At 42.8% G+C, this 144179-nt stretch overlaps 4 protein-coding genes and 1 long non-coding RNA gene across 12 annotated transcripts; 3 read left to right on the top strand and 2 right to left on the bottom strand.

The window, feature by feature from the left end:
• Positions 1-28007: 28007 nt before the first annotated feature.
• LOC308590045 lies at positions 28008-36428 on the top strand. Its single transcript, XR_014009628.1, has 2 exons — positions 28008-31433; positions 32945-36428. It is a non-coding gene; the product is annotated as an uncharacterized lncRNA (long non-coding RNA).
• STYXL2 (serine/threonine/tyrosine interacting like 2) lies at positions 35963-53253 on the bottom strand. Its single transcript, XM_081199615.1, has 6 exons — positions 53073-53253; positions 51209-51333; positions 46820-46914; positions 43590-43821; positions 40541-40758; positions 35963-39683 (listed from the first exon to the last, which is right to left on the bottom strand). The coding sequence occupies exons 2-6, from the start codon at positions 51313-51315 to the stop codon at positions 36805-36807; spliced, it is 3531 nt and encodes a 1176-aa protein (XP_081055741.1). The 5' UTR covers positions 51316-51333; positions 53073-53253; the 3' UTR covers positions 35963-36804.
• Positions 53254-55516: 2263 nt separating this feature from the next.
• On the top strand, positions 55517-77573 carry GPA33 (glycoprotein A33). 2 transcript variants are annotated; one of them, XM_081199700.1, is made up of 7 exons: positions 55517-55806; positions 66555-66709; positions 67765-67825; positions 69292-69456; positions 74081-74191; positions 75399-75522; positions 77036-77573. In XM_081199700.1, the coding sequence occupies exons 1-7, from the start codon at positions 55764-55766 to the stop codon at positions 77175-77177; spliced, it is 801 nt and encodes a 266-aa protein (XP_081055826.1). In that variant the 5' UTR covers positions 55517-55763; the 3' UTR covers positions 77178-77573. The 2 variants fall into 2 exon arrangements, with proteins under 2 accessions (XP_081055826.1, XP_081055825.1); XM_081199699.1 differs by having other exon boundaries at positions 55520-55806; positions 67765-67978.
• A 6335-nt stretch (positions 77574-83908) lies between these two features.
• MAEL (maelstrom spermatogenic transposon silencer) lies at positions 83909-98094 on the bottom strand. 3 transcript variants are annotated; one of them, XM_081199672.1, is made up of 12 exons: positions 97990-98094; positions 96225-96308; positions 93836-93941; positions 91410-91565; positions 90923-90964; positions 89818-89945; positions 89199-89253; positions 88971-89112; positions 87825-87887; positions 86718-86850; positions 86311-86392; positions 83909-84772 (listed from the first exon to the last, which is right to left on the bottom strand). In XM_081199672.1, the coding sequence occupies exons 2-12, from the start codon at positions 96306-96308 to the stop codon at positions 84669-84671; spliced, it is 1095 nt and encodes a 364-aa protein (XP_081055798.1). In that variant the 5' UTR covers positions 97990-98094; the 3' UTR covers positions 83909-84668. The 3 variants fall into 3 exon arrangements, with proteins under 3 accessions (XP_081055798.1, XP_081055796.1, XP_081055797.1); XM_081199670.1 differs by lacking the exon at positions 97990-98094 and adding an exon at positions 97445-97778; XM_081199671.1 differs by lacking the exon at positions 97990-98094 and adding an exon at positions 97505-97773.
• Positions 98095-105092: 6998 nt separating this feature from the next.
• Positions 105093-143513, top strand: ILDR2 (immunoglobulin like domain containing receptor 2). 5 transcript variants are annotated; one of them, XM_081199646.1, is made up of 11 exons: positions 105093-105618; positions 112171-112226; positions 114197-114529; positions 115404-115523; positions 130088-130144; positions 131970-132116; positions 133910-134089; positions 136283-136396; positions 138942-139152; positions 140077-140817; positions 142429-143513. In XM_081199646.1, exons 2-10 carry the CDS (start codon positions 112193-112195, stop codon positions 140801-140803), a joined length of 1923 nt encoding a protein of 640 aa, XP_081055772.1. In that variant the 5' UTR covers positions 105093-105618; positions 112171-112192; the 3' UTR covers positions 140804-140817; positions 142429-143513. The 5 variants fall into 5 exon arrangements, with proteins under 5 accessions (XP_081055772.1, XP_081055770.1, XP_081055773.1 ...); XM_081199644.1 differs by lacking the exon at positions 112171-112226 and having other exon boundaries at positions 105095-105618; XM_081199645.1 differs by lacking the exon at positions 112171-112226 and having other exon boundaries at positions 105098-105618; positions 140077-140764.
• The last annotated feature ends 666 nt before the right edge of the window (positions 143514-144179 follow it).

Raw genomic sequence — 144179 nt, 5'->3', positions numbered from 1 at the left:
GATTCGAGACCGGGCGGTAATTGGATAGATCTGAGGGATCTAATGATGTTTTCTTTAAGAGCGGACGCACCACCGCCTCCTTCAGTTCCCCTGGGAATATCCCGGTGCCAAGGGACAAATTGATGATATCCCCCAGGGGGGCCCGCACCTCGTCTGGACACGCTCTAATCAGCCATGACGGGCACGGGTCAAGAGGACAGGTGGTGGGCTTTCCAGCTTGGAGGAGTCTGTCCACATCGGCTGGAGATATCCGGTCAAAGTGGTCCAATACTGGACCCGAGGACAGTCGAGGGGCCTCCAGTTCCTTTATTGTATCCAAATTGGCAGGGAGGTCATGGCGGAGCAACAGGACCTTCTCCGCAAAAAAGCTCGCAAATGCCTCACAGCTGTGTGTCAGATTGTTATTTAAATTTGGCTGTCCTTCAAGGGACGTTAAAGACCGGATTATACTAAATAATTGCGCCGGGCGAGAGCTAGCGGATGCAATGGAGGCCGAGAAGTAAGACTTCTTAGCAGCCTTCACTGCCATCTCATAGGTTTTCATAGAAACCCTATAAGATGTTCTTGAGGCTCCGTCACGGGCACCCCGCCATACTCGCTCTAGCCGTCTGAGGTCCCGCTTCATTTTCCGAAGCTCCTCGGTAAACCAGGGAGCCCGGTTTCTGCGGGGTCGCAGAGGGCGCTTAGGTGCGATCTCATCGATGGCTGCCAGGAGCTGGGTATTCCAGCCCTCAACAAGCTCAGTCAATGAGTCGCCAGGGGGAGCAAGGTCCCGCAAGGCTTGACGGAATCTATCCGGGTCCATCAGCCTCCGCGGGCGAGCCCAAATCGGCTCGCCACCTAAGCAGGGTGGGGGTGGAAAGTCAATCCTGGCTTTCAGAGCGTAGTGATCAGACCATGGCACCTTCATCGAAGGAGACATGATCACATCTATACCGGCGCCAAAGATCAAATCCAGCGTGTGGCCTGCTTGATGTGTGGGGCCCGAGACAAACTGGGAGAGCCCTAGTGTCGCCATGGAAGACACCAGGTCCAGAGCCTGTGAGGAGGGAGTGGCATCAGCGTGGAAGTTGAAGTCTCCCAATACCAATAGGTTAGGGAACTCCAAGGCCCAGCCGGCCACCGCCTCCAGCAGGCCTGACAGGGTGGCTGCTGGTGCGCTAGGTGGCCGGTACACCAGCCAGACAGCCAAGCTCTCCTCGGAGCCCCACACTAGGCCAACACATTCAATGCCGGGGATCGATGGCGATGGTAGAGCCCTGAAAGAACAATCTTCCCGGATTAATACTGCCACCCCTCCCCCCCGGCCCACAGTCCGTGACTGGTGGAGGACGGAGAAACCCGGGGGCGCCATCTCTCGTAAGGTAACAGTTACCCCTTCGCGCACCCAGGTCTCCGTCACACAAGCCAGGTCAACTCCCTGCGAGATAAAGAAATCTCGCAGGGTAGCAGTTTTGTTGCCTATAGACCTGGCATTGCACAACACCAGTGAAGGAGGTGAGTAATCCTTGCTCACCCTACCCTCGTCTCTCGGGATGGGGCGCAGATTGGAAGGGGTACGAGCATATCCATATCTCGATCCCCTTCGCCTATAACATCTGCCCCCACCGCCATACCTCCCTCGCCCCTCCACGGTCGCAATCCCAAGCCTCATACTAACCTCCATTTACAAATAGAAAAAAAAACAACCAACACAATTATGCCCAAACAAAACCAATCCCCGCCCCACTCAGTGTCCACCCCCCTATAAATACCAATCAGGGCCGGATTTAGATGAAGAGAGGCCCTAGGCTATTCCACTTGTGAGGCCCCCACCCCCCCCCACCCTCACGACTAGAAGAAAATGGAAGAGTGTTATAAACAAAATTGAGTAAAGCCAAGGATGATGATGGATATTTCAAATTCTGCAATTCTCAATTTCTCCTCTAAAGGACATAAGATGTTATTGTTAAATACAGTGGTACCTCAGGTTACACACGCTTAAGGTTACATACACTTCAGGTTACAGACTCCGCTAACCCAGAAATAGTACCTTAGGCTAAGAACTTTGCTTCAGGATGAGAACAGAAATCAGGCAGCAGCAGCATGGCAGTAGCAGGAGGCCCCATTAGCTAAAGTGGTGCTTCAGGTTAAGAACAGACCTCCGGAACAAATTAAGTACTTAACCTGAGGTACCAATGTACCATGGTGATTTTTTAAAATGCATAAAATTAACACTGAAAAACTTCTGCAATAACTGCATTTTGTCAACCTTTTGTGGATTTTTTAGGAAAATGAAGTTGTAATGTTATTCTTTAAAAAACAACAACACATTGAGTTTACAAATTATATTGCCTGGGAAGTGTAAATAATATGCCCATGATTACCTAACAGTGTGGCACTTTTAGAATCTACTTTATGTTGTCATTTAAAAAGTCAGTTTTAAAATATATATTAAGAAGTAAACTACAACCATCAAATACAGGAAGGCTAAAATGTTTTTCCCCTAGCCTTCCTCAAAGCAAAATCATCCAAAACTTCATCAAAATTTGTTTGTCTAAGTTTGTAACTTTCAATGTACAGAATGCTCAGTGCGGACAACCTCTTTTGAGACATTGTGGCCCTTAATTCACTTTTAATTATTTTGAGTCTTTAAAAACTCCTCTCTCCTGAGCAGTTAGTGGCCATAAGGCTAAGAAATAGCTGCAAGATTGCTTCCACATTAGGAAAGGCCATATGAATTTTGTCCTTATATATAATTTGATAAAGGTCTATATGAGACAGAGAATGCTATGCTATAGGCCTATGGTTTTGTGTCACGTACAGGTGAAAGTGCAAAAGTTCATCAATAGGTTTCAGGTCATTATCTTCTGGGTATGCTTCCATCAACTGTTCAACACCTTGCTTAATTTCTTGCTTAGATGCTGTCAATTTAGCAAAAGACGGCAAACAATTGTGCAACATCACTGTACACAGTACTTCTTCTTTTTAAATTGGCTTCAAGTGCATCTTCTAAAGGAATGAAGGATTTTATCCTAAACGTATCTCTTGAAGAAAGTGCATCTAAGGCATCAGGTGCCCTTCTGTCATTTCTTTGCCATTCCCTCACTTTTTGTCTTCTTTTTTGTAGTTGACATCTGGCAAGGTGGCTTTTGCTTGTTTCTCAAGCTCATCAAAATCATCTCAAAGTTTCCTTTAAAAATCCAGAAGTGAACTGTACAAACTTGCACAAGAACTCAATAACAGATCTGATTTTTGAAAGGTTTTGCTGACCTTGTGAAAATGACCTAGCACACGGGTCCAAAAAGGCAGCCTAAACACAGGTTCCAGTTCTTCCATTTCCTGCAAAAGATTGTTAGCTTGGAGCCTAGCCTCCCCCTTCCCATTAACATCAGAGTCAGGATGAGTTCCAGTTACCAACCTGCAGCCTGGCCTCCTGCCTTCTACAGGTAGTTCTGGATCCCTCCCAGGATCCCTTCCCACTGCTGCTTTCACTGATCCCAAAGGCCTCTCTCTTCCTGTGGGCAATGTGCAGTGCATGCTGCAGGCACCAACAGGGCTCTGAAGTGTGAAAGATAGACTTCTCCGCCTGGGAGGGGTGAGGCCAGTGTCAGTCACATAATAATAATAATAATAATAATAATAAATTTTATTTATATCCCGCCCTCCCCAGCCGAAGCCGGGCTCAGGGCGGCTAACAACAATAAAACAGTACAAAAGTACAACATAAACAACATTCTAAAATCATTCATTATAAAAATTAATTAATTAATTAATTAATTGCTTGCCTTGCTCTGTTCAAGCCAAGGAGGAGGGAAGGAATGGTAGAGACTTGGGAGAGCTCGCTTGCCTAGTCTATCTGCCCCACTCGCACTCCCACTGACTGAAGTGCAGCATGTACCACTACTGACCTGACCCTTGAGCTAGGGAAGGCTGTGCAGCTGGTCGTTGACTCTGGGCCTGCTGGCTCTAGATTCTAAGATGGAAAATTTTGGGGTGTGAAGATACTCAACAGCCCAGCTTGTCAGGGCGAAAGTCCCTGCAAGTCTCTGTGGTTAGCAGAAGAAGGAAGTTCCAGCCAAATATAGGAGCAAAACAGCGGTCAGTAGACCACAATCTTCATTGTTGCGCAACAGGTCTGCACACAGATTAAGAACCCTGAACATGGGTTACAAGCTCTTTGAAGACCTTCCCTCCCTACCCAGAATACATTTCCAGAACCATCATTGATACATTGCTGATACATCATCATCCTGTCACAAGGAGGGAGGGGAGTCGTGAGGTTACCCAAGTTCATCAACTTGCCCAATTATCAGATCAAGTTCCTAACACCTTAAGTACCCGCCAGCTAAAAAACAATAAAACTATTTGCGGGCACACGCGCTAACTCTGTCTGTGGTGCCTACCCTTTCCCCCAAAGAATGAGACAATAGACTAGAGTATGGGTTCAAATTGGCCACAACTTAATTGAGCTTCATAAATAGGGAACTTGGCACAGGCCTTGGCAGGTATCCCTCTCAGCCCGTCTAGCTGAGGATATGCAAGCTGATGAGGTGCAGTGAGAGGGGACTGTAAAGCACAAACGTACACAGCATGCCCTTCCACTAACCTCGTCCCAGGAGTCTGACCTACATGCCGCCGCTCTAGGGCCAGGGACTCCCGGTTTGCCCTATAACGGGCCCTGCAAGTGCTGCCGCATGGGAAGGGAGCATGAATGCATTCCCCCGACTTGATGATAGACTAAAGGCTACCTTGCCAAGGCCTAAAACCGCCACCCCCTAAGGGCCTCGCCGCCAAGAGTTCCACAACCGAGGAACAATCACCCATATTCTGCCATCAAACCTTGCTATCTAATGAGTCCATGAGGACTTGTTGCAAGTCGTGCAGCCAGAGGTCATTACCAAATGGTGTCAGATGCACTCCATCCGCCCTGAATATGCCAGCCATATCTGCCCTCATGGTGGGATGTGGGATAGAGAATCTGCCGATCTGCCGCATGTTATTCCGCATGGCCCCTATTGATTTTTTTCCACTGCATAATTGATGCGAGAGGGATTGGAAACCCCTCTCCAGCGCAGGTGGGGGAGGAGATTGGACCAGCCAGTGGCCATTGCTGGGTACAAGGCATGCAAGCTTTTTATATCTGCCCTTGCATCAAGGGTCAGGGCAATGCCTTTTTGTTCAACTAGATCATTTCCCCCCAGGTGCAAAATCAAGATTATCGGAGGGCCATGCGCAGCTGCGGCCTTACTCAGCATGGGCATCAAGCCCGACCAATGCATGCTCCGGTGGCCCATCCAATGAATGCCTACCTTGGGGTGAATGTCAAGGTTACAACCCCCATTGTGCGACCAGGCATGCTCCGCCGCCCAATGGACAATGCTGTGCCCCACAACCCAGATCTTCGTGGTGGGCAAACCTGCAAGATTGCAAGTGTTAAGGAGGAGGAGCCAGGACAAATGTAGCTTTTGTAAGCTGCCAAGCGCTAGAGCCCCAAAGTCTTGATGCGGGTGGGGTCCCAACCCTGGAATGCCACTGAAGTGGCAGCCCCAATATGGAAGGAGTGCCTGGAATATTCTTGGGGGGTCAACTCCACAGGCCGCTATGACTTTGCGCAAGACTGCCATGAATTGGAACCATGTCAAAGGACGTGTGTTTGCGTGCATGAAGAAAGGGCCCTTGCACTTGGCCGGACCCTCCTGTTTTGTAGGGGCCAGTGCCAGCGTGACCCCTTTTCGCAATTGATCAGTTTTTGAGGACCGAATCGTGACATTCACAGTATCCCCAGAGAACTTAATGTCTGTATCCGTCAACCCTGATTGAGTGGCCCCAGCCACCAAACACTCCCCAATGTGCATGGCACCAAAGAAGGCTAGGGAGAATGCTGCATGAAAGAGACGTGTTTCAAAATTTGACCAGATCTCTGGTATTTTTTTCCAAATTAGTTTCGGGAATGATGCGACACTACCCAGCCAGCAGCTTCTTGATGCGGAAGCTGTTGCAGGGGTTCGGCCAATGAAGAAATTTACAAAAGAGTGAGATAGCTGCCCTGTAAAGCATTAAAGTTTTAATGGCAAGGCCCTTGCGCTTTAGGAGAACCAGGAATTGAAACACCTCCTCCTCGGAAGCGCGCCATGCTATGGAGCCAGGAAAACGCCCGAAGGCATCCCAGGCCCTGGAATAAGAATGTCTAATGGCGGGTGCTATTGCTGCCAATACTCCCTGGTTTACTTCTCGCTTCCAATCTCCCACAGATTGTCTGGGAAGGCATCCGAGGTCTGGGCTACATCTGGTGGCCCAGGGTCTGGTGGTCCCTCTTGGGCCCGGCAAGGCGCCCCCGGCAAGTGGTGGTAGCGGAGGGGCTTTGCGCCTCCTCCCCAGCTCTGCAGCTGAAACAAAAGGCCACCATGCGGCCTACTGCAGAGGCACCGACCACCCTCTTGGGCCCAGCAAGGCACCCCACGGCGAGCGGCGGCAGCAGAGGGACCTTGCACTCCTTCCCCAGTGCCAACCAAAATAAAAGGCCGCCAAGCAGCCTACTGCCAGGGCGCCCGCTGCCCTCTGTGGCCCGGCAAGGTGCCCCATGGCGAGCAGCGGCAGTGGAAGGCCCATGCCCTCTGATGCCGCCAAAAACCAAAGCTGGGACGCCTGTCACCCTTTAGGGCTGGCAGAGCGCCGCCCCCCTTGCGGAGAGTGGCAGCGGATGGGCCCAAGCACCCACCCCATGCTGCTTCTGCTGCCAGACAAAATGCGGCTTGACGGTGGGGAGCAGAGGGACCCCGCCCCCCCAGTGCCGCAAAAGGAATGGCCGCCACGTGGCCTATGGCTGGGGCTCCTGCCGCCCTCCTGAAATGGGAGAATTAGTTATGGCATTGATTTTATGTGATTTTCAAAGGTCCATCAGCACGGGCAAGTACAAGGGGATACAATTTTGACACTTTCTTGCAACAGTGCAACAAGTCTTGCCAACAGAAACCAGATGGGATACAATTTGCGAGCTTTCTCGATTAACAGTGCAAAGGCTCATTGTCCTGGGGTTTTGAGGGAGGAGAGGCGTTGAGAGGTGACAAAAATGATTTCCAATAAGTTCCCCCCTTTATTTCCATAACAAGTCCTTGAGTCTGTACACCAGGGACACCAGGGACCTAGAAGTGGCAGCACTTGTCAGCCCAACCCCTGCAGAGTCTCATCAGGGCTGGCCACAAGGCAATTGGAGCAATTGGGCCAAATTTGGCCCCACAGGCTACTCCTAAGGGGGCCCCCACACCAGAGTAATCTAGTTGGATTGTATTTCTATCTCTAAGATTCGAAGTTGGGCCCCAGAGCTTCAAATTGGGCCCCACTGGCTAACCCTGAGTCCTATAGTTGCTGGGCCCAAGTTGCCCTGCCCTCGCATGAAGTCTTGGGTTTGCAATTTTGGGAGAGGGGAGACTACCTGCTGGGGAGCAGGCGGGCTGGTGAGGCCAGTGGCGTAGCGTGGGTTGTCAGCACCCGGGGCAAGGAAAGGAATTTGCGCCCCCTAACCTGTAGATTTGCGCCCCCTAACCCGTGGATTTGCGCCCCCTAACCCTAACCCCCAGATGTTGCGCACGGTGCGGCCGGCCCCCCCTGCACCCCCCACGCTACGCCACTGGGTGAGGCCCCCTAGATTTAGAGGCCCTAGGCTCCAGCCTTCTTAGCCTATACATAAATCCGGCCCTGATACCAATGCAACAAGGGAAAACTTTAAAGAGTTACAACACAACAGCAGCGTTATAGCCAGTAATCACATCAAAAGCCCTCTGGGAAAAAACAAGCTTTTACCTGTTACCGAAGGGCCAAACAGATCTTACTAGAAATGGAATTCAATATTTTTGGTACCACTAAAAGGAGCTAAGGCACTAGCTGCTCTCTGCACCTCAGGGGACGGAATGCAGAGGAAGTCCTCCAATTATGATCTGAATGCACCAGTAGTTTAGTAGTCCTTGTGAACACCATAGAAAGGATAGCAAAGCTAAACTGAGTCTCTTGACTCTGCCTCAGACTTTTTAAAAAATAGGGTTGTTGTAAAGCGCTACCTCTCAGACTCAGTACCATTCTCCACAGCAGCTACACACAGATCTGCACTATGTGGATAACAGTGCTGGACTACGTTGTTTGGTAGCCCCTATAGCCTTTAACTTGCCACAGCTGCATGGGCAAGATGCCCTTCACCAGGCTGTAGAGTAGGAGAGGAGTGAAGCAGGGCTATCCTGCCATCACCTCTGCTGAGAGACCAGCTGCCTCATCCTTCAATTATCATCATGCTATCTGGACTGATCCATTTTAGCTTGTCATTAAATAGGAACTGTAACTTTTAAGAATTGGTTTCTGAGATTGCTTCCCCCACCCCTTTTCCCTTGTTTGACAATATTTTCAACATTGTAAGCCGAAGATGATGGTCTGTCTTACTAATGATCTTTGTAAGCCACTCTCGGGACTTTTTTTTTTACTAAATTGGAGGACAAAAGAAATACATGTGGAACTATATCATAGGCATGTTGTAAGCCCTATATTTTAGCCTCAATGCACATCTAAAATGTGGATATAATAACAGGTTTTCAATTTACAAACTCCTTTCAGTTTTCATGCACACAACATCTGCAAGAGAGGAATAGTAATCCTGGACAGCTTATTTCTTCCTATCTAATCAAGGAAGCATTTGGAGGACAATTCTTTGAAAATAAAGTAAAACGTGGCATTTTCCCTGCATGAAGACTTGGTTTTCAAGCCGATGTGTCTTTGTTTGATGATGTGAAATCACAGCAGTGGTAAAGCATTGCTTGTCTACATTGCCTCCTGTGTACAGCTGTCACTATTACCCGTGTTATGGAAGATATTCAAGGATTAAAAAATATATATATACTAGCTATGTCTGGAAAACAAAAGAACCTCTCTGCCCCTTAGTTTTCTCCTCCAGAAGGATCATATTTAATGATATCATATGGAGAAATCCAATAGTTGCTCTTGGCTCTGCTGCCTAAAGAGTAAATAAGTCCACACACTTGGCGGACAGAGGCAACTTGGGAAGGAGAGTGGCAACACAAGAACAGGCATTTTCTGCAGTGGCTCCCTGCTTGTGGGGAGGCTTGCCTGAGGCCTTCATTACAGATATTTAGGTACCAGGCCAAAACATTCCTTTTCACCCAGTCCTTTGGCTAATTAAACAATCTATGGTCTTTTATACTGGGGAGGGGGGCGTTGTTTAGTTTGTTATGTGTTTTTATACTACAGTGGTACCTCAGGTTACAGACGCTTCAGGTTACAGATGCTTCAGGTTACAGACTCTGCTAACCCAGAAATAGTACTTTGGGTTAAGAACTTTGCTTCAGGATGAGAACAGAAATTGCATGATGATGGCGCTGCAGCAGCGGGAGGCCCCATTAGCTAAAGTGGTACCTCAGGTTAAGAACAGTTTCAGGTTAAGATTGGACTTCCAGAATGAATTAAGTTCTTAACCTGAGGTACCACTGTACAGTGGTACCTTGGTTTATGAATTTAATCCGTTCTGGAAGTCCGTTCTTAAACCAAAGCATTCTTAAACCAAGGTGTGCTATCCCATAACAGCAGGGGATTTGATTTAGAAATGGAACACACTCAACAGGAAGCGAAACATGTTCTTATTCCAAGGCAAAGTTCACAAACCAAAACACCTACTTCCGGGTTTGCAGCGTTCTTAATCCAAGTTGTTGATAAACTAAGCTGTTCTTAAACCAAGGTCCCACTGTATAAACCTTCCTGTGATCCTCAGATGAAGGCCAGTATATAAATTTAATTACTTATATATATTGTGCATGTGTATCCCCCACCTTAGAGGCGGTTCTAGGGGAGTGCATATTGTGCGGTCACAGAGTTTCTGTGGCATCGCTGCAGGCACCACCATTGGAAGGTGAGAGGCGGCAGTGGTGGGGGGCAGATTTTAGCGTTGCACAGGGTGCCACTGGAATTTGAGACACCCAGGTCCATCACTGCCCTACTTAGTGTGCAGCAGGAGGTTGATGTTAAGAGATTTTAAGGAAAGGACTCAATAATAAGAGGCCAATCCCGTAACACATATATCTATGGTGTGGTCACATTTTGGAATATTATGCAGAGTTCTATCTGCCTAGTATCATAGAGCTGGAAAAAGTTCAGGAAAGATGAATCAAAATGCTCAAGCCATTGGAAGAATGCATTCTCTTCAATGGTTTTTTTAGTGTGGGCAAAAACAACTAAGTTTTATAAGAGTATATATGGAGTAGAGAAAGTGCAAAGAAAAAAATTTATCCCCCTCACAATACTAGAATTTAGGGGTTGTCTCTAACTACGTTAATAGGCAATAGATTCTGACAGAAGAAACAGCTTTTTCACACAATGCCTAATTAATTTATGGCTTTTGCTGCTGCAAGGTGCCCATCAGTTTAGATTAGGCAGATTCATGGAGAATAAGTGTGCGTCTGCTAGTCATGATGGCTAGAAGCATTTGGCTGGACACTTTGGGAAATAAGATGCTAGGGTATATGGGCACAATCCAGTGTGGCTATTCTTGTTACGTTCTTCATGTTTGCTTGAACATGTGCAATACTAAGGCAGGACGTATCTTTAAAGACTCTGTGCTCCTGATTCTCCCTTTCAACTCCTCTTTCAGTATGTACGGTATCTTACTAGAGTCTGCTCTAGTAAGGCAAATCAAGATTTGATCCCAGGACTTTCCTAGTTCACAGCCTAGTTCAGATTCCTAGAAATTATAACTGCTGAAGGCATTATACATTGATAACACTCCTCCTGTCTCTAGTGGCTGGACACCTTGTTCTGGACCAATGTCAGTCCTGTGCAGCAAACACCAACAGTCCACATATGCCCACCACCACTGGTTTCAAGGTAATTCACTAGGCTGTGACAAAAATCACAGTGCACTCCTACATGTATACTGTATATATCTACTCAGAAGTAAGTTCAGTGGCACTGCAGCGCTCATCTCGCTTTACTGGCCGAGGGAGCCGGCGTTTGTCTGCAGACAGCTTCTGGGTCATGTGGCCAGCATGACTAAGCTGCTTCTGGCGAACCAGAGGAGCGCACGGAAACGCCGTTTACCTTCCTGCCGGAGCGGTACCTATTTATCTACTTGCACTTTGATGTGCTTTCAAACTGCTAGGTTAGCTGGAGCTGGGACCGAGCAATGGGAGCTCACTCCATTGCGGGGATCCAAACTGCCAACCTTCCGATCGGCAAGCCCTAGGCTTCGTGGTTTAGACCACAGCGCCACCCGCGTCCTTAGTGGAACTTACTCACAGGTAAATAGGTACAAGATTTCAGCCTCCACCTGCTTAGGCATCCCTATATTTACATGTGTGTAGCATTCACTCATGCCATTTCCTTCCTTGTGTAGCTACTGCATTTCCACCTTGTTTATTTTTGTACGTGCTTTGGGGGAATGCAGAGGTTTATGCGATACCATGTGAAGGTGGAGAGATTAGTTACTGCATTGTTTCAACAGAAAAGAGTAAGGTCAGCCGCTCCATTCCATTTATCACTGTTTTACGCCAGAGATGAAAAAGCCTGTACAGTAATAACTGACTCCAAGTGCAGATTATTTAATTGACAAAACAGCGCCATCCACACAGAAGGAGGAGGCATCGTCAGGTTTTAGGGAATCTCAAGAATGCATACATAAATAAATAAAGTTTATTGGGGTGGGGCTTAAAAGGTGTAGTGGGGAATTCATAATAGGCCAATGAGGATTGAGCATATTTTGGTGGCTGCAGAAACCATGTGTTGGGAGGGGAAAAACAATACAGAGAACTGGAATGGAATGCAGTATCCTGGTAAAGAGCATGTCTCGCTGCCCAGCATCTGAACAGGAGCACCCCACATTGCATATTTTGTTTCAGGTACCACTTGTTATTTGCATCCTACCATTCCTCCAATGAGGTCAGAGCATCATTTTAGCCTCTGAAAAGCCCTGCAAAGTTAATTGACATTAGCTTGTGCAGGACCATTTAGGAATCTTTATATATGTGAAAAGATTTTAACCTGGGCTTCCAACCTGTAAGGGCATTCCTGCAGCCACTGCACTACACTGGTTGTACATGTCTGTATGGAAACATATTTTCATATTTTAAATACATCTTGAAATACAATTGCCAACCAGAAAAAAGCTCTTCAGAAAGCAGCATCTTTCTGATAACGTTGGCCTATAAAACACAGAACACAAGACCATAACAATATGTGCAAGACAAGTTCTCCCCAAGTACAATATGAAATTAATCCCCTATGAATAGGAATGTAAAATAATAGAACACTGAATACTGTGTGGAGATGATAGCATGAATAGTGGCCTATTATATCTTTAGAGAAAAACTCTTACAGGAAATAAATTGTTTCTTCTCTAAAGATACTCATCATAGTGTATCTACACTCTTGGACAGTGCAAAGCTCCAGGGAGCCTTGCATCAAATATATATTCTCTTCTTCTATACTGCAGGCAATACTTGACTGACATACAGTAAAAAAAAAAAGCAAGAAATTAGATGGGCACCCCAGTTCATAAATCAGCACAGCTGGCGTGCTTGGATTGAATTCAGTACAGTGCTAGTTCAGTCTATGGTCTTGCAAAGCCCTTTTGGCTCAGCCAAGCCTGTCACTTGTAAGGCAACAGGTGTAGGCAGGTGGGCAGTCCCGCCCCCCCCCCCCCGGGACTAGATTGCATCATCCTCTGAGGGAGGTAAAGACACTTTTGCCAAGCAGGGAAAAACAGGATTCAAGTAAACACAAGGAGAACCACAGCTACACATAGGCAGCAGCAATATGCATCAGGCCATAGGGCTGGGAAGCAGGAAGATGTGAGTTTGAGCCCTACCAGAGCCCCACTGTTTCAGCCCTACTGTTTACATCACTCAGCTGGGAGAACTGTCCATCGATTGCTACTCTTTGCTTTCGTTAACCAGTTGCCAGTCCATAAGAGGACCTCTCTGCTTATCCCATGGCAACTAAGTTTTCTCAGCAGTCCTTGCCTTGTTTGCTGTAGTTTCAGTTCAGAGCCACTTCTTACCAATTTCTTCCTTTCTTACCAACACCCCCCTCCCCTTGTCTCTGTTATCACACTTCCTACAGTGTTCACATTTGGTCTCCCACTTGGCAGCTCCCCCAACTGTCAGGGAATCTTACGACGCTGACATTTTGTTCTTGTCATCCTAATATGTTATAATTAGCATTCTGCTGTTAGAATAGCAGAAAATAGGATGCACATATTTCTCTCTATGATAGATAGATTTAGAACAATGTAAATCACCCCAAATACTGATTTTAAACCCTGTTTTCTATTTGTAATTCACATTATTTCCTGCACATATCAGTCGATCGCTATAAAAGGTATAGTGAATTTCTTTGCAACCTATCTCCAAACCTTATTCATGAAGCCCAAATATCGTTTGCGCTACAGAATTATTATCTGAGGGTCAAACTAAAAGTGATATAGTTTATCATGTAGTTTTGGGGTTTGATGACTGCAAATAGTCACGTCAACATCCTGTAGTTATGAATCATGGACCTATTCCTTCCCCATCATTTCTGTGTACACCCATGCACATAGATTGGCCCTGAGAGAGAAAGGAAGAAGCAGGGTGGGAGGGAGCAATTGTTAAATTAACTGAATTCTGCTTGACTCACTATGCAAGAGCTTTAAGCAACAGCATTTGCTTGACGACAAAGTGACCAGAATTAGCCAGAAGATATTAATTCAAGCAGCATGGGCCTCTACATTTCATGTGGGCTCTGGTGTTTTGAGCTACTACAAATGCTTTGGTTTTATCTTCACCTGTTAACAAAACTCTTTTAGAACTGAACAAGGACACAAAAATCACTTTCCTGAAACAGGAGTGGATTGTGAAACAAATACACAGCTGGATTGGGGGGTGCCTTTGAAATCTCCCTTTATCCTCTTTCTCCACTTTTATTCCAGTTCAGGTTCTTTGCTTTTCTGGCACACAGCCTACCCTGGGTGGAGATTAAGGATTCTCTTTGCCCCTTCATCCTTGAATATTTCTTTTTAATTTCACAGTTTAGATTCCAATTGGGTAATTACATTCTTCCTATCTCAAATTCCTCTGTAATTTCAATTGGATACGGTATCCTTCACCCTTTTGCCTCAACTCTTGGAGTGGCTCGGGGTATTGTTCAAAGCCTACTCTGTTCCATTCCAGTCCCATTCCATGTCTCTTTAAAAGAGGATGGGCACAAAGCCATCGCTCACCCTAGAGCTGGACATCACTTGCTTTTGAGTTACAAGACCACCTTATCCTTTTGTCTCAAAATGCTTACTTTTGTCATGCCCTTTATTCTTCAGACCTTTGGAGGGACACTTGTGTTACAGACCTTTTTCTCCCTTCTGCCCAACTACACAAACGTTTGTTATATCAAAGGAAACCACACAGGTTACTGCTGCAACTGTAAACACATTTAGCTCCACTGAACACAGTTGGACGTGCTTGTAAGTCAACAAGAGTTGGATTTCATCATAAGGGGCTATTGATCAATCGATCAATCTCATCAGTGTATTTTGCATAAAAGAAGAATAAATCTCAAACACTTTGGCCAAGAAACCCAAGCAAATTCAGCAACAGGAATACCTTTCTAAATGAAATATGCAGTGCATAAGAGTAAGTCCCATGGAACTCCTTGACAAGTGTAGTAGACAAGAAATGGTAGTAAAAACTATAAATAAAACATGGAGGAGACAGCATAGAGACTGAGAAGAAAATGGGCTGGATAGGAGAGACAGGGAGAACCTTGCTGTAAGCCTCCTCTTCCTGACCTGCATCTTTTTAACTATACCGCCTACCCACTTAAACGCACCATTTATTTATTTTTAAATTTGCAGGGGAAGAGAGAGTAAGAGGAGAATTAGGGGACACATTTGCAAAATTATCAGCAATCTAGAGAGACTAAAGAGAGAGAAATGGCTTTCTTTCAGAATATTTGGACCTCTGGGTGATACATTTAATCAGGCTCGCGGTAAATATGGACCAAATACAAGGACGTACTTCTTCCTGCAATGGCTTCTGCAGCTTGTGAACTTCATTCCAACCGTCTGTGATAGAAACTCCTGTCCCTGTTGACTCTTTAGAAGGATTAGACAAATGCAAAGGAAGGCAAACGAATCTGTTCAGTAGAAGAAATCCTCATTACCATATCATTAGAAAAACAAGCAACTGTTCCTCATGCCATGGTTGTGAGCTTCCTGGGAGCCTCTTGACATTTTGGCACCTGAGATGGACCCCAAAATGGCATCCTCCTCCCTGGCAGAGAAGAAGGGGTCAGGGAAAATCTCCATTAGGAATGGGGGGGGGGTGTAGAAGGATTGACATTGGAATCCACTGCCTCAGGAACCTGCTGCTTGAGCTGGTTGCCTTAACTTGTCTCATAGGTGGGCGGCTCTGCATGACAGACTTAGGTGGGCCTTTGGCCCGATCCAGGAAAGAAGTTCTCATACCTGTTTGTTCTTCTATGGATAGGCTATGAAATGTGGCAGAAAGCTTGTATCTGTTTTGTTGAAGTCACACCAGCATACGCTTACATTTATTCTTTTTGCCTTCTGCCGTTTTCATTTCCTTCTTTTTTCTCAGTCAAACAAATTAGGTCTCTCAGCCACAACATTTTCCTTGCTGTCTGAAACAAAGGTCTGATAGCCAGGTTTAAAGTTCTGTTTAAATTTAGCCTGAGTGAGTGGCTTCCAGACAACCTGTTTATTGAACATTTGTTTGCACAATGTTTGTGGGGAGGTTAGACACTGGCTTTTCATCAGGAGTGCCAGCTCCGTGGGTGCCTGGGGCTGTGGGTGCCATGCAGCGTGCATGGCTCAGGCACCAAAATTTGTGGGTGCTGTTGCAGGAATTTATGTATGGGGGGTTGGCCCTCCAGCAGATATCATGCACATGCAACCCACTACCAAAATCAGCACAATCGCTTTTGTGATTTGTTCCCACAAAACACTTCATCACAGTGTCTTCCTATCTATTGAAAGGGCATCTGCTGCACAATACCAAATGTAGCAATTCACTGATAATTTTATCAATGTACTGGCTCACTGGGAAAACTTCAGAAATTCATATAGACATGTGAGCTCAGCTACTCAGCAGCGCTTCTGCCTAAGTGATAATCCCTGGCATCCTGATACCTGAGTGCCAGACAGGTAGCCATTCCAGAAAAAAACAAACCCAGATGAAGACAAAAGGGTATGATTAACTTGGCTGAGAAACAGGGAAATGTAAATATCTCTTTGGTTTCACTTGATGGGTGTGTGTTGGAGGGCAAGGAGAGGAATGTGGCAGGGTCCAGGATGCTCAGATTACTGCCACCAGACCTCCCCTTTCATGATATAACCATGATGTATTAGCGATGTAGTTTGGGGGTGGTGGTGTAACATGGGGATTAAAGGTAAAGGTAAAGGGACCCCTGACCGTTAAGTCCAGTCATGACCGACTCTGGGGTTGCGGTGCTCATCTCGCTTTATTGGCCAAGGGAGCCAGCGTACAGCTTCTGGGTCATGTGGCCAGCATGACTAAGCTGCTTCTGGCGAACCAGAGCAGTGCATGGAAATGCCATTTACCTTCCCACCGGAGTGGTACCTATTTATCTACTTGCACTTTGACGTGCTTTCAAACTGCTAGGTTGGCAGGAGCAGGAACTGAGCAATGGGAGCTCACTCTGTTGTGGGGATTCGAACCGCCGACCTTCTGATCCGCAAGTCCTAGAAGGACATGGGGATTAGCAGCTGATAAAAGTTTGGGTTCTCTTTTGTATGGTGCTTCCATCTTGTTTCACCTGGTGGCAGGTGGGAGTCCTGTCGTGACAGTCTTCACTAAAGACCAAGCCTACTGGCTACTGTTTTGCTCTGGTATTCCTGGCTGGTGTCCTTGTTTTTTTGTCCAAGGGAGCCCTCAGATTTCTCCATTAATAGTGCCCAGCCCCTTCTTGGGGAATTTTCTGGGTGCTTGGGTACCCAGGGCCCCAGGGAGTTGGCACCTGTGCTTTTCATTGAGCATTCATTCCAATTTGTCTGTGGGGAGATTACATGACAAGAGAGCTTGTTGTTCAAGAGCACTAATCCACTTTCATTGTGCAACCTGAATTTGCTTGTGATTAAATCCTACCCAAAGATAGCAAAAATGTCCGGAAGTGCACTTGGTGTCCTCCATGACCAAAGGATATGTCAGGAACTATAACTGTGTGCATTACTAATAGACTTTCAGCTGGAATCTGATGCTAAAGCTCCCTTCACGGTGTTCCCTTTTTCTCTGCTGCAGATAAAGCATCCATTTGAAGGCTGGCCTGGCGTAAGTAACCATAGGAGTGCAATCTGAGCAGATTAGTGAAACAGTGGACAACAAACAACCCTTAATAGAACCACCCCTCTCTTCTTCAATATCAAAATGGAGCATTTTCCTGAAAAGGACAAACAATGTCTGCTGCTTGGTCTATGGTTTTCTCTGTTCTTTACCATTTTACTCATAAATCTACAAGAAAGGGGTGGGAGTGGGGGAAAGGAAGGAAAGGTAACCAATAATGTTTATTCCCAAGTTTTCCAGAGTCAGCAAGTGCTGAGAGAGTGTATCATTAAGAAAATGAGACTTCTGAGTGTACAAATGCCAGCAGGAGGGAAAGTCACTGTTGCTTATTGTCTACTTTGGTGCCACATGGAAAGTTCAGCTAATCCTCTTAGTTACAGAAAGGAAAGATTGTTATCTCAAGCAATTTGCTGGCTCTGCTCCTTTTGTTCTCTTCAGTTTTCTTCCTACCCAATTGAACACCATTTCCCCCTCTGGATCTTGTTTTGAGTAATCATGGGGCTGCATCAGGGAAGGAGTTTTTTCTTTTTTTGGGGGGGGGATAATAAGATAGTGATTCTTAAGCTTCAGGCATACTTTTCAGTAATCTGTAAAACCACAAGAAGAATAATGCAGAAAAATGCCAGAAACCTTTTCCCACCACAAACAGTAATGCACACCCAATTAAAAATTGACTCCTTCTGCACTCTGGGACACCTCTACCGAACACATGGTCTTGGGATATATTCTGTGTTTGTGACATCTTTGTCAGGCAGGACATAATTGTTGAAGGCTGATTTTTTACGCTATGGCTGCTACATCTTAATGGCATGGAGAATGTGCAAACAGCAATACATGCCTGTTGTCCTGCAATGGCTTCTGTTTCTCTTTACCTTGCATATTAATTCCTTTGGGTAGAGCAGACAGTACAGCTGCACTGGCATGCAGAATGTGTTGATTCAGAAGCTTCTTGTCTGCAGAAAGGAAGAAAACTAGAAGAGTAGTACTGAGTACAAGAAGGCTTAAGAATCAGTAAAACTGGAAAATATGGATGTGAGCTAGTCTATGCTGTCTCTTAAAACTTCACAAGGAAGTAGTTTGCATGCATTTTGAAGTGAAATGTGGTGAAAAAATCGTACATATACCTTCACATTTGACAGGCAGAACAACTATCTAAAGTTGAATTGAAAGGATCTCATGAGAATTGATCCTGTATAATTTAGTGATTGTGATGTATTATAATTATAGACCAGTCACCCAAAACCTGCCAGTCTGACAATGTGGAATAAGAAATGAGAAGCACATTGATAACATGTTGTTTTCACTTTCATGGCTTAACTGAACTTAAAGTCATTCAGTTTCAAAGAGTGGGGGAGCAGAAGTGAATTTTGAAATGCAAGAGGAAAGGAGAAGGAAATAAAAACAATTATGCTAATTCTGCCACTCATATTCAACTGCCAAGGATGTTATTCCTGAATGTTGTGTGAGGCTTAAATGAAAATATTATTACACCCCAAAAGCCTTTTAATAGTTGTTAGGTGGGTGGGTTGGGGGAGCGCTTATAGTGGCCATTGAGTCATTTTAACTATCACTGGATCTGAACTCCACATGCAGAAGGAGTATGTTGCTTTCACAATGTGCCAAGAATGTGATATCAGTGTTAGTGCTGTGATTGACCCAAAATTCACAACAAATTGTATGTTGGCAAAGTATTTATTGTAGCCCAGTATCAAGCTTGAGCATTCTAGGAACATCTCTCATCTGTGGGATACTATACTGTACTTTTCGCCCCATAGGACGCACCGCCCATAGGACGCATCAAGTTTTTTTGGGGGGGAAATAAAGAAAAAAAATTATTCCCCCCCCAGGCGCTTGTGGGGCAGGCAGCGGGGCGAAGCGCTCTTCTCCCCACCGCCCGCCTTCAGATCAGGTCCGGGGACAGCGGGGAGACGCGCTGCGCCTCCCCACTGTCCCCAGAGCTTGCGGGGCTGGCGGCAGGGTCTCCCCACCGTCACCCTCCAAACCACTTCGGGAGACAGCGGGATGGCGGTGTTCCGCCTCCCTCTGTCCCCCGACCTTGTGGGGCTAGCGCTGGGGCTCTCCTGAAGCCTGGAGAGTGAGAGGGGTCGGTGCGCACCGACCCCTCTCGCTCTCCAGGCTTCAGTGAAAGCCTGCATCCGCCCCATAGGACGCACACACATTTCCCCTTCATTTTTGGAGGGGGAAAAGTGCATCCTATAAGGCGAAAAATACGGTAACTGAGTTAGCATTTTGCCCACCTGGCAAAATTACTGCTATGAAAGAATTATTCACACCCTTCATTGCCCTACAGGTATTTATTTGAGGAATTTTTGCCCTGCCCTTTAGCCAAAAGGGCTCCCAGGAGAGGCCTAATATCCATTGCTGACTCCCTAGACAGCTCCACCTCCATCTAGGCTACCTGCTGTGTCCCATACACACCTAAATTCTTGTCTGGCTTCTCCCCAAATACATCTCTGATAGTGAAGCTATCTGCTTCCAGATGAACACTCTTCGGCCGGCTCTGCACTTCTTACTAGACTCAATGCTGCCTCAGCTCCTAAGGGCCTTGGAATAAAGGGGGAGAATCTGGGGCTGAGGCATAAGTCCATGTACAGAGTTGAGGGAGGCAGACAAAGTGTCCTTGGGGCTGGGTAACATTGGATTTCTCCCCTGCAACTGCAAGTTCTGAAGTGTTCCCAGTTGCGCAGGAGGTTTCTGTAAGTCCCACTAGGCTTCCTCAGATGAGGTTGACCTGGAGTCATGGTCAGGCTGGACTCTGAAAGGAAGATGGTCTCTGCTCTCAGGCTTACAACCAAAACATGACTGAATTTTACAAGTGTATGATATGGCATTCCAAATTCAGAGCAGTCTCTAGGCAGGATTTGTCTTCAGGCTGCAGTGTGAGCAGGTACTTTTTGTAGGGATGGCCTGAGGAGCAATAGCAGTGTTCTGATGCTCCTGTCACCTGGAGTGCTCTTATGTGTTTAGGACCACAATAGGCACTGATCTCAATTGCTTTTTGTCAGCTCAGGGCTCCTTAGCAATTGCTCCCCCTTAGTCCTTGGTCACAGTCACACTGAACACAACGTTGTCTCTGAATATATAAGGTACAGTACTTCCAGGCTATCACTGTTTTGGGGTGGGATTCAATCTCACACTGGTTCCGCAATTAAAGTTGATTTGGTGCTCCTGCACAACAAACTTGCTCCCTTTGATCACCAGTTTGATCTTTTCCAATAAAGATGGAAAAGGATGGAAAAATGCACCGGAAAGTGTGGGATAATAATTGCATGATGCAGCACCATAAAATGTCATAACAAATGCTCAATAAACAGCCAAAATCGCCTAACCTCCTTGTGAAATTAGGGCAATGGTGCAACTAATTGGCCTGGAAGTGGCCACAATCCTCAGTATGAAATTTTATTTTATTCGTTTATTAAATTTCTATACCACCCTTCATCCAAGGGCCACAAGGCAGTTTACAATATGAAAACACAAACATACATAACATGGCAACAAACAAAACATGACTTCCTGCTAAATGTGATTGTGTCATAACCATAACCCTGAGCAGCAGCCAGGAGAGAGGGGGGGGGGGAACCAACTGAATTAGGAAGGCCTGTGGTGCAAGCCACAGAGGTACTGAAGCTAGACCCAGGCCTTGACACTGAGCCTCAAGTCTTAGACCTTCAGACTGGGACCACTGGAGGCATCACCCGCTGAGCCAGACTCACCTGAGAAACCAGCCACCTTTACACTAGGGACCAGGGGTGTAGCCAAGGGGGGCAGGGAGGAGCAACTGCCCCCCTTTAGATCAAGTATAACAATAGGAATATTTAACTGACCAGTCAGTTTGGTTGGTTCTGCCCTCCTCCCCAACAAAAGTCCTTTCCCCCCCCCCAACAAGGGGCTCCTTATTTCCTGTGCAAGCTCACCAGTACAGTACTGGCAACACACAACTGTCAGAGAGGCAACAGACTGCCAAATGCCTTGCCCTTTAAGACTCTCCAATGTTCAGGAAGGGGGTGGAGACTGGGCGGGGTAGTCTGGCCCAAGAGGAAGAAAAGGATTTACTTAAGCTTCAGACATCTGTAGAGCAGGTTGTCTACATGGAGCTATCCAAGGTCCTGCAACTTCAGCCTGCTCCTATCTGCTACTACACTATAGGACTGACTGGATTCAGTAATTCTAGAAAGGAAGAGGGCAAATGCCTTGTCATTGAATTCCTGCCTTTTCTTCCTTCCACAGTAATTCCAACTTTATATGGCTTGCTTAGCCACCTAGTGGAGCTTGTGTTAGTTTGCAATTTGCTTTTGAAGGGAGGGTTTTATTTATTTATAAGTGTTTTGATACTGCCCATTAATCATATTCCCAGGACAGTTTGCAAAAAAAGAATAAAGCCATGAACCAATTTAATTTTAAATAAAGTCATTAAAATTTAAATACAGATAACATGAGAAACTAAAAGTCCATAGTCATAATACCAAAACATAAAAACGAGGCAGGGGAATTAAAATTGCGTTCCAAAAGTGTGGGGGAAAGAAGGTCATTGTCAGGTGTGAAAAGGACAATAAGGGAGGTGTGGGGACTGCATTCCAAAACTGATGATATTAAAGCACTAGCTAATAAAAAAAAATGTCAAGCTTCTTAAAAGGTCTGGAAGAAAAGAAAGGGTTTAGCCTGGCAACAGAAATATGTTAAAAGTGGGTACCGGGTGAGCCTTTTAAGGGAGAGCATTTCACAAACAGGGGGCTACCACTGAAAAGGCCCTGTATACTTTGCAGGAGAGGGCATTTAGTGGAGGAACTCTATAGGTGACCTTAGTACCTACATAGGCTCATATGGGACGAGGTGTTGATTCAGGTTCTGGGGTCCCAAGTAATGTAAGATTATATAGGTTAAAATCTGCACCTGGAATTGAGCCTGGAAACAAACTGGTGCAGTGAATGAGACCCAGTGTAATATGCCCAAGCTTCCTGGTACCCATCAGTAATCTTGGCACCAGTTTCACCATCAGATGTCATTTTGGAACTGTCTTCAAAGGCATCTCCATATATAATACCCAATATCACTCGGTCCATTCACCATGAATGTGGCTGTGCCAAAAAATGAGCTGAATGTTTCTGGCACACAGCCATGCATATATTGGATAGTAGCTGTTTTAAGGCCACCATTTCAGGATTACCTCTTGATAACACTTCTGAAACATATTCTTGTAACTTTAGCATGCTTTCATACTAAATGTCAAAATCATGAGGTCAGCAAATAAGCTGCGCAATTTGCCTGCCTTATATTTGATGGTAAATATGTATATCTACCATATACAGTATAAGGTTTGCAAACCACCCTGGAATCCATTTTTGATGAAGGTTGGTTTAGAAGTCAAATGAATAAATAAATAACATAAAAATCCTTGACCAGCATATGCAATCACACTGCATTTCCCTCTTTCTTCTTGATACAGTGCTGTCAAATTGGCATCTGTATGTAATATATATGGAAGCTTCCAATCAGCAGGCCCTGACAGGTGCAGTTGTCAGCACTTTTTCATGGCTGCAAATGCTTTCTGACATTCATTAGCCTATTGTTCTCTTAGTTCTTGACAACTCCTTCCATGCTTCTGTTCTACAATGTCTTGAAAATCCCAGGAATGTTCTTGGATTTCATGGTTCTTGGCTAATCCTTCAAAGCTGGTCATTTGTCAGGTTCAGATCATAGACTCTCCTGTAAAATAACAAGTTGTTTGGAAGAGCTTGCATTTAGGAACTGGGAGTCTAAACTCAACTGACAGCTTTAAACACCGAAGTGCATTGTCCTAAATGGTCTGAAAATATTGTCATTCAAGAATTATGTGACTTTATCAAGAGTAATGTTTTTCACAACACTTTCCACCATCTTTTGGATGATTGCCAGAGCATTTGTCAGTCCTTGTGGCATTATATAGAATTGCTGATTTCCTATTGAGGGTGGTAAACACTGTTTTAGGTCCATTTTCCTTCTCCACTTCCATTTGTTATTGTCCACACTTCAAATAAAGGATATTGAATTACTTAGATCGAGGAAGCCTGAGCAAAATGTCTTCTGTTCAGGGTAAAGGAAAAGCGTTCTTCCTGAAAAGATTCCTGTCCACCACCTCTCTATAACCTCCCCTTTTGTAATCTCACACCTTTTAGGCAATGCAGGATTGAGAACTCACATGCTGCAGCTGCTCAGTGATTCTGTTGCAAAATGTAGTAACTGTCTTGGTAATTTGAGTTTTACCCACGACCCCATTGGATCTCTGTATCTTCTATCCTGGCAACAACCTGACAGTTCCAGAAACATATTTTACCTCATCTGGAAGTAATGTTTGCTTGCATCTTTCCATCTTACAGTTATTTCATAAGTGTGTGTGTGTGTGTGTGTGTGTGTGTGTGTGTTTGCAACCTTTTCTGCGCCAGTGTGCATCAATTTAAAGCAGAGGTTCCAAATCTTTCTGTTCACAAGGCCCACCTGAGAAGGCTAAGAAGTACTGAAAGTCACCAGTCACAATATGGTGTTATGGAGGCAGAGCCAAGCACAAAATGACAGCAGACAGTGTGGGAGTTTGACATTATCAGTAGGCAATTACTGACATTATCTGCTGTTAATATTTAATATGGAAAGTGCTGAATTCTTTGTCATAGTGACAGGGAGTTCCATAGTTCAGCACTCAAACTAAATACAGACACTGACTCTGCAGGTATCATGATTCAGCCTCCCAGTTTTAAGCCAAATTTAAGCTTTTAGTGGAGAAGGCTCTGCATTTTATACATTTTTCTTCCTTTCTTCATGCCTCTCAAAGTACTTCCACTAATCTCCTGTCCTTTTCTCCTCTTCTCCTTGTGCAATGAATTTGTATCCTATTCCCACCCAAAACTGCAAGTTTCTTTCAACCGTCTTCCCTCCCACAACAGCTTCCCTCTCTTATTCCCTGCTTCCCTGTTCCCAGTTTATTATCATTACTTGAAAAATGAATATTTTATCTCTTTCTAATTTGCTTCAGTGCCCCCTCCAGCGGCTCTTTCCTCCCAGAGAGGGGAGGCTTCCTGGCTCTTCCCCAGGCAGGGATGAAGGAGGCCTGTGAGCGTGAAGCTGAAGGGTCAGAGGGCAGGAGCCCTGGGGGCTTCCTCTTTGCCTCTCCTTCAGATCATCTATCCCCCTGGCCTCCCTGTACTTTCTCTACCTTCCTACATATTTGGCATTGACTCCCATTCATTCTCCTGCTGTCCCTTCTCCCCTTCCAGCTTTGCATGTGACCGGCTTGTTGCTCAACCAACTCCCACTTCCTCACCATCTTATTTACTCATTGTAGATGGGGGCAGCTGCTGTTAAGCTTCTGCCCAACCACAATGCTGCTGTAACACCAGAGAGTGGCTGTGGTTCGGAGGCCCGACGGTGGCCCCAATCTACAATTTGAGAAATACCAGCCTCAAGCACCACTCTGCAATCTCTTCAGGAAATGCATGCCTGCAGTTTGTTCACAGCTATCCTTTAACTACCTGCACAATAACAGGTTCAGATGCTGGCCTTAATGAACACACCAGGGCAAAACCTGTTTGCCTCTTGTAGGTTCCACATCCTTCCCGAGGAGCTCTAAAAGTAATAATGATATATCCCAAATAAGGAACTTCTTGACCATCTCCCCCTATCATCTGCAGTACTTTTTCAGTTGGATTTTCTTTTGTGTGTTTTATATGTTTCCTGTAAAATGTCTGTTATGCAGGTTACCTGGGATCCTGTATTTTGGCTGTCACCTAGTGCAGACCCAGGTGACTGAGCCGGAGTTTCCACAGCTGCCACCTGCCATGAACCACCATTAGCAGCAGCAGCCGCCATGTTCTAAGCTTTTGATAATATTTTATTCTTGCCAATTATGCTGTTTGAAATGTACATTTTATATTTGACTTCTTTTAGTAATGCTTTATCTTGAAATCTGCAAGATAATATTTTAGCTTCCTGTTAATTACGTTTCTTTGAATTTATTTGACTTTCTTCAGTAGCATTAAATTCTGGATTGTTTTATTTTATGGTTCGATGTGTTGTAAACCACCTTAAATTTCCTCCCCCCATTAAAAATATAAAGCAGCACAGAAATGAAAATAATAATAATAATATCTATTAACAGTTGCATGCAGCTCTATCTATGAAGATCCAGACCCAAGATGGCTCACTTGCTAGTTAACACCCGAGTTATTCCAAAATAAATTCTTCAGTATCACCTCTCAGTGTCAGTTTTCAGAGTTTTTGGAAACTAACTTCTTTTTTACCAGATTTGTATTGCACAACTAGTTTACCTCACTTTAGGCTGTTTTTTCCCATAGAATTGTAGAGTTGGAAGAGACCACAAGGGTTATCTAGTCCCTGCAAGTCAGGAATATTTCACCCAAAGTGGGGTTCAAACCCACAACCCTGAGATTAAGTCTCATGCTTTACCGACTGAGCCATGCATTAAGATAAGCAGATCCTTTAGCAGCTGAGGATGCCTTGAGAATCATTTTGCCTAGGCAGATGCTTCCCCTTCTTAGAAGAGATATCCATTTATATTGCAGTAACATCAATTTGAGCCGCATGTTATTTTCCATTTGTGTTGATTTTCTTCAACAAATTGCCCGCAGCTTCCTGCTTCCATACTTTTAGGCCACAGCCACATGGAAGGGTTGTAACAGGGCTGTGTACACAAAGCAATTTAGAGTGCTTATGATGCATTCCATGGGTGCATTTTTTCATGTTGTGCACATAATTTCCTCATACTAGGGGAAGACACTCCCCCCCCCAAATATGGATTTACTTGATTTGTGGATGATGAAACAAGGAAAATAAATCCAACAGAAAATCACATGTCACCCAACTGTGTATGTACTGAAGCACATTGTGTGGCCGGGTTTGTGGGTGTGGTGCTGTTTTCCTGGGTGCAAGTTTGGTACAGTGGAAAACTTGTATCTAAAACATAATAAATGGCCGCATGCACTCATAAACAAATACCTGCATGTATACCCACCATGGGAGGTTGGGGATGTACTAATTTCAGGGTAGGAGGTGGAAACACCACAGTGCAAATACATCCCCTCAAGCACCACCACTAGTGTGATGGACAAACATGCTAAAAATCACACATGAAAAAGTGGATCTGTGTGATCCTCAGGCACTGGTGTACACTATGTGCGCAGCCCAGGTGATGCAGCCCCCTCCAGCTGAAAAACGTTAGCTATCACCACTCTGCAGTTTGACATGAGCTGCTTGGTTTGCTTTGTGTGCCCCCCCCCAATGGCTCCATTTTCTTCCTCATATTGTAGAAGCTTATAGAGCAGCTGTGTGAATATGACACCCTAGAAGCAGAATGACTGTCTGAGCAGGTCTTAGATGGAGTTTCACAATCACCTAAACCTCCATGAATAAATTGCTTTATCAGCTGCACATCAGAATTTGCTGGCATCCACAAGTACGTTTTCTAACACTTTTCTCTGGCAACTGTTTAATCTCCTCTGATTCTCTAAGGGGTTTTCTACAGACTTTTGGAATGTCTGTAGAAATTGGGCACATTGTTCATTAGCACTGGAAAGAAAGTTATGTGCTGACAAACATTCTACTGCCGTCACATTTCCCTTCACTGAAGGCTACACTCAAAGCTGGAAGGGAAAGACTTTCTATTAATTTTCTTTTGCCCTCTTACTGATGGCAATTCTCAGTCCACCAGTAGCTGTTGTATTAGCAGCTTCCAGGTTTCAAAATCCACCTCACTACTGGGAATTGAAGAATGACATGAAAAGCCATTCAGTCTGAAGGATGTGTGAAGGTAAGTGGCAGTTTCCTCATTAGATTTTACCACACGTTCCACTAGTGCCTTTTGCACTCCTTCAGGGATAGTAAAAAAAGGTGTAGTAAGAGTATACATGGTGATTGGGGAAAGCAAAAACTATACCTGCCCAATAGAATACTTAGTTCAGAATCAATAGACTTGCCCTAGAATTGCCATCTGAAATGCCAGCAAACATCTTTTCTATGTCAATATGGGGAAGACTCTCTCCATTTAAAATCGGTATAGCAATTTTCTGTTTTTCCCCTTATGATCCTAGCTGTACACTACCTAATATAGTTATAAATGACAATGTTTGCCTCAGTAGCCTGTCTTTTTAAAAATCCTATCTCAAAGTCCAAATCAAGTCCTCATCAGTCACAACAGGGAATAGCTGACAGAATGCAATCCTATATACTTACATGGGAGTGAGCTCAGTGGGCCTTGCTTCTGATTAGATATACATATAGCATTGCTCTATCAATCTAATTTAGTGTTCTGTACCCATATACCTGAGTGCTCACTGGAAGGACAGATCATGAAGCTGAGGCTCCAATACTTTGGCCACCTCATGAGAAGAGAAGACTCCCTGGAAAAGACCCTGATGTTGGGAAAGATGGAGGGCACAAGGAGAAGGGGACGACAGAGGACGAGATGGTTGGATAGTGTTCTCAAAGCTACCAGCATGAGTTTGACCAAACTGCGGGAGGCAGTGGAAGACAGGAGGGCCTGGCGTGCTCTGGTCCATGGGGTCACGAAGAGTCGGACACAACTAAATGACTAAACAACAGCAATCTATATCATAATACTTACAAAATTCCATTCCAGTAACAGGTAGGTATTTTTTTTTTTTTTGAAATTAATTGTCACAGAACAGAAGAAAAGAAGCGAACCAATTGTCTTCCTCAGCCACCATGTGCATCTGTTCCAGTTTGGGGCCCAATGATTTGGAGGTGATGTGTAGTTCTTCCTCATTTACTGTTGTGATTCCACAAATATCACACTACCAAAACAACCTCAAACAGAGCAAGGTCCATCTGTTTGACAGTTTGATTCCTCGTGGTGCAAAAACAGGTAATAAAACATATGTAAACAAATGTGATAGGTTTTATGACTAAATGTATGGCTAATTAAAACAGACCGACAAATGTTTATTATTGTTGACAACCAGACTGTGCCACCCGCTCTCTAGCTGTAGCACGTAAGTTAATATTGTCAGAGTTTAAATAATATATTATTGCAGCACATGTTTCTAACACATTACAGCTCATATAACAAGCAGAAGAAACAAATTGGTTCTCCCCAAGATGCATCTACTTGGTGCGACTTTTGTTGTAGTTAGCCTTTCTTGATAGAGAGTGATATAAGTAAAAAAACCTGCTCCTTTTCCCTTATGGGGTACCCAAGAGCCCATTTAGAGTCCTTTGTAGGTTCTCTATCAGTAGGAAAAAATAACAGAGACCAACCAGAGAATATTGAGAAGCAAAGCAGCTAGTAAGCCTGTTGCAACAGGGTGCTTCCCTACACGCAGGAGAGAGGAGGAGGACCCAGAACAAAGGTGTGCCTGCCTTTATATAGACATTTTAAATTGCCTACCCTGGAGTCCAAGACCACCCCCCAGATACATCATACCTACATCACAAAAAAGGTGGTCTACAACAGAAATCTGAGTGCGTTTTTACCCTGTCTGCCAGGTTACCTGTTAATGGTCACTTGACTGGATTACCTGGGGAGTCTGGCCATTTTTTTGTAATGATAATTACTGAGCCAGGTCACAGGCTCACTCTATTCACATCTTAAATGTGCCCTTAAGGCAGGATTTGTGAGGACAGAGACAATGGGGAGGTTTCTGCATTTCCTTCGACCTTGCAAAGAAATATTTGAGGTGACTGAAAGAGTCAAAATGGCTTTAGGACTTTTCCCATGGGTTTCAGACATGTGCTTTATATATTTATATATGTGTTTGCTTGGTACATATATGAACATTTATTATATATATATATATAAGACCTAAACATTCTTATAACAGAGAGCATACCCTCCAACATGTCCCAGAGAAAAACCAGGATGTGCATCTTTTGGGGCCATGCTCCTGCGTGAGTCACGTGACCTGTACAAAAGCACAGTGCCCCAAAACACAGTGTTTTGGAGCTGTGATTTTATGTGAGCGCACAGCCCCCCAAAACAGGATGCCCTGGTTAAATCGGGACAGTTGAGGGGTATGTGAAAGAGCTGAAAAGGAGATACCAACTCTTATAAAACAAAATTCCAGTTATGTCTTGCTGGTCTCTAAAGAATCCCATCAGCTTCCTTCTGCTGACTGGATTTATCCATTCTCAGGAGTTCATAATAAAGGCAGTGTAGGATATTAAAGCTGAGAGCAATTATAGAATCATATGGGCAGCGATATGCCAGGTCAGATTTAGCACCTGATATTCTTGGGCAGCTGCCAGGGACCCAGCACCTGCCTCAGCTCCTGCAGCCCCCTTTCCCTTTCCTCTAATGAGCCCCACGGTGGCATGACAGTTTTTGACATTACCCCAGTTTAGTAATAACAAAATAAATATATGGGAGCTCTAAGCTCCACAGAACTGCTGCTGGCTGTGCCACTGCCTAGGAACCTAGCCAGGACTCATGGGAAGTCCCATTGATGTAGGAAGGGGCCTTCTGAAGGCAATATGCTGAGCCCCCCCACCCCAGAAGTGGAACTGGCCCTGCCCAAAGCATTACAATGACAGCTGCTCTAAACAGGTCACTAAACAACAACACATCACAAACTGAGCTGTAAAACAATGACTAAGTTTTAATTTATATATTTTTAACTGTTGCTATATCTGTATTGTCCCCGTTACACCTAATTGCAAATTCAAATGTATCCCTGTCTTGTTTTATGAGTTCCTTGATATTGTATGTGGGCTGGAACTGGTCGGTGACCGAAAGAATAAAATTCATTCATTCAAGACAATGCTGGGAGACAGTTACTGGTACAGAATCATTTTGACTGATAAATTTCTCTCTCCTCTTTCAGGATCATAGAATTGTAGAGTTGGAGGGGACCACAAGGGTCATCTAGTCCAACCCCCTGAAATGCAGGAATCCTTTTGCTCAACATGGAACTCAAACGCATGACCTTGAGATTAAGAGTCTCATGCGCTACCAACTGAGCTAGCAGGAAAAGGAGATCACAGATCTTAGAAAACTGAATTCCACTTAGGCCCTTCTGATCTTTGAGGTAGACCTTCTATATTCATCGGCTGACTGGATTAAGAAATCCTCCAAGCATGGGAGTAGCTAGGATTTATTGGGGGAGGGGGGAAAGAATTTTTATTTATTTACTTAATGGGGGGCAGCTGCCCCCCTGCCTCCAAGGGTTATTTATCTTCTTCACTGAATCCCCACCCTTTCTTCCATATATGGTGATTCCATATGACTCTGTGAGATGCCTAGCCACCTAGTGGAGAAAATGTTGGGCTCCAGCTAATTTGCACTTTATTCTGCAAGCTGGGCTTATCCACCAAGGTGGAGAGGGCAGAGTGCACTGCCCTAGCCGCTGCAACACATGTCAGGGCTTGTATCTTCCACAGTGTTGGAGATTTACAGAACTGGCATATAAATGTTTTACAATCAATCTTTCCCTAGACATGCAGAGATGCGATTTCAAATCACATTTGGGAACTCTGGCCAGAAAGGATCATTAGAGGAGAAAAGCCAGCGATTTGGAAATTAACTACAATAGCTATGTCAAAATAGATTTTAGAAATACCCTTATGGTGCATGGAGATATTGCAGTTTAACTAAATCCCTCTGTTTCCCATCAGTCAGTGCGCTGACTGGGAAAGAAGAATGAAATTGACTGCGCAGTATAATGGATCAAAGTATCTGTATCTGACGGCAGTTGCTTGTCTTGCTATAACGTTTCTCACATACACAAGTGACAACTGCTTTTCACAGAATGAGACCCCAAGAATACTGCATCTTTCCTCATCCTCCTGCCACGTGGAAATGATGCAGGGCATAGAATTATTATGTAATAATGTATTGGGAGATGTCGTCCACAAGCCAAGGTCTCACCAGCACACAGGTGCACACCGAGCTCAATTCATTGTTTCTACCTACTAATCCCAATTAGGCTACGGAAACTTTTAACAGGCACCCAGAGGCCATTTTTGGATGGATGAGGGCAAACCAACGGAAACTTAATCCAGACAAGATGAAAGTACTGTTAGCTGGAAACAGCTGAACTACATAGAGGTTTGCAACATGTATTGGACAGGGCCGCACACCTCCTGAAGGATCAGGTATGCAGCTTGGGGATAATTCTGTTGTCTGTGGAGGTGCAAGTGTCTTCAGGGATAGAGGTATATTAAATAAATAAATAATTTTGATGGTGTCAATGATAATACTCCAGTGTGGGATAAAGTCAAGGTTGAGTCACAGTCTGCGGTCGCAGACAAAGAAGTTCAAGTCCTGGCTCTGACAAACAGAGGGATGAAATCCCTTATATTCTGTAGTCCCATTGAAAGCAATAGGGATATGTGTTGTGATCACTGGGTACTATTTAGAAAGCTTTGTGAAATTTAAAAAAAACAAAAAGCCAAGTGGAAAAACTGTTCCATTTCCCAAAGTGTTGGCATGCCCCCTTGTCATGCATTTTGACACTGAAATTTTGCCCAAACAAAATTGGTGCTGCATGAAACATTTCTGGGAAGCCCTATTTTTGCTGTTAGCAGCTGCACTAAAAACCTTGAACTTGGTTACTTTCTGTGGCTAGTGTTATCGGACTCTCTTCAAGCTGTTTCTCAAATGCTTTGAAAATATGTTAAACAGCTGGAGAAAGGCATACAGCATACAGCGCTGTGAAAACAGGCTGTTTTCTCTGTAATCCTTTGCGGCATTTCTTCATCAAAATCACACTCAAGCCAGTTTAAACTATGCTCTGTTTTATAGCATACAATAAACAAATAAATTATTTGTTGATCTGATCAATTTGTTGATGTTTTTACATGCTACTTGCTTTCTAAACTGTAATGAAAGGGCATTCCTGCATCATGAGGAATGTCGTTTTAGTGCAGACAAATAGAAACAAAATATTAGCAGGACTACAATTAAAAAGGACAATATACAACAGTCAGAATACACAGTCAGAATAGCAAAAATGAGTATTTAAGTCAGACTTCAGCAGAAGAAATAAAAAGCCTTGTACTTACAATTGGTTATTTTACTCCCCTTCTAAGTTTTTCCTCCCCTTCTATTGTTTTTTAAAACACTCAAAGCTGCATTCAAAATTAACAAAAATGCATCAAATAAAGCAATATTAAAAGGCACATATTAAAACAGCTGACATGAAGAACAGTAGAAAGCTGCAGTTAAAAAGAGTTCAGCAGTCCTAAGGCTGTCTGCTTAGAAGCAAGGCCGAATGTGTTTACGATGTCTTACTCCCCAGTAAATCTGTAAAGGAAAGCATCCTAACAGATACTTAACAAGGAGAGAGATGCCTGGCAGATCTCCCTAAGGATAATTTTCCAGTATGTCAGCACCAGTACCTAAAATACCCTGTCTCATTGCACCTGTTGGATGACACACAAGGGCAGAACAGAGCTTCTGAAGCTGATCTTGAGTGAGGGATGGGGAAACCTGTGACCCTTCAGATGTTATTAGACCCCACCTCCTTACCATTGGCTATGTTGTCTAAGCTAATAAAAGATGGGGTCTAACCTCTGAAGGGCCACGAGTTCCCCATCCCTCACTCAAGATCAACTTCAGAGGCTCTGCTGCCTATTTCACCCCTGTCTGCCTCTTTTGTTTCAAGTGACTGGCATGGGAGCAGATTGTACCTGATGCAACCTCTCCCCTAGGGTCTCATCTGCTTGTTGCGAGAACTAAGGTCTCATCCTGGCAAAAAAGGCAAGGCCTTTTAACCTTCATCTTGGTTTCAAGTGGTTATTGCTTCAGGGGGGAAAAGATCCCCTGTTACTGGATAATGAGGTTTTTATAAGGCAAACAGGAAGCATGGGCTACAATCAGTTAATTCCTTAAAGACTAATCATTGGGCTGATATAATGGTGGGGAAAAATCACTCTTCTTGGATTTGTTCAATGAATGAGTGGCTTTCCCATAAAGATTCCCAGAAGATTCTTCTGGCTTGTTGACAGTCTGTTATTTTGATGCAAAAAGACATGTTTTTGTGGGTAAAAGTTTTTTTTGCTGCCCAGAACTCTAGCTCCTTTTTGAGGGTGCGGCAAAGTAAGTACTGCCCCCTACTGCCCATTCACATAGGTCCTCCAGAGCAGGAAAGTTCCATCCCTACCCCATGTTTTATTTAATTTTTACCAAGGTAAAATGAATTCATTTAAGACTTCACCACCAGCAACTGTGACACTATCAAACCCAGACCTGTGCAATAATATTTGCAGTTATGTAGATTTGGGCATGATCCCACCTGTCTTTGGTAGGGATGAACAAATCTGTCATTTTCTCATTTCTCTAATCTTATGTTGAGTTTGCCACATCTCTGCACCAGTTTGCAAAATTTTTGTTAAAAAATCTTTATGAAATTTGTCGGCATTTTGGTGTACATTTCTCCCAATAAACACATTTTTGTATGCAATTTTGAAAAATATACACATTTTGCACAAACCTTTCCCTGAAATAATGCATTTTGTATGTTATTTTCACCATTTTATGTACACCTCTCCCTTTTTTGTGCACATTGGTTGGGGCCAATTGGTTGCACTGGAAAGTTTGGAGAGTTGCCGATTTCAAAGGATCAATTCCTGTATTGTTTTGGAAACTGTGAATTAGGTACCGGTAAGTTTAAAATGCAAGCCCCGCTCCTAATACCTGGTCTTGGTCCTGCAAAGATTTATCCCTGGGATGACCCAGGAGAGAGGGGATGTTATCAGAGCCAATCTCCAATTATGAACAGGAATAAATGTCATCTCTTGATTACACCTTTTAGTTGGTTGTCCCAGAGTTTGTTAACCTTCATTTTGTGCCTCTGGCATGCTAAAGAAGGTATAGCAATTTCAACTTTCTATATTAGAGGGGAGGAAGCCTTTCATATATGGCACTCTCTCCCCCACCCCTCCGGAAAAGCTTTCTGAGAATGTGCAAACGAAGCCATTTTCCTTATCCAGCACTGATCCTCCTTCACACTTGCAGAAGCAACAGAGAGAAAAAGAAGAGCTATGGCAAAGCCTGGTCAAGATGATGCAAGGAACAAAGCCCAGAAGAGAGCTTTCAGTTGCAGCTAGTTGAACAGAAGAAGAATTCTTCAAAGAATTGAACTCTCTCTACCATTCTCGCAGGAAGGAGTCTCATGGGAGGAAGAGAAAACAGCTTTCATTTTAACGAGTCATGGTATTTATGGCCCTTTCATGAGTTTTGTTTGAAAATATGAAAGTAGATGGACTTAAACCTTGTTTCCAAAAAGAGCAGAGGGAGGTGAGAGCACACGAAAAAGGCAGATGCGGCTGAATCAACTTTGCCCATTTAAAAAGAATCAAACACCCTTTTGTCTAAAAACAAGCCTCTTATTTTAAAAATGATGGACAGTCATAATTACCTGAAACCAACTCAAAACACTGGTTAGATAGAAATAGGTGGTGGGAAGGAGTGCCATTTTTATCTGGGGAAAGTAAAGGTGATTTGGACTTGGGATTTCAGGTCTAGTCTACACATGCAGTAGAATCCTGAGGTAACAGAATCCTGAGGTAATTTTGGATGGCACCAGGCCTGATGCCAAAAGCTGGTGCCCTAGCACTGTGGCAGGGATTACTCCTGGGCTGGCCCAGCCTGCCTGATTGACAAACCAGCACTTCCCATTTCCCATGATGTCCCAGAACAATGCTATGTGAGGGGCATAGTGGAGAATGTTAAATAGAGGCCCACAGTCACCTGCTGTGGCCAGGTAAGCCCACAGTCAGGGGCCTGGTGAGGCCACGTTGCCAAAAGCCCCCTCAAATCTGAATCTGCCCTGGACTGATCTACGTTAGATTGCTGATGGGGTATGCTATTTTTTTTTTAAAAATTGCTTTCCCACGTACTAAGCTTCCTGCAAATACCACCCCATAGCACATCAGTTTTCTGATTGCAGTGCATTGTTAATGTAGAGGAGCTTTCAAAAATATTTTTCTCTTCCCCTCCCAACATTCGAAATGATGCAGTCAATTCTATCACCTCAGGCCTCTGCCACTTTATTACTGTATTACCAGCTCATTCTTATGGATGTAGAGAAGAGGCTGAAGATGGTGTCAGGTCTGGCTGCTCCTGATTTATGCAGGGTAGGGGGAAGGTCTGAGGAGCAAGATGAAGTAGAAGGACATTCTGGACAAAGAATAGGCCGGGTGGGGTGAATTTATGGCAAGGAGAAGGGTGACCAAGATGACCAAGGATCTGGAAATCAAGCTTTATGAGGAATGGTTGAGGGAGCTGGGTATGTTTAGCCTGGAAAAGAGGAGACTGAGAGGATATGGTAGCCATCGTCAAATATCTCAAGGCCTGTCACATGGAAGACGGAGCAAGCTTTTTTTCCTTCTGATACAGAAGGTGGGGCCCAAACCAATGGCTTCAAGTTACAAGAGAGGAGATTCTGACTAAACATCAGGAGAAACCTTCTGACAGTAAAAGCTGTTTGACAGTGGAATGGTCTCCTTCCTGAGGTTGTGGACTCTTCTTCCTTGGAGGTTTTTAAACAGAGGTTGAATGACCAACTGTCATGGACACTTTAGCTGATATTCCTGCATTGCAGGGGATTGGACTACATGACCCTTGGGCCCCTTTCAACACTACAATTCTATGATTCCATGATCCATAGCAAACAAACAGATGTGACTCTCTTTCCTTTAATGTGCACACACCAATATATATCCTGGATTTACATTTAAAAGGGATAATCACCACTGTAGCATATGTTTTCTAAGGCTGGGCCTGATGTTTTGTTCCAAAGGTAATTTGTTCTATCTAGTGTTGTCTCCTTTATAGCAAACAAAATTAAAACCTTTAAACAAGATCTCCCCATGTGACCAATGATTGATATTTTGCTCAGTTACAAGTTGTCATGGGAACAAACATTACATTTATTCTCTCCGTAGTTTCCCTTCTATTGATACACACAAGAGAAAGAAAAGGCTCTGTGGTTTGGGATTTAGAAGGAAAGGAATAATATAAGTTCAATTGTACTATCCACAAGGGAACAGGGCATATATGCTGTAAGAGCAGCTACATTTTCAAACTAGTGGCAAAGGCTGCTGATTTTGTTCCAATTCTAATCATGATGAAGTGGAAAGGGGGGACGGACCCCAGAGTGACTCTTCAATGATTGCAGTAAACAGAATCAAATGAATATCTGAAGCAAATTAGCTGAGCCTCTCTTGTTTCTTTTGATTATTATTGTTAATTATGTTTACTGTTTTGTTGAAGAAATTGTCTCAGAAACAACTTGATGCATTTCTGCACACCAATAATTGACTATTGACACAGTCCCTTTTCTTGGGAAGAGCCACTGTCATTAGTATCTTCATCTCAGGTTGAGAATTAAAGATAAGAGAATACCTGTAGGATTAATGCAGTGCTCTGTTCTGGGAAGGGTGATAGGAAATGCAATGGAGGTTGATGAAACAGAGGGGCATTTTAGTCTTGGTTTCTCGTAGGGACTGTGGAAGTTTTCTTTCAAATGGGAGGGGGAGACATGGAGCTGGCATGACTTTGTTCTCTATCACTCCGCTCCTCTCTTCTTCGACGGAGCTTCGCCGTAGTTTCTTCTTGCCGATTCCTCCAGGCAGCAATTATGGCATCATCATCCATTTCTTCCTCCTCCTCCTTGCGCATGCTTTGCCTGTGTCTGAATAACTGCCTTGATGCATAACACTCTTTTCTTTCTTCTACCTTTTCTTCTTTCTCTGCATTCTCCTCAGACTTTGAAAAGCTCTGGGTGAACTTTCTCTTGGCTCCAAATTCAGACGTGTCTGAACTGGACTCCTCTTCGCGCTCTTCCAAGCGATGTGACCTGATCCGATTCCTGGTGGGTGGTTCAGGGGATTCTGAGCTGCAGGATGGTTCTGGTGTCCTCCTGAAAAAATATGGCTCTGGACTTTCTTCTCTGGAACTTGTCTCACTGAATTTGGACCGTGTAAATGTGCGAGCTGCCTTATCTTCTTGTGCAGAGGCAGAGGAAAATCGCGAGGAGGTTCTCTGCAAGTCATCTTTGCACTGAAAGGTTGAAGAGCGATCAATTTCTTCTCTTTGAGATCTGGAAAAATTATAGCTAGAAGCCTCAGTGTCCACCTCTCTGAATGATGATCTCCTGTATTTTTCTCCACTAGCATCAGAGAAGTCCTGGTATGAGGACTTTTCTTCTGTTTTCAAGCCACTGAGCCACTTACTTACATTCTTTTCTACCTCCGACCTTATAGCACCTGCTCTGGCAAACTGGCCTGAGAAAGAAGATGCTGTGTCACTCCTGTCGTTATGAGTTTCTAAAGGATACCTAAGGCCACCAATTACATTTTCTGCATAATTTTCTGCCTTCTCATCCTCATCCTCTTCCTTGATCTTCTTCTTCTTAAATAAAGTGCTACGTTTATTGTCACTGATAAGCTTCTCAGTCTGGTAATCTGACATTTTCTCTCTCATCTCGGTTTGCATCTCCCTTTCCTTTCTGTTAAGTTTCTTCAAGTCAACCTCATCAGCAAAGAGGCTGTAAAGAGGCTTGCTTGTTTGTGTCACTTTCCTGCTTGAGCTGGATCCTCCTGTCCTTCCACTCATTGAGGTGTTACAAGACAGCATGGACTGAGTGTCAACATATTGGTTGCCCTGCTGGTGAAATAGTGAGCTAGGTAGTGATAAGCCACTTTGTGCACTAAGCAGAGATGCCTTGTCATCATCAACTGATTTAACACTTGAAGCTAATACCGATGATGGGCGGGACAACATTAGGATCTCATTTTGTTTCTGAGCAATAGTTTCACTAACAACATTGGCAATCCAGTTCTGAATACTGGCTATAGATATAGTGTCTTCTGGGCCAACAGGAAGGTTGGGAACACCTGTAGCTACTGAATGGTTTGACATTGCCCCACTACCACTTCTAGCCTGAGAGAAAGATGAGTGATTGGTCTGCATGCTCAATACTGAGACAGAATCCTGTGCACCATTTATGGAAGCTGTTGATGGCAAAAAGGCAGACAAAGGGATGCTTCCACTCATTGTACTCTCTGCCTCCCAGCTGCAGAGAGACTGACTTTCTTCCAGAACTTTCTTTGAGTGTTCAAGTAACTCCATTCGCCTCTGCTTTCTTCTGGAAGAAGCAGAATCTTCACCTTTAGCAAGCTCCACAATATCATCCTTATTCTCATTGCCTACCTTCTTCTGATGTTTAGCCTTCCAGGCTTGGTAAGCTGTCAGGTTGATATCTGACAAGTTCTTCTCCTCTTCCATAGCCTCTTTGTTTTGTTGGCTGCCATCTTCATCCTTTGATTTCTCAGAGGCCTCCGAGTCTCTTTTGTGAAATCCAAACTGAATTCTCTTGATTTTCCACCTTTCTAAGGCAGTCAGCTTGTCTTTGTTCTTTTGACAGAAATTATAAAATGAGCTAGTATCAGATAATATACTTTCCTCATCCATATCCCTCCCATTTGTTCCATTGTCAGGCCTTGGCTTCTCATGACCACATTTAGTTTTGGAATGATATTTCCGAGAAGCTTCCTTCTCTATCTCCATCATCCTCTCATTCCACATATCCCAGCTGCTTTCTGTAGACATGGAATCTGTACGCCCTCTCCTCATTCTGTTAATGCCACTTGCTTCTAGCTGTTGTTTCAAGATTCTGATCTCTTGACTACTCACACTTTCTGTTTCACTTACATCATTTACAGAACATGGCCTTTCTCCCATTCTAGAACCTCCTTCTTCCTCCTTGGGAAACAAGTAGCTTTCCATCTGGTACTTTTCATTTTTGGACTGCCACTCTTGGATCATCCGACTCGTATCCGCCTCAGATTCCTCCTGTACCTGAAATGTAAGGTCTGAGGGGTTGCTTTCTCCATCCTTGTTTGAAAGTTCCTTTGCAGGCAAACCTTGCTTCTTCCTCCATTCTTCATAGAGTTGTTCCTCCTCTTCTTCACTGATAAGAGTAGGCTGCTTGGAAACCAAGCTCGATTTTCCCATAGAGGAGGTACTCATTACACTTCCCAGGAGGCTTGTTGTGTCTTCTTCTTCCACCATGATAGAGTGGACTTTGGCTCCCATGATACTCCCAGAATCTTCTCTCCCAGACATCAAGGAAGAGCTTCCAGCTCTGACAACAGAACTCTGGCTACTGGTTGTGTCATCATCAGAATCTTCTTCACCTTCCTCTTCTCGTTCCTCCAATAGCTTTTCATTGAGCTCCCGGAGCTGTTTCAGGAAGCCATCATTGGGATATATGGCGCGCTTCTTGCGTATAGTCATCAAGGCTTCTAAGATTGTCATATGATGAAAGATCATCAGATAAGCAGCTACCAGCACTGCTGAGCGGCTGATTCCCATTTCACTGCTGACCAAGACTTTTCCTAGAAGTAAAATTATATAGGTGGTTAACTACTGCCAGAGGAATACTGGGAACTGTCGTTCAACAGCATCTGGAGGACACTGGATTTGGGAAGTATGTAATAGTCTATTTCTGAAACAGCTTCTGGATCAAATAAATAGTTGGTGGGGGTGGGTGGGTTCTGCCATCATTAGTCTTGATTTAATTTATCATTAATACCTAAACTGCGAACATGGTAAATTAAGTTAAATAAATGATTTATATATTTCGTCACAGACATCTTAAAACATTTTAAGCATAGCAGCAAATGGGGGAATATATGCTGTAATGCATTCTAATCCAAAGCAATTCTTATTGAGCCCAGCCTGGCTTACTCTCAGTTAAGTGACACCAGTGTTGATACCATGGTTCCCACCACACAGGCCACTCCTGCGTCTTCCCCAAATTTATATTTGCTAATGTTGATAAACCACTGGGGTGAAGCTTGGTGCAAATCCATAGAAGAACAATGATGCTCCAAAACTTGGGAAGAATTTGCCCCTCACCATATTAAACATATTTTCCATTATTATATGTGTATAAATTATAAAGGTGGTACCCATATTCAGAGGAGAAACTTTAAAATGGACTTAAGTTAGTCATGTCTGTTGCTTTCAATGAGTCCACACTGAGATTACTTAGTTGGCTTCAACCCAATGTACTTATTTATTTTCATCTTCCTAAATGGTTAACATTGCCATGGTAGAAACATTAAAAACACAGTCTGAAGAGCAGAATGAACTTCATTAGTGTGTATGAGCGGCCCTAATACCTACTTCTCAAATGATAATGAACCAACAGAAGCTGAAAATGAGAAGTTGTGCAGTTTGCCCTACATACCTCTGTAGGTTAGTAGAGCTTCATCAAGGAACTCTGCAGCCTCACGGAAATGTTTAGAGATGTCCATATCTGGGAAATCATCCACCTCAATGCCTAAATACTGGATGTTCATGCCATTGTAGAAGTCTGGCCCTGTATACACACCAGTGCCATGAGCAGCATTAAGCACATGAGTGATTCCTAGTCTCTTTAGGCGACCTTTATTCACTGCAACACTCCTTCAAGACAAAGGGAGAGAGGTTAGATTCGGTCTACTTTCTTGAGTATTTGAAAACTAGCCTAAGGCCAGCAATAGAAAAACGGGTTGAGTTGATGAGGAACTCTGCAAGTTTGTGCAGACTGGCAATATGAATGATCTACCCCACAGGTGATTAAAAGAGTATTGTAAGTGCGAGCATGTTCACAACATGTGTTAACTATCTGGTCGAACACAAAAGGTTACAATGGCCACATTTTCATGCAGTGCTAAGACAAACCATTGCTCAGTGCAAACATCAGGGCTGCCTTATCCATAGGCACTAGGGGTGCAGGGCACCAGGCTCTCAGGGGGCCAGGATGAGAGTCTGGGGCCCGAGAGTTGAGTCCAGCGAAGAGCCCGCCCATCAGTCGGAGTGCCACAGTGGGCTCTTCTGCTGTGGGTGGCTCTGCGCCACGAGTTCAGGGGCGATCGAGCCAGCGAGATGCTGAGGCGGCTGGCCAGCTCTGCCCTCTTGAGAGCCTGGGACTGGCCAACCGTGGGGGGGGGGGTGCCGGGCGGATCTTTGCACCCTGGTGCCACATATGCTTAAGATAGCCCTGGCAAACATGCTGGCTGCCAGGAAGGAAACTGCACTAACTTAGCTCTTTCCTGGTCTGTTTAGGTTAGTGCAGCACAGTAGTTAATCACTGTTTGTTCTCCAGTTCCACAATCATGGTTAAATGCTCTCATCTTTAACCATGATCCCAAGGTTTGTTTTTGGCCATAGATCATAGTAGAAGACTAGCGAGTTTAACCATGATCCCAAGTTTGGATGGTATGCTAAGCAAAACCTTGACTTAGCTGCCATGCCATGTGGAGTTGGCATGAGCTCCCCTTTGGGAGCCAGCATGATTGTGCAGTGCCAGTTATACTTTGGCTTACAGTGACATGTGCACTAGGCCAACATGACAAATCTCTGGAAGTCTCATAACAGTGTTTTATATTAGGGAGATTTATACCTCACCTTTCTAGTGTAGCCACATTACTCTGGGTGGCTAACAACACATTTAAAGAACACTTACGAAATCAATTAAAGAAACATCAGCGATACAATAATAAAACAAAGAGCCAGGAGGAGGATATAAAACCAGCTAAAAAAGGGCCAGTCTGCTAAAAGTTCATTAGCATGGCAGATCAAATACCTGCCTGAATAATAATGTCATAACCAGGCAATGGATAGTCAAGAGAAAGGGAAATAAACAGACCTCTTGAGGAAGGAAGTTACAAAATTTAGGTGGGATCACTATAGCAGCCATTGCCAATGTTTCACCAAGCCACGCCCCCACCATTGATTGATTGGTCATACAGGAGAGCCTCCCTTGCTGACTGTAATAAGTGGCCATGCTCATTTGGAATGAGATTGCCTTCTGGGTAGCTGAGCCACCAACCAGTTAGGGTATTTAGAAAGTTGCTGCACTTCATCACTGGGGTCATAAATGCCCCACTGATAAAATGTTTACTATTGTTGCCCTGGGCATTGTGGCAAATGCAGGGAGCAAATCATCTGCAAGGCACATAAATGATTCTCCCAGTGCAACACCATCAAGATATCTCATAAGGCCTTCGTTCCAATATGTACTGGGATTTTGAAATAACTGGGTTAAGGAAATATGATGGCTGCAAATGTTAAAAGACTCATATACCAAATTGTGTCATAATCACTGTGATTTGACATTTGGAAACTGTGACAAGCAACCATTGGGGGAAAAGCTTTTTTTATGAACAAAAATGGCTCAGAAATTAGAAGACCTTATTTATAATTCATGCTCTTTTGTTTAAAACAGCATTGACAGCAGCTGTTATTTGTACATTGGCTGGTCTTCTTCTTAAAGCAGGCTTTATTCATACCATGAATCAGAGAGAATCAGGGCATGGCAAGTGGAGGCTGGAACTACATAATGGTCAACACCTTTCAACCTCTGAAAGTAATGGCTGTGCATTTCCCTCTGGCATCGTTTAATAATGCAAAATGCATGGTGTGATGCCATCACGTTATAATTTTTTCCACCCCCGCAAATGGCAGCCAATTAGATGGAAAAAGGAAGTGAAAAGTCATAATGCCATGTTACAAGTTCTGCATAACTAAATGTTATGAAGGTGATAGAAGGAAGAGACATCAGATTGCCTGTTTCAGTGGCAGCTGCACCTTGGCTGCAAAATACAATTCTGGCCTGATGGAGGGAAAGGAATCTTCACTTGTCCAATTTAAACTTTCAGATTCCAACAATTATGTGAGATGCCAATTCTCCAATGCAATAGAAACAGCATCAACTAGTTGACTAAGAAACTGACTTCCCTCATTAATTTGGTTTAGGGGTTTTTGATCTCCCACCACTGGTGTATGTACAATCTCCTTGACTGCATTCAAATCAAGAATGCATTGTGTCACTAACAGGAATGCAGGCAGGAGATCAGGCTATAATATTCACCCTATACAGTGGAACCTCGTGTTATGGATGGGATCCATTCTGGAGGCCCATTCATAACACGGAACTGACGTAAGCTGAAGCGCTGCGTCGGCACACACGCACGACGCTATTTAGCTCTTCTGCGCATGCGGCAAAACCCAGAAGTAACCCGTTCTGGTACTTCCAGGTTGCCGCGGGACACAAGACGAAAACACACAACCTGCAGCAGACGCAACATGAGGTATGTCTGTAACAGTTTCGGCCTTTATAGTGGTATTCTTTACATAAGTTTATCTTGGGATGGGACACTTGAAAGATTTTGATTTTTCACCTAGGATTATTTATCTTCTTCTCCAATAAAGTGCGAGAAGTCAAACTCTAGAGAAACAGTCTTCCTACTCACTTTTCTGCTATGAAGACATTTGGCCAGACTTCATCAACGGCATCCTTTGGAGACTCAAGACGGTCTTTCACAAGTGCCCTCTGCAAATCCATGACACATGGTGTGTTGAACAAGCTGGTATCATCTATCTTTTCCTTAACCCGATTGTACAAATCTTCCACCAGTAGCTGCTCTGCAGATTCTAGCATCCCTGGGCACCCAGAATCTGCTTTCACCTCCTTTGTCTTCAGCTCTGGAATGAAACAACACTTACATTTTCAAAATAGCACCTTTTTACCTTTGACAATGGTAAAGCAGCTTAGTCATGCTGGCCACATGACCCGGAAGCTGTACGCCAGCTCCCTCGGCCTGCAGTGAGATGAGCACCGCAACCCCAGAGTCATCCGCGACTGGACCTAATGGTCAGGGGTCCCCTTTACCTTTACCTTTGACACGCTTCTCAATGAGTGTTCAACAAAGGGCAGATTCACACCACTCATTTAAAGCACATTCAGTGCACATTTAAAGCATGTGGCTTCTCCCAAAGAATCCTGGGAACTGTCATTTGTTTGGGGTGCTGGGAATTGTACCTCTATGAGGGTGACGCTACAGTTCTTAGGATTCTCTGGTGGAAAGCCATATGTTTTAAATGTGCATTGAATGTGCTTTAAAGGCATGGTATGGATCTTCTCAAAGTGCCTGGGCCCTTGATCTGAGCTATGTGCACATCGATGCTCAAGCTATAATCTTGATGGACTATTGAATATTGAAATCATATTGATGGGATCTTGGTAAGCCTAAGCCTTGTGATCTTCATTTGAGACCTTTCTCCAGATTTCCCCACCTAATGAAGTGAGACAAGGAAAGGGATTTTCAGTGACTTTCCCTCCTGTATGGAATGCCTTTCCACAAAAGGCTCACCTGATGCCATGCTATGGTGTTTTAGGTACCAGCTGGATATATTTTTTGTTCTCTCGGACCTTTTAATTATAATGGAGACACCTGTGCTTTTAGAACTTTTCACCAAGTTATTCCCTTTGCTGGTTTCACATTGTTTTAGCTGCTGCATTGGTGTTTATTTATATATTCATCACTGGTTTTAGTGCCATGAAAATGTTGAACTTTAGTTTGTATTTTTAATAGTCCATAAACTGCCCATAGAACTCAGTCACATGGGTATACAGATGTTATAGAACAAATAAAATACTGTATCATAGCATTCTACTGTATTATAGTATTTCAATATAGAGTTAAGTAGAATCTCATTCCAATAATGAATGGAAGGCAGAAAGTAGCCTGGCTAGCTTTTAGGGCAAACACTTCATCTATAGTTGCAGAGTGTGCTGTGATGCACCACCACTGAATTCAAAAGAAAAACCCCTAGAGTCTTGTTTAGCAAAATGTAAAAGAGAGACATATCAAGAGGGGTTGTTTGGTACTAGAGCAGCTTTCATACAAGGCCATTTAGCCTTGTTAAGGCACTTCATTATAACAATGAGCAGAATTCACTGAATAGAATTTAAATGGTAAATTCATGTGCTACTTAGTATAGCATTAAATATCCAACAATACCCAACCCCATGGCCAGGGTTCTTCTACAATATTTAACTTGGAAGTAAGGGCTGTTCAGCAAAGGTCCTCAGCAACTGTACTCAGAAGGTTTATCCTTGCGTCTTTTGCCTCTGATTGCTTCTTGTTCAGCTTGGCAGTAGAATTACTAATACATTGCCTCTTCACTAGCTGGCTCCTATAACCCATGGTAGGAAGCTTTAAATATTGATCTCTATTCATTATTCTTTTTGTATTAGAGGGAACCAGTAATTAAAGCCCTCTCTCCCCAGTTGAATGGGAGTTGACGAATTAAGGGGCAATTGCCCTGCTAAATAGGAAGCATTTGGAGGCAAAGGTGAAGAAACCTTCTAATTCAAGGTACAGTAGCCCAGCAAAGGTTCAGTGACACTTTGCCAGTTCACACGCTAGATAGGCTGGAATGGCAAATGTTTTAAATTAAACAACGCTACCCAAAATATATTAAGAAAGATATGAGAACAATACAGTGGTGCCCCGCAAGACGAATGCCTCGCAAAACGGAAAACTCGCTAGACGAAAGGGTTTTCTGTTTTTGAGCTGCTTTGCAAGACGAATTTCCCTATCGGCTTGCTTCGCAAGATGAAAACGTCTTGCAAGTTTGTTTCCTTTTTCTTAACACCATTAATACAGTTGCGACTTGACTTCGAGGAGCAACTCATAGAACGCAGTGTACATAGTAGCCTTTTTTGAGGTTTTTAAAGACTTTGGTGATTTTTGAAGCTTTTCCAAAACTTCTTTTGCAGCCATTTGGTAAGTTAAGCTTTTAAAACTTTTTTTGGGGGGTTTGGATTTTGGGTTGGGGTGTTTGGAATTGGTGTTGGGAAGGGGTTTGCAAGAATCTGGAAGCTTGTGGGTTTTTTCCTGCATTTTTATGATTTTCTGTGACCATTGGGCCACTCTGCTGTTTTTTTAAAAAAATTCTGGATTTGAATTTCTGTGTGCTGGGTGGCTGGGGGAACAGTTGGGGAGGGGTTTGCAAGAATCTGGAAGTTTGTGGTTTTCCCCCCTGCATTTTTATGATTTTCTGTGACCATTGGGCCACTCTGCTGTTTTTTTAAAAAAATTCTGGGTTTGAATTTTGAAATGCTCTTTACAGTATGTGTGACTTTAAAGAGCACTTAATAAACTCTTGTTGTACCAAATTTGGCTTTGTTTGGACTTTTTTTGACCATAGGAACACATTAATTGATTTTCAATGCATTCCTATGGGAAACCGTGCTTCGCAAGATGAAAAATTCGCTAGACGAAAAAATTCGCGGAACGAATTAATTTCGTCTTGCGAGGCACCACTGTACAGGAAAACACAGGAATGGAATAGTGATCAGTATTGATATCTGTGATTGAGTCCCTGTCAGGGGAGAAGGCGTGGTAATGATGATGATGATGATGATGATGATGATGATGATGATGATAAAGATAATGTCATATGGAATCTCTGTAAAAAGGACATCAATTAAAAAATACACTGTGATTATGGAAGTAACCTTAATCAGCAGAGGTTCTATAAATGGTCTCCAGATATTATAATATAATTGAGTTGAGAGGGAGGGACCAGAAATCATCTAGTTTATTCCTCTATTCAAAAGTGAGGGCACCTACTCACCAGCCTCCCCTTACTCATAAACTCATTGTCTTCATTGCTTTTTCTTTCTGCCTCCTACCTTCGTTGATGATCTGTTTAGCAGCCACCGCAGATGACAGATGGATGGGCTCCATGAAGATGCTCTCAGTGTCTGTATCCGATAACACCGAATATCTGTTAATAAATGACAACGATGTGAGGCAAGCTTCTACAAGTTTTTTGACTCACCTTTGACAGCCTCCACAACTATTTCAAAACAGAGCAGCCTGAGGGTGCGGGGAGACTGTACAGCAGAACAGGAAGGGGGTGACACTGGGAGATAGCCCATGTTTGCGTACAAACAAGCAATTTAAAAAATGTCAAAACAAGTTTAAATTTCCCCATAATGCTTCTTTTATTATTAATTCTCATCAATGTGTTCCTCTTTCCCAAAAGTGCAGAATTAAAATACTATAACATAAAATTCATCTACAGAAAACGCTACATTTCCCTTTGTTGTATGTTGATTTTACCATATGGAGGCACATTTGTAAACTGGAGTAATCTGTGGGGGAAAAGCATTTCCCAGCAAAAACAAAAAAATGTTTGTATAAACTAATCTACTGTCTCCCATTCCCTATTCCAAAATGAAGAGCAAGAATGCTCTCATAGTAAATACTGTAGTGATACACAGATTTTGTAATATAATGCTTGTAACATTCTTTGATGTACAGTGGTACCTCGGGTTAAGTACTTAATTCGTTCTGGAGGTCCGTACTTAACCTGAAACTGTTCTTAACGTGAAGCACCACTTTAGTTAATGAGGCCTCCTGCTGCTGTCGCCGCGCCGCCGGAGCACGATTTCTGTTCTCATCCTGAAGCAAAGTTCTTAACCTGAAGCACTATTTCTGGGTTAGCGGAGTCTGTAACCTGAAGCGCATGTAACCTGAGGTACCACTGTACAGTAATGCAGGTGGGGATGAGGAACTTGTTGAACCCGGTATCAGCTCAAAGGCAGCTCAGGGGCAATGATGCACTGCTGTCTCCCCTTGACTCTGGGGTTTATCAGCCCACATCTCTCCCCTGGAGATAAAGGGGAGCACAGAGCAAGGAGCAATGACCAAGCATTAGGCCACAAATCCCCCTGCCCTCTAGTGACACTCTAGTTACCACTGTGGTAAAGTTACGGAGTCCTGTGTCTCTTTTTACAGACGAGGAAGATGTTTCCTTTTCATCCACTAGAGGGTGGGTGATAGTCCAGATGTCTCTGACTGTTGTAAACAGAGGGTTGCCTGACAGCTGCATTAATCAAAATTGGTCTCCATAGCAACTGACCATGAAACGTTATATGGGCAGCCAGCTTCCCAAGGCAGTGGCAGTGGAGAAGGCCGGGAGAAGCCTGTGATGTCTAGGGGTCAAGTGTACAAAGCACCAGAGAGCTGGGGCTTTAGCTAATGCATATTAAGCTGGAGGGACTGGCTGAGGAAAGAGCAGGAATGGAGCTCTGGTGTTTATGTAGCAAGTGTGAGCATTGCCCTTTCATTGCCTCTGTCAAAGGTAAACAAAGTTTTTGCCCCCCCCCTTCAGCCCTTTTAAAGTTAAGGCTGCCATTTTGCCTAGAAATCGATTACTTAGGGCAGAATTCAACTCATGCATCCCAGCAGCAGAAGCCAACAATAGGACTTCAGTTTGCACAACAGGGTTCCCCCCTCTCCTTCTTCTGTGTCCCCCAAAATTGGCTAGGAATGGTCAAGAGAACCCCCAGAACAGCACCTGATTGTTCCATCTGGCAAGCTATAAAGCTTGCCCTGGCAGAACAATCAACATAGTGCAATGTTGAATTTCACCCTTAAAATCTAGACACACCATCCTCTACAATACACCCTGCAGCACAAAGATGCTTTTTCCTTTATAGCACCAGAGGATGTCAGTTTGAGTTACGCCTCCTCAACTTAAACGAAGATCTGTAATTAAGGGACTGCAAGGTGTTGTTCTGCCAGCATTACAAGCAAACATACAAGTAGCACGCATACTTTTAAGAGATCCCTTGCCTTCTTGAGTATGCTGAAACTGAAGCAGAGACAATGTTTTGCTCCATTGATAGTGCTACTTTCAAAGCCACCTGTTTGAGGTGTTGATGCAGAAAATCCAATTAGCTTTCTGCTCATGGATGTGTGAAGGAAGCCACCAAGCGGTCGTTCTGCGATGATCAAGCCGGTCGGCACTGATGGGAGTTGTAGACCAAAACATCTGAAGGGCACCAGGTTGGAAAAGGTTGTTCTACAAGCTAAGGATATGAAAACTATCTCGGGCAAATTCCTTTTTTGACATGCCATTTGTAGAAAGCATGAAACCTTTAATGGCTGTGTATCTTTAAAGCACATCAAAGCACATTCTGGGCACTGTAGTCCACCCCTCACAGAGTAACATTTCCCAGAAACCCTTAACAAACTACTGTAGTGCCCAGAATTTTTGGAAGGAAAGAATGTGGCTCAGATGAGCTTTAAAGGTATGGTGTACACAGCCAGTGGCAGGGAAAATGTGGCAACTCTAAGAACAGGAGTTTTGGGTTTGGAAGCTCTGTTGTACTAGAGCAAGTGAGGAAACAAACAGAGAGCCCTTCCATCTCTATTGAGGACTGCTGGATCCATAGTGAAGAACAACAGGCTGGTATAAAAAGCCTCTCTCTGGCAACAACAAGAAAAATGTTAGTTAAAAGCATTTTGAGTTGCTTAAACCATGAATTCCTCCAATATTTTACAGGAGGAAAAATAAAACACCTGTTGAAAACCAGGCACAATAATTTAGGGAATATATAGCCCTTCAGATGTTATGGGACTCTCCTCCCATCAGCGTCAGTCATCATAATCAATGGTCAGGAATGATGGAAGTTGTAATCCAGCAACAGCTGGAAGACCAAACTTTCCCCATCCCTGTTTTAGGCATATTTAACTGGCTGAGAGCAAATTCCATTGAAAACAACAATCTGAGTAGATATGAATAGAATTTAACTGTTAAGTTGTTTAATCACAAAATAGATTTGTGTGTCTCTAAGAGAGTGGGTGGTCTTTCCCCCTTTTGCTCCTCCCCAAAGAATAATCTAGCAGCATGGTAAAGAGAAAGCACAGATCACCCCAATAACATCTAGAGCCAAAGTGACTGCCCTCGCGTACATATTCAAAACACTATGGAACTTTTTTTAAAAAGCAACTGCAAGTAAGTTTAGGGCATATTAACAATGTACATGCAAATGAGCCATATGCAAAGAAAAAACTGAACTTGGCCAAGTGTATCTAAGCTGCAGGAAAGACAGATGGTTTGGCTAGCAGCACTCAGTCTCATCATCAGCCATGGGAACAGAAACAGATAAAAGAAAAAATGAATCAGCCTACAGAGCCTGATTTATCCTTTAATATCCCTACGGAATGGAACTAAGAACACGCCAGAAAACAGGAGCCCCTTTTACATGTTCAGTGAATGCATGGGGTGAGGGTTACTTGTGACTACGTCTTTAAGTGTAACAAATGTTCATTAATAGGCTCTACTGAGACACTCATATAGACTGGACCATGCTGTTGCTCACTGCCTCCTTCCTTCCTTTCTCAGAGACTAAAAAGTTCCAAATGCTGCAACCTTTCCATCTAGAGAACTCGCTCAAATTCCCTTGACCACTTTGGTTGCTCTTTTCTGAACCTTTGATGGCTCTACAATATCCTTTTTGAGGTGAGGCGACCAGAACGGCACACAGTATTTCAAGTGTGGACATGCCGTAGCTTTGCAAAACAGCATTATGGTATCAACAGCTGTATTTTTAATTCCTTTCTTAATGAACGATCCCTAGCAAGGAATTCACTCTCCCCCTCTCCGCACCAACAGTTGCCACACACTGGGTCGAAATCTACTGAGCGATGCCTTTGAATGAGAAAAAGGCAAGATCACACAGGTTTGGGGCATTGAAGAAGGCTCTCTCTTGCAGACCAAAACGTGCTGGATAAAGAAAATCTCAAAAATAGATAGGGGCTGACTACTGCTTTCTAACTGGGATTACTGGGCATGCCTCTATGCAAGACCCAGAAATCCTGCTTCACATAAGATTCCAAATTTGTACAATCAACTGAATCAAACGCTTGAATCCAAACAAATCAAAGAACTGTGAAAAGACTGATGCAAATGATGGCAGCTTGGGTGGCCTCTGTTTCCTCTGTGCTGCCTCACTTAACTTTGATAATGCTTTTCCCCAATAACACTTGAGTTTGTGGAAAACCTCAGTTGACCCAATTAGATTAGCTAAATAATGCATGAGCTCTCCACCCTGGCTTCTAAAAGAAATAAGAAAGAACCCTTTAAATTCTGCCTTGCTCAGGGTTTGGATAATGCACAGGGTTAGTGTAAGGTAATTTTAAAAAAGGAAGGGAGAAGGCTAGAAAATGGCTGGCGTTTGTTCCGTGTGATCAGAGGGATATAGAGGCCTACTTGGCAAAAGACTCACCGGCTAGGAGAGGGACTGCGAAGATAGTGGGCCTGCACGGCTTTCACATCAGGGCCTTCTCCATCGGGCACCACCTGCTCACCATCTGAATCCATACCACTTGCCATAGTTGCTGTGGGAACACGCTGGAATTGGGGAGGGTGGGATTAGGAGGATCAGAACGTACTAAAAGGCAGAGGCACATCGAGCAACCCATCTGCCAAGCTACAAAAAGCAGATCGGTGTGGTTCAGAAAGGGGGTTTGTGTGTGACTGAGAACGTGAAGTATGAGAGGTTTCCTTTCCACGACAAACCACCCCAAGCAACTGAGACCAAACATTTGATTCCACACGACTTTAAACCCCAGGCCTCTCTTCCAAAGAGATGTTTGCCATAAAGCGATACCACCCACTGGAAAGGAGGCAAGACACTTCGGAAGCACTATATTAATGGAAGTTAGAGAAACTGTTAACATACCCTCCAACATTTCTCTGATGAAAATGGATGGATGTCCCAATCCAGAATGATAATTTTTCTGTATATACCCCACACATCTTACGGGGTTGCCCCACCCACTCTGGGCAGCTTCCAACATATATAAAAACATAACGAAACAGCAAACATTAAAGAAAACTTCCCTGTACAGTCATACTTCAGGTTGAAGTTGCTTCAGGTTGCTTCGCTCTGCGGCGACCCGGAAGTAACAGAACGCGTTACTTCCGGGTTTCGCCACTCACGCATGTGCAGATGCTCAAAATGATGTCACGCACATGCGTGGAAGCAGCAAATCGCGACCCGTGCAAGCACAGACGCGGGTTGCGTTCGCTTCAGGATGCGAATGGGGCTCCGGAACAGATCCCGTTCACATCCAGAGGCACCACTGTACAGGATTGCCTTTGGACAGCTCAGGGGTCGGATAACTCCATACCCTCCAACATTTCTCCAATGAAAATATAGACACCTTAAGGAAATGTGAGACATTCCAGGACCAAATCAGAATCTGGGATGGCTTCTCTAAATCAGGTACGTCCCTGGAAAATAGGGACATTTGGAAGGTCTGTGTTAATATCCCTGGGCTCACAGTCCCCAGCAGTCTGCCTGCCTCCACCCCACTTGGCAAAACTGAGCTGGCTGCCTCTCGGGGGAGAGCAGTCCAGGGCCATGTGGGTCCAAAGATACACACAGGTCCAATACACACACAGAGGGGTAAGTGAGGGCCATCACATCCAGCCCTAAACCAATGGTCCCTGATTAGTGGAATAGGCATATGCATTAAAAGTGCCTTCTAAAAGCAAAATCCTTTTGCTTTTTTTTTTAAGTGTGAATGTTCACATAGGTAATAGCTATTATGAAGTATAAAAATAAATCACAATAAATGCTGTTAACAGTGCAGCCCTATGTCTACTCAGAAGTAACTCCGGTTGTGTTTAGAGGGACTCTCCCCCAGCTAAGATTGTAGCTCAGAATAAAGTAGGGCTAGAGGTTTTTTATTATTTTGCAATTCAATTTTCTGAGTGGACCTATAAGCCTTACCACCACACTTTGTCCCCCACCCCACAGCAATCTGAAATGGCACCCCTGGGATCCTGCTTTGGGTTGTTAGGACGGAGTCTAGAGAGGCAGCACTTCTTTCCTGAGGCTTCTCCATGCAGGGGAGATGTGTGATAAATGTGCAACAAAAATACCTGCTCCATTTCAGGCCGCGAGGGAAGATGCCTCTTCCCTTACACAGTCCCCTTTCTCGCCCCCCTTGCAGCTTGTCTCAGATGTCAGGAATGCAGCTAGGCCTCCGCAGGCAGGGTGGCGGTGGCAGTTGTTGACACCACACAATGACCCAGCAAGACCAAACGAAGCAAGAAGCTACGAAAGCCCCACAGCAACTTACCGGTTCTGCTGGGAGGGTACGTCTCCTGACAGTTTAATGTTCCTTGTTAGCAGTAAAGCGAAGCACCCAGTCAAAAAAAGAGCAGGGAATTAGGCCGCCGGGATCACAGTCAGGACAAGGGCCGCTGCCCTCCTTCCCTCGCTGTGATTTCTTCCCAAAGGGGCAGGACAACTGTCAGCCTCAAATTTTATCAGCCTTCTAATAATAGCACTTCCAGGCACTGGCTGTCAGGTTGCCGAGAGAGAAGTGCAGTCCCTGCTTGGGCTTTTTAACTCTATCCCCACCCATCGAGGGACCTCACTTGGCTGTGGAATAGGCCAAATATATGAAGGGCAATCATGCTATTTGTTTTTATTGGGCGCCTGAGCCGTGTCCGTTCAGAGGTCAGAAAGGAAGCTTCCTCCCTGTCTCAGAATTTTAGTCCTTGTCATCCCTACCCACCTCTCCCTGTTGGACAAATTTGCCCCAGGGATCTTCCCCAGAGGGAATCAATTGCTGCATGGTAAGAAGGAGTCTGACACCGAGATCAGGCAAAACCAAACATTGTTTATTATGGAGACAGCGCTGCATGTGCAACTCCCCAGCTCGTGCTGTAAAGAGGGAGGCCCCCATAAAGTACATTAAAGGTACTTTATACCCTATAGTCAGTCCAAATTTCCCTCCTACATTCTCCTGTTGGTTAGGAGACTGCAGTTTCCAGACTTCCCGGCCCGCCTATTTCTTATTTCCCCCTTGATATGTATACCCTCCATTACATACATCCTATGATCATGCTGATTAGCTCTAGCTCCACCAGGGGTGGTTTGACCAATATTCATAGCCTTTTTCAGCATGCGCAATAGTTTTCTAACTGTTCTCATCCATTTTTCCTCGTGATTCCGAGTCACCCAGAAACCTTCCTAGTACCTTATAAGGCATTATCTTTCGGCTACTCTCAGTGATTTCTTAACTTGACGTATTACCACGAGTTTCCTCTTTCTTTGCAATGCAAGCAGTTACAACAACAAGGCATGGTCATTTCTGTTAAGCTTTTCCTACCTATTTATCCCCCACTCCCCACATCCCATTTCTTCTGAGCCACCTTGGATTACCACAGAACAAGACAAATGGTTGAATAAAGGTCCTCTTAGGAGACCTCAGGAGATTAATATTCTTTCATTCCCATGAGGTAACTCAGAACATAGGAATATGCCTTATACTGAGTCAGGGTCTAAGAATCCCACACCCCTTGCCCTAGGCGGCACATTAGTGGGTGGGGGCAACAGAGAGAGACAGAAATAGGATGGGAACCCCAGATTTACTAGGCTACCCTACTGGGTTGGTACTGGAACATGTCACTTTCCTTATCTCAAAAGTACAGTCTTAGAAGAATAGATAACCAACTATGACTGAAGGACTATGACACATTAAAACATATTGGTGTAAGTTGGCTCCAATATCATCAACTCAACTGAATTTTTAAACAAGATAAAATGGAAAATGGGTTTGACAAGATAATTTCTGAACTAGATAAAGAACTCCTCTCAAATAAAAAAAATCTGTCTAAAATGTATAAATTATTATTAAATTGCCACCTAAAAGACGAAGAAGTCAAAAATGTAATGGTAAAATGAGCGCAGGAACTCCAAACCTGCTTTACTTTTGTAACCTGAGTTTTCTGTATGGATATAATCCCACATAAAATTAAAGACAGTTTGGAAGTGCCCTCAGTTTCAAACAATGGACACAAAAATACTCCATACCTGGAATTTTCTAATAGTTGTGATGTCTTGTGTGTACACAGAATGTGTTCCAAACTTGCGCCAAAGTTCAACTTTCTATATATTGTGAAAGGGACACATTTCTGGTGCTCTTGTATGTGAGTGAAGCAGAAATATATGATAGCAACAATACAGTGATCTCTCAAGGGTTTGTGAGAGGTAACACAACCCTTTGGCCTCTGTTTCAGGCAACTACAGGTGGTGCCTGAGGAAAATTAAGAAAAGCCAGGATTCCAGAAACATAATAGTGATTTTCTGAGCTATAGCTATAAATGTACCCTAGACAGTAAATTGCAGCACAGTGGGTGGAGAAAGTGGAAAGTGTTTTAACAGCACACAACATGAAAACAGTGCTGAATAAACAAAATATTGTAGCACATCTGTCAGGTTAGCAGAATGAATAGAAATTAGGCTAGGCTGCCACAGATAACGCCTAGTCTTGATGTCTTTAATGGCTGAAGCAAGCAGCACTCTTGAATAATCACCATAAAAATTGTAGTGCCTGCAGCAGCAGCAGCAGCAGCAGCAGCAGCAGCGTGGTCTTCTTACCATAATATTTTTCTCATGGTACTTGCACGAGCACTTTCACCTGGGCGTTTGTGATACGTTATTGCTTCCTTTGTGTACTCGTCTGTCAGAAGGGATCAGGAATGATAGGTTGTTTGCTTAGGTGCGGATAGGGTCAATTAAACAGGCAGGGTAGTTTCCTTCAGCTTGAAAGGGAAAAGATAAGAACACAGCCTGCCCTCCTAGTCTGAAGGGGCGGGAAGGTGAGCAAGGGTGAAAGGGGAAGGAAGCAGAAACAGCACATACAGCACAGAAGAGGGGAGACAGTCCAGGCTACAGCAGGAAGGCAGGTTGTCCTTCCCTCAAACTTCAGATTTATCTTTCATTACCTGGATATTTGCTTGGGTGAGGGAAAAAGCACACCATGATGGCGAACAAGGAAGTAACATGGTTTATACTCAGTGCAGGTGAGTAGTACTTTTTGCTAGTGCGATGGACAGGGAGAAGGTGCCCATGGATATTTCATGGTACAAATCTCAGGCCTTGCAGTCCAACAAATTTATAGTAGATACCAATCTGTTGTGCAGGATCTAGGTGTCTCCCATAAAGTCTTTCTGTTACTGGGATACTGCACTGACCCTGTACTCATACAATTCTTTGTTGCTGTTGAGAAAATATTATTTTTTCCCCATTGGCACCTCTATGTATTTTGCCACAGCTGCGTAGAATGTGGATGAAGAAGCAGTGTTATGGGTACCTTTGTGATATTTCCAGGGTTAAGCAGCACAGGACCTAGGACCACACCAATTTATAAATGTTGACTTTTTAATGTTTCATTTAAATTATTTCCCTAATGTTGTGGGCTGCCAGAATGCAACAGCAGTGCCAGACTGTTCATCTAGCATTAGATTAAAACAGAAACACAGAAGCAGGAAGGCTACCCTGGCACACTGCTCTGCCAAGATTTTAATTATCCTAAGTTGTTTGCAGTGCATTGACATGAGGAAAGGAACATTCTGAAATGGTTTTGTTAAATGAATGAAGTCTCTCCACTTAGGTTAAGTGGAGAAATCCTAAGCATATGAAGCTTCCTTATACAGAGTGAGGACATTGGTCCACCTAGGTCAGTACTGTATTGCTCTAATTCACAGTGGATCCCTAAGACTGTACATTTGCTGCACTACTGAGTTATGGTCCTTTCCTAGCTTGCCACAGGTGGATAACTAACAGATTTATGATGGAGATGGGATTGGGGGGGGGGCTTGGGTTCCTGATTCATAATCTTAACCACTACACTACGCATTGTTTCTCCCTTCCCTGCTCCCCAGTAGAATAGATTAAAACAAATCCACAGTAATACAGGATGCAAGCTCACACCTCTTTGTGTGGCTATTTGTCACAAAAGTGATCAGCATTAAAAAGAGAGAGAAAAGAATAAGTGATGGATGGGACAGTGTTGCATACTCTCATTTCATTCAGGATTAGATACCTTGGCGGGACTTGGGCTATGACCTGAACAGCACTTTTCTGTGCAATCTGCTACTGATATTTGTGCAGTGAGGGGACACAGCACACACTACAATATTTTCTGAGCTAGATTGTCACTTCTTTTATCCCCCGCCCCCCATGCAAAAACATGTACCCCATTCCTGGGCAGAAAAATATGGGAAACCCATAAAGACTTGTTCTGACATAGTGGGTGACAAAACTCAGATGACAGGAAGTGTGGCAAGGAGACCTAAAGTGCATTTAACTGTGGGATGAATTCTGGCCCGCCTCACTAGGGATGAGCAACCAACTGGCTCACCCTAGAAGTGCTCAGCGTTTTCCAGTGCTTGACTGGAACACTACAAGAACTTCCCCTCTGGTAATCTTAATTATCCAGGGTGCAAGCCTTTACCTTGAGGATTAAGTGGCCCTCCCATCAATGCAGCTAAAGATCCACAGTGGGAGGGGGCAAGGAATCTCAGCACATCTGTGGGATCATTTGTCACCTTTTCCATCAAGGTCCCACCCTTCTCATCACCTCTTGCTTCCCCAAGGCAAGACAACCTGTCTTAGGAAAGGTGAAGAAAGTGGAGATACTGTTGGAGGCATTGAGCACCAATGATTTGCAGAGCACTTTTCCCTCATTTGGGACCTAGGACTACAAGTCCTAGGATTCCTAATAGGAAAAGATGCCCCATGTATCAGTTGTTGATGCACTATCTCTTGTCCCCCTGGAGTCAAGTTCCAGGTTCCCAGTGTGAAGAGATGCTCCATACATCTAGCAATGCATCATTTCCTTCCAGAGATCCTGGGAAGTCTAGCCAAGTCCCAGGTTCTCTGGGCAGGGGGAGATCAAGTTGATGGGAATGCCTTCCACTGCTGAGAACATACCCCATTCCTCTTCCCTAAGGCAGAAAAACCCTTATCTTGGGGAAAGGGGAGATGATTGTGGTAGAGGCAATGGACTAGCTAGCAGCAATGCATGGGGCATCTTTTCCTCCCAAAGATCCTGGGATATGATTATATGGTCCCTGGTAGAAAAATATATTTCTCATGTCACTGGGGTGGGAGTGAGGTCCTGCCACCATCTCCTCCCGAAGTAGGATTTTTGTCTTTTTGCTTTGTGGATTGGTTCAGATGGGTGGGGAGGGAAGGGGGCAGAACTAAGGTAGGTTATATGCTTGTGTTGATTTCGCTCACATTGATTCAAACAGAGCGCTTGCATATTTGAGCACTCTTGCTTGAAATGGTTGCCTCACCATCTGTAGATGAAGACATACAGTACAAAATAAGTTACAGAGAAACTGTGATCATTTAGAATTCAACAGGTACACCTTTCATAATAAATGAGCTCCATGTTAACTGTGGGATTTGTGCCTGTTGGGCACCTTCTTAAGACACAAAGAGTGGATTTACCTAGAATGTAAGTCAGAAGTAGACCACGAACCCTTTAGTTATGTGATAATTGGAGCAAACACCATAACCTAAATGTGAGAAACTTGTGATAATCAAGTGATAAAACACCATCGTTCCCCCAAACTGAATCACATTTTCACTTTTTAAACATTTTCTTTCTGTTCGAGTTTTAACAACTGGCTAAAGTATTTCTCCTGTATTCTTTGCAACTTTTGAAAACTACTCATTGAACTCTGATACTAAAATTGTTGAACTCAAGATTTGAAAGAGTCAAATAGGCAGCTTACTGCAGCAGTTTGGATGTTTGACACAGGGGCGAGCTGGCATAAATCCCCTGAAGCGTGCCAAGTGACCTTTGGCGAGCCAACCCTTCTCATCATAACCTGCCTTATAGTATTGTTGAGGCAACAAAATGGAGGGCAGGAATTCATGTATGCTGCTCTGATCTCCTTGCAGGAAGGGCAGCATGAAAATGTCGTAAGCAAACAGAGCAAAGTTCATATGCTTACACAGCAGCAACGTGGCCCCATCCACCCAGAAACTGTCCGTACCTGCTGCCTCTGCCTCTACAGACACCCGTGCAATAGCTTTCTGTGTATGATACAGGCTATTCTCTGTGTGACCAAGGGCCCTGCCTTTTGTAGGGACCTCCATTGTAGGTCCCATGCCAGGGGTGGGGAACTATTTTCAGCCCAAATATCACAGTCCTTCTGGGCAGTCTTCCCAGAGCCACAGGCCAGTGGTGGGCAGAGGAAGGCCAAAGTGGGAATGGCAGCAAATGTGAAAGTTACCTTTGTACAGTAGGCTAGTTTCTATGCCCATTCCCACACCCCTGCTCTTGTTTATCCAGGCAAACAAGAATCAATTGTCCCAGTTTCAGCCAGACGAAAGAACTCAAAGAAAGGTTGTGGTCTGATGAAAGGGGATGTGGCTGGGAAGGGGGGTATGGTCTGGGGAGAATCCCAAGGGCCAGATAGAGAGCTGATGGAGAGTAGGAGCAGAAAGAGCACCCCTGAATGGACATGCCTCCCTGGATTCCTGGCACATGGTTTCTGGCTGTCTATTGACTCTCTCTTGATGATGGATTTCCTTCTAGAATTACAGGGAAAAAATATTTAAATTAGTACAAAGTTTCTGTTTAAAGTTCTCATGAAAGACATCCGTTTATGACTGGTACACACTTCTAGCGCTCTCTCTCTTGTATCATCCTGCTGATCCTCAAACGAATATGAGCATGCTTCCACTTGCCCGATCATAGCCCCAAACTCGCATTTTGTGCAAAGGTATGTAACAAAGTTGTGAAGACCTTCTTCCGAAAGAAGAACAGCTCTGGGAGGAGAGGATTTTGAATAGAGAAACTGGAAGGGCAAGGAGAGTGGGTGGCATATAGGGGAAACTATAGCAGGCACACACATTTCACAGGGCTCTCTGGATGCTGCAGGTGAGGCTACTCTTGCTTTCTGGACCGCTTTTCACTGGGAACAAATGTTCCATACAATCCTGCAGTAAACTCCACTCATTTTTGGCTCTCACCACCTGCCTTTTGGCTCCTCCTACCTGCCACCAGCATGTAGCGACCAAAAGAACATCCCCAAGGGAATGTGACCCTCAATAGAAAAAAATAATACCTGAAGCCATGTTCTAGACATAATAGTTATAATAATTTTTATTTATTGTATCCCACCGATCAGACAGGGTAAGGAAGTGGGGAGGATTTGTAGTAGAGATAAAGCAGGCAGGGAAAGGGTTAAGCGTCTTTCCTGCTCTCCCCTCCCAAAACTGTTTGCCTTTTAAAAAGAATTATATTGGAGCTCTGTTACTTTTATTTGTCCATAATGCCTTGATAGCTCATCATGCTAGCAAACAAGCCTTTTTTCAGTCCTCTGCTTCCTGGGTATCCCTGGATCAGGCATAGGCAAACTCCGGCCCTCCAGATGTTTTGGCACTACAATTCCCATCGTCCCTAGCTAACAGGACCAGTGGTCAGGGATGATGGGAATGGAGGGCCGGAGTTTGCCTATGCCTGCCCTAGACCCATCCATGGGATTTTATAAAATAAGCTTAATATTTTAAGCTTTTAATTGTATAGGGCACCCCCCACCCCCCATATTTGTGGAATTTTGTTAAAGTCCTGTATCTGCATTTGCTGGTCTTAAAACGATTTGATCAGTTTCCAAAACCAATTTATTTCATATTTTTAGCCTATTTTAACTTGCTTGTTCAGCGGAGGGTTGTTGTTTTTTTAAAAAAAGCATTGACGGTTAGCGATGTGATGAACATCACAGGAAGAAAAGAGAAAGAAATACAATGGATGCAGAAGGAAACATGCCAGGATGGAACAAAACAGGGAGTTGTCAAAGCCCAGCGAAAAATGCAGCGATTATGCTTTGTTCTCGAGGATCTTCCCATGTTGAAACTGGATTACAAGCCAGTCAGGGAATGTCAGCGCAACGGAACAGATAAAAGAAAAGACACCTAGGAAATTAACCCATTGCCTGCCTGTTGCAAACTAGATATAGAAATCTGATTAGGAAAACGTTTCACAAAACACAGGGCAGCCCAGGCTTTCCAAAGCACCTCATCAAAAGTTGCTTATGGCAATTACCTCATCAACTATGTCAAATGCATGACTTCATTAAAGGCTGCCAACTTCACTGTTGCTACTCCAAACTGTTGAGTGCCCTTATGATGACTGCTTGGACTTATTACTGCAATACTCTGTTTTTGTAGGCTTTTGCTTCCTTTTTGTTCCTTCCAGTGTGGCCTTCTCTGTCGTCTTCTTCTTCTTCTTCTTCTTCTTCTTCTTCTTCTTCTTCTTCTTCTTCTTCTTCTTTTGCGATCACTCACAGCTGAGTAAGATTGTCTTCCATAAATACAGTTTTAACAATAAGTCCGTAAGTGACTGTGGAGGCCAATTCTGGACCCACATGTCCTTCCACAGTGGGGACATTGGTTCCTGGGTGGGAGTTGATCACGGTGTGGATTTGCCAAGTGTGCCTTCCTCTTAGCAAGTTTCTCCCTTGTGTCCTGAGTCCGAGTGTCTTCAAAGTCCATGACACCTTTGGTAAAGGCTGTTCTCCAACTGTAGCGCTCGCAGGCCAGTGTTTCCCAGTTGTCGGTGTTTATACTACATTTTTTTAGATTTGCCTTGAGACAGTCTTTAAACCTCTTTTGTTGACCGCCAGCATTACGCTTTCCATTTTTAAGTTTGGAATAGAGTAGTTGCTTTGGAAGACGATAATCAGGCATCCGCACAACATGACCAGTCCAACGAAGTTGATGTTGAACAATCATTGCTTCAACACTGGTGATCTTTGCTTCTTTCAGTACACTGGTATTAGTTTGCCTGTCTTCCAAAGTGATGTGTAAGGGCCTTCTCTGTAGTGGCACCCTGACTAGAATAACCTCCCGCTAGAGCAGTGTTTCTCAACCTGTGGGTCCCCAGATGTTGTTGCATTACAACTCCCATCATTCCTAGCCAGCATGACCAGTGGTCAGGGATGATGGGAGTCGTAGTCCAACAACATCTGGGGACCCACAGGTTGAGAACCACTGAGCTAGAGGCCCAGTGGAGACAAATGTAGTGTAGTTCCAATGGATGGTTAAAGCACACTTGTTCTCTTAGGCTTTTGGATAAATTCAGGGCTTTTTTTCAGCCAGAATTCGACGGAACTGAGTTCTGGCACCTCTCTGGTGGGCATCATTGCCATTATAAGAGAACAAGGGAGGCGTTCATGGTGAATTTCATCACCTCTTTTTCTAGAAAAATAGCACTGGATAAATCTCACTGGGTGCCTCCAATTCCTGGTATATTCTGAATTGCCCCTCTTTTTGCAGGCGATGGTTTAAATATTGCATTGTGTTGTATTATCTGCTATACTATGTTGTTTTTTTTTTAAAAAATTATTGCATTTTTGAAAGTTACAGAGAAAAGAATAAATTAAAAGTTATACCCAAATACACAAAAAGAAAAGAAAAAAGAGAGAAAAATGAAAGAAAAAATACAAATAAGAGAAAAAAGAATTAAAAAGATGCACACAATTGCTCAAAGGATATAAACCGTAATTTGAATATTCTATACAAAAGGTTCCCAGAAAGAAATTACATTAATATTTCTTATTTTCTATCTTTCCTTACAATCACTTTCTTTCTGTTCCATTAAACTTGTTTGAATCCCTAATATGTTAATTGACTTCCCTCTATCCCTTCGCAGCTTCAACACTTTTCATTAGTTACCAGTAATCTGTATTCCTTTATTTAAATCAATTTCCCCCCATTATATCTGTGAAATTAATATAAGCACAAGCAAGTATTATTTTTGGAACCATATTTAGTCAAGTACTGTAGTTTTTGAAGCAAACCCATTCCTTTTTTACCTTGTCGCCTGAGTGGTTTCTTATTAGTTCTTGTCATTTTGGCTAGTTGGAGGTACTCCAATTGCCACTCGTCTTTGGTTCGTATTAACTCACTTTTCCAGTATTTTGCTATTGATATTCTAGCCGCTGTTGTCGCGTAAATAAACACTCTTTTATATTCATTTGGGATGCTTATCATTAAAATGCCTAATAGGAAAGCTTCATCTTTCTTTAAAAATGTATGTTTTAGCATATTCTTTAGTTCTTCATAAATCATGTCCTAAAATTTTTACATTTGGGGACATGTCCACCACATGTGGAATAAGGTTTCTTCATTTTGTTTACATCTCCAACACTTATTACTGTTATTTTTATTTATTTTGGCTAATTTGCTTGGGGTCAGGTACCATCTGTGGATCATTTTCATAAAGTTTTCTTTTATAAGATAGCACGTGCTGAATTTTAAATCTGTTTTCCATAGCTTTCCCCATTTCCCCATCTCGATAGGATAACCAAAATCGTGTGGTTATCTGATATACTATGTTGTTTTATATGTATGCTGGAAACTGCCCTGCAATTCCTATGTAATTAATCAAGGGTGGCCTAAAAGAATGGCAAACAAATAAAGTGCCCAAAAGATTCCCACTGCTAAATAACTAGCCCTTTGGAGAGGGTGTCACGGTTGCCAGGTAGGAATGCAAGTTACATGCTGGAGCCCTAAGCTACTCACATTCTGAGCTTAGTGGGGGAAGGCAGTTGAGAAAGCTCTTAGTTACAGCTGAGTTGAGGATAGAGAGCACAACATTTTAATATTTTGCCATTGCAACCATGGATGTCTAAAGTTATCCCTCCATGGCTCTGCCAGGAAAAGCTTTTCTCTCTCCCTGAAAATAAGCTACCCCAAGTCAAGCAGAATGCTTGGGGCTGGGGGAATGGGACACCAGAGGGTGAGGCCTTCATGCCTAGCAATGGGTCAATTTTGGTTTCTCTCAGTTTTCCATTTTTACAATCAGCGCTCCACATTTCCACATCAGTTTGAAGTTTTTTTTTAAGTCCTCAAGAAAATCCATCTGCATTTAGTTTAAATTTATCCTATTACACACATTTGTATGCAATTTTGCCTAATATATATACTTCGTTGCAAAGCAATTTCTTCTAATAGAATTCATTTTTATATTTTCACTAATATATGCATTTCTCTCTCTCTCTCTCCCTCTGTGTATACATATACATACATATGTGCGCGCGCGCGTGTGTGTGTATGCATTGTGTGTGTATGTGTATGCATTTTTCTACTCATTACTTGGTTGGCATTGCAAAATTCAGAGAATCTCAAATAATAACTTTATTACAAATGTGTTGACATTTACTGTATTGTGCTTATTTTTTTAAAAAAGATGCTGTGTTTGGTTTGCGTTCAGAAAGTGTGAATTAGATAAGCTTGCCTTTAAATGAGAAATGAATTTGATTTCTCCTACATCCTTATTCACAGCACAAGAAAAACACAGGAAGTGGCTGTAAACCAGGACAGACTATTTGTCCATCTAGCCCAGATAGAATTGTGACGGGCCATTAGCAGTTCCCCAGGGTCTCAAGCAGGGGCCTTTCTCATCACCTGCTACCTTAAACCTTAAACCTGCTACCTGGTACTCCCCAGATTCCATATAATGCTTATGGCTCTCCCACCATGATTTATATATCTGCGGTGTTGTATTGGGATTTGGATCCTATGGAAGCAGGGCCAGCCCTATCATTAGACACTTGTCTCTGGCCGCAGATTTGGAGAGGAACTGGGGTGGGCTCTCCCCTGTCCAAGTTCACTCTGAGTGTGCCTCCTTGCCAACTGCTTCCACCGTGCTTCAGTCCCTGTTGCCAGCGGCTGCTTGTCTTATTTCATGTGGCAAAATGGCTTAGGGTGACAATGTATGTGTGTTTGCACACAAAGGAATTAGTCTAAGTGTGTTTGATGGGACTGGCTTCCTGTGGCTACGTAGGATTGTAGCCTTAGTTTTGTTTTAATTTCTGGTCTCTAGACTTGAGAAAATTCCAGTGCCATAGACATTTAAACCAAAGAATTCAGGGAACTGTAATGTAAGGGTACTGGGAATTGTAGTTCTGTGAGGGGTAAACTACATTTCCCCAGGTTTTTTTTGGGGGGGAGGGGTGTCTTTTAAATGTGCTTTAAATAAAAACACTGGGAATCATTCCTTAGTCCCTGAGCCCCTTCTCTTTAAGCTCAGCTAAATCCCCCATTAGGTGGGAGAAGTTCAAGGGGTTCCCAGGTTACCTTGGTTACAGAACAAATACAGCTTTCCAATAGGTTCTCGGCATATATGAATTTTTATAGAAACACTCCCCTCAACTTAAATTTCAGTGTGCGGGGGGCGGAATTTTCTGAGTGAGACATTCCTCTGCAGTTTCTCTAAAAGGGTTGGGCTCTCTCACTTTTCCTCTCTGCCTTTCTCTTTTTTCTCTCTGAATGCTGGTCTTATGACCTGATTATGAACCCACCCCTGGAGGAACCGGTTTCTCCAGCACAATTGAGTTACCTCAGAACATAATAATGTACACTGCCAGGAAAAAAAAGCCTTGTGGGCACACTGAGCTGAGAGAGGATCTGAGAGCCCTGGCCACCAACAGCAAGCTAGCTTTTTCCACACATAGGAGGACTGTCCAGGAAGTTGGACAGGTGCCTCAGGGATGTAAGATATAGGATAAAATGCAAATAGATAGAATCATAGAGTTGTAGGGAGCCTTATGGGCCATCTAGCTTAATCACTTGCTCATTGCAGAAAATTCAGAGGTAGGTGGTGGTCAAGCTGTTGCCAAGCTTCTCGTACTGTCAATAGGTTTTATGTGTGCAAACTGAATTATGGGGGACAGTGGATGGAACCCCCCACCTGCCATCCCTTATCGTACTAGTTGCAGGCAAAAAAAGTGGAACTGCATTATGTGTCAGCCGGGTGTGGTGACAATAAAAACTTTACGTTCAAAGGACCTTGTCCCCCTGTACATCCCTGAATGAGTCATAGAACTCAGCCTCATGGAAGCCAGTGGGAGGGAGGGAGGGAGGGACAAATAAGATATCTGAGAAGTCACAGATGCTCTGCCAGATCCTTTCACACCCCATGTTGTGTTTTACTGTATAAACTGATGTGATATGCACAGACTAAAGGTAAAGGTAAAGGAACCCCTGGCCATTAGATCCAGTCGTGACTGACTCTAGGATTGTGGTGCTCATCTTGCTTTATTGGCCGAGGGAGCTGGCATACAGCTTCTGGGTCATGTGGCCAGCATGACTAAGCTGCTTCTGGCGAACCAGAGCAGCGCACGGAAACGCCGTTTACCTTCCTGCCGGAGCGGTACCTATTTATCTACTTGCACTTTGACGTGCTTTCGAACTGCTAGGTTGGCAGGAGCTGGGACAGAGCAATGGGAGCTCACCCCGTCACGGGGATTCGAACCACCGACCTTCCGACCGGCAAATCCTAGGCTCTGTGGTTTAACCCACAGCACCACCCGCGTCCCTATGCACAGACTACTATTATTTTATTAATGGTTTTACTGATTGTTCTGCAAACCACTTTGTGATCATCTGTGGTCTCTTAATACTGGAAAGAACTAATGCTTCTTGCTTGCCTGGAGGGAGGAATGTGGGCGTGGATGTAGAAAGCTCTGGTTTTTGTGCAGCTGGAAGGTAACCTACCGTACAAAGGTCACATTGATTGCCCTGCCTACCTATATCTTAAGGGGATGCAGCCTTTGGGTTGGAAAATGTTTCTCCAACCCTGTCCTAGAGCAGGCGAGAAAGCGCGTTTCTTACAGAAGGCAGATACAGATGTGGAATGCAGATGTGTGCGATATCTTAGTAGGGCGTCCTAACTTATGCATGCTGGCTTTCCAGTCAAAGTGACAAAGATAACAGTGGAGTTTCTGACCTCTCTTTCTCTTTTTAGTTGTGGCAGCTGTTCACGCCCTCTCTGTAAACACACCTCAGAAGCAAGTGCGAGTGAAGAGAGGAGATAATATCACCCTACCGTGTACCTACGAAAGCTCTGTTGTTACTCCAGCTAAGGGGGACATTGTTGCCTGGATGAAAATGCCAGAAGAGGTGGGCAGCCATGGTGCAAGGCATATGATACGCATGAGTGTCTGGGAGAAAATGGCACTCTGTGAAGAAACAGGTGTGCCAAGACACCAGAGGAGCCTCTTTGACCTCTGTCAGTGAGCAGCCTTTCAAGGGTTCCTTTGGTCTTGGCTGCAAGATGGGGCCAGATGGTAGCCTGAATTTTGTTTTAATTCCAGATCTTTAGTCTTGTGGCACATAACATCAGGCTGCCACTTTGGCTTTGATCCAGCACTTGACAGAGGCCGCCAGTCATGCATAGCAACTGGTGACTCCAGATGGGGGCACATATCCCCTAGGGCCTATCCAGTTCAATTCAATGTGAGCAGGATGAGCAGTACTGGTTCAGATGGTTCAAAAGCAAGTCTGCCTGTGTTCAGTGGAGTTAACGCCCAACTAAATGTCCAGTACCCCAGGTCTGTGCATGACTACATGGAGGCAAGTCCCATTGAATAAGAATATTGTGCACTGGGAGCATTGCCTACTAATGTTCAAGGCTCCAAAGGAAAGGATTTGGTTTGACTGATTGTTTGGAGGCAATGCAGCAGATTGACTTGGCCCCTAAAACAACTTTAAGCTCATGGAAGATAAGTTTCTGATCATATCTTCCCTGCTGCCGCCAACCATGTACATAAAATGTATTTCTTGAGGGTTGAGAGGTAGGGATGGAAGGACCTGTCAATTTCAGTTTCCTCGGTTTCTCATTTTTTCCTGCCTTAAATTCAGCTCTCCAAATTTTTCCAGCAGTTTGTGTTTGCTTTGTTCATGAAAATTCATCATCATGAACATATATTTGTATGCAGCTCTTGACTAATGTACACACTTAAAAGTGATTTCTTCCCCTACTATAATGCATTTTTTGATTTTTTTTTTTACTACTGAATTTCCTCAGCAATGAGACAATTCAGGAGATAGGGATAGGTTGGGTCTCCTTGTGTTTTGTTTGTTCATTTCGTGGTTAAAAATATTATAGTGACAAACAAAAGATTTGAGCCACAGTAATTAAGTCTTTTAAACTGATACTCTTCTCTTATTGTTAGGCAGAATTTATTAACCGGTACCTTGCTGATGGTGGAACATGGATTAGTGATGCTTATAAAGGTCGGGTGAACTTCTCTAGCAATACAAATAATCATGACATTGGCATCATCCTCAGTCAGGTGACCTTGAATGACAATGGTACCTATGAATGCTCAGTCCGTCTTCGCGATGATCCTCCCTTGACACATTCAACAATGGAACTTTTGGTCCTTGGTAAGGCATTCTGCCCTTTGTATACATACCAGTCTCACACCTTAGTTCAGTAGCAGTGCACAACAAGCAGGAAGTGCTGCTTGCAATGATCAGGGCGTAATCGGATCACTAAAACTGCTCCACTGCAACATAAGGCAGCCATGCACATTTGTTCTAGATGATGCTATCATGTAGTGTTTGTGCCATAGATCACTGGTCTTCAGCTGGTGGATCACGACCCACTAGTGGACTGTAGCCTAATCCAAGGGGAGTCATGATAGGAGCACTGCCACCATGCAAATATATGGTAAAAGATTAAGAAATGGGTCCCCAAATGCATGTTCGGGTTAAAAATGGATCCTGGGTCTGAAAAGGTTGAAGATACCTGCCATAGATGATCTTAGACTTGGTACTCATGGCTTTTCCTCCCACCTGGAACTCATCAGAACTCAGTTCTGGCACCTCTCAGGAGGGCAGCATTGCTATTGTAAGGGGAAAAGGGAGGCATTCATGGTGAGTTCTGGCACCTCTTTTTCTATAAAAATAACACTGTCGGTATTCATTACAGTGGAACCTCAGTTTTTGATCATCCCGGAAGCTGAACGTTTCAGCTTTTGAACATCAAAAACCTGAAAGTAACTGCTTTGGTTTTCGAATTATTTTTGGAAGCCGAACATGCCGCACGGCTTCCGTTTTGAGTTTCCCTTTTGTATTGAGGCTTCCATATTGCGTTTCAGATGTTTCAGAAGTCTAACAGTCTCCCGGAACGGATTACGTTCAAAAATTGAGGTTCCACTGTACTAATGGAAAGAATGGTGAAGACAACCATATATTTTAACCAAGTTTTCACTGAATGGGAATATGAAGAAGTGAGGAAGGTTGGAAGTTGTTCTATAGCAGATAATACTTCCCACGTGTTCTGACAGCAGTTCTCCAGGAATTCAGATGTCTAATTTCATCTTGTTGCAAACTGACCCATGATCATTGGATGAAGGGCACTGTATAAATTCACTAAATAATAATTTTAATATTTCCCATGACTTGCCATTGATCCTTAAATTGGAGTAGTTGAGGTATGAACTTAATACCTTCTGCAGCGCATGTGCACTTCTGCTAAGCTATTGCCCCCACCCAGTCAGTTTATGTGCCTAAAGAAAATTGTGAAGATGTGCAGATTTTGGAATAAAATGGGTCAGTGCTGTTTGTGAAGGTCAGCATGCATTACTGTTGGTGATGGGATCTGAAGACAGAACATGTTTTAGGCTCTCCTCAACACAACAGCTTCCATTCTTATGTTGCTGAATTTGCTCAAGTTATTCTTTCCCCCTATCTAGTGGCTCCATCCAAGCCAGACTGCAAAATTATAGGGACCACAGAATTCGGACAAAACATTAACTTGACCTGCAATTCTATCGAAGGATTCCCCAAACCCGAATATTCCTGGCAAAGCTACAATCCAGAAAACAAACAACGAGCACTCGTAGGAACAGTAACGCCAGGTAAGCAGTGAGATGTTGGTACTTTGTGAAAATCGGTTTTCTGTATTCAGTTTTTAAACGCATGCAAATATTTTGAAGATTATTAATGTAAAAAGAGGAATGAAAAACCATCATTTTAATTTAGTCCTTACAAGCACAGTGTAGATGCGATCTTCCCTTGTCCATTCTAATGTTTTCCTTCTCTCACTGGTTATCTCTGCCATTTTCTTCATGCCTGATTTCATTCAACGGCAGCAACCGTTTTAGGCACACCTGATATGTGTGAACCCAGAATTGACTCAAAAACATCACAAAAAGGAGTGGAACATGGTGGGGGCGAAATGGGGTAATTGCAGGCTTTTTCAATGGTGCGTCAAATATACACAATTTCACTTAAAAGCGTGGTGCCTTGGAACGTAACCCCCACATAAATTGGGAGTTTACTGTAATAAATTCTGGATGCAACAAGGCAAAAGTGGCACTCTTATGACTTTCATTTCAGCAAGAGGCAGGCCCCTAATTCTACCAGCAGACCTTGAAAATTAGTGCTAGCTCGATTGCAATGAATCCAGAATCATGCTCACTGCCTGGTTCTTCTCTCACAATGATTAAAATCATTACTTTGAAAACATACATTAGTTAATGTAGGGTGAACATAGACAATTGTTCACCATGAGGCCATTAACCACAGTGGGGCTTGTAATTAATGGGCAATCTAGTTGCTTCTCTCTCCTCCTCCTCCTGCCAAGTGGCGGTAAGGAGGACTCTATCATGCTCTGGCCTCTCCAGTTCTCTGATGCACCTGTTCCAAGCTCTCCCTTGTGGCACTGACACAACCAGGTTTCCTGTATAGCAATTAAGAGATCCAGACTTTTTAAGCCTACATGTGTCAGGCTGGGTACGTGGGAGGTTGCAGCACACCCATCTGTCTTGGAACAGATTATATCACTGTTGAAAGACAGGGCAACACTGCACTCTGCATATCTGTTTCCTTAATGTGCAACCACAAACATTTGTTTGCATTTGATGTTGAACAAACCTAACCCGCTCCCGTTGGGATGCTGATTCCAGCGCCGATGTAGCGCTGGCTGAAGTGTCCAATGCCACTACCCTATGAGATGCTGTGAGATCACTTGATGTTTATGCCCCTAATGATGTCAGCAAGATACTTGCTACCCTCTGTTCCCCCTTGATCTCTGCCCCTCTTGGTTTATTCATCATCATCATCATAAACTTTGTTGCACTAGCCAAAGGCCATGACATCATCCACAAAGGAAACAAAAAGAAAGTCAACAATAACCATAAAAACAAAAAACACACACACAAAAAACACCAGGCACTGTGAATACAAAGACCAACAATCACATCTCCTAGAAATTATTTGTTGCATATGATATAATAGCAGGGGGTTCTCAGGTAGAATGCGCCAGCTTAAATGTCTGAATCACCTTTGCAATTGACCGCTATTTTATCTAGTTCTTTTCTCCTGATCTTCTTAGCTGCCAACGCATATGGTGCTAGTTTATAAGTTATGAAGTTCTTGATTTATTAAATGTAGCAGACTTGTTGGGTCGGGAACATGGTTAATGCTTCATTGCTTGAGGGGATGGTTCCTGCAGCCACTCATAATGAAGCCTCGTCCCCATCTGTTGCTTTGGACTAACTACTGACCAGTTGCTAATGCCCACTTTTTAGGAAATGTGGCTGAGAGGGTTATGATGGGGCACTTACAGTCATTCTTGAATGGTGTAGATTATCGAGCTCTAGTCCGAGTTCAGACCTGGCCATGGACGGGACTGAATCAGCCTTGGTCAGCCTGATGGATGGCCATTATCAAGAATGGGACAAGGGGAGTATGACCTTGCTTCCTTTGCAATTTATGTGTGGCTTTTGATACCTTTGACCCTGCATATCAGGCACAGTATTACAGTATTCTAGCCATATTTATAGAGCGAAGAATAGCATTGGCAGATTGTTTTTCAGCCCCTGGCAGTTAAGCCATAGGACACTGGAGGGAGCTGTTTTATTCCCAATGCTATTTCCTATCTATATGAAGCTATCAGGACTGGTCATGAAGGAATTTAGGACAGGATGTTGTCAGTAAGCTGATGGCATTCAGCTTTATTTCTCCATAACATCCGAATCAGGAGAGGCCATACAGGAGCTGAGCTGATGCCTGGATGCAGTGATGAGCTAGATGAGGGGAAATAAATTGAGCCTAATTTCTGACAGGACAGAGGCCCTATGGATCTATGGTTCTGGTGCATGGGAAACTGGCCAATTGCCTGCTCTGAAGCGGGCTGCATTTCTTCTGAAGGAGCAAGCCTAGGCATGTTCCTAGATCTAGGTTTTGTCCCTGGAGGTTTAGTGGTATTGGTAGCAAGGGGTACATTTTACCATCTTTAAGGTAAAAGTAAAGGTAAAGGGACCCCTGATTAGGCCCAGTCGTGGCCAACTTTGGGGTTGCGGCGCTCATCTCGCTGCTGGTGTACAGCTTCTGGTCATGTGGCCAGCGTGACTAAGCCACTTCTGGCGAACCAGAGCAGCGCACTGAAACGCCGTTTACCTACTCACTGGAGCAGTACCTATTTATCTACTTGCACTTTGACGTGCTTTTGAACTGCTAGGTTGGCAGGAGCAGGGACCGAGCAACGGGAGCTCACCCTGTCAGCAAGTCCTAGGCTCTGTGGTTTAACCCACAGCACCACCCGCGTCCCTTTACCATCTTCAGCTGGTATTTATTTATTTACTTAATTTATTTAATGATTTTTGAACCACTTAATCAAAGAGCTAAGTGGTGTGCAAATAAAATTGCAAATAAAGCTAAAACCTACAAAACAACTGAACCATTTTAATTAAATTAAAATACGACAGCTGCCTGTTCCATGACTGGGATGGCCTGACCACAGTAGTCCAGGTATTGGTAACTTCAAGACTGGATTACTGCAACACACTACATAAGGCTTCCCTTGCTCCTGATTGGGAAACTGCTGTTGGTGCAGGGTGCAGCTCTATGATTGGGGACCAGAAGCGAGATCTTGTCCACATATTATAATTGTCCTCAAAGATCTGCACAGTCTACAGGTTTGTAACTTGGTCAAGTTCAAAATTTCCTAATTAGTACATAAGGCCCATAATAGCCAGCAACCAGCTTGGTTGAGGGGGCACCTTGCCCATGAGGGCCTATTCAACTGCTTACACTTTTATGTATACAGTGGTACCTCGGGTTAAGAACTTAATTCATTCTGGAGGTCTGTTCTTAACCTGAAACTGTTCTTAACCTGAAGCACCACTTTAGCTGCCACTGCGCCGCCGCTGCATGATTTGTTCTCATCCTGAAGCAAAGTTCTTAACCTGAGGTACTATTTCTGGGTTAGCAGAGTCTGTAACCTGAAGCGTATGTAACCTGAAGAGTATGTAACCCAAGGTATCACTGTACCATGTAATGTTTGTTGTGTATTTATGGGGAGATGATGGTAGTGTGGTGAAACCACTGCTCTGGAATTCACAGTCTATTGACATTTTAGGCATCTGCTGGATATATATATATATATATATATATATATATATAATTTAGCTGCCTTTGGTTTTTTTTAAAAAAGCTTTGTTGATCTCATTTTGTACTCTGCTTTAGGTAGCCTACATATTTTTCTCAATAGTTCTTCAACTAACCTTTGTGGATGCAGATTGCCCACCCCCAAAACATGCTTCGTTTTGATTGTCTAAGTAAGCCTTTAAAATAGCTCAAGATTTGCAAAGAAAATGTGTGCAAAACATGCTCGTTGTTCACTAGTTTTGCCCATAGGTGGCACCACTACACCAGGATCCCAGTCAGGCACTGTAAATACTGACATAATCCCCATCTCTAGGGGTATTGGTTAGTTTATTGTTTTCTTCTCATTTTGCTTCAGAATAAAGATTTAACTCTGGCCCATATTTTTATATATTAAATTGTCAGTCAAGAAATCTACAAAGAAAGATCAGAAAAGTACAACTTAAAGAGCAGGGTCCAGTTATTGCTGCAATTGGAGCCCGTAATGGAGGGCGGAGGATAGGCCTGGCATATTCTTGCATGTATCTGTATCCATGTTAGGATTAATGCAAGTTGCATGGAAAAAGTACATAAAAATTGTGGTAGTCACATGAAAACACAGTTTCATGTTGTTCTGACGACCCGCCTAGTTTCTATGTGGTGTGAAATGTGGAGCTGCTAACTCAGTCACGAGCATTATCAGAAAGTCAGCATTGTGCACTAAACTGGATACTAATCCAGTTTAATCTAGTGAGCTAGTCAATCTCTTTCATTTTAATCCATCTCATGGATTGTTGCAAGAATAAAATTGGAGCAATGGCCGCCTGTACTGACTGGTCCGCCAAAACAGAATAAGGGACTGCATTTGGGAACACATGGTGACAAACGCAGTAAGCAAAACCACACGTGTGGCTTGCCTGCATCTTCTCTGCAATCGATCCTTGCCAGAGCTCAGGCTCCTGGGCAATGCTCTGGTCACTATGAAACCATCATCCAGGGTCCATAAGACTCCTCACATAAGGTGGATTTAAAACCGCAATATGGCTGAAGTCACTGTTTCTATTTGCACCTGCTAAATAATGATGACCCTTTCCATCTTCTCTTTTGCATCAGGAGTGCTTATGCTGAAGAACATCTCTATAGACACCACTGGCTACTACATCTGCCTTGCCAAAAACTCTATCGGAGAGAGTTCATGCAACATCACTGTTAATATCACACCACGTAAGATTGCAACGTGCAAGGGTGGGGAGGGGAAGAAAGCATGGCTATTATAGTCTGATCGGCAAAGCATTTAAGTCCCTAAACAACTCCACGTCCCATTTTAAGAACTAGTCTCACTTTGCTTAATTGCAAAGCTTAGATGTGGCTGCAGTTGAGAATAAGCCCAAGACTTTGTGATGACGTACGGCTCAGAGTATGTTTCCACCCTAGATATTTGTTGCCTAATAGCCATGCTTCGTTTGCTCACTTTTTAGGGAGTGTCTACATAGGACCATCAAATCATTTCCCTATTTCCTCTAGGCTCTTCCTCTTTTTTGAAAACAAACCGAAACAGCACCACATTGGTAGATCACCAAAACTCAGCTATCTATTTTCCCTAACAGGCCTGGTTTTGATGTGTTTAATAGCATATTGATCAAACAAGTCTACTGTCATTCATCTATACCTCACACCCCTCCTTTACTATTGATCACTTTTCTGGCCAAATGACATTTTAGCCGTGTTTCTTTTAAAGCGACCTTTTAACTTGCATCTTCCCACCTATTTTAAATTATTCAAATACTAATACAATAGAATTTGAGATAAAATTTATTTCAGTGAATTAAAAAATGATTTTTTTAAAAGACCAGCTTTCTCTATCAGTGCCATTTTATCAGCATGTTTATTAGACAAAAGGCAAGTTACTTCCTGTTTATTCTGCTTTTAAGTAGAGCAGTCATTTTTCTGAGAAAATTTCTTTAAAATTTTTGCTCACCCCTAGAAAAGCCCCCCCTTTGCATTTCCCCCCGATTATTCTCCTCCATTATTGTTCTTGGTGGCAGCTGCCATTTCCAACGTGCTGAACCCCCCCCCCCCAAATTAAGTAGTAAACTACCCTACTGCCATAGTGAACCACTGAGAAACTGCTTGGTAATTTTCCTTGGGGTGTGTGAGTTTTGAGTGACCATTTTCACATTACTCTGTTATTCATTTGACCCCAACAGCAGCTAGAGGGCCAGTTTCCCTAATCCTGTTCTACAGAAACCATCTAGTTCAACCTAGATGAGCCCCCTTCCTGGCTTGTCATTCACAAGTTGCTCATTTGTCATATTATATTTAGCCAGAGCCACCCTCAGGCTAGAGGGAGAACAGGAGTAAGAGCTCTTCCCCAAAGGAAGAGTTTGTTTCTCAACTATGAGGTGACTAATGCTAGTATTTTCTTCTACAGCATCCATGAATTTTGCCCTACTTGGTGGAGTCGTTGGTGGGCTTGTTGCTGTTGTCATTATTATTGCTGTTGTGGCTTACTGTTGTTGCTGCAGGAATGGGAAGGAAAAAGACTATGAGATGACGTGAGTGCCTTTCATTAGGTGGGGGGTGGGGTGGAATAAAAGTAGCATGGAGAAATTACATACTGCATGCACCTCTGAGGCAGCCGTCTCTCTCTACTCCCCTGCCATGTCCCTGTTGCTGCTGCTTCCAATAGCTTTGTACTCAACACTTCCCCAACAAGCACAGCAACTGCTGAGCTTTCTAGCTGCTAGCAGCAGGTAGAAATGGTTTAAACCAGAGCTTTCCAAACTTTTCAAGTTGGTGACGCACTTTCTGAACATGCATCATTTTGTGACACAGTAATTCATTTTACTAGCAAACCGGAGGTTGAACTAACCCCTTTCAGCCCCAGGAGGAGTGTGGGGAGCATTTGTGTGACACACCTACACACTGCAGCCAGAACATTAATATGTTGTGACGCACAGCTTGAAAAGCTGTGGTTTAAACAAAAGAATGAGGAAAGGCTTTGGACCCCTTGGTAAATAGTTCCAAAGCAGTTTCAATCTGCAGATTTTTGGGGGTGTGATTTTCCCTTAAAAAATTCATACATACTTGATGGGAGTGGAATTGCTGATCTGCTTGTGTGCAAGAAAAATGGATCAGCTCAAGATGTCCATCCCTACCTGCTACCAGGGAGGTGTTTAAAACACACTTTCTTTTGGTCCACCAACTATAACATTGAGGGTAGCTACATAAACAATTAGGTTTAAATGCACGTGGCTTTACCATTTCTTCGTAAATTCCTGCTTCATAACAGCAAGCCTCAACTTTATATTATCAATTTTGAAATTATGCTATGAAAATGTTGCAAATGGAGATTTATACCATATGAATTCTCCAAATGGAGGTTATTCCTGTGAGATTAGGCAATCGTGAGAGTAAATAAAATAAAGCTGGCTCGGAAAACACACAAGGATATTTTGAGATTGACTTCAGAAATAGATTTGTAGCACGACTTAATGTGAAAGTGTCTAGCATTTACATCGTGCTAGTCCTCTTTTTAGTATGCATAACAAACAACATATGCGAGGGGGCTCTGGAAAGCTTAAGCAAATGGAAATTTACCCAGTAGGCCAGAGACACCTCTTTGCCAAACTAAATTATTAAACAACTGTCTCTGAAGTTAAGTTGTTAACAAGAACCAATTCACTCCTCACTTTCAGGTTTGTTCATGAATTACTGTTTTTACATACATGGGCAAAGCATAACATGATGGTGGTAGCACACAGATCTCCACAGGGAGACTCATGGAACCTCAAAAGCCATGGGGCCGAGTAGTAATTTCCTAGCATTACTTTCTAGTAGCAATTCCAGAGGTAGGAACAGAACAACTCTAATATGGTACCTGCAACTCCCACTTCCTTGGGCCCCTCCAGAAGGATGCCATGATCGACAGTGTCAAAAGCCACTGAGAGATCAAGGAGAACCAACCGGCTTGCACTCCCCATCTCTTTCCTATAATACTAAGTCATCAGTTAAAATTAAGAAATACAGATAACTGAAAATCCATCTTCTTCTGCTCCAAATTATTAGGGAGACAGAAAATGGCGATCATCCACCTGAGGTAAAAATACGGGGACCTGCTGAAGAGGAGATTCAGGACGAGGAGGAAGAAGAGGAAGACAGGCACCACCCAGTACAGCCACCCATTTCCAGAGTGTCTCCGGAGGTTTAAGAAGCTGTGGCTCAAGAGATGAGCATTCCCATTTGAGGAAGGAAAAAAAAAAGACTGTTGTTAAATATTTCTCTTTCACCTTAACTCATGCGGCTTTCCAAGACAGTATAGGCAGCAAGTTTGTGGAGGCAAAATCTGACTTGTTTCCTCATATGCATTTGGTGCATATCTACTCATAAGCTCCTTTCCCATTTGCCCATCAGAGTTGCCTTAAAATGGAAAAGGAAGGGGGACTCCAGGACAACCGTTATATTGTCAAATTGACAATATACACTCCATTCAAGTTTTCACGTGGTGTGATTTGAATTATTGTGAACTGACACTTTCCAGTATATAGGAAAACAGGGATATCTTTTATTTCACTTTTCACTAAGTAGGCCACTGCGATGCAAGAAATCTAGAGCCTTTAGATGAGCAGTTTAAGACACCAGCTGTTACTTATTTGTTGTGCAACATCTACATAACACCCATTATAACTGTGTTGCTATTATCGGAATATTATACAGTGGTACCTCAGGTTACATACGCTTCAGGTTACAGACTCTGCTATCCCAGAAATAGTAATTCAGGTTAAGAACTTTGCTTTAGGATGAGAACAGAAATCGTGCTCTGGCGGTGCGGTGGCAGCAGGAGGCCCCATTAGCTAGTGTGGTACCTCAGGTTAAGAACAGTTTCAGGTTAAGTACGGACCTCCGGAACGAATTAAGTACTTAACCTGAGGTACCACTGTAGTTTCCTCAATATTCAAACCAGAAGCTGCTAATTCCTGTCAGTGCATTATTGTTTCTGCTCTATGGAGTTTGATACGACTGTCATGCACATTTCTTGGACAATGCATAGACATGCCCCATCTCATTTTATTTTAAAATGGCTCTGCACTCTTAATGGCTAACAAAAGCAGTTATCTCACGTGTTAGGAAAGGATCAGACTTTCCCTGCTTTTGGAATGTATTTTTTAAAATATATAAATTGCTTGCTACTAGCATTGTCACTGCTGGTGCAATTATACTGCTAACAAGTTTTTTATAATAAAAAAATCACCTGGGGGAGAATTAATTTTCAGCTACTTGGAAAATCTTCAATACATGGGTTATTAATGATGCGTTTTCTTTGAAATTTGCTGTTTTTGAACTTGCATTTTTTAAAAAAATAATAAAGTGACACTTCACCACTACTCTAAGCATTGGCTATCACAGCTGAACTCAAATAGAAACAGTAATTACATTGAATGAAGCTGCTTTCTCTCCACCCCTTTCTAGTCCAGTACTTGTCCCTCAGTCTACATTATGTTAACATGCCTATATAATTGCAGCCATACTGGATAATGTATAATAATGTATAGTTTTCTAGTGCATCCTCTAGCAGTTTTTAAAATCCTGAAAATTACATATTCGAAATATAGTCACCCTATTTTTCGGTGACAAGTGTGTTGTTTTTGGATGCCAAGGAGGGGAAATTCAGCAAATCTTTAAAAACATGCCAGTACTTCTGGTGCTTTGAGTACTTAATTCCCAAAGCAAGAAGTCTTCTTCTTTTAGTACACACCAAGTACAGCACAGGGAAAGCTCCCAGTCCCGACATCATGGTGCAGACAACAGAGTGCACTGTGACTAAGCTGTAGGCCACACAGAGGTGGGGTCTAGGCAAGGAACAGTTGAAGCTATATAGAGGTTAGATGTGTATCATTGCAGTATCTGATCAACAACTAACCTAGTTTGAAATAGACGCAATGAGTCAGGATTGGAAAGGCTGGGTGGGTGGATAGATTTTGGCATCTACCACAGAACTCTGTTCTCAACATACAGCTTGCTTTGCAATGCGTTCCCTGTAGTCCTTCACTATTCTTGCCCTTGCCTAAATACCTCAGTTCTGCAAAAAGCTGCTATCTTTGTTATTCAAATAAGTTAGTAAATTTACGCTCTTTTTCCTAATTGCCAAATACAAATTAAGAGCAGACCTCACAACGGGGCACTGAAACATTAATTTCATTTCAACAAAGGATGCTTAGGACCTGCAGGACTTGCTAAGAAAGATTACAAGCTTTGTTGTCTGCTCCATTTTAGCTCCACTCTTTTCCAAGTTCAGAAAACAGACTTACAGAATCATACCAAGAGGGGGGGATGCTGCCCTTACTAACTTTATAATCCTTTATTATGACATGAGGCAGTGAAAGGAATGAAAGCCTGGACAAAGGAAATCTGCCGAATCAACATTTAAAACATAAAAATGCCAAAGCTTTATGTTCCTGAAGCAGTAACACATGTGCAAGTGGGTCTTACTGAAAAGAGAATCTGATGACACAATCCTGTAGCATCAGATGGAGAGAAGGAAAGGCCTCTAAATTCCTGGCAATGAACTTCCCCTCCCACCTTAAAGTCCTACCCTTTATGAACTTGTCGTTTCTTTTAGGGTCACAATCCGGCTGGAGGTTTCCTTGTTGTACCCATTAGGAGAGGGACCTTTCCTCCACTGTGTATTTCAGACCTGACAAGTGACCATTCCTGATTATTTAGGAGCTGCCATTACATGGGTTTGGAACTGGAATGTACCTTCACTTGTAACACTGAGCCCTGGGACAGTTATGGTTTATAGTTCATCACATGACCATGGTCAATATCCCTACCCGGTATACAGTAATATCCAGTGCTGCAGACATGCCAATGGAGAATTCAAGTTGGAAAGCTGCCAGACTTGCAGGATCCAAATTTAAGGCAGCTCTGTCATATATTTCATCACAATCACTTTTTAAAAAATCAACACCTTCTGCCCCTTTTCATTATTGCACAGTGTTGGTATCTAGTACCTGCACACCGGCAATTTCATGCACAACTTTAGCCAACAAAATCCAGGAAGCTTAGTCATACTGGCAGTGTCCGATGAGATATGGGAGGTTAATTTTTACATTAAGGAAGCTCTCTCTAAACAGGACACACACACTTTCCTGCTTCTGGAGACCCTCCCAAGTTCTCAGAACAGAAGAGCAGAAGTGTTTCCTGTTAGGATATAAACTAAGTAAGAATTCTAAGCAAATTAAACAAGAATCCAAACAATTATCTGCAGAATTTTTGAAGCATTCACCTCACAAATGGACAACCCCTAGATAGGATGTGTGTGTGTTTCTGGCCTGTAATAGGTTTCTATTGCAGCCCAAATACATTGTGCTTGTTTCATTTGAACTTTCTGGGACAGACAACTTTGATGGTCATACAAATGCACACAAACAACAAACCAGGAGAATTGGTACTACATGCTGCTCCACTAAAAGGAGATCTAGAAGAAACTCACATCCTGGCTTCACCTGCTGTCCTGGGGGTGTGGAATTGCCTGAAAGTGGCAATTACAATAGCTTGCGAAGGTTTAAGTCAGAGCTTGGGAAAAGTGAGGGAACAGAGATAATACAAGGTTAAGTTAATAATAGCATTCTTTGTACTCCTTTAAAGAAGTTTATAAAGCGACTCTCATTAGCTGCTTGGGTATTATCAGGATATCAGGGCTTCATGGATATTGCAGACAATACCTTGCACGCAGGCAGGCAAGCAATAGCCACTGAATCAAAAGTCTAAATGAGCACTTGCCAAAGTTTCCTCCTCAGATCTCCTCTCAATAAGTTTCCAGCTGTCATGCTGTACAGAAGACTCTTCCTTCAGATGACAAGCTAGTTAGTTCTATGTTTGTCACACTCAGCTATCAGCTAGGAATAAAATTCCCTCGTTTGCAAAGATGCTGCCTGTAATTGCTTTCAGGTGCACATGGACCCAGCTTATTTATACATTTGGCTGCTAATAATTATGCAACGTAGACTAGTTCACAGCCCAGTTGAGTCGTTTTAGGCCTTAGGCCTTATGCCCAAGGACTTAATTTGTGCCACAGCTCAATCCTGGAATGTATAAAAACAGATAAAGGACTCATTTACCTCATCACACACGGGGTATTAGGGAGAGGTTTCCAGACAAAGTTCCCTAAAAATTAAAGTGTATCTACTATTAAAGATACAAACTACAGCTCCATCAAGTTTTCATCCTGAAATCAACGAGTGTGCGTTCATTCATTCATTCTGTCCCTTTCCCCTAGAACTGGGACTCAAAGCAGGTCACAAAAAGTAAACCAAATACAGATATAAAATACACACAGCTTAACGTTTAAAGTTTTTTTTTTTTTAAAAAAAAGCTATATATGGAATTTATTTAAATATAAAAAAGCTTACAGGTTACACTCCCCCCAGTACAGCACGCTATCAAGACCACTTTAAAAACAGTCAATTCTGAGAGACCTCCTGGAATAATAGTCTTTGCCTGGAGGGAGCCAGTCTAGCTTCTCTAGGCAGCAGCCACTGCAAAAACCCTCTCCCAGTTTCCTTTAGATAGCCTAGACCTAAGCCATACAGGGCTTTATAGGTCAAAACCAGTACTTTGAATTGTGCCCCAAAACAGACTGGTAGCCAGTGCTGCTGTTGTAACAAGGGAGTAGGGTGCTCTCTATGAGCGCCAGTCAACAGCTTGGCTGAAGCTCTTTGGGCCAGTTGAAGCTTCTGAGCACTTTTCAAAGGTAGCCCCATTTAGGGGACATTACTGTGATCTAAATGGGGTGTAACTAAGGCATGTGCCACTGTGGCCAGATCAGACATCTCCAAGAATGGGCACAGCTGGCACGCTAAGCATTTCCCCCCAAGCTCCTTATCAGATACAGTACTTGAGAAGATACCCAAACTCAGCACTTCATACAAGTTGTGATGGGGCTAAATATTGAGACTATACATAGGCCTGCTTCATATATCACCCCCACCCACTGATACTAGAAAGCCCCAAGAAAACAGTGGCGGCTAACTTTTCCTTCCTCCCAGCTAACCCAAGCCAGTTATTTCTAGGTAGTGGCAGCAGCAGCAGCACTGCTACAAGAAGTGCCATTTGGTACAGCAAACCCTTGAAGCAAAGAGCTGCTATATGCTTGAGGCATCAATACATGTAGGAGTGTAAGCTCTTGTGTGGAACATCCCTTTGAGGTGAGGTGCCTCAGACATTCATCTGACAATGATGCCTTCTGCTCAAGAGATTGCTAGGGGAGTTTCTGATTATCTTCCTCGTTCCTTATTTACACAACTGTGAGTATAGGCCAACTAATGACAGAATGGAGGTGGCATGATACCTCGAGACCAGCTGAACCAGCCTTCACCTGCTGCAAGCATATACCCAACTGCAGCCGGGTCCCTTGACTTCCTACTGGTTTGATTCAACACTCTTCTGTAAGAATTAGGAAGCTACAGGTGTCTACCGTTTCTCTCTCTCTCGTAGAAAAGGGCCTCAACAGACTTGTTCTTTGTATATCCCATTTTGTAGCAAAACTACAAAGCAAGCATGGTGGATGAAGGATAACATAGGGAAGAAACTGTACTGCAAATATATATCTGGTGACTAGATATGGCATGAATACCTGAGACTCTGTCTTCAAGTGCTGCAGAGATAAAAGTAGTAGAATATAAGGCCAATTTCTGTACCCATGAGTGCACTGCAGCACCCACTTTAGTCCAAAACACTTTAATGCATTGGAAACCTCACTGCAGCAAGGAATGGAATCGGTTGCAAGAACTGTGACCTTAACAAGTTACAGAAGCAATTGCATCTGTTCGGACTTTGACAGTGAGAATGAAAGAATTTATAACAGGCAGTCCTCTAACTACAATATCCATGAGAAGTAGAAAAAGCCAGCAGCAGCTGAACGAGGCCAAATTAGTATCCAGAAATGGTTGTCTACAGAAAGGGTGGGGAAGGTTCGGCCCTTCAGATGTTGTTGAATTACAAATCCGATCAGCCTCAACAAGCATGACCAGGAGTTGTAGTTCAACAACTTCTAGAAGGCCAAAAGCTCTCCATGCCTGGTCTACAGGACAGATGCAGAACAGAAAAGGTCAGACCACCGCTTCTTGTGGCTTGTAGTTCACAGCTGAAATCACTGAAATGTATCACCAATGATCTACATCTCACCCTCTCAGTGGTGTAGCGTGGGTTGTCAGCACCCGGGGCAAGGCAAGTAATTTGCGCCCCCTAACCCGTGGATTTGCGCCCCCTAACCCTAACCCCCAGATGTTGCGCCCGGTGCGGCCGGCCCCCCCTGCACCCCCCACGCTACGCCACTGCACCCTCTCACTGGCCTTGGAAGCAGGCCTGTACTGGCTTACAGATGGCCCCCTAACCTAAAACTGCTCCTCATCTCCAGCAAAAAGCCAGAAAAGGTGCAAATCCAGAAACCTGACTCTGTGGCAGATCCAGATGTCAACTCTGCAACACGACTTAGTAATTTATTCTACAATTAACAGGGGATCATTCACCTGTGCATTTTCCAATGTGATTTTTATAGCAACCATGTCCTACTGCCTTTTACACACAGCAGACTGGTTTCTATGCAAACAAAAGGGCACAAATCTGACATCAGAAATTGCAGTATCTGCAATTGGGATGGGGGTCAGAGGAAGAGGATTTGATGTCCACTCCCACTGGACCAATAGCATATTCCTTCTCACAGCAAGGAAGGATGCATTTCATACATCTAATTTTCCCTAAGTTACTTTGACAGATCTATATTCTAGTTGCATGTTTCTTCAGTGCATGACTGTCCTTCAAACAACTCAATCTAAAATTTGTTTTCATCTCAGTTTAAGTAACTTTAGCATTTGAGTTTTCCTTTTCTGCACTTGACAATACCATACTACATTTGGAACCACAAAATACAAGAACATATCAAAACGGAAAGAAGTGTTTAATTAAACACACAAGCTGGTCTATCATGGTTAAGATTTAGAAGCTTTCTGTACTAAATGACTGAATGTATGTATAACACGAAAGAAAGGAAAAAGATGGTTTTAAAACAACTTTTAAAGTACATCGTTGTAGTACCTTTATAGAACTTCATAGGGTTTTTTCTTTTGTGAGGGAGATATTACCTGATTGTAAGTTTTACCAAAAAATGTATGTTGCTTCTATTGTTGGCTAATTTAAGGGCTTTATACCAAAACCTTGTCCCTCTGACAAAAACAATATATAATTGGTACCATACCAAATCCTAGAATAGCTTATTAAAAAAACATAATTGCAACTGGTTCCTTAGCAAAGGTTTACTTCAGTAAGGTACCAGTAGGTGTAAATAGGCTTTGCTCTAAAGAAAAGGCACAACAGAACCTAAAAATCCAGACATCATTTCACAAAGTTGCCCTTCTGGTTTCATTATCTAATCTCTTATCCTACTGACTTCATTATTTCAAGTTTCTACTAAATATTCCTACATACAAAAATAATATTTCACAACTCACAATAACATTTGTTATTTTAAAAACTTAAATTTTACCGCTTGCAATGGGATTAGAATGGCTTTTTTCATTAAACAAAGATAATATTTAACACATGACAGACCAAGGAAAAAGAAAGTATTTATATTCCCAAAGATGGTGGGAATCATTATATGCAGAGCTGTTCTGAATGGGAGGCACTGTACTGCAAATGTCTAACTGCTGGACTGCTTTGAGACGCTCTCCAGAAACCGGGCAATTCCTCTTCCACGCCTAGTAGTTGTTTCACCTGTTGTTTTCACTCCTGAAGGATGCTGACCTAAGCAAACAATGCATGTGTCAATATATAACACAGAAGCCATGATAATTAAATCTTAATTTACACTCAACACCAACAGCTAGATATTTTCTATCATAAATTTTAAAAAATAACCTCACAGGAGAGTCACAACAGTTTAAGTGGCTTCTATAAAACTGGTAAGGAAAGTGGAATCACAAGGTTTTGCTCTACCTTCCGTGCAACGCCTACAGTTTCTTGCCTTTATAATCATGGAGAACTGATAAAATAGCAAGAGCTGCATTTTATTTTATCAAAATAGCCTTGGCACAGTGATCCACACCTAGTAATCTCCATCTTCAGTACTAAAGCCAAGACTGATACCAAGGTGGGTTAAGCCAAGGTGGGTGTTTTCATGTGGCTAAATAAGATTGCCATAGTACAACCAACCACTTCTTGAAGGTGCAGCACCGCAGAGAGATCTGTAACAGAAATTGAGTGCAACTGCTTAGCTGGCACTTGTGGACCTGTTTTGGAATGCTCATCTCACAGGCCTCTGGCAATGGGAGCAGTTGTCTACTTTATGCTCCTTGCTTTAGGAAGAAAAGTCAGCAGTTGTGACCACAGGATGACATGGTGGTTGGTCGTAATGGGGGAAGTTTGCTGCCACAAGTTGAGCACTTAATGTACATTATGGCATTCAGCAAGTATTCAGATGGCACAGACTATAGAATTAAACAGGTAAAATTGGGGAGGGGGAATGAAGATGGGGGTAGAAAGAGCCTTGCTTCTCTACTGCTGAGTTTGAAGGAAGAAAGTTTTGAAGTTGCAACTGCTGTGGTGATCAACAAAGTCTTGGGACCATGTAACACCAGTCTTTAAGCATTGGCATTAGCTAATGAGTCAAATTCAAGGTCTTAGTCTCCAACGACTAAGCATTTTAAGGCCTAAGACCAAGTTACCTCAAAGACTACCTTCCTCCTCAAGTCTGTAACTTGAAATCTCCTAGTATCTTGACAGCAAGACTTCTCAGTTTTAACACCCCCGTTTTGAAATTCACTTCCCTTGGAAATTCATTTGGTACCAAACCTACAGTTTTAGATGCCAACTTTTGTCAGGCCCTTTATGCATAATATGCTTGTTATCAAGGAAGGTAAATAACTTGACGGTTTAACTGATTTTAATATTCAACTAAATAAAATCAATGCAGAACCTGCCATGAGGTCTGCAAAGGACAGTATATAAATGATAAAAGTAAGTTATAATGTGAGCGGAGGAGCAACTCACTCAAGGAGAATGCCTTCTTAAAATTTTAGCCAGTATCACTGCAGAGAAATTCTGTGACTATTTAAACATACCACAAGCTTCATTACATTTCCTTTATGCAGATATTTTAGTGGTAGACTACAGTGAGCAGGAACACTCAAAACTTCAGAAAAGAATCAGGAAAGAATGTGTTGGACTTAACAGTATACAGTCACATTTTCTTTGACAAAAATGCAGGTGTGAAACAGTAGTAATGATTCTAAAAGCAACTCGTTTTCATTACGTTTAATTTTCCAACATAGATAATCACTCACCAGTACAAGAGGCAGCACCTAGTTCCTCATTAAGAGATTGGAAGTACCTTTCATTTCCAGTGCGCTCAGCAGCCCTCATTTTCTGTAATGCAAGAAAGACAAGATCACCCACACAGAGATATTCTTTCACTGACTCATTCACCAGGTTTTCAGGACATCCTTGTATACAAAGAAAAGATGGATATAGTGCATAAGGAATATCTGCCTAATGTGCCTATTGATGGATGTATTAATATTCTGCACATTATTAAACAGACATATTGGTCAAATAAAATTGTTTGTAAAATATAATTATATCATTATTTTTGAGCATATTATCATGATTACATCCTACATTTCGAAGTACACTCCAGAAATGTTACCAATAAGATATAGAAGAACTAATCTGTTAAATGAACAGGGCTGACCTGGAAACGTCCAGCATCCAGAACCACCATTTTAGGATTTGCTGTGTTTTGGGAGTCCTCCTCACACAAGGGTAAGTGAGATGCAGTCAGCTGGACACAATACATATTGGCTAAAGAATTGCTGATACAGTATCTATATAGGACAGAAAAACACCAACATGAAGATGTGTTATCATTTCCACGAGCTGAACAGAAATTTAAAAACTACATACTACTGACAATATACTGCACCAAGACCATGGATACAGGAACATAATTTGTGATAGGAGGCATTGATTGAACTGCAGGGGCGCAACCAACTTGGGTGAGCTAAAGAAGGAAAATCAGCCAGGAGGCAATAAAAAGCCGTTCCTTTTAGCAACTTCTTCCAAGCGAATAGCAGCAGGAGCCTACAGAAACTGGGACCTGAAGAACCCCTCTGCCATGAGCAGAGACTATAACCTCCCAAACAACTACTTGTAAGTGAGGCCCAGGTTATTAAATTGCAGGTATCAGTCTATCAGAGACAGCAGAAAGGGGAAGATCTTTTGAGTTGTCTGAGAGACAAGTTGCTGCTTCTCAAGCCCCTTCTAGTTAAGGCCTTGGGCAACCAGTTTGGATGAACCAGGTGTGTGTGTGTGTGTGTGTGTGGGTGGGTGTGTGGGTGTGTGTGTTAAAACTGGTCTCTGCATATGTGTGGCACATCCTCCTCCAAAATAAATAAACCACAACAAAGTTTGCAAATGCAAGGTAAAAAAATTCTTCCTCATGAAATATACTCAAAATCCAGAGACCTTTTTGGTGACAATGCAAACCTGAAGTTTTTCCCAACTGACCTGTCTAGTAAGTGACACTTGGAAAACTTAATCAGAAAGAAATAGATTTTATTTTATTTGGATCTTTAAAATTCCTTTCTTCCTATAATAGCAGAAGTGCCACAAAATCACATCAGTTGCTCCTTCATTCAAATGCAGCCGACAAAATGCCTACTAAAGAATATCCAAAAGAACCAACAGGTTATACTTGAAAGAGACAAGACGACCCCAGACATTGTATATGAAACTAATGTCCAAAATAGTTTTAAGATGCAAAAACATTCTAACATATTCACTGTATTTTCATACTCACGCAATTTTCTTGCAAGTAGCAAGAGCACAGAACACTACATCGTTTTCTTCATGCCACTTGCACCTAAGTAGAAATAATACTTTCATCATGAATGTCGAGTTTCAAATACAGTGGTACCTCGGGTTAAGTACTTAATTCGTACGGAGGTCCGTACTTAACCTGAAATTGTTCTTAACCTGAAGCTAATGGGGCCTCCCGCTGCGCCGCCGGAGCACGATTTCTGTTCTCATCCTGAAGCAAAGTTCTTAGCCCGAGGTACTATTTCTGGGTTAGCGGAGTCTGTAACCTGAAGCGTACGTAACCCGAGGTACCACTGTATATGCTTCAACAGTAAGACATTTTCAAGTTCTAGACAAACAACTTACCTTTTTCTTTTCATCTACTCCACTGTTTGGCATTAGAAACTTCTTCAAGACAGAAACATTAATTTTCCCAACCCACTATCACAAGATAAGGTGCTTTAAGAGCACAGTCCAGGGGGTTTGTAGAAGAGAGTAGTGAAGAATGTTCAATAGCTTTTTCTTACATGGCGAGAGAGAATAGAAATAGGCAAAGTGAAACATTTGGTAGAACTCTGAGGCCGGCTGCTCAAAGCTAAGGCAGGACTAGAACATGTAGAGGCACTATCCCACACAGGGTGCCAGTTGAAACTCGCATAATCCTGCTTGGCCTATAGAAGCAAATGGGAGTAATACCTCATTCAATGATACCCACCTTCACTGTAGAAAAATCTGTTTAGACTTTTAAAACTACTAAATACTTCAAAATAGCTCTATGGGTGGTTTTTAACCAAATTTTACTCAAGAGCAGACCTATTGAAATTAATGAACCAAACACAAGCATATTCATCAATTTCAATGTGTCTAAACCTTAGTTTAATGTCTCAAACTCTTTTCTGAAATGAGTGCAAGGCTTTAGATTAGCGTTCAACATGTACGCTTATAGCACCATAATTTATTTGTACCCCACCCATCAGACTGGGTTGCCCCAGACACTAAGCCATAGTTTTGTGTAATGTACAACTATGGAGAATCTGTCAATCACATTTTTTCCTGGTCATAGCAGACTCTCATCTCATAGTAGTCCAGTCACTGTGGTTCAGGTAGGTACAGCAGTTATTATGATTTTTAGAGCTACATATTATACCTAGTATTGCTGGAGTAATCCCACATGGAGGCATCCAGGGAGTTACACACCCATGCCTTGGAAGGCTCCTTTTGAAGCTTCTGATAATACAGCTCCACAACAAGGTCTTCCACACAGAGACTCTCCAGATTATTAACTGTGCCTATTATAAAAAAGTAAGTTTTAGGAGCAGCAGAGACTGTATCTAAATATTAACTTATTTACTGTTGTAAAGGAAATTTTTCTTACCCACTTCTCTAGCCATATGCTGCAGGCACCAGTTGACCCTAAACTGGTCAGAAGACTGCAAAAGAAGTTTTAAGTATACATTATACAATCAAATCAACAGAATTAATAAATCTATACTATATATTCTTATTATAAGACCTCTATGGCTAAGGTTTCCTGATATGCGAGAAAACTGTTATTCTTGATAAGGGCTCCAACACCGAAACAGGAATTTTTCCTGTCTACAGCTGTTTGGTACATAATCTGACCAAAGCCAAAAGAACTGTCCATAGGTATTTGGTCTGCCTTGGAGAAGCAACAATTCAGGAATACAACTCTACACTCTTTTAGGTTGAATGTAGACACCATTTTGTACAAACAAAATATCCTTAAGGAAAGGCCTCAAAACTGGAAATCTTTATGTGAAGCCCTTATGCTATAGAGATTGTCAATGGACAGCTTAAAAGTTAAAACATCTGTGTACTCCAACCTTACTTGAGGTGAGGTCACCTATATTTTTATACACACACACCACAGCTAACCAGGGAAAAGGCTAACTGAAGCATGTGGGTAGAGATTTCTGTTCTGAGTTCTTCTGAAAAGCAGAGAGCCATTAAAGTCTAAAAATGTTACATTATACCTTACAATACACAGGTGGCCAGGCGCCCCACCGTGGCTGAATAAATGAGTATAGCTCACGTAACACAACGGAATGATTTGCAGTTACAAGCTCAAAGCCAGATAGGGGAATCCTATGTGTAGCATCACCTAAGAGAAAATCAAAGTGCCTTATCAGGGCTTTTCAGAAGAAACACCTCATTTCACACACATTTGTACTTTTAACTTTAGTTACAGTTCGCAGGATTAATATATCAGTTTCACTAACAACACCTAAATATATCATTCAAGAACTTGTCTGTGTTTTATTCAAGTATTTTATCATTGCAACAACACTGTGAGATAGGGTTTATCACCAATGTAAAGGAAGATTGTTAGGCACAAGTTGTCTAGTTGAGCCAAGTGCAGGTCAGTCAAGGCCTGTCAATGGTTGAACTTCACTAGCTGTCTAGAAAAGTAAATGATTACCCAAGGATCCTATTTATTTACATGCGTTTATAGCCTGCCATTCACCAGCAGTCCTAAGGCAGGTAATATACTGCCTAATATTCAATAATTGAACTACTCTGTGTAAAATATCACTGAAGCAGAGATTAGGGCAAACCAGACAGCAAACACCACTAACACAGCAGTCCAGATACTTTAATTGCATCTTCCATCCCCAAAGATTTGGGCAAGGTGGTGTGTGCAATGTCTAACCATTATTATCTGGAAACACAAGTGAGTGACTGAAACCTAAATGAATGCATGAATATGAGTCTGGTTAAGAGCATAACTTCAACATGTTACTTGGGAAGACATACTAAACTTTGTTACGGAAACAGGCCCATACAGTTGTTTAAAACTGTTCTTTAATTTTTTTATTGAGTAGCCAGTCCTTTTAAAGATTGCTTTGTCCTTCTTTTAATAGTTTGTGTTTTTATACTGTTGTATATTGCTCTGATATTTTATGAGGGTGATATAAAAATATTTTGTATAAATAATAACAAGATACAAATAAAATGCCATAGGATATCTGGCATAAGAACCGTTCTTTAAAATAATTAAAAAATAATTGGAAGACTATATGTGGGTCATAAAAAAATGCTGCCAATCCATAGGTTCCACATCTCTTGCCCAATACCTACTTGCTGTCTGGCAATGAAAGCGAAATCCCCTTGGCACCTCTCCTGCAAAAGACCAAAAAGAACTCAGGCTTTATTATGCAATACCAAGCTGTCTGTAGGATTGCATGGTTATAATACACCATTTTCTGCTTTCCTACAGAATAGTAAATCAGTGTCCAAATACTCGTCTAGAAGTACAATTTTATTTCTTTATAATGTATCTTTCGTAACACAGAGATTAAAAATGCACAACATACGAACATACTGATTTGGGCAGTTCGTGTCTTCTGCTGACACAAGGAATGTTTCCAGTTAAGTTTCATTTATTCATTAAGTAATGCTGTCATTGTGGTTTTGTCCACTATATGAAGCCATTTTTATTTTTTCATAGTGCAAGAATGCATACAAATAAACTGTCCTGGACAAACAGAATCCTGCATATCTTCTCTCTCCCCCCCCCCCCACTGGGGAAAGACAAATTTCATTTCTTCTGATTCCAAAAGCTCACCAGGATCTAAAAAATGATGAAACTCTGCAATTATGCCGTCTTTTAGTGAATACTTCACACATCCAATTTCGCAAGGAAGGAAACGTTGTTTGCAATGAGAGGGTAGAACTCCATGGCTGAAGATATTCAGGTAGAAGAATGTGGTTTCAAGTACAACTGAAACAAGATTTTGTATTAAGAATATTAGTGGAGAGTACAGTGGTACCTCAGGTTACATACGCTTCAGGTTACAGACTCCGCCAACCCAGAAATAGTGCTTCAGGTTAAGAACTTTGCTTCGGGATGAGAACAGAAATTGTGCTCCGGTGGTGCGGCAGCAGGAGGAGGCCCCATTAGCTAAAGTGGTGCTTCAGGTTAAGAACAGTTTCAGGTTAAGAACAGACCTCCGGAACGAATTAAGTACTTAACCCGAGGTACCACTGTATTTGTTTATTATTACTATAACAAAAAAGTAAAATAGTTGGAGTAAAATGTACACCTATATGACTGAAAAAAAATCATGAAACTAAGTCACTTACCTGCAACTCCAATTTCCAGGCAACCCTCAACCAGACTAGGACTGCATGCACATTATAACTTTGAAGCACATTTCCCCTCTCAAAGAATTCTGGGCACTGTAGTTTATCTCTCACAGAGTTATAATTCCCAGCAACTTGTAGCAAACTAATGTCCTTGAAAGGGGAAACGGGATTTGAAGAGGTAATGTAGCCAAGTTTTGAATTGTCATGTGGTGTTCCATCCCCAACCTGCTACAGCCACAACAGTCTGCTTATAACGATGCAGCAATCTCAGATTATAAAACCAAGGCTAATATCATTCTTTATAATACAAAAGTGGTTAAGAAACCTCATATAAGACAGTGTCTACATTGAAAAAGTGGTCAACAGTGGTCCACTCCCCACAAAGTAGTAGACATTATCTGTTTATTTACGTATGTTTTTTGGCAGTTGTGTAACAATGGATGCCATCTCAAAAGATAAGTTTTCTGGTAGACCAGAGACTACATTTTCCCTGAGTTGAGCCTAAAAACATCACAGAAACTTGTCTGGGATGTTGAGATGCAACCTCAGAACTCACAAAGCCACTGCTGACACCAAGAGAATTGGAAAGTGTCATCTTAGATCGAATGCTTTAAATGTGTCAGTGAATCCTATGTAATACTAGAAAACTCATTCTGTTAAATTTATTCTGTATGGATCCCTACGCATCCCACATTACACCACCCATGCACTAGGGGAAGTATTACAGGCTTGAGGAAAGCCTGGGTTTGCAAAAGTACAAAAAACCAAAATGACACCATCTTTACATATCAACTGGTGGCTAGTCACAGGCAGTGAATCCTTCTAAACCTGCTTAGCAAACTTTCAGCTACTCCCTTAGTTACTGAATGACGTTTTATCCTGCTCTGCAGTCAAAGAAAACCTCCAAAGTGGCTTACAAATCACTAACAAAAAAGTGCCTTGCAGACAGCCATGCAGGCATAACCAGAGAAGTCACCAGGAGATTTTAGATGTTTTATACATTTGGAGAGGGAAGAACGGATGATTTAAAAGCAGTGCCATGTGCCAGTAACTGCAACATTGCTTGTAAAATGATGAGTCATTGTCACAAATATGCTGCAGTTGAGTGTCACTCAAAAAAAAATGCATAAGCAGTTGGAATATCTGGGAGAACTAGAACTACTTGCCCATGTTAAGAACTACTTCATGGGTCACCATAACCATCAGACCAAAGCAAGTTGCTTGTACCATAAGCATCAGAAGAACCAAAATGTCATGGACACAAAATGCTGCTCCTGAATATTCCAATGAACTTTTTGATCAAGACATGTAGACAACAACTCTTAAGGATTGCATTGGGCTTCAATAACTTATTGTTTCAACATCAAATCCTGTAGCAGCTTTAGTTTCTTATTTGAAGTCCCTACACCCAATGCTCTATCACCCACTGCCTCTATTCCATCAGGTTCAGTACTTTCACCTCCTCCTTATTTGAACTCTGTCCTGCACTCAGGCTTTGGTCCTGTATACTTGAAGGTATGTTTCCACCCCCATCGTTTAGCCCGGACACTGAGGTCCAGCGCTGAGGACCTTCTGGCGGTTCCCTCACTGCGAGAAGTGAGGTTACAGGGAACCAGGCAGATGGCCTTCTCAGTAGTGGCACTTGCCCTATGGAACACCCTCCCATCAGATGTCAAGGAAATAAACTACCTGACTTTTAGAAGACATCTGAAAGGGAAGTTTTTAATGCATGATTTACTGTGGTTTTATAATTTGTTGGAAGCCACCCAGAATGGCTGGGGTAACCACAATTACCACTCAATTTCCTGGAAGCAACAAAAAGCAGACCTGCTAGCACAGTCTCCAGTCACAATGAACACATTGAAGGTTGGGCAGATCAGGTGAACTAATATAACTATCATTTACCTTTATCACTCTTCCCAGGTGGACCAATGAGGTTTGGAGCAGAAACTCTCTTCTCAGTTTGTGTGGAAGGAAATGTGGGAAGAGGTGGTGGGACTTGGCTGGGCGGCTATGAAAAGTGTAGACAATCCATCAGTTAATCATATATGAATGAAGGGAAAGCAACTACAGTAGTATCCAATTAAAACTGCTAAGACTAATCTTTCCCTCTCCTGGCCCTGTAGAACCTGCAAACTATGAGCCAATCACATAACATACACCCCACTGCCATGAAGTCACCCCATTACAGTGGTACCTTGGGTTAGATACGCTTCAGGTTAAATACGCTTAAGGTTACACACTCTGCTAACCCAGAAAAAGTGCTTCAGGTTAAGAACAGAAATCGGGCTCCGGTGGCACGGCAGCAGCAGGAGGCCCCATTAGCTAAAGTGGTTCTTCAGGTTAAGAACAGTTTCAGGTTAAATACAGACCTCCAGAACGAATTAAGTATTTAACCTGAGGTACCACTGTACTGGGCTTACACCGAGGTGACATTTGTATGAATTCCCACTTTCACATAGGTGATGTGCAGCCACACCAACAGCAGGGGTCCAAATTACCACAATGGAATACTAATGAAGTTTGCCCCTCACAAAAACGGCACCTTGACACAATCCTAGCAGCAACCTTATATATTCTCAAGTAGGATGGAATGAAACCTCACCCAGTACTTTTTTCTGGGGGGGACGCAGACCTCTAAATATTCTGTGAATCAGCAGCAAGAATACTCATCGCAAAGTATTGGAAGACACAAGATTTACCTACTCTGGAAGAATGGCAGATGAAAGTGATGGACTATATGACACTGGCAGAGATGACAGGCAGAATCCGTGACCAACGTAAAGAGATGGTGGAAGAAGAATGGAAAAAATTTAAGAGCTATCTTAAGGACTACTACAAACTCAACGAATGTTAAAATGTTGTGGTTGCTAGAAGTAACAGGGTACAGGGATACAAGGTTAGATAATAAAGGAGGACTAAGATGACAGAGATTAGAAAGTAACAACTGGGAGTTGCTAGTTCAAATATGGACACTGGGATGCAGAGAGGGGGGGTATGGGGAAGTCCAAGAAAAGAGGTTTATGAAAATATCTTTGAAAGCATTTTGTATGTTTGTTTTGTTTTGTGTTTGTTTGTTCTTTTTAAAAAAATGCTGTAAAACCAATAAAAATTTATTAAAAAAAAAAATAAATATTCTGTGAATCTCTGTACTTCTGTCCATTTACTGTACAGTGGTACCTCTGGATGCGAATGGGATCCGTTCTGGAGCCCTGTTCGCATCATGAGCAGAACGCAACCTGCGTCTGTGCGTGCCGCGATTGCGTGTGATGTCATTCTGAGCGTCTGCGCATGCAGTGAAACCCAGAAGTAAACCGTTCCGTTACTTCCGGGTCGCCGCAGATTTAACCGGAAGCGTCTTTAACCCGAGGTATGACTGTATTTTCCTCAATTTGAACTATAAAACGGTCATTTTCTTGAGTCAAAATGAGAGTACCACTAAATATTTTTTTTAGAAAAAAAGAACTAACCTCACCTATAGACCTTCCATTGTAACCTATGGGTGGGAGTTAGTGTAGTGCAAATCTGCTCTGGATTTTGGACCTTTCCAGAGCAGGTTCTGTGGGGACTGGGAAGAAGAACAAGGGAAAGTCCAATTTCACAAGCAGATTTCAGTTGTGCAAACAAATAGGCATCACTGGACGCCATCATATGCTAAAAACAATCTTCTTGTGGATTATCTATAGTTGAAATTCAGTTACACTGTGATATATCTAATTTAAATATTAACTCACAATTTGCAAGACTAGAAAGTTTACAATTCAGACTTCCCATCTATTTTTACAAGAAGGAAGAAAAACTAACATACAACACAATCACCAGTTTTAAGGCTCACGTTTTTGAATTATAAACGTTGATCCCTGCATTCTATTGTTACGTTTGCTTATTAGGTCACATCCACACCACACATTTATTTCCGCCAAAGAATCCTGGGAACTGTACTTTACTCCTCACAGAGCTACAATTTTCAGGATTCCTTGGTGGAACTCACGTGTCTCGAATGTATAGTGTGGATGTGAACTTTGTCAAAGGATTCAATCCTCCTATTTCAGGAACAGCTGCAACATAAAAACCTACCTGGCTTGTTTGGAAGGGCTCATTATAATCACAACTATACAACACCTGTGACTGACCAGCTCACTCAGAACCTTCTTTCAAACACATCAAAGTTACTTTTCTTTTGTTCCCAGACTATAATGGGATTTTCTTCCAATTTATACTATAATTATATAATTACTAACTTGCCTCTGAAAATATAAAACTGATTTTCCCTATTCCAGATTCATTCATTCACCTCTTTTGTTGCTACATCTGATTTCTTAGCTTTCCGTTGACGAGCCATTTCTGCATACTTTTCTTTTTGTTCCTCAGTCAGCATCTTGAAGTAAAACCAGTGTAACATAAGGGCTTGCCATTATTTCTCTACCATAATTAAAGCAATTCCCCCCATCACTACAACACCAAGATACTGAACACGATGCAGTCAGTTAAGGCTTTTAAGCCTCAGTAATTCCACTGGGAAAGTTAAGAACCATCTTAACTCTCATAGAAGTCAGCCTAACTTTAAAAAGTGATTAACTTTGGGTTGATTGTGCTCAGCAACTTTCCCACCACTCAGAACTTTGCAAGCTTGTCTAGAGGAAAGCCCTAGCCTACAGAATTCAATGTGGTTCACTCACCAGTAAATGAGTGGTATCTGATATTAGCCATACTCAGAGCAGACTTGGAGTACAGTTAAGCAATGTCAATCATTTGATTCCAAATGGTCTAATCTGAGTACAACTTAGTTGGATATATCCCAGGGTGCTTGTAGCATAACCTGAAGCAAGACTGTTGTACCTAAAGGGTGTAAACCCTGTTCACATACCAAGAATTCAAAGCCACAGTTAAGTAACTCAATTTTTAAGGGAGGATTTGGGAAGTCTGCAACCTGTATATCTGCAATCTGCAGTCTGTATATTTCTATGCACTGACTTTAGTCATCTTTCTAGTTTCTCCAATCTTTCACCTTTTGGATTATTGCGAATAGCATGGCATGACTACTTTTTCAAACCTTGGCAGAAGCCTCTTTGTGCACATGACTGGCAGTGGGGAAAAAACCCATTTGGGGAATGCACCTTACAAGAGTCCACCATTTCTTTACAAACAGACTTTTTTTTAAAAAAAAAAAGAGGGCTGAAACCAGTGGTAGGGTGGCCAGTCACTCCCCATCACTACAATAGCAGTTACAGGCTCCACTAAAGTCCGCATCAAACTTTTTTTTTAAAAAAAGTTGCTCATTCTAAGCCACCGTGAGTCTTTGATAGGAAAAGTGAGGTAAAAAGGGTCTAATTAATGAAAATGTTGACCTCACATTTGTTTTTTTAAGTATTTTACAGCATTGATTCTTCAGCTGGGGTGAGTATGGGGGGTTTAAATTCCCCAAACAGCTTATACGTAACAACTATCGACAACTTGTCCCCCTCCCTCCTTGAGAATCAAAACCAGGTTATCCAACTCCATGGAGGGTCTAACATGGCTCCCCGCGCCGACCAAGAAGGACGAGAGAGAGGAGGCCTGCCTCGCCCCGCTCACCGCCCAGTCGTCGGAACAGAACGGGATGGCATCCCGCACGCCCGTCACGGCCAGGCCCCGCCGCTTCAGCTCCGGCAGCTTCTCCAGCACGAAGAAATAATAAGCGTTGCGCGCGCCTTTGCGGTTAGGCATCGCGCTCGGGGCAAACGGCCGAAGCAGAGAGGAGCAGCGCGTCCGCCTCCTTCCCCTTCTCCCCTCTTATAAAGGAGAGGCCGAACGCCGCGCCGCCCTTTGGGCCCCGCCGCACCGACGACGGAGCCTCCACGTGCGCGCGGCTGGCGGCGGGGGGAAGCCGGGATTCGCTGAGGGGAATGAGAATGATTTTTTTAAAAATTAATTAAAGTGACCCGAGGCAGAGCCAAGCGCTTTCTTCTTTTTTCACGTCTTTGAGATTAATTCGCATGGAAGTTGTAGAGTGTTTTCATGGGGCTGTGGGGTGAAATGCTTTTCTAATAAGCAAGTCTTGATCTGAGGCCTACACCCACCACGGTGCCTCGGAGCTTGTTTGCTCCTCAGAGGTTCGTCTCTTGTGAATTTCTGCAAGCCAGTCATGGAATTCAAGTTCACCTTCTTGGCTTGCTAAGTTTGACCTGGCACGCCCCACTATATATTTATCTTGATCGAAACATATTGTGAAACTGGCAAATGGTGGTGGTGGTGGGGGAGGTCAAATGAAAAGTAAGAATACACCCCCATTCAAATAAAGATTAAACACACACAAAAAGAGAGAGGTACGCATTTGGGCTGATGCATTCACATTCCCTGGAATGAATTATTGGTATTAGAGGGTAACCTCCCACCCTTTCTTATTTCAAAGTCATCTTGGCTCATTGGGTTTGAACCTGCAAACTATATTTCAAGATCGCAACCCTTTTTTGTGAGAGGGCTCCTTGTACTTTTAACTGGACAAGCTTTTCCTATCAATTCATCTCTATGCTGGATAAAACTGTTAGATTGTGGTTCAAAAACATTTAGATACCAGAACGGGAGTTTAGTTATTTGCCCCATGCAAATAATGTTTATTGCCCCCCTCCTAAAGCTGCAATCAGCCATAGTGTGGGGAAGATTTTCCCGTTCTGTGGCTAATAGCTTCAGGGAGGGAATATTTGAATCCCTGATCCAAACTGGGGATCCCATGGCTACTCTTTAAGAAAGAAAAAGCTGTCGGGATTGCCAATGGAGCTTCAATGTTATCTTTTGTTTGAACCACACTTCAACAGTAACAGAAACTCCAACTTGAGTATATTCAGTTTGGTTTTAATTGGGACTCTAGATATTCACTTAGCAAACCGCAGACAGGAAAATAAAATAGTGTAGTATTACCTGGGTCTACTGCTGTGCATTGGTCATTTTGTTGTTTTGGCTCTGCACATAAATGCTCCAGACTCTTGAATTTCAGGACTGTTTGGCCCCATTAGTTACACTCGTCCCCTCCGTTCTGTAGCTGTGTGTGTGTATCTATATCTATATCTATATCTATATCTATATCTATATCTATATCTATATCTATATCTATATCTATATCTATATATCTCTATATCTATATCTATATCCATATCTATATCCATATCTATATATCTCTCTATATATCTGAAAGTAATCTTTCATGTCTCTGGTGAGGAGGAAGTCTAGTCAATGCAATTTATGCAGCAATACATCTGTTAGTCTGACTCTTTCTTGTTTTTATTTTTATCTGTAACCCAGTACCCACACAGTACAGATGGGCTTTGCATAGTGAACACCGTAGTCAGAATTTCCAGCAGTTTTTTATGGTAAATGTTAACAAGTTGGGCTCATGCTGTACCAATGCTGCAGAATCTCTTGTTGTGCATTAGCATTGCTAGTTGCCTCAGCGCATCAGAAAGGGCAAGCTGAAGCCATAATTGTTAGGTGCAATGTAATGGCATCATATAAAGCTGTTATGTAGAACAAAGTACAACAGAGGCAAGACTGGGTATGAGTCACTTACGAAGGATATTTTTGGCCATCATGCAAAACCCATGCTAGGTATGTTACAGATGAGTTTTCTTAATTCCTCGTCATTTGCCAATGTAATTGTCATACATAGTGCCCCCAATGCATATCTCTGCAGTTTCCCATTTGAATTGGGCACAGTAGGACTCACCCCTAAATTAAATGAAGTCCAAGAATGGATAGTGGGCTGCATTTGCTCAAGTTTATACCTTATTATTCCAACACATCCCTCTCTTCTCTTTCTCTGCTGTTTCCTATCATACCCTATATTGCTTATATTTAGACTGCAATATTCTGGAGGCAGGACCTACTGTTAATAGGTCTGTAAAGTGCAGTGTACATTGATGGTGCCTTATCAATACAAGTATAACAAAACCAGATATGTTGATGAGATAGGAGCAGAGATCAAACACTTATAACCCTATCCTGTATATTGTGGTGTTAAAATAGATAATCTAAATTTGAAAGCTTGCTGTGCCCTCCGTAACAGCGGCAGCTATTCTGAAAATATTATCAGGCTGTGCATCTCTGCCAGGAGAAGGCTGCTATCCATGCTCTCAGAATGGCTACCACTGAGCCCTGGATTGCACCAGTACATGGTAGTCAGTATTAAGCTGTCCTTTTTCAGAAGCACCTCTACAACTCATTACCTCAGCAGCACATTAAGAACCCTGAAGGAAAAAGACATGCAGGCACACATGAACACATGCAGACAGATTGTACCCACTTTCCTGAGCCTTATGGAAAGGAAAGGCTGCAGACTATAAATTGACTAGATTCAGCCAAGAACAAAAATATTTGTCATGAGGCAAAGTAAGTACCGTAAGTGCTTCAGCAGCAATTTGTTGTGAATGTGCTAGTGATGAAAGAGAGATTCCAATGTGGAGTGCTAGCAGAGGAAAGCTTTTATAGTGTATGGCAGTCTTAAAGAAACTGACTGAACAATATGAAGTCACTGCAGTATTAAATGGTGCTTTTTGTGACATGCTGGCCTTTAGCAAATATAATGAAGCAATTTAGCAGCAACTATTTGTTGAATGCTGCCTCACGTCTCAAAAAGCTATAGAAATCACAGTTTCTATGGAAATTGCTACAAGGTAAATCCAGAATGTGAGCTGTAGGGATGTGCAGACGAAGACAAAGAAATAGTGAATCAAATAAAGATTCAAGGGGAAGATTTTAAGTAAGCGGATGTATACCCTACCATTTTCTTGCAGCTCAAGCTGCCATTTTCTTATACCTGACATAGTGTAGCCTAGGACAAGTTGCTTGTGCCCCTATGCTCCTAATATTTGCAGGCATAGAGGGTGTCCACGTAAAGATGTCAGGAGTCAGCAGCATGTTGAGAGAGGTGGGGGGGGGGGAGGGAGAAACATGACTATAGTGAGAAGAAATTAGAGATAGAGATTAAAGCTGATAAATTAGGGGGAAAGGAAGAATAACTGGGCAGAAGAGCAGCTTTTATGGTCTGCAGCATCACTTTGATATCACTGTATTACTCTTGCTCTTGCAGATTGCTAGGACACTATTACAAAAAGGGCATCACCAGTTCAAAACCATTTGTTCACAGAAGTCCCAGTTTTGTTTTGGTATTGAATTTAGTGTGGTATTCTTTCTCAAGTCATTCTAAGACAACTTTCACCAGCTTGGTGGCCTCCAGAAGTTTTGGACTACAATTTCCATTAGCCTTGGCCACCTCAACAGTACCAGCTGGGCCTGATGGGAGTTGTAGTCCAAAACATCTGAAAGGCACCAGGTTGGCAAAGGCTAGACTAAGGTATTTCCAACAGTTGATTTATATATTTTATTAGTCTAACAGAGGTTTGTTTACGAAAAAGTATCAGTGTCTAATTGGAATGTGTTACACACCAGGACAATCATGCTCTTTCCTGTATCAGCCAAATATAAATCCTTTAAAGTCAGTTAAGAACTGCAATTGGTGACTGGGATGGGATCAGAGAGATTCAAAATTAAACTCCATTATACAATGCAGGCTTGTGCTGAATAATGCAAAACTGTTCTTCTTGGCCCAATAGTGGATTATACGTGCACTACTAAATAATTGGCCGGTAACTGAGAGAGAGGTTTTACAACAACATGTTTTTTCCCTACTGAAAATTAAAAAGAAGAAGAAATATATCACTGTAAAGAGGGGGAAAACACTCAAACCCTCCCTAATTTAAGAAAAATAAGGTTTGAGCTGCCTGGAGTGTAACTGAGACAGTACAAACACAAGAGTGTTTATCTGGTAGATTTCACCCTTGTCTTGGGACAGAGTCCTATCAGATCAACAGAAAAGAATCTCTGTTCTGTAGTATCACTGAAGGTCCATAGAATGGGGCCACACAGAAGCAAAAAGTATGCAATGTGGTATTGCTCTTCCATTGGCCCATTCAAATGCTTTTTCAAACAATGGGAAGGCACACAAGTATACAGATAAACAGACATACAAATAAACAGGTGATGACAGCTGTTGGCTGGGAAGTAGAGCTATGAGACAGGTTAGCACTCCACTTCCTGACCTAAGTCAGGAACCAAAACAACAGGACTGGGGGAAATGGTGTGTCAGGAAGGTGCTTGTTCTGTTCCCCACAAAAATGGCAGGTTCATACCTCCATAGGGAGGCTTATGGAACTCTGGTTTTCAAATTAATTTTTAAGCTGAGCAATCAGCATGAATGTCAGAAAGGAGGAGAAGGAGGCCAAAGGTCTATTCTGTTTTGTGGTTTGAGCTACTAGGAGAATTAAATTGTTTGTTGTGCTTAGCACACAGAGCCTAACTAATAATAAACTCAGAACACAGGGGTATTTTAAAGTGAGAATAAATCAGCATTGCACACAGAACAATACCACTTCCTTGAATTGAGAATATCTTTCCTGAGCGATGAGTCAAACTTTATTTTCAAGAAAGGTGGTCTTTGCCAAGTTTGCTTGCCAGCACTGGAGGGAAAAAATAAATACAGAAAACATTAACCAAATACTTATGTTTATAATTTGGGAAAACATCTGTAGCTTTGTTCCAACAAGGAGCTACGAGTTAGGTTTTGCTGTTTAACAAATAGTTGAAATAAGCAGAAAAAAGGAATATCTATTTCCATATCTTTGTGTTGTGAAGACTTGACTCTGTTCTATACAGAACTTCACAGATAATATTTTATGCATAAAATAAGGAATCAGTCCTCAGCTGGTACAAATCAGTCTAACTCCATTCTTATCATGAAATGTGTTACTGTGGTGCCATGATTCATGCCTCTGCTGAGAAAGTGAAGGGGTTGCATACATGTGGTATTGTGGTAGGTGAACTGCATAGTGGAATTTGTAGTTAAAGGCATAAAATGGATCTGGGAGGAATGCCAAAGAAAGGGCAAGGCTGAAGTGTTTGGAGAACAGCAGAGTTTAGCTTTAGGCTGTTTACTCTGGCTCCAATGCAACACACCAATGCAACACCTACTGTCTGAAGCCAAGTACACATGACATTAGCCACAATCCATGTATCCTGCAGCTTCTTGAGAAATCCTGTTGATTGATGGACCTTTCCTCAAACCAGCTTCCATCTGATTTGAACACGTAAGCCACAGTCTAATGATTTGTGCCTTTGTGCCAGCAGATCCCTACAATCTTCAGAGAAGGTCCTGCTGACTATACTGAAATCAGTGGGGTGTCTGTGTCATCACGAAAGAGGGACTTCTATGTTGTGGCACCTAACATCTGAAATACACACTTGGGAAATTGGGTATATATTAACTGTGATTTCAAATGGCATCTGAAAACCTTTCTGTTTAGAGAAGCTTTCCCTGACTGCAGATTTTTTTGATCACATATTGATCAGTTTTTGCTTATTGGTATTTTATTCTGAAATTTTAATTATTTTTTTAATTGTGTGCTACTTTGATGTGTTTATTTTTTGCATTTTTCATCTGTAAACTGCTTGATTGATTATATTAAGTGCTGTATAAATATATAACAAAGGATTCATTTAACACAGTTATCTACTAAGCCGCATCAGTACCATTATTCCCTCCCTAGGTTTGAAACCAACTGCTTAACTAGCTGACTGATTTCTGTTACTCTTTTTCTTCTACAGTGACAGCTGTCTCAGTCCACCGCTTACTTGACAGATGCTACAAAAGATGAAAGTTTAATACAGCACTTTCATGTTGAGCATTTGCAGATATTACGATTAACAATTCATGGAAAATCTTTCATAGTTTATACCTTGTGCATCCTCAGAGCGAATCCACAAGGTAGGTCACAGTTGCACACCTTTTATAGGGAAGGAATGGAGGCTGAACTCAAGGCAGGCCACATAAAGAATCCATTACTAAGATGGGATTTTATCCCACATGCCTTAGATCCAAAACAAGTTGGACGTAGACCATCAATGGACCACTTCTTTAACACTTTTCTTTTAAATACATTGTTATAGAAATATGTTTTAGTCACAGAAGCTTTGTGGGTGTATCTCTGTTCTGCTAGCAGAGGGGGAATGAAGGCGGAAAAGGGCGTGATTTGGGGAAGAGCAAGGAAGGCAAAAATCTATGGTTGAAACCCTTTAGTAAAGTGCAGCTTTAAGTAACACATGATTTAGCAACCCCCCCCCCAATCTATCATTTAATTGTTATTCAGTGAGCCAGAAATTTTCTGTGGGTTGAATCCAGACTTAATCATGCATCAAGTAAACCCATTGAAATCAAAGGAATTAAGTTAGCAACTTAAGTATGATCAAACAGCAGTTGGTAGAGCATAAAACTCTAAATCTCAGGGTTGTGGGTTCAACCCTCACATTGGGTGAAAGATCCCTGCACTGCAGGGGGTTGGACTAGATGATCCTTGTGGTCTCTTCCAACTCTGCAATTCTATTATTCTAAGGCTGGATCCAAGCCTGATAATTTAATTGTTAGTGGTAGTACCTGTTTGTGCCAGGAAAAAATTCAGGTTAACTCAGACTTTTAGGCTGAGGTAACTATTGCCATTCCTATTTTGTAGTTGATAAGTGCAATGCCATTTAGAATGGGAGAGGTGTTCTGTGCAAGTATTTCATGTGCCTTGATCACTGCTGGAATAGTCCAGAAAGTTCAAATCATATATATTTTATATTTGTGCACTATCTTCTTTAGAATTGTGTAAATATAAAACCATTGATATATAGTTATCTGAATGCATACCAAAAACACTCCTGCTAAATTTTGCAACAACACAAAGAGGTTTTGCCATTAGCTTCAGTGAAATGAGATAAGGGATGGGGGAATAAGAGATAAGATAAGACAGAACAGGGGGATAAAAGCCTGCACTGTTCTATTGCTAGCTATAACGTGAAAACCGTAAGAAACTATACATAAGAAACCATTTATTGGAAGAGGAGTTTTAACTAATGGTGTTTGGCTATCTTGTTCCTGCACATGTGGATGGATATACAGTATATATATCTGCACCAGCGAAGGATTAATGCATCCGGTGCTGAGCATTTATATGTGTTTTCTCTGCATGCCTTTTCAGGTTTGGGACCACATGCTCCTTCTTTCCCCTCAGCTTCGTTGGTACACATTCTTAGATCCGGCTGCTTGTTCTCACTAGTCTTTCAGTTACACCACTTAGTCCTTAAACACGAAGACTGCCCAGTGTGATGAACTCTCTCCAGTTCCTGGACAGCTTCAATGGGCAGCCATGTGATTTAGAAACTCCTGCAGCCTCGGAATTCTGGTTGCGGGGGGGGGCGGGGGAGGAGAAGACTTAAAACCTTGGAAGTTTTCAGCCCATTGTCAATCCGAGCTTGGTTTGAGGACTACAGCTGACTAACGGTGATTCCCCCGCCACCGTCTTGCCTGAGATGCATAAATTACGTCGCAGGGAGCAGAATTCCCGAAGGAGGGCAGTGCTGCCCCCCTCCCCCTAGCAGAGTGGTAGCTCCCATTCAGAACTCTCTGTCTATTCACACGCTGAGTTATGTGGCGGAAGACCCGCAGATAACGGGAAAGAACACTTCAGGTGCCAGCCGCTTCGTGGCGGGGAGCCTCATTTTTTACTTTCCTGGCTCCAGTTTCTCCCCCTCTCTCCGCTTCCTTTCCTTTTCCTTTCTGGAGGGACAGACCACGAAGATGGATGGAGTCTTACTAGGCTGGACTGCTTTGCTGTGGCTAACAGGTAAGGGATTTCATGGGGATCAATAACTTTTTTGGATTCCCAAAGGAGTTGCCTGCCTTCTCTCTCCCCCCTCCCCCCCTCAGCTCTGTGTGTGTCGTGTTGCAGCAGGTTTCAAGCTTGTTCAGCAAGTGGGAGGCACGGAAGGGAGGGGGGTTTAGAAATGTCGAACAAATAGTAAACAGCATGTTTGATTGAGGTGCCCGTTATCGGTGTTGCAGGCACTAAACTGCTCCACACCCCCGCAGCGTATCTCTTTCTAAAGGGGAAAAATGATATTTACTTTACCCCCCCGCCCCCACTTTTCCTCCCAAATCTCTTTCGTCCTGATCTAATTCAGAAGCAGGCGAGCTCAGTCTGGGTGTGGGTTTTTTAGCGTGGCTGTCTTTTCCCCCAGGGTGCCACCCCTGGATTTCTTTGGAGTTAGTTGGATGTGGGGAAAACATCTTTCGGAAATGTATTGGGGCATCAGAATTGGCAAGGTACGCTGCATGTTTTTGTGGGCTCCCAGGCAAAGCTCTCTGCCTGTAGATGTCCTGCACAGACAGATTGATAATTAAGGCAGAGTCATTATTACAGTACTCTCTTCGGTTCTGAATCACTAACTCTGATTAATGTCCCAATTTCACTCATACACATGCATTATTATTTTTTTGGAGTGGGTGTTCTTCTCTTTTTTCCATAGATTCTAAGTCTATTGACAGGGTTAAACGGGCAGCTTTCCCATCAAGCGATAGAAATCTCTTCTCTGGCTACATGTGCCAAACATGCCCCCAGGACCACTTCTGCAACTGGGTGTGTGTGTAGAAAAACATCCAAATGTCACCATCCAAGCAACCGTCAGCTTATGATGCTCATTTTTCTAGCTCCCCCCCCCCCAGTTCCTTAGGCTTGGAGGGTCCCAGGCCACCATTTCCCCCAGCAGAGTTGCTTGCAGAGAATTTGTTCAACGGAGGTTTCTAGTCTAGGGAGCTATGTGGCTATCCTCCCCTTGAGCTTGCTAATATCACCCACCCCACAAGCTTGCTACCCACCCTGGTCTGAATCCTAAACGTGCCCTATGTAGAAGAGTTTTCTTTTTCTTCCTTTCCAGCATATCTGCCTGCTGTACTGAAAACAGAGCCCAAATCCTTCATCTCCATCATTTGGGGCCTGAAGTTTGCTGGTTTACTAACCATTCTGGGCTCACTTCCACACCTTGCCTTTCCTGAGCCACTGCAGCTCATTAACCCAGCCATCCCATTTCTGGATTGCTGCAATGTAAGCATGCCAGCTGGAGCCAAAGAGGCCTTGCTTGAGTTTTCAGACCACAAGGATAGCCTGCACCAAGGGATACCAAGAATTGGGACACTAAAGCAAGCACTGAGTAGCTCACTAGTCACCAGGGATCCTGTCCCTGGCTTTGCACAGCACAGCATAGCATAGCATAGCACAGCACATGCATGAACTAGGCTGGCTGGAGTCAGGATGCTGTTTTTGCTTCCTGCAAAAATCAGGCAGAAGTTATGGGTGATGATGGGGCTGTCTGTGTGCTGACCAGCAGGTTATGGTGGTGGCACTCATGTGGGTCCTTAAGCCTCTCTTTGGTCACAAGGAAATGCCCAGTTTTGCTGACTGTTAATGCCCATCATGTCTGTTGAAATTTTGGGAGAACAGGCCAGCCCCAGAGACTGTGTATGTGCGTGCTGAGGTCTAGCCTAAGTGAAAAGGCTAAGATGACGTTTTGCCAATGGAAAACACAGATTGTATTGGTTGGATTAGCAGTTCTGCTTGCTCAGGGGAAAAGACTGTCATTTCCTCTTTCTTCATGGAAAAGCAGTTGCTTACTTTGGTCAGTAGAACTTCCTCAGAGAAAAAGAATTCATTGCTGCTATTTCCTGTAAGGTTATTTTGGCAGCAGCTAGCTTTGCTTCTCTCATATCTCTTTCTCCAGGTTGTTTTCTGTGGAAAATTATTGCATTCAAAGCAGTGTGCAGAGACTTCCATATTTATGGTTACCTACAGTAAAATAGATACTTGCATAATTTTCACACATGACGGTGTATGCAAACATACACAGTTGCTTTCCTTCATCCATGCAGAAATGGTGCCCTGTATGAAGATGCCCTCAGGTAATCCTCTGCTAATGTATGAATGGGGAGAGGGGAGGGAAATCCCAGGAATATGTGTCAGATGAGTATTTCTATGAGTGTCATCAGTTCACTTTTACAAGCTACTGAGGAGGATGTTGCCTTGGTGCTAAGCTACAGAAGATTCTAGGAATTGCCGCTTTGCAGTATTGAATTTGCACAAATAGATTATGGGAAGAAGCACAGGAAGCAAACTTGAGGGATTTGGCTGTTCCTACTCACTTTTGTATGCACAACAGCCAGCAACCCATTGTGAGAATGGTTCTTTCTTGCACCCTATTAAGAAAGGCGGGATGGAGGTGGGTTTATGGCTTTTCTGTGGATAAACAAAACCAGACTGGGATAGCTCAGTTGGTAGAACATGAAACTCTTAATCTCTGGGTCGTGGGTTCAAGCCCCACATGGGGCAAAAGATTCCTGCATTGCAGGAGGTTGGACTAGATGACTCTTGTGGTCCCTTCCAGCTCTACAGTTCTCTGATTCTCTGATTCAAGCATACAATATAACGTTGCCTACCTTGCTGCTTCTGCAGAGAGGTCATGTGGGGAGAGGGCTATAGCTTAGTGGTAGTGTGCTTGCCTTGCACGCAGAAGGTCACAGGTTCAATCCCTGGCATCTCCAGGTAGGGCTGGGAAAGGCTTCCTTCCTGAAACGCTGGAGAGATGCTGACATTCAATGTAAACAATATTGAGCTAGATGAACCAGAGGGTCCGATTTGGTTTAAGGCAGCTTTCTATGTTTCTGGGAGGGAGACTTTTCTTGCATGTGGTCTCTAGCATTCGCTTTCATTTCAGTATTGGAACCAAACTAGACGTGATGTTGTTCACACAGTTAGTAACTGAATGAGTCTTTTTAAACCCTTGGTGATAAGAAACACTTACTGCATCAAGTCAGCTTTGGTCAGATGTGTGCCGGGACAGCCATAAAAACAAAAAACCTGAGGGAATGGTGTTAAGCATGACACTGTTTGCACATAATTTTTTTTTACACCATCCTAAGAGCTTTCCTTTTTCAGTAAAATGATATAGTTGCAAATAGGTTATTGGGGTCTGTAATACCCCACAATGTGAAGCACATAACACCAAAAGAACAGTTGACAGTTTTATTTTATAATTGACAGTTTTATTTTATGTAAAACATTTTCTCAGTCATTCCAAAAGGAGTAGAATTATTCTCAAAAGCTGTAAGAATAAAACATAATATTTTTCACATAATATTTTTCACTAGGCTCAGGAAGTGGGTCCCTGCTATGCAGCAGGGCAATTCACACTATCATGATTGAGGAATACCTGGAACATAGGATTGTAGAAGGTTGACAGATACTTTATAATTTTTTCAGCACCGTAAGGTGTGCATTTGATGCAAAACATAGATGAAAGATTAAAATATAAATAAATTTATAAAATGTGATAGGGAGCAATGTTATTATTTTATTGCATTAGAATTTGTGTAAATGATATTTTATATGGATACTCTACTTGAAAGTTGTCAAAACCTACAACTAGTACAGTGGAGCTGAAGGGGGCAACAGAGGGACATGATATGAAATCAGAGAAGGTAAATTGTGGGAAGGGGGAGGCAGAGAAAGTTGAGGCAACCAACAGAGAAATTTAAGAGTCATTTCACAAATTGTGTATGGACTCCTACAGATGATTGCAGCACCAGAGTGCATTTCTTTATGGAGTTATTTCATCAGGCTGAGAATGTCTGCAAGCCTCACCTGCTGTATGATCTCAGGCCCTACAGAAGATAATGCTGCCTACAGCCTCAAAAACAATGCTGACTTATAAAGAATCTTTCGTATGACATATGGGAGCCTGGGAGCCAGCTTTCCAACACCACATTTTATATGCCCTGCCATTATCCTTGGGCCCCACTGAGGAATTTCCCCAAAGTACTGAATAAATTTCCTATAGAAGTGCAGGAGTAAATCTATGCAGAAACACCACAGGAGCCTTGATTTAGATCAGTAATACCACAATATTGCCAACATTTTAATGGCTGGTTTAGAACAAACCTTCCTACCATCAGCTCCTCTACAGAGCTTCTATTGGGAACATTTTCAGTGTCTGCACTCACATAGGAAGAAAGCTTTTGAGAAATTTCACAATTGCATCCAGTAATTTCCTCCTCCCCATTAACTTAAGCCTGGAACACTTCATGCAGGAGGTTCTTTTCCTGGGTTTGCAGTACCAGGAATGCCCTTTGGGGTTTGTAGGGGCTAGGGCAAAGCACACTGTTTATCTGCTCCAGCCTTAATCTCCCCTCTGCCCCCTCGCTTTTCTCCATGAGGTTTGTGTCCTCTTCCTGGTGTTTTTTCTTGTTTTTGCTGCCCCTTTGGCAGTGACAGTACCAATGTGGCTCTGTGCCTCTCATCTACTCTCTCCATGTCTTGTTCTAGGAAGGGTGGAAGTAGAGAGCCTTGTTGTGTGGGCAGAAGGTGGAAGGGCTGGCCAGGCAGTGGGACTGTCAATGGTGGCCATTGGTATGTGGGGGACAGATCCCAGGGTAGTTGCCCAATTGCTGCTCTCTGGATAATCCTGTACTGTACAGTTCAGTCCAGTCATGCAAGGGACATATAAGCACCGCCTTAAACCAGAAACTGATTCACCTCTGTGCATTCCTGCAAGGTTCTAGTTTCCATCTACAACATATCACATGCTGCATTGTCTGCAGGCAGGGCCTAAAGTGTTTGTTTCAAACAGAGACCAACACTTGCAAAATTTAGCTCTGTCTTTCTTCAAAAATAATTCTCAGCTGGGGAAGTCAAGAAGCAGATTAGATAGGCAAAACTAACATTTCTGAGCCACCTATTGCAGCAACGTCCCAGCAGAAAAATTAACAGAACACCATGTACAGTGGTACCTCGGGTTACATACACTTCAGGTTACATACGCTTCAGGTTACAGACTCTGCTAACCCAGAAATAGTGCTTCAGGTTAAGAACTTTGCTTCAGGATGAGAACAGAAATCGTGCTCCGGCGGCACAGCGGCAGCAGGAGGCTCCATTAGCTAAAGTGGTGCTTCAGGTTAAGAACAGTTTCAGGTTATGTATGCACCTCCGGAACGAATTAAGTACTTAACCCAAGGTACCACTATTGTCATCTGTAGGTCTCAGCTTTCCCAGTACACCATCTTGGGTCCATAGCCCATTCAAAGCGATTATCCTTGTCTAGAGTGGTAGGCCTGTTCTAGCTTACAGATAGCTCATCAGTCTAAAGCAGAGGTTTTCAACCTTTTTGAAAGGCTCCATTGACCAACTATATTCTTCCTGTGGCTCCCCTGTGAGGAAACATGCTCCAAGCCTGAGAAGCCCAGTTATGTTGCCCCTTGCCTGCAGAGTCGGCAGCCCCTCACCCCTTTTCAAACACCCTCCCTTGTGGAGTGTTCCCTCAGCCTCCTCTCCCCTCCTCTTTCCTTAGGAGTCCTCCGGGCAGCCATCTTCCTGCCCCAAAGAGAGGTGCCTCATGCCAACTCGCTTGCTTGCTTACTCCGAGGCTGCTTCAGCTCCTGGCAACCAGCACCCCCTGACCAGCCCCAAAGACACCATTGGTCTGGGGAGCTTGTAGTCAGGGCCTCTGCAACAAACCTTTGGGTGGCAAAGACACGAGAGGGCATCAGAAGGGGGGGGGAGAAAAGAGGGATGGAGACCAGTGTTGCCCGCGGCACCACTAACCATCATTCAAGGCACGCCAGTTGAACACCACTAGGCTAAAGTAATTGCTCCCGAATGAAAAAAGACACCCTAATATAACATGCAAATATGGTATGGTGCTTCATGTCATTGGTGTCAGGTGCAGGCCTTGCTTTTTAGTTTTCTGATTTCGGCATCTCTAGGAGTTGGAAGTTTTCAATATAAACTTGTACAGCCTCATTAAAAAAGGGGCAACGCTTCTATGGGCAAAATAAGGGCTGAAAAACTATGACTAATGTGCATTTTACTCTTGCTGTTATCCTGCGCACTGATTTCTGTTATCTCCATTGCACAGAAAGTGCTGTTGCCAAAGCCAACAACTTATTTTTCCCTAAATTTAATTCCTCTTATCTTCATCTGTTTAGAGTGGATGCATGCAGTCAGGTTCTCCTCTGGTTGTTACAATTATCATGTTAAGAGTCTGGTGTTTTGAAGCTTCCATTATATGTTTGTTCACCTCAGGAATTCAGTGAATGCAGGTAGTAGTCATCAGTAAATGAAAGGTTAGCCTTTAAAGAGACTAACATGAACATGACATTTAAAAACTTTGTAGGCCCGCTGAATCTTCACTTGAGCGTCTTCTTTTCTTTGCTCACATCAGTTCCCCAGTTCTACTTTTTGTATTGACTTCCCTCCTGTATTTTGTCAGTTCCTGAACACACTCTGTTCATACTAATATTATAATTGGTTTTTCTTTCTTTATTTCAAATCTACTCCTACAATCTCTGCAAGCAATTCCTCATCCCTTCTCACCATGAGGAGGAATCTCACCTTTCTTCTTCTGAACTGTGAGCTTGTTCTTTGCGTTGCCTTATTTAGACTTGTAAATATTTCAGGAACAGAGGGCTCATTTGTGAAAAGTCATGTATGCATTAGTGGTGCCTTAGATGCTTTTAAAGCCATAGCTTTGCCAATGGTGCAGATTCATGTGGGGGTGGCTCAAGTGATATTGCTTGCATTGTCCAGCTGTTCCCTCAGATGTATGTAAGAGCAACACATTCTCTTTCAACCAGCACTTTTTGCATTGTGAAAATTTGCCCTATAATAAAGAGGGATAATGGAGTTCCATGCATGTAATTAATTCCCATACATCATCTTTGGGGTCTACTGTGCCAGCATAGAATGCAGCTGTTCTATCACTTGGAGAAAATGTATTGTTAGATTATCAGAAATGTTTATTTCCACTGATTGCTAATGGCTGAACAACTTGTTCCTTTCTCCCTTCCTCTCATCCTTCCACCTGGATGATTTTTGGTTAGTTCACAGACTATTAGTATCAGTTTCGACAGTACCTGCCCCCACCCCTATTTCAGTTTTCAATGTGGTTTGACACTGCTGCCACTTTTAAAACATTAACTGGGTTTTGTGATTGTATAGAGATTTCTTTTTTTAAAAAAAAATCTTTATTTTTTGGGATCTCTGAAATTAAGAGGCAGAATATAAATATAAGCATATAAATATGCTATGATATTCAGCAGCTAGTTATGCTAGGATTAAATATAAAGGGTAGTATCCCAAAAAGTTCTACTCAGGGGAGACCCCTTGCAATTAATGGAGCTAAACTAGTTGTGTTCATCAATTTAAGTGGGTCCACTCAGTAGGATTAAGATTGAACACAATCCAGGGTGTGAAATTTTCCCAAGCCTGCAGAGTTAGGTTTAGACTTTTTTTTTATTGATTAACTTCATTTCTGACCTGATTCCACACAATTTTCATTATTATTCAAAGGCTTCGGCATTTTATCTCATTTATTTAAGTAAGAATAAACTACCTACATGTTAACTACTTTGGAAATAGTGTATGGACCAGGCTTTTTAGTTCCTTGGAAGCTTGTAATACCTTTCCCCATAATAAATATGTAAGTTTTTTCCAGCATAGCTATTTACATCAACTTTGGAAGTTTAGCAAAATCAAAGTCTGAACTGCAAGGCAATTCTTCAGCCAACAAAAGTGTCCAAAATACATATACTAGGGAAGGGGTGTAAAAAAAAAAAGCACATATAAGTGAAACTAACAGACAAAAATGCACTGTATTAGGGAAAATTGCCATGCAAAAATTCGTACCTTAGGATAAATTTGCACTAAAATGCTGGTGAATTTTCATGTGGGCTTAAAAAACAATGCAAACTCACATGGAGAACTGAACTTATGGTAAGACTGGAAAGATGATAACCAAAAATTCAAAGTGACATTTTCAACCATCCGTAGTGAAAGCTTTTGATGTTCCTGTGGCTGCAGCAGAGGTAAATTGGAGAGCACGTGAGGCCAAGTTTTGCTGCGGCTTGTTCCTGTCATGACAAACTGCAGTTTACCTTGACGTCTGAACCAGCTCAGTACAGTGGTACCTCGGGTTACATACACTTCAGGTTACATACGCTTCAGGTTACAGACTCCACTAACCCAGAAGTATTACCTCGGGTTAAGAACTTTGCTTCAGGATGAGAACAGAAATCGTGCAGTGGCGGCGCGGCAGCAGCGGGAGGCCCCATTAGCTAAAGTGGTGCTTCAGGTTAAGAACAGTTTCAGGTTAAGAACAGACCTCCAGAACGAATTAAGTTCTTAACCTGAGGTACCACTGTATTGTTTTGATGCATTAAATAGCACTATTGCCTTGCTGCCAGTATTTCTCCAGCACATTTTCTTCTTAGCACCAAAAGCTGATGGCAATCTCCCGTATAACATTCTGTCTTGATCAGAACCACTGAACAGATGGTTAATACCTCACAAATCAATAATGTTCATACTTTTTGTCTTGTAGCTGTGACTGAAGGGCTTCAGGTCATGGTGCCGGAAAAGAAAAAGGTGGCCATGCTCTTTCAGTCTGTCGTGCTTCGATGCCACTTTTCAACTTCCTCCACACAACCAGCTGTGGTGCAGTGGAAGTTCAAATCATATTGCCAAGACCGCATGGGAGAAGCTCTGGGAGTGGTCTCTGCAGGCTTACAGGCTGTGAGCAAGAGGAACCTGGAATGGGATCCATACTTGGACTGTGTGGACAGCAGAAGAACGGTCCGCATTGTGGCTTCCAAGCAGGGCCCGTCGGTCACAGTTGGAGAATTCTACAAGGGAAGAGATGTCACCATTCTCCATGGTAACTGCCTGCCTAGCAGTTTATTAATTATGAGAAAGCTTCTTTGGCTATTATGAATGGTAGAAAATTACATCAGTATTTTGGATCTCTCTTATGAGGATCAGTGTGCTTATTTAATACTATTTATTATAGGCATGTATTCCACTCTTGTCATATTCCCAGGGCAGTTTACATTTTAAAAACCTGAGAAATTGTTAAAGTATGAATTTCAATAAAACACGAAAACTAACAAGGCAGAGAGATCTTAGATGTAAAAACATCTAATGGCAGTGTAAAACAATAAGCAAAAATTAAGTTGTAAAAACCTTGGTAAAATAGAAGATATTTTTCTTCGTGTGTGTTGTTGAGGTGTATGTCCCTTCCTATAGAAATAAAAATTATTCACAATCACTTTGCATTGCATGAAGGCTTTCTTGTGATCTGGAACCCTGACCACCCAGATCCTAGATTCCAAAGAAGCCATTGCATGTTCAGCTATATGTGAAGGCCCCCTCCCTACAGATGTTTGTGTTGTATATGTGGATTGGGGCAGGAGCCTGTGATGTGAATGGGCCTATACCTTGCTTCCGTGTTGAAGGGCATGAGAACAAATGGCATTGTGAGACAGGTTTACATGTGTCCTACTTTCATTGTGGAAAAGACAATCTGGTGTGTTCCTCAATAAATAGGAATTTGGTCTCCTGTATCCAAATCACTGTCCAGCGAAGTTTGCTGACTCTCTGGAGTGCACTGTGGCTCACTGGAGTGTGCTTATTTCTCTAAGGAAGAAAAATGCACTCCTGCCAGTAACAACTGTTAGTGAAAGCCTTGTTTTTAGTCCTTCACCTTTTCTCTGTGTTTCTGACTCTACTATTTCTCTTATATTGTTTTTCAGATGCAGACCTCCACATTGGAAAACTGATGTGGGGAGACAGTGGGTTGTATTACTGCCTCATTATCACACCTGATGATGTGGAGGGCAAGACAGAAGAGTCAGTGGAGCTGCTTGTTCTGGGTGAGCTATGTTCTCAGCTTACTTTTCCATTCAACACAGCCTACTTCTCTACTAATTTCTATGTACCGTAAATTTCGCTCTATAACACGCAGATTTTTTCTCCTAAAAAGTAAGGGGAAATGTATGTGCGTGTTATTGAGTGAATGTGTGGTCCCTGGAGCTGACTCGCCGGAGCGCAGGGGCAAAAATAGGCAAAAATCAGGCAAAAATAAGATCGGGCGGGCGGGCGGAGGGAAGGCGGAAGCTGCTGCTTTCCTGCATTCTGCCTCAGGGTCTTACTGCCCACCCTCTTCTGTTGCTGCGTTTGCTCAAACTCAACAAAGAGCAGGGAATCCCCTGCCCTCCTGGCAAGCAGAGGGTTAAGGAAAGGATCGAGTCCTTCCTTCTAATTCTTTCCTAGTCACACTGCGTGCAGGCTCCAGCCCACCACCTCCTCCTCTCCGTGCTCTAGGGACTCGCAGGCAGCCGAAAAACATGCAGGTGGGAGAGAGAGAGAGAGAGGGCTGGCTTGGGTGGGTGGGTGGAAACTTTTGCTTTCCTTTCCTCCCCCCCCCACCCCGTTAAACCCCTCTCCTGCATTGTTAGCCAGCTGCTTCTCCGCACACCCCTCTTGTGCTCCTTGTCCCTTCTGTGTTTTTCCTTCCCTCCCCATTTAAAACGTGATGACAAAGCACGGATCCACATGGATCCTCAGGATTTTTGCATTGGGTCACCCCAAATTCACCATCAGATCACATTACATGTCCATGGCTACAGTCTGTACCAAAAAAATCACGCACCCACTGTTGCCTGGGGCTGCAATGGTGCAAAAGCGTGGTTACAAAGCATGGATCCTCAGGATCTTTGCACTGGGTCACCCCAAATTCACCATCAGATAACATAGCACGTCCATGGCTACAGCCTGCACCAAATAAACCACGCACCCACTGTGGCCTGGGGCCACAATGGTGCAAAAACGTGGTTACAAAGCACGGATCCACATGGATCCTCAGGATTTTTGCATTGGGTCACCCCAAATTCACCATCAGATCACATAGCATGTCCATGGCTACATCTTGCACCAAAAAAACCACGCACCCACTGTTGCCTAGGGTCGCAGTGGTGCAAAAATGTGGTTACAAAGCATGGGTCCACATGGATCCTCGGGATTTTTGCATTGGGCTACTCCAAACTCACTGTCAGATCACATGTCTGTGGCCACAGCATGAACCACAAAAATCATACATCCACTGTTCCATTTAGAATATTTTTTTTATTGTTTTCCTCCTCTAAAAACTATGTGCGTGTTATGGTCTGGTGCGTGTTATAGAGCGAAAAATACGGTACTTATCTAAGGTCACATCCACGCCATACATGTAAAGCACTGTTATACCATCTGGTTCCTACCAAAGAGTCCTGGGAAGTGTAGTTTGTTAAGGGTGCTGAGAGTTATTAGGAGGACCCCTATGCCCCTTGTAGAGCTACAATTGCCAGAGTTCTCTGGGAAGAGGGAGTTATTGGTAAACCACTCTGGGATTGTTTTTAAATGCATGACATTAGTCTATACGTGAAAAGATTTGCAACATTTCCTGGGTGTCCTTCTCTGTTCTTTCTGTTCCTTGCATTGTTGCTTTGTGTCAGAGTGAAGCTGATCTAAAGAGATACAAGCCAGTATTGTTTTCCAATCACTACGCACTGTTGTAAGGCAACATGTAACAAAGGATGGAGAGTGCCAGATTCTTTCCTCCTAAATTTAAATGATAAAGTTCCACTGAAGCAGTATTCCAAGATCAGTGTTAACTTAAATGATTGTATCCTGTTTTCTTTGAAACTCCAGATGGCTCACATTAAAACAAAAATAATAAGTGCATAATTTAAAATACTTTTACACTAAACGTTGCAGTGCCAACATGCACAGTGAATTTCATTCATATAGCCTACAAGTTAAAAACACAGCTTTTGCATTGTTTTTAAAATTTAAACAGCTGTCTAAAATTCTTAGAAAAATTGGGCAGAGAAATAACAATTGTTCAAAAAAAATATTAAAAAACAATAACACCCCCCTGAAATGGTGGCATTGGTGTAAATGGTTTGCCAGGTATCCTATTGCCCTTTTCTTCAAACTACAATGCAAAATGGCAGCCCTCGAAGCAGCAGAAGGGAACTTTGGGGCAAATTTCTACAGCATGAACTGTGCAAATCCAACTTCAGTGGTGCCTGATCAGTTCCCAGATGTTTTCAGCAGATTCACTGTGGATGTCATATGTTGGTTCTATCAGCCACAAGTCACTTGTAGGACCAAAAGGTCTCCTTCTGCTGCAAGGAGTCCTTCTGTTTCATGAGCGGAAGGGTAACTTTTGGATTCCACAGTCTCCATTAGATCCACTTCACATACTACTGTTAATACGTCTGCAGATAATTTTGGCTCAACTCTATTTTAAACCATCATGTGGGAGGTCAGAAATAACCAGATGTAAACATGGGTGGACCTGAAGTGCTGTGGTGTTTGGACATCTGATGCGCTTCCGTTTGTCCCACTGGGTGGCCGGCAGGGGAAAAGGAGAGCAGCAAAGGAGGAAGAGTAGGAGCATGTCTCAGAGAAGGCAAAGGCAAGGTTCAAAGAGGCCCTGCTATATTCAGAAAGAAGTAAGAAAGGTCAGGTTCAGCCCAGTGCTGAGCCACACTGGAGTTCAGGCAGGAAAGAGGGGAAACTAGTTAAGGGACTTGAGGGGTTATCTGGGAGATTATGATGATGAAGAGAGATTATGTTTGTGTCACTTAGCGATACCCTGTGATGAACAAAGTCTTGGACGAGAGAGAGAGAGAGAGAGAGAGAGAGAGAGAGAGAGAGAGAGAGAGAAGGATCCCATGCTCCAAAATAAGAAGCTGGCTAGGCCTCTGAGGGCTTTCCTATTTATTGAAAGTTTCCTGTTTCTGGCACCCCTGATGAGATAAAACCTGCTGAGCCAATACTGACTCCCTCCTCAAGCATGTTCATTTAGCATGTATGCTCTTTGTACCCATTTGCACAGGTGCCCTCCAGAAATCCCAAATTGGCCACGTTAGTTGGTAGGAGGTTCCCCTCTGCTTCTGCTCTCACAATCCTAAAACCTGAGGTTGCTCAATGAAATCAGTTCGCAGAAGATGTAGTGCATGTCACACACAATGTATATAAAGTGTGGTAATGGCCTTGGGTTTAGATGGGATTACATAAATATCCATGTAGTAGGAGTGAGTAGGGCTATCAAAGGATGCTAGTCATAATGGCTAAGACTGCAGTCCCGGGGCCAAGTACAACTAAATTAAGTTCGGCTTATTTCTATGTAAACATGCATAGGATTGCGTATAATTGGAACTTCCACTTCAGAAGCAGTTTATGTTAGTTTCTGTTTCCTCACTGAGCAGCTGCTTGCAGTCACAGGACTGTTTACATTCCAGAGTCCAGATACTGTTGGATACTTACAGGAAAGGGAGACGGGATGTGACGTTACTGGTTTCTTGTTTCCTTTGTTTCTTTCATTTCTTTTGTTCAGTTGCTCTCTCCTTCTCATAGAGAGAACATGTATATTTCTTTGCTCTCTGCATAGCTTAGTAATAAAGCATGGCGAGTAGCCCATACTATCCCATACTTCCGTTGTGGACTTTGTTGTTTTAATGCTCTGCTGGGTGGGCTCAAATAAGATGGGCCATATCAGCTCGGATTACCGGAGCTGAAATTCCAATATTTTTAACACCAGTTGTTATAGGGGAGGGCAGCATCAGGGGTCTCTATGCCCTGCTTTGGGCTTCTCAGAAGCAAATGATTGGCTCCAACTTGGTCTGATCCAAGACCAGAAACATATACTACTTATATTCTTGTAAAAAGGTAAAGGTACCCCTGCCCGTACGGGCCAGTCTTGACAGACTCTAGGGTTGTGCGCTCATCTCACTCTATAGGCCGGGAGCCAGCGCTGTCCGGAGACACTTCCGGGTCACGTGGCCAGCGTGACAAGCTGCATCTGGCGAGCCAGCGCAGCACACGGAACACCGTTTACCTTCCCGCTGGTAAGCGGTCCCTATTTATCTACTTGCACCCGGGCGTGCTTTCGAACTGCTAGGTTGGCAGGCGCTAGGACCGAGCAACGGGAGCGCACCCCGCCGCGGGGATTCGAACCGCCGACCATGCGATCAGCAAGTCCTAGGCGCTGAGGTTTTACCCACAGCGCCACCCGCGTTCCCTATATATATATATTCTTGTATGTGTGCATAATACATTATAAAAATGCAATTTTTTTTGTTTTTTGTTTTTGCACACCCAGTAGTATTTTATTGCCAATGCTTAGCATTCTTCTCATCATTCAAAGGAGAAAACAAACACTTAGAAACGACCATTTGTTTGCGGTTCTGTAGCTTCTTGGGACATTTAAACCCCATCCCACTATTAATGAACTGTAGAAAAGGCTTAGATAAAATATCTTAGTTCTTGGAGAGTCAGAGTGAGAGGCTTTTGTTTTTCTGTTTGCTGATATTCAGATGGGAGGCTTATTCCCTTAGAGGGGGATGCAAAACTAGAACAGGAAAGGGATTAGGGGCTGCCTATAAATTATGCAACACCTTGGGGGCTGCCTTATCCCCTGGACTTATGTGAGAAGGGTAGCTTTTTATGCGGCAAGAGTAAAGCACTTGAAAATCATGAAATATGGGTTATTTAGGAGCAAATAGATGTTTATGGGTCATCCTACATAACTGAGATAACTTAAAACATTCCTACTTCACTAGCCTCTTGACAAATTTATTTCAAAAGTTTTATTTGCTCATTCTGTGCAATATTTCTTAAAACTGTAGAAGTAGAAAATAACTAATCATACAGACAGAGCAACATCTGAATCTTTCCGATTGAGGCAGGAAACACATATATTCTGATTTAGATATATAAAAGTGAGCATGCAGTTTCACAAGATTTTTCATAAGTGCATTTGTAGAAAACCAAGACTTTATCAAAAGGTTGCTCACTGGCATCACACTGCTTGCGTGTGGTGGTTATACTGTACGTCTTCTTGTTAATTAATCAAATATCTGACACAATTAAGTACATTTCCCTGTCACTTTCCTATCCCAGAAGTCTTGTTTTTTGTTTTATAAAGTAGATATGTTGTGACACGATGCTTTAACCCATTTTAATTGCAGAAACCTAAATTTCTGGTATCTTATTTAAATCCCTCCTGCAAAATACTGACAGTTTGGAGGTGGTCAAAATATCTCTCCCCCCCCCCCCCCCTTAGGACAAGAAGATTCCCTACCATCAGATTTCAGAAAGGATCGTTTTGTCATCACCAGCTATGAAAATACACCTTCTTACTTTATCAGTTCATGCCTCCTGTCTATGTATGTGTTGATGGGATATGCTTACAATCACATAGTTGGAAAGGACACCGAGTGTCATCTAGTCCAACCCCCTGCAATGCAGTAATTTCAACTAAATCATACATGACAGGTGGCCATCCAACCTCTGCTTAGAAACCTCCAAGGAAAGAGAGCCCACTGCCTCTCAGGGAAGCCTGCTCCACTGTTGAAGAGCTCGTACTGTCAGAAAGTTCTTCCTGATATTTATCCAGAATCTCCTTTCTTGTAACTTTGAATCCATTGGTTTGGGTCCTAGCCTCCAGAGCAGGAGAAAACAAACTTGCTCCATCTTCCATGACAACCCTATGGATATTTGACAGAATTGTTGTTTAGTCGTCTAGTCGTGTCCGACTCTTTGTGACCCCATGGACCAGAGCACGCCAGGCACTCCTGTCTTCCACTGCCTCCCGCAGTTTGGTCAAGCTTTTGCTGGTAGCTTCGAGAACACTGTCCAACAGAGAATAAAATAGCTGCAAGCAGGGTGGGTGAAAAGCCTCTGTGGAGAGGAAAGTCTGACTCCACGCGAGGTGAGGGCCCTGCTGGATGACATGCTACTTTATGTCAGTTTTAGTGATCTCTTCTGCCTCAGCAAAAATGCATTAGACAAGGTGATATGGATGCGAAAGTTAGAGGAATCCTTCAAGAGAATTTTTACTTAAAATATGATAAAGATATGATAAAAAGAACCACTGATTTTATATTGTTTTGCTGAAAAGCTGCCAATCATATATCAGCAACTACTTGTGATTAAAACAGGTGTTGGTATCTTTGATGTGTTGTGGGATGCTGTTATCCCACAACATAGTCCGCTGAAATGCTAAACTGCAGATTAGCAACTGGCACTCTCTGGAGAGTAGATGTCTTATCACATCCCCTGTCACCAAAGCAGAAGTGAAGACTTGTGTGGAGGAAGTGGTAGTTTGGGGAAGAAGGCTTCACAGCAGACACTCTTGTTGCCTGCTCCCTCAGAGTTATAGGCTATTATCTGATCCTGTGGTTGCCAAATCAATAGTGGTGGTCTGAGTATGATCAGACAGCGGAAGTAAGATTGGGTGAAGAAATTGCGTTTCAAGCAGCTGCAGTGAATAGCGTCTGAGGTCGCTTCTACACAGACTCTTTTCTGTGGAACTGCCATCCTCTACCCATGTACTTTTTATAGAGAATTCCAGATGATGTTGCTAAATAAATGCAGTCAAATATTTTCTTTGTTGTCTACCCTCCCGTATTTCTTTCAGACTTGATTTGTGGCGGTGGGCTTCTTTCCCTTTTTGCAACAACATGTAATTGCAGCACCAGCTGTTCTAGCATGAACAGGCAAAGTGCTATTGAAGCTTTTGGGGGCTCCCGTGCCTATAATTAAAAGTACCTTGTTTGCAGGTCCTGCCCATATTATTGCTTCATGTTGATCCTGACTGGGAGATTAGGGATGAATAGCAGGCGTAGCACCAACAGCCAGCCAGGTCAGACATTGGCTGAGTGCCCCAGGGGCTCAGTAGGGTCCTTCATTGGCCTAACCCAGCTGCCTGCTGCTGGGTCCTTTGGTGGCCAAAGAGCAGGTAGCAGCACTACTCTTGAATGGAAGCTGAACTTGGCTGTCCAATCTCAATAGGCCAGGGACAGTCATTGCACTCGGGGGAAGTTAAGATGGCGGGCAGCCACTGTGGATGGGAGCTGAGTTCGTCTACCATTCAAAAGTGGTGTCACCACACACTCCCTGATAAAGGAGCTGTCTAAGCAGGAAGGATGTATGCAAAGAGGGTTTCTCCTCATGGCATGGCTTCTCCCTGCCCCTTCTTTCACTTGCACTAGGGACTTCTGGCACTGCTTGTGTTGTTCACAAACATACCTACTGCCAACACCTGCCTCGCAGTTGGCCCCAAACCCCCTCCCACACAGCTTGCCACCAAAAACCCTCTCAACCCCTCACAGCTCCCTAACCCCATCCCTTTTTGCTTCTGTCGCTGTTGCCACTGTGGGGCGGGGAGGGGAATGAAGGAGAGAAAGTTGACAAGGTGGTGATGGCAGCAGGACAAAGTGGAGAGCAACTTTCTTCCCTTCATTCCTCTCCCCTCCCCACACCAGTGGTGATGGCAGCAACAACAGGAGGAATCTGGGAAGGACTTCCTGGGCCACCTGCCTGCCTGTTCCACTGGTCTGTTTGCTCACCCTGCCTCCCTGTGGTGTCTGTCTGCCCACCCTCTTCTTCCTGCCCCAGTCTGGCAGGAAGTGCATGGAAAGGCCTCCCTGGGCCACCTGTCTGCCTGCTCTCTTCTTCGTTGTTTATTTGTTCAGCAGCATGACGATGGAAAGTGCAAATGTAGTATATAGAGAAAAATGGCCTGAGGGGAAAGGGTTAGGCACTCCTTCCTCTGCTTCTTCTCCAGTCAGATACCTAATCCCTGACCCTTATTGCCTTTCAGTAGCAATAAAAAGCCATTGGGAGACTGGTCATGTGTTTCTTAGAGTTTCATTAGTTTGGCCAATTCAGAACAAAGGACTCTGGCTCTTTGGCAAGAGCATAGTGTGACACACAGCCTAAATCTCTGCTTTATATGAGGGGCTAAGGTCCCACCATCCTGCTGCAGGCTTGACTCCTGACACCTATAAACAAATCAGTAAGCAAACAGTGGGTGGTATTCATTGGGTGGTATTAAAATTAATGGACCTAACTTTGCCATGTTGATTAATTTAAGTGGACCTGCTCTGAGTAAAACTTAACAGAATAGCACACATAGTAGTAATATGAAAGGGGTAGAACAAAGTAACTCCTTATTTATTTTTTGTCATGATCTGTGAATGCCTGTTTCTGATGGAGTGGTAGTTCCTGTCTGCATCTTCAGTGTGCTGTAACTCCCCCCCTCCCCACTTTCTGCCTCAAGCCCACATGGCACTGTTAGCAGCCTTTGAGTCTCCTCTGCCCAGTCCTATTCCCCTCCTTTAATGCTATTTAGAAGTGGTGCTTGTTGTCCAAAGATTTCCCCATCATTCCTTCTCACTCGCCAGCCTCTGCCACATGCTGCTAACAAAGGATACCGGCACAATTCAAAGGCCTCCGTTACTAAGGTTTCTATGGTAACAGCCTGCTTGGCGGTCTCTGTTGCTTGTTAAAACTTTGATCTCTGCAAATAGCTGCTGCTGTTCTTCCCTTGATTGACAAAACAAGAAAGAGAGGGATGGGCAGAAAAGAAGAAGTTTATTTCTAGCAGAGGGAGGAAAGAGGAATTCATTACATGGTCACACTCTCCCAATAAATCTCTCAGTGGCTTCCTGGATGCCCCTCTGATTTACAAGAGACGCGTTTCCTCTCTACAACTTTTTTATGCTGTTATGGGATCATGTCTAAATGTCGAGGCCCAACGAGTGCTACGGTTTTGCCAAGTAGCCACACGTTGCCACCGCTAGAAGAACAATAGTTCCTTTTTCCCATTAGAGAGCTGCAGAACCAGACTGCTGTAATCCAATATGTCCAAAAACAATGTTATCATAAATTCCTATTCTGTGCTTAGCTGCACTTGCTATTTTACTGTGTTTATTTTTGCATGTTTTCACCCCCTCACAATGACCATCCATGGTGTTTTTTCAATCTTTTGTGTGTGCCTTGTCTCATAGGATGTTTCCCTTTTTCCATAACCTACTTACCTCTTGTCTCATTTATTTATTTTTCCTTTGTCAAAATTGTACAACTTCTCTTCATCCTTCCCCATATTTGAGTTTGCCCTTCTGATTTATTCTCCTGCCATTTGGATCAGTATATCTTTCCTTTGCTTTAACACTTTCCCGTATCTGCTCTTTTCTCTGCTTTGTACATGCTATGCCAAATCAGTGCCTGCTCCTTCTCTGTAGACTTTGCTGCCCACTCCTTGCAACTTGATTATGTGTCTGGCTCAAACTTCCGTTGATGGTTTAAGAGGCAGCAGGTGCATTTAGGGAAACGGCAGAGAGGCAGCTGCTGGATGTACTTATACAAAAGGTATAATCAGCAGTGCAGCGGGAATAGAGACAATGACAGTATGTCCTAGATTTTCTTTTTATTATTGAAACAAGGACAAATTTGCCATTTGGAAATAACCATCTGGGACAATCCTAATAAACTGGGCCATCTAGTCAGCCTAGCAGGAGGATAGTTGCTATGAGTTACTGACACATGAAAACAGGAGGGCTTGGAGCCTGCACAGATAAAAATATGTTTATGGGGAGGTGAAATACACTGAAATCTATGCTACTGTTGCAATTGATTTATCAAATGTCTGCAGTTCCCTTTCCAGCAAGAAATAGCAATAATAAACAGGAAGCCAAGATGGATGATCTGTTATCTGGATCGCTTAATATGCTATTTTCCCCTGCCAGCTTGTTCCTTCTCTGTACTCTCCTGCTTTTGATTTTGAACTGAGTTTGGCACCTCCACTAAGTGCCAGACTCAGATCTATGCCCAGTGTACAATTACAAGAATAGGTGAATAAATGTCCTTGCTTACCTTTGTACAGGAATGAAGATTTGCTCAGGTCACTGTTTAACCTGAGGAAGTTATCTCTTAAAGAAGATGGTCATGAGGGGAGGGTATGACTGCCTCTTTTGGAGTAAGGTACAACCACCCCAAGCTTCTTTTAATTGCACCAATGTCAGTTTCTGCTCTCACACAGTTTGGGGGCAGGGGAAGAAAAGAGAGAGACAGAGATCTTAATTACTAATTTCATCTCATTTTTTCTGGAATGCAGTGGGCAAGTAATGATGCAACGCAGGTGTCCCATGAAAAAGTGAGTGTACAAAGGATGGCAATTTCAGAGGAAAGGGTCAGAAGCAACTTTGGTGGCTAGAGCAGTGGTTGCCACTGTGGCACCTGTGGCTACACCTGCACCTGCAGAGGCCTTTTCTGGTGCCTGTAGAGTCTCCTTTGCCTGTTGAAATTAAATTGTAAAGAGACATTCTGTTGCAGCCAATAGATTAGGTTGCAGTGTGTGCTTGGTTGCAATGCGCGTGTGATACCTATGGCAGACTCCCCATTTTGCAAATGTACCCCTGGACGTACCCAAAAATGTTGGTGGCCCCTTGGCTGGAAGCCTGAATGCTCATGCTCTCATTCTGCATCACTGTGGTTGGGAAGCAAATAGCAGCTGAATGTTGGCAGTGGAATAGACTTGTGTGTTTCCTCAAGCAGATTGCTGAAACCAAAACCTTTAAGAATATTAGAGCTGCATCCTGGCAGCCCTTGTGTATTTGTTGACTGTACCCTTCAAATTTCTATCCCCCCCCCCAATATAGTCCCATAAAAATGAGCTTTTGTGTCACATCTGCCCTGCGCCTGGATTATCAAATTTCTAAATGTGCAAAATGTCTCAATTTTCTGCCTGAAAATTTCCAAGAGGTATTCAGACCTCTTCCTTCCTCACCCAGAGTGTTCTTTTGTCCTCGTTCGTTATATATTTTTGGTTCACTTGTTGCTCATCCCTGTGGGAGGAAAGTTGGCCTTCAATTAGCGAGCATTCATGACAGGCCCATGTGTTACCTCCTCCCTACCGTTGCTGTGGTTACCACTGGTATGAACAAGAGCGGCTGGGTCAGCTGTAGTGCTTTTCAGCAGCCTACTTAACAGCCGGTACTAAAAACTAGGATCAGGGGGAGGTTCTGTGAAGGGGGGTGGAATTACGCAGCATTGGGAAGAGCGGTTATCTTTGAATTAATGCAGCTTGTGTAAAAGGAGGGGGGAATCAAAATGCTGAAAGGTGGGCGATGGCACAGTTATTTAGTGCTGTTTAATTTCTGTTGGAATATTCAAGTCACCAGGTTCAGATCTAGGCATGGCCTCTGCCCCGCCTCCACCTCACCCCCGTGCTTTCAACTAGCCCCCAAGGAGAGAGCTTAGTGAATTCCTTTAGAGATTGAATTCTTCACACTAGACAGGGTGGTGGGCAGGAGGGAAGGGCGAGAAGAAATCTGTGAGACGAGAACAAAACACACACAGTCTTTGGGCGGGTGTGTGTGCTTTGTCTGAAGTGTATGCTATATTCTGGAATCTGGCTGTAAACCGTTCTGTGAGGGAGTGTGGAGGGTGCAGCATGGTCCCTGGCAATCGAGGCCGATCTGACTGTTTTGACAGGATGTGCTGGAATACAGGGGTTGGTAGGTTGGCTACCACATCTGTTTTGTTTTGGAGGCCAGATCACAGTTTGAGAGTGCTTGGGATGTTCAGTTCTCCAGATCTTTAGGCATTCACACTTGGCCTCAAGCAATTCCCTAACTAGAAAACATGACCCCACGCTCCAGGTATCTGCAGGCTTCTCCTACCTTTTAGCCTCTGATAGTTTTGGCCCACAACTATCAGCCCCAGCCAAAATGGTCAATGGTCAGGGACAATGGGGTTAGCAGTAAAAAAACCCAAACATTTGGAGGGCACCAGAAAAGACTGGTTTAGAAGTTTTCTCTCCCTACATATTTCCTTTTTGTGACTGAAAGTCATAAACATACATGCAACTGAGACCAGTGTTTAGTTCACTTGCTGTTTTAAATGTGTATGAAGGAATAGGTACAGTGTTACATTCAGGGTCAAGCTAGATGAAATGTGGGAGATTTGTGATGAGATCTCCCAATGTTTAGTTTCTCTTTAAAGGGAAGGGGAGAATTGAATCAGGACTGCCATGTTGTTTCGAAGCCTTTCGCCCATGCCATTTTCCTGATCGGTACCTTTCATATGTTTACCCACAGCAAGGAAAATAGGAACTTTGGAGGGGCACAGTTAGATCAAGAAAATGCTACACTGTGAAGGAGTAGCACCCTTTTCCAGCATAACAGTGCTCGTATCCTCACCAGGTGTCTTAAACCATGGATTTGGGACCTTGTAGGGATAGCAGTAGAAAAGAGAGCAGGATTTGGTAGGAAGAAGCACTCTGAATAGTAAGAGTTAAAGTTCCCTTCCCCGTTCCGTTGCTTCTCCAGTGCAAACTGCTTTCCCCTAGGAAAATGAGTTTCTGGCCTTTTGTTATGTGTGTAACATATAGTTCAGCCCAAAGATAGTTGCAAGAAAACTATTGGTGATAGAAACAATTATTGTTATAAGGAAATGTGAGCACATTATCTGCAGAATCAGTTTTGCATTCCACTATGGCTCCAAGAGCCACTCATGATTGATGATGTTACAGTGGTGATATAACAGCAGCTTTGATGAAATGCAACAGGTAGCAAAGCATTACTAGACTTTAGAGTGCTTTTATTGTTGCTTTGACAATAGCCTCATGGTTAGGGGACCAGAAACATATACTGTAGTCTTAATAAGTATAGCCCTCTTTTTTATTCAATGGGGAAAACTAGAAGTAGGAAAGAATTGAATTCCAGTTGGTGATCTTAGTCTAAATTTTGCTTAATGCAGAACTGGCAGACTGATGTGGAGACAAGTTTGTATCTAGAATCCTGTAGCCAGTGGCCTCTAACTTCCTGAAGATAAAATATTGCCCTTTCTCATGAATGGATTCTAAATAAATACAGTAAAGCAAAATGGACTGATCTTATGGTCCATGCAGTTTATTTGGACAGTCACGTGGGATTAAGTCCCATTGAATCCAATAGCACTGCTAAATGAAGATGCATTAGGATTGCAGTATAAGTCTACTAAGAGCAAGTTGCAACATAACACTGTATTCAAGATGACTCTCCTTTTCTTGCCATTTCATGGTGCGCTTGTGGAGCTTCTGACTGCCAAGAGACTTAATTCATACACATTTGTATCTGAACATTCTACTGTAGGTCATCCACAGTAATTTTGTGGATTATTTTGACACTGGGGTGGCTCCTTGTGGTGATTAACTTTTTGACCAATTAAGAAACCTGCAGGTCTCAGGATGATATCTAATCATGCTAATGAGCTGGCTCTTGAATTGGATATGAAAATGTTCGATTGCATCCATTTAATCAAGAGCTGTAACAAAATATAGATGCATAAATGTAGAAGGTGAAAATGTTAAACTCTGTACAGGTTACTACTTACCATGCTGATAAAATTACATTTTCCTTGAAATTGGGCCAATGTTTTGTATAGCTGGGGTATTCACAAGAGCCAGGATTGATGGTGGAAATCATTCAGCTCTTTGCATTTTCCATTTTAACTGAGATCTTATCAGTGCTTTAACTGCAACAAAAAATCCAGATTACAATGCTAATTTTAGGAATATCAGTTTTCTTTAAGAGACCTTATCCCCACCTCCCTGCATCTCTGGGTTTTTACCAGACATCTCTAAAAGTACCAGAGGCAGTCAAGGTTGGGATGACCCAACTTGCTACTAACACAATTGTGGAGTACGCAGACAGTACTGTTTTACAATGTCAAGCCTTTCCTTTCTGTAAAGCTGAACCAGGTTGTTTCCATGTCAACTGGAAGCAATCTATGCAGGCTCAATGCAGAATTTATGACTGCTACCTATAATAAAGTCTCAAAAGGAATAGGCCATATATACTGAAAGTCTAGGCCAAAATGATTTTTTTTGTCTTGTTTCATTAAGAAACATATGTATGCATGAAGCTAAATAATGTAATATGTATAGTTACTATTTCTCCTGTGAAGCAGTGCTTCCTGCAGCTATTTCCTATATCTACCCTTTACCTATTTTAAATCAGTATCAGTTTAAAGATGTGGAGAACGGGAACTGCATCCATTCCTGTACAGTTCGCTGAGAAATAAGAAAGGGGAGAAAGCACACATGAATCATACTAGCTCCTCATTTTTCTAATCTTAAATTCAGTTCTCCACATTTACATATCACATTTCTTTTTTAAAAAAGAAAGTCCTCATGAAAATTCATCAGCATTTTAGCGTGAATTTCTCTTAATAATATTTTTGTACATAATCTCACTTAATAAACCCTTTTTGGTAGTACTTTTTTTTGGTAGTAAATTTTGTATGTTATTTTCACTATTATATGCATTTTTATGCACACTTTACTCCAGCAGGTACTTTTTTTTTTTAACACGTTACTTGGCTGGCAAAGTCCATTGCAAAATTTGGAATAATGCGAATTTTGCAGGATGGCTGTGGGTTTGTTCTTGTACTGTTTTGGAAAGTGTGAATTCACTTCTAAATGTGAAACTGAATCAAATGTCTCCCCCATCCCTAGCATAGAGACCTCATCATAACATAAGAGCAGGCTTCATGCTGAGGCAAGGGAGTGATTTTCCTGTACTAACCTCTCTCCTTCTTTCCCCTCCTCTGTCTTTTCTAGGCAGGACAGGGCTGCTTGCTGATCTATTGCCCAGTTTTGCTGTGGAGATTATGCCAGGTACTCCGTCATCTAACACATTATCCATTCTTCTTCTACTTTATCTTCCCATTCAACCACAGCATCTTGTGCATTCATCTGCTTGTGCATGTGCCCTTGATTCCCCGTCTTTTCCATAACTGCTTGCAACTAGCAATTGGGGAGAACAACCGGGGCTTTAGCAAGTGACACGGAGCACGCAAAGACAGCAGTGACTTTGTTGTTAGTCATGGGACCATTCACTTGGGTCACTTCCATACTAACCTGTCCATCAAGCATTCATTCAGATTTGTTTTCACAAAGTTTGCAGGGAGATTCTATGATGCCTGCTGTTTATTGAGTATTCTTTCTGATTTGTTTGTGGGGAGGTTGTATGATGTTGCATCAATAATAATAATAATAATAATAATAATAATAATAATAATTTATTTATATCCCCCCCCCCATCTGGCTGGGTTTCCGCAGCCACTCTGGGCAGCTTTCAACAGAATATTAAAATACAATAGTCTATTAAACATTAAAAGCTTCCCTAAACAGGGCTGCCTTCAGATGTCTTCTAAAAGTCTGGTAGTTGTTTTCCTCTTTGACATCTGGTGGGAGGGTGTTCCACAGTGCAGGTGCCACTACTGAGAAGGCCCTCTGTCTGGTTCCCTGTAACCTCATTTCTCGCAATGAGGGAACCGCCAGAAGGCCCTCGATGCTGGACCTCAGTGTCTGGGTAGAACGATGGGGATGGAGATGTTCCTTCAGGTATACTGGACCGAGGCCGTTTAGGGCTTTAAAGGTCAGCACCAACACTTTGAATTGTGCTCGGAAACATACTGGGAGCAGTGTAGGTCTCTACACCACAGGTGTTATGTGGTCTCGGCGGCCGTTCCCAGTCACCAGTCTAGCTGCCGCATTCTGGATTAGCTGCTATGTTGCATTCTACCTGCAAATTAGTGACAGTTGAGAAGCAGCTTTGGTAAGTAATTAAGTTTTTTGTTCAGTAGCGTCCCACAGCTAAAGCTACCCAGACATACATGGATAGGCGGTTTGGTAGTATTTGAGGGTTGATATTTTAAAAACCCGACAGGCAAGATAGATTTAGGGTATTATTCAATCTACTGCTGTGATGGATACTCCAGTGTTGTTTATATGAAGCTGTTGTGTGTATCCCTATGTTGGTGTAGCTGGAGACTGCTACTACTGAGAAAATCCTAACTTGCACATACAACTGAACACAATACAACTGTACAGCGCTATATGGAGGAGCTGCTATTTTCTTAAAATCACCGCCATTTACCACTTAGTAGATTGCTGTCTGTGCCTACCCATTGCTTTTTGGCTTTTGCTATGAGAGATGGGCAAAAGCACTTTTCTTTTCTTGGGGCAGTACAATCTTTGGATAATTATAGCTTTATTTGGGTCTCCAGGTAAACATTAGGTATAATGGAAGCAATCTATAGATCATAGCATAGGTGCTGACTCCTAGGGGCTGAGGCAGTTTTTTATGAAGGGGCTGGGCCCCCGCCCCATTCTGCACTTTTGGTGATGTTTTTGTGACGTTTTTGGGTCATTTCCAGGTTCTGTATGATGCGTGTGTGCGTTGTTGCGTACTTATTGAACGTGCATAAATAGGGGGTTGCCTGTATGGAGTGAAAAATATTGAAGGTGGCCTTTCCTTCTAAGCATTAATAGATGTTTTCATTTATCAAATTCAATTGATTTACATGTCCTTTAGTATTCCCCAAAGACACTCATTGCGAGGTTTTTGTAAACACACACACACAGTGGATTAATCTAAATAGTTTTAACTGGCTAACGGTCCTAACATTTTGACACATTTGCATCTCTTCCTTTCTAGAGTGGGTGTTTGTGGGCTTGGTGATCCTGGGGGTCTTCCTCTTCTTCCTCCTGGTTGGGATCTGCTGGTGCCAGTGCTGTCCTCACAGCTGCTGTTGCTACGTCCGCTGCCCCTGCTGCCCAGATACCTGCTGCTGTCCACGGGCACGTGAGTGACTTGTTCACAATGTGGACCAAATTGTGAAGCACTTTTTCATGTAGATACACCATCTTCCTTGCCGTATTCATTGCTAAAATGATATTTCTCCTCCTGTGCTTCTCACAGAACTGAAGAATCCAGCTGTCAGCCCTAAAGTATTGTTGCTCATTAAAATCAGGCTGACGAATTGCCTTGGGAATTGAGAAGCCAAACGTGTATTGGTTGACCTTTCACAGAGCAGAGTTTCATATGGATGTCAATCATCCATGGGGTGACTGCAAAATAGATTGGCTCTAATCCAGCTGTAGCTATGTTCAGCTTGTGGGCTCTGGGTGGAGTTGAGCAGCTAGTTCTTATAAGGCTTTAAAACACCCTTTGAACAGCCCCTTGGAAAGAGGATTATCAGTATTCCTTCCTGCTAGCCTTTTGAAAAATCCATGAAGGCCCATCTATTTGTTCAGGCTTTAGGTGGTTTGGATGAGAGGAGTATGTATCTGTATAGGGTTGGGCTCTATAGTAGAGCATCTGCTTTGCATGCAAAATGTCCCAGGTTCAAACTCTGGCACGCCCAGGTAGGACTGGGAAAGAATCCTTTCTTAAATCCTATAGAGCTGCTGTCAGTTAGTGTAGACAATACTGAACTAGATGGACCAATGGTCCGACTCAGTATAAGGCAGCTTCCTTGGGTCTATTGCATCCAATGGTGGCTTTCCATCAGTAGTAAGCAAATACACTTGTGCAAACTGGGGCACTCAATTTTGGTCTTATCTTCTACTGCAGCTGCCTTTTCCTTCTGGGAAACACCTCATGAGGGCTGGTGAACCCTCTGAACAGAAGGAAAATAATGTGGAGAGATAGAGTAGATAGGGGGATTTTCAAATGCCAGCAATGGAATCAACTCATTGTTTTTACTGTTAACTTTGAAAAGGTGGGTTGTTGTTTTTTTAAACGTGACTGCATAATTACTGATGAATTTTGATGTCTCCTTGATGTTTGTAAGTGACTTCAGTCAACAGCAGAAGCCAAATGAACATATGTTAAATAAATCTAGAGATGGACCAGTCAGCTGAATGGTGACTGGGTGTCCATAGCAATGCAGATGTAAATGAGCAGCCAGGTGTGCATCTTAAATCCATCTGGTTGCATGCACAGAAGCTTTCTTCCACACACAGATCTTGCTGGATCAGGGTGACTGTGTGGAAAGAAATATCAGTCACATGAATGCTCAGTGCACATCTGTGTCTGCTGTGAGAAGCCAAATCCCATTCTGATATAAGTTGGAATCTTTGGCCAACTAGTTGCAGGCTTTTAGTACATGCTTGAGGCTTCCAGTAGTATTAAAGGTGAACTGCTATGACTCTATAAGATAAATTAAACAGAATCTATTTACATGATGACTCCTCTTTGCTAATTAGGCTTCTGGGTAATTTCCCTCAAATTTCATTTAGGTTCCGCATTTGTTTACTCGGTGGTTTAATTATTTTTAATTAATCCCCTTTTTAAATAAACAAATCCTCTGATTATTTTGCAGAAATATACCTGATATAAAGTCTTGTTATGACCTGATTTTGCTGCTGAAGATATATAGACCATAGTATCTCTGAAACATGAAACATTTCTGATGACACTTGCTGAGCTTGTTTGTTTAAAATGGGTTCAGTATCATCTCATTTAAAAGACCTTGGAAGAATCAATGGGCTGCTGCAATTTCTGTTGCTAAAATCAAGAGCAGTTACAAACTGTTAAATGGGAAGCACTACAGGGTGAATGCTTCGTTTTTAATTATTACCTTTTTCCCCCAGTGTATGAAGCAGGAAAGGCTGCGAAGGCTGGATACCCTTCAACCGTTACATCAATCCCTGGGCCTTATTATATTCCCTCTGTCCACTCTGCGGCTGGAGTCCCATCTCATGCTGTCCTGATGGAGAAGTCACACCTTCCTCCCTTGGCAGCAAGTGAATCCAGCGCAGGAGGACAAAGTGGTAATCTGGATGCTTTCTGGGTCTTTGTCAGAATATATCAGCAGGGCCCTCAAATGAAGCAGAATAGGAGGAAAATGTATACAAGTGTATTCACATGGAATTAAATTAACAAAACCAAGGGATATCCTCATTCTAACTGGAAAAGTTTCGAGATTAGGAAAGGGTGACTTTTCCTGAAAAATAAGGTACAAACCTCTTTGTATGTTTTTTGATGGACAGTTGTATATCAAAATTAAGAAATGTGCGAGTTTGCATAATCATTCAAAGTAAAAACACAAATCCTTTTTGCACCTCTGTTTCATCTCTACCACTCATGAGCAAAAATTCATGGTATTTTTTATTTTCCCCACCACATATTTTGCCTGGAACTTTTTAGAAGAAAGCCATGCCCCATTTCAAGTGTTCAGTGTGGTGGCAGCATGCCCAGTGCATCTTTCCATGTGCTTTTGGTTATGTCACACGTGCCTTGAATCAGTACTGATCTGTGATTAAGAGACAGAGAAAAACTTTGTGCAATCCTATAGATATTAGTCAGGAGCAAGTTCTATTGAACGTAGTGGGATATGCTTAGGCTAGCGCTACATGCCTTTTTTGCTTATCAGTGATAGGCAGCCAAAGAAAATGGCAGGTGTTCTTTATCAACAGTCCTGTGCAATACTTTAGGATCAAATGCTTGTACTACTAGCTCTTGAAATGGCATGTGGCATTTCGGAAGGAAGAATCTAATTGGTAATAGCAGCACTGCACTGAGATGACATTCCTGAAAAAGCAATTGATGATCAAATTCTGACAATAAAGCTCCTGTGCCCTTGTACTAGTGTACTGACCTTTTGAGGGATCATTGGAAAAGTCATTGGAAAAAAAGGGTTTAAATAATCTGTGTATTTCTGCTCTCCTCCACTCAAAATAAGAATGGATGAGTTAAGGGGAACTGTTAAAACATTTTTTCATTATTAAGAAAAAGATCTGGAGCAGATTCAGGAGTGATAAATCAGTATTTGACCAAAAGCAGAATTATATTGAACTGAAAAGTATCATAAACAACCCAACATGTTAGACCACAGTTGTGTGCGCACTTTAAATGTCACTGCACAGAAATGGCTGTACTGAACTAGGATGCTCAATCGACACATACTTTGAAAAACAAACAAACAACCCACTGCATTTTTCATTTCATTGTTACTGGACATGGTGTTGGGTCTGCTTCTCTGAAACTACTTTAAATTGGTTGCATACATTATAAAGCACGGCTAAATCCTTCCCACCCTCTCACTTCTCAGGTACCAGGCATGGGCAATTGTTATAAATACTGTTGCATGGGTTACTATAATCATCTCTGATTTATATGGAATAGCTAATGGAATCAAATCCTGACTGAATGACTCACAAGAACTTTACTGACCACACTAGACATTTCTTTAAGGCTGAAAATATGTTGCACTTACTTGGGAGTAAGTCCCATTAAGCTCATTTTTTATTTTAGGGGTGTCTTCCGCAATTGTTTGGGATCAGTCAACAGATCTAAACTCACTCTGATATTAATATCTACATTCCACAAAATAGGGTATAAATTTTTCCTACTACACAGCTGCAATTGGGGGGGGGGGAAGGATGACTAATTTCCCTGTCAATTACAGAAATTATGCAAGCTACCCAAATAGATATCCAGAGGCCAAAATAACCTCTGGGACTACAAGAGATGATGACTGTATAATGCCACTCTAATTTCCAACAAGGTCACTAGCAGTTAAAAAGTCACTTTCATAAACGGATAAGATGAATAAAGTTTTATCGTAATAATAAAGAGACATTCATATTGGAAGAAGCACCACGTCATAGACAGTCTTGTTGGGAAGAGGCAATAAACACAATGTTTGAGGAACTGGCATTCACTGCTATTATTCAAATTAGGCATGATCCCACACTTTATAGTTCCATATTTTAAAGGTCCACTTATTTCAGTGCCAGAGAAGAATGCGTTGACTTTTCCACTGAAACCTTTAGGGTTTGGAAGTGTGTAATTGTTTGTGAATTTCTCTGTGGCTTTTGAGTTAACGAACACATAAGATTCTGTTCTCCCCTGCAATCCAGAACTCGTTAGGCATCCTGATTTGATTCTTAGTTTAGGTGGACTTGAAAATTATTTTTTGGAAAGAATACATACTGACCAGTTATTTACTACTTCTCCAACAGTGCGGAAAGGCTACCGAATCCAGGCTGACAAAGAGAGAGATTCTATGAAGGTGCTGTACTATGTCGAGAAAGAATTGGCTCAGTTTGACCCATCGAGGAGGATGCGAGAGAGATGTAAGAGATGGAACTTGTTCAGCTATTTCTAGTAAAACCCAACATTGTTGCATTCAAAAGAGAATGGAATGTTAATAACTCCCCTGTCCCCTTAACCTGTAATGGTGATCGCACTGATATAAACTATTTGGTGATGACTGGGCTACTAACAGGATGCAAAGTAACATGTTTCTTCAACAAGGCATCCACCTTTCTTAATTGCACCACATCCACATTCATCTCCCTCCCTGCCATTTTTTAAAAAATTGGAAACAGTTTTTAAAATATTGAAAAAAGTTCTTCAGGAAAGGGGTGGAATGTGAGTTAGTAATGCCATCAGTTTCCACCAACCAGCACTGTGAACAATTGCCTTCTGCTGTAAAGACACAGAAATGGTTTCTTCTGAGTTCAGTCCAGGAGAGAAAAACACAGTGAGTGCATTTCCACATAGGGCTCACCCCCACATTATGTATGTCTGTACACATCCATCATTTCTAGCAAAAGACGGCAGGAAATAAATTGCTACACACTGTGGTGGTCCAAGTCACTGACTCATCAAGTCCATTCAGATACGTCTAATACAGATTTTTTTTTTTAAAAAAAAATACAGATAAAAATGCTGCCCTCTATTTTTAGCATACACATTCAATAGATTCAGCCCATTAGTGCCACTTGGTCCTGGCTGTCAGAGATACACAAGCTGCCTCAATCACTTGACAGACTCAAGGAATGACTTTAATCACAGCTTTGAGGGGGAAAAACGAAAAAATTACATGGTGTACTCAAGCAGTCATCACTGAACATGCTGCCATTTCCACCCACAAGAAATACTATAAAAAGGTTTCCTCCAGATTGGGATGCCTAGAATCCAGATGTCACTATGTGCAGTGGGTTAGGCAATGGGGGTGATGGGAGGGAAAGAGCACGTCATTTTAAAAAGCTAAGTTTGGTTAATCACACAGAGCTGGTCTATCTCCCACTCCAGAAAGAGTGAGACAGAATGCATATAATTCTGACACACAGTAGGGTGCTTCTCCTATGTTTTATTGCTATGGAGGAGTACCTGTGAAAAAATGCATATGGAAATCTTTATGAGCAATACAGAGTTTACATTGGTTTTGCATTCAGAATCCAAAAAAATCTACTTGGGTGGACTGTTGATTCCCTGTACCCTTTTCCTTTTGAGCAGCATATCCTCACGCCAAGTTAGAAATGCTTTTCCAAGACCTTCTTACTTTCTTACATGAAAGACTGTTGATGGTGAGAGACAGTACTACATCTCTCACTGACAAATAGAGCTAGCCATGTGGTTCTTTGGATCTGTAAGGGAGCAGGTGGCGCTGTGGTCTAAGCCACTGAGCCTCTTGGGCTTGCTGATCGGAAGGTCGGCGGTTCGAATCCGTGTGACGGGGTGAGCTCCCATTGCTCTATACCAGCTTCTGCCAATCTAGCAGTTTGAAAGCACATCAGTGCGAGTAGATAAATAGGTACTGCGGCGGCGGGAAGGTAAACGGCGTTGCTCCCGTCACGGTCCTCCATGTGCCAGTTGCAGTTTAGTCATGCTGGCCACATGACCCAGAAAGCTGTCTGTGGACAAACACTGGTTCCTTTGTCCTGAAAAGCAAGATGGGCTCCACAACCCCATAGTTGCCTTTGACTGGACTTAACCATCCAGGGGTCCTTTCCCTTTCCCTTCTTTGAATCCACTTTTTTCTCATGTTTTCCTGAATTGGTGCTTTTACAAGTGCCATTTAATGTTTGTTCTGTAGTCTGTCTTGTTCTGTGGCAGCACTTATGCTTTGGAACTGCCCGCCTATTAGGCAGATGCCCTCACTATACTGTTTAAATGCTTTTTAGTGCCTTTATTTCAGCAAACCTACCCAGAAATGAAATATAATTTAGTCATGTATCCTCATTTTTTAAAATTGCAGATTTTATCTATGTAGCATTGATAATTATTTTATGTGCACTGCTTTGGTGTTTTTTTGATTGGTTTATATTTTTTAATTAAAAAAGGGTAAAGGAAAAAGAGTATTAGCATTGCTTTCGATAACTAAATCCACATTTCTGATAAGGTTGATTTAAAAAGGACAAGTCTTACTCCACCACCACCATTATTATTATTATTATTATTATTATTATTATTATTATTATTATTATTATTATATTTATTGAATTTATATACAGGCCTATACCTGGGGGTCTCAGGGCAGTTCACAGAATAAAATCAAAATATAAAACCACACAAATACATAATAAAAATAAAACCAACAACCCAATAGCCCCCTCACCATTTTTATGGTTCTCTCTCTCACATACACACAATGTTTATTTTCATAAAAGAAAAAATTCTACAGGTAATCATCCATCCAGAAAGGATGGATCTGTTATACAATATTTAGATATTCTATACAACATCTAGTGTTTCTTGAGGAATTAATTCTGTTCCGGTATGTGAAGGCTCTCCAAATCCATGAGTGTTAGATTGCTATTTTTCCCAATGTCTTCTGAGTTATTTTTATCATCTCCATGGTTTCCAGCATTTCTGTGCCTTCTTTCATCCCAGACAATAACACCATCTCAGAGCTCAGCTCCTTGCATGAGGAAGATGCCAACTTCCGCCAATCTTACCGCCAGGTGCGCAGGAAGCCGCTTCCCCCTTCAGGAGACATGGATGGTGATGCAGAATACTGGGCAGGAGTCATCAGTGGAGGTGGCACATCTAGGCCACAGACATGCTCTGATTACAGGGCAGAGAGGGGCAGCCTGAGGCTCAGGTGAGTGCAGCTCCTGGGAGAAGGGGGGAAAAGGGAGGGAGGGAGAATGCCTTTTGCTCTCCTGATTCCCCTCCTTTTTCTTTCTAATTATTGCGGTCCAAATTTTTTAGGAGGGGGCAGGGGGCGGTGCTTGAATGACAATGAAGAGAGTAAGAGTCCAAAGTGACAAAGATGGTGAAGGGCTTTGAGAAAAATTCCAGTGAATAAAGGCTGAAGGACCCGGGTGTGTTTACGTCCAGAGAAGAGATTAATATAAAAGGTGATTGAAAATGTCCTTCAATCAGCGCGGAGCCCTGGTTGATGCTGTCGCCGCTGGATGTTGCCTCCTTGGTGCTGACCCACAGCAGGGCCTTCTTAGTAGTGGTTTCCCATTTGTGGAATTTCCTTTATTTATTTTCTTTCTATCCCAACTTTCTCCCAGCATGAATTAAAACAAACCAGGGAAGGCCCTCCCTGGGGAGGTTTTTCTCTCTTTCCCCACTCCCTCATTATAAACATTGAAGAGGAATTTTTGAAAATGCCTGTTCACCCAAACACCTGACGGGTGAAAGATCCTATTCGCAACAACCTTGGAATTATTAGTTGTTGTGAGGTGATATGACTGTTTTTACATGCTTTAAAATATTCTTAATTGTTCTTAAATGTTTTAAATATGTTTTACTTAATTTTAATTGTATTCTTTTTACTACTCCATTGTTCGTTCCCCTAAGCTCCTTTGGGAGAAAGGGTGGGATAGCAATTCTACACAGAATTGTGTGTGTATCCTTTGCTAAGCAGAAGGATATTAGGCTGTTGGCATATGTCATTCAGGTGCTTCGCTTGGGGTTTATTGCTTGCTCACCCTAGACGAGCAGGCAAGTCCAGTTACAAGACTGGCTTACTGATTTGAAACAAAAAACACGAACCATTTCCCGTCTCTTTCAGCCAGCAGAGATGCAAGTCAGAAATGCTCTCAAGGAAGAGTTTCTCCATGGGAGTGCCGGCTGTCTCCATGGATGAACTTGCAGCCTTCGCCGAGTCCTACAGTCAGCACGTCTGTCGGACAGAAGGCCCTCAGGAGCCCCGGCGCTTTGAGAGGACAGGATCCAGAGGAGCACGTGGGGGTGCAGTTCAACACCCAGAAAACTCATCCGATGAGTATTATGGCAAGCACAGGGCAGGAAACCGTGAGCCGTTGACAGATTCGGATCGGGGCTGGACGTATAGCCCACCCAGGAGACGTGCCCACGAAGAGAAACACTTGCCTAGGCTAGTGTGTCGGACACCGGGAGGGAGTCAGAAGTATGACCACTCCTACCTTACCAGTGCCCTTGAGAGGAAATCGCGAAGCTATGATGAAGGTGGTGATCATGGCGGGACACCTTCAAAGTTTAGCTCGCAATCCAGCCAGAGAGGAGGGACATACTATGCTTGGTCGCCACCATCCACTTACAAACCAGGGCAGCAGCAGCAGCAGCAGCAACAACAACAACCTCCACAGCAAGAGGAAGGGGAAGACACTCTGCCGCCATACAGTGAACGGGAGTTGAGCCGAGGCCCTTCATACAGAAGCAGAGAACAACCAAGCCTGAATAACTCAGATAAGAAAAGGAAGAAAGAACCCAAGAAAACAGTGAGGCCATGTCTGACACTCCTGATCCAAATGGGCTGAGCAAGAATCACCAGGCAGGGTGGCTAGGTTCTGGGCTGATGGGGCAACAACTTAGGGCTGCTTCATAGTCAGTGTTTTTGTACTCTGGTTCTGTTACTCAAGTTGCAACTGGGGAAAGATCTCAGCCCTGCTTGCACAGCTGTTGCAGGGGGAGCCTGAAAATCGTGGCCGCTTACGTGTTTCAGTCTTAGGCCTTAGAATCTGAGTACAAAATGCATTATAAAAAAATCTGCCTTGATTCAGAGAACTGAGGAGTACAAAGAGGAATATCTTGAGCAGAAGGGGTCAGGCTAGGGGTTGATAAGAAAGGAAGCAAAATAATCTAATTTCAGTAAATCGTAAATGAATTCTGGGTCACTGATGATGGGTGAAAGCAATAGTTGCCTGATTTGATCCTAGTGACCTGAGTAGAAAGACAATTCTTTTAAAAGTTTCCAAAGTTCAGAGTCTAGACAACATTTGGAAGTGGCATCTGTTCACCTTATTTTTTGAGCAGTTGGAACAGTTGTTAATTATCTGTCTACTGGTGGTGTTGGATGGGAAAATTGAAAACCTATATATTTCCTTCTTAATAACTTGTTGCTTGTTGAGTAGTTAAAAGTACTTGCACTAGCTGATAATCCACTGATGTGCCAAATTAATTTAGAAGGCTGCCTGGTGCAGTTTTTGGCTGATCGGTCAGAAAATTGCCCACTGATCACTCAGTTAAAGGAAGCGCATTCATGGCAGCTCTGGCCATAAAGAAGTACTGAGCGCACACATGTATAACTAGAGAATTATTGATCTGAGGAAGATCAGTTAGTGCAATTATGTTGGCTTGGGTGATGGAGAAAGGAAGGTCCACGTGCCATCTGGCAGCTTGCAAGGAGCTGCTGTGACCCTTGTACTTGTGGTGAGATTTCTGGTTTTTATCTAGATTCATCCAGACTTCCTTTTGTGCCACGTTTCTGGGTACAGGGGCTGGCTTTCCAGGTCCAGGCCTGAGTGGTTTTTCTTTTGACCCAGTGCTTTCCCCAGAACAACTCGAGATTTACAACTGAATTGAAGCAAATGGCAATCAGGTTTTTCGCAGATTGCCGTTTGTGTCAATTCAGTGGTAAATGTGGATTTTCCCAGGGAAAGCACTGGGACCCACCCCCCCCAAAAAACCCCACAGAGCTTTAAAGTGTGGACCTGCACATGGAAAGTACAGCACAAAAGGAAATCTGGATGAGCAGTTAATTTTGAATATAGACAATGCCACAAAAAGGTTGTGTGGAGCCTTGAGAAACTGCACTCTGAGCTCATGATGAAGCACTTAAATGAACAATTACCCTGGTCATGGTTTGAACCAGGAATGAAAACAAGGGGTCTTCCAGCAGGCTTCCAGAAGGTACAAATTGGCCCCTTCATATTGAGGTTGTGATATTGGTGGGCAGGTGGTTAAAGATAGAAAGATTTGATAAATGCCACCATGAAGCTAGTTAGCATGTAGGGAAGCCACACTGTAAGAGGCTACTTAAAGTTTCTGAAAGCAGAAGCCAAGCACCCAGTTTTTGTTCCCTGCTGAGGATACATTTTTCTCTTCATGTTATGAGAGATGTGATTTAGTGTTTCACAGTGTTTGCCTCTCTTTTCCCCCTCAGAATGAGTTCCCAACAAGGATGTCCCTCGTGGTGTGATGCTGTTGTAGAAGAGTTGTGTTAATGGACTTGGAAAACAGAAACAGTGATATTGCTGAGTCACACAGGCTTCCAAGATGTGTGTTCTTACCTGATAATATTCAGACTCTTGTCTGTTTCATCATGTGAATAGAGATCTTGTGCAGAAGCTAGTTCCAACCAGTTGCTCTCATCCAGTCAACCCCTCGGAAAGGGGAAGCTCCGTTGACAAGGAAATGAAACATGGAGAAGATTTCTTTTGCCAAGCTCATCTTCTGATCTCCCAGCAAAGATGGTGTCTCCATATTTTTATCCTCAGTCATCTCTGAACCCACAGTATTATGGGAGCTGCTTTCTTGTATGATATATATTCCCTCCACGATATGACTGACTTCTCACTTGTACTGCTCTGCATCCTAGATTTGACAGGGAAAGTTGCCACAGGTTCAAGGGGCTCTCACCATTTGCTCTTTCTTCCCATGCTGAGACTTCTTGAAATGGCATTTTCAAGAAATACTGCAAAATCAATTCTACATCTATCTGGAAATGATCCAAAACTCAGACCTGGGGCACTGCACTAAGGAGGACAGGGTAATATTGAGGAACATATTGGAGTTCCTGTATTTTTTTTTTTTAATGTCCTTCTCATTCAGGAATGGGAGCCACCAGTGAGATTAATGTTTTGTTTTGAAAGTGAAACTTAGTAGATTTTGCTGTGATGAGAATGTGCCATGTTATTTCACTGTTGTCTGATATGATGTATCAGCATTGCCTTACAGTTGAACTATAGCCATAAAGGCTTCAGCTAGTTCTGCTGATTGGTCCTTTCGTAAGCAGAGCTCAAGCCTGGGTTCTGCTGACAATGATTTTTTTTTTCTTAATAAAGCCAACTAGTAGACAACAACAGACCTAGAATGAGAAAATCAGGGTGCAAAAGAGGGGAAAATAGCCATTGCTTTTATACTTCTACAAGGACCAATATCGCTCCTTTTCTGGTAATTGGCTGCGGCCATTCAATAAGGCAACAGAAAATTTGAACAATAAATAGGTTGGGTGAAACACCAGCTTTGTTCACATTTTGTTCTTCTAAAGCATCAATAGCCCAAGAATCTGCCACAATGCTGGGAAGGCAGATCTAGTTCAGAAGTGGCACATGATCCTCAAGAATTTGTTTTGTGCTTGGGCTAAGTAGACAAAATTGAGCGTGATGTCTGACTGCTGTAACCACTGCCTGGGCTCTAGCACTTCTGAGGAAGCAGTGAAGCCAAAACTGAACTGGGTATTTCATACTGCCTCGAAGCTGGCCAGTCCCAAGTGGCATTGCTCAGGCCAGCAGCAGCATGAAAAGGAATACTTAAAAATTAGGAACTGTTGGCAGGCTGCCACTGTCTGAGAACACTTGGTCTGCTTCCTGCAAACAAATATTCCCACCTGCGACCCCTTTTTAGTGGACTACAACCTTAGTTTAAGCGACTACAATAAGAGGCAGGAAAGGCAGGTTAGTCAACAGTTTAGTCTGGGAGTATTTGGGAGGTTCCTTTGGTTGCATTTTATGTTTCTGGTGCTATCATTCTAGCCTCAGGGCATAGGCTGAAAGCACATAATACAGGAACCTTGCTGAAGCTAAATAGGTCTGGGTTTGTTCAGTGCTTTAATATTACCATTTAAAACCTATGTATGCTGTTTTGAAAGTGCTTGTGGAAGGAAGGCAGAATATCTAAAACAAATATATAAAA

Source organism: Podarcis bocagei (assembly GCF_964188305.1).
Source record: "Podarcis bocagei genome assembly, chromosome: 6".
Classification (NCBI taxonomy): Eukaryota; Metazoa; Chordata; class Lepidosauria; order Squamata; family Lacertidae; genus Podarcis; species Podarcis bocagei.
Note: the sequence above shows the minus strand (reverse complement) of the source record. Positions and strands in the feature narration are given on the sequence as shown.

Coding starts and splice junctions, on each gene's coding strand:
- GPA33 (XM_081199699.1), top strand. CDS start 55,764: ATGATGGCGAACAAGGAAGTAACATGGTTTATACTCAGTGCAG. Junction 67,979..69,291: donor AATGGAACTTTTGGTCCTTG/GTAAGGCATTCT, acceptor CCCCCTATCTAG/TGGCTCCATCCAAGCCAGAC. Junction 75,523..77,035: donor GAAAAAGACTATGAGATGAC/GTGAGTGCCTTT, acceptor CCAAATTATTAG/GGAGACAGAAAATGGCGATC.
- STYXL2 (XM_081199615.1), bottom strand. CDS start 51,315: ATGGCAAGTGGTATGGATTCAGATGGTGAGCAGGTGGTGCCCGATGGA. Junction 46,915..51,208: donor CGCAGTCCCTCTCCTAGCCG/GTGAGTCTTTTG, acceptor ATTTATTAACAG/ATATTCGGTGTTATCGGATA. Junction 43,822..46,819: donor TAAACAGATCATCAACGAAG/GTAGGAGGCAGA, acceptor GTTTCATTCCAG/AGCTGAAGACAAAGGAGGTG.
- MAEL (XM_081199670.1), bottom strand. CDS start 97,636: ATGCCTAACCGCAAAGGCGCGCGCAACGCTTATTATTTCTTCGTGCTG. Junction 87,888..88,970: donor GATTACTCCAGCAATACTAG/GTATAATATGTA, acceptor ATTTCTACTTAG/GTGCAAGTGGCATGAAGAAA. Junction 84,773..86,310: donor AGGTGCTGCCTCTTGTACTG/GTGAGTGATTAT, acceptor TTGTTTGCTTAG/GTCAGCATCCTTCAGGAGTG.
- ILDR2 (XM_081199644.1), top strand. CDS start 105,573: ATGGATGGAGTCTTACTAGGCTGGACTGCTTTGCTGTGGCTAACAG. Junction 134,090..136,282: donor CAGCGCAGGAGGACAAAGTG/GTAATCTGGATG, acceptor CTTCTCCAACAG/TGCGGAAAGGCTACCGAATC. Junction 136,397..138,941: donor GAGGAGGATGCGAGAGAGAT/GTAAGAGATGGA, acceptor CTTTCATCCCAG/ACAATAACACCATCTCAGAG.